We start from the raw sequence: 142,096 nt of genomic DNA on the forward strand, positions 1-142,096 counted from the left end.
ATAAGTGAAATGAAGAAAAATACACAGGGAACCAATCGTGATGGAAAGAAAGCTGGGTCTCAATTCAGTGGAGTGGACCAGAAGGAAGAAAGAAACATACAACCAGAAAAAGAATGAAGAAATAAGAATTCAAAAAAATGAGGAGAGGAACCTCCAGGAACACCTCATTAGGAACCTCCAGGACATGTTTAAATGTTCCAACTTCTGAATTATAGGGATACCAGAAGGAGAAGAGGAAGAGCAACAAGTAGAAATCTTATTTGAACAAATAATAAAGGAGAGCTTCCCCATTCTGTCAAAGGAAATAGACTTCCAGGAAGTCCAGGAAGCTCAGAGAGTCCCAAAGAAGTTCAACCCAAGAAGGAACACACCAAGGCACATCATAATTACATTACCCAAATAAAAGTTAAGCAGAGAATCCTAGAATCAGCAAGAGAAAAGGAGGCAGTTACCTACAAAGCAGTTCCCATCAGACTGTCAGCTGATTTTTCAAAAGAGATCTTGCAGGCAAGAAGGGGCTGGAAAGAAGCATTCCAAGTCATGAAAGCCAAGGGCCTACATCTAAGATTGCTCTATCCAGCAAAGCTTGCATTTAGAATGGAAGGGCAGATCAAGTGCTTCTTAGATAAGGTCAAGTAAAAGGAATTCATCATGCCCAAGCCCTTATTATATGAAATGTTAAAGGGACTTATCTAAGAAATAGAAGATAAAAAACTATGAATAGTACAATGACAGCAAACTCACAATTATTACCAACCATACCTAAAGCATAAGCAAACAACTAGAATGGGAGCAGGACCACAGGAATGGAGATCACATGGAGGGTTAGCAACAGGGGAGTGGAAAGAGGAGAGAGGGGGGGAAAAGGTACAGAGAATAAGCATAGATGGTAGCTAGAAAATAGACAGGAGGAAGGCAAGAGTAGTATGGGGAATGTAGAAGCTAAAGAACTTATGACACATGGATATGAACTAAAGGGGGGAGAATGTGGTGGGAGAGCATGTGCATGGTGGAGGGGAGTGAAGGGGGAAATGGGACAACTGTAATAACATAATCAATAAAATATGTTTTTAAAAAAGACCTAGGAATAAACCTAACCAAGGAGGTAAAAGACCTATAATCAGAAAACTACACAACACTAAAGAAAGAAATTAAGGAACACACAAATAAATGGAAGCATATACCATGTTCATCAACTAGAAGAATTAACATCATCAAAATGTCCATGCTACCCAAAGAAATTGATAGATACAATGCAATACTTATTGAAATACCAATGACATATTTCACAGATATAGAACAAGCATTTCAAAATTTATATTGAATGATAAATGACTCTAAATAGCTGCAGCAATTTTGAGAAAGAAGAATAAAGTAGGATGGATCACAATGCCTGACATCAAACTATATTACAAGGCCACAGTACTTGCCATGTTACTGGCATAAGAACAGACACATAGACCAATGGAGCAGAATAGAGAGCCTAGCAATAAACCCAAGTCTCTATGTTCAATTGATATTCAACTAAGAAGGCAGAAACATAAAATGGAGTAAAAATATCCTCTTCAACAAATGATGTTGGGAGATCTAGACAGATACATACATGCAAAAAGATGAAAGTTGACCACCAACTTATACCATATACAGAAATAAACTAAAGATAGATTAAAGACTTAAATATAAGTTGTGACATCATAAAAGTCATAGAGGAGAACATAGGCAGGGAAATCTCAGATATTCTTCACAACAATATTTTCACTGATATGTCCCCTAAAATAAGGGAAATGAAGAGACACAACCTCATCAAAATAAAAAGCTCCTGCATGGCTAAAGAAACATCAGTAAAATGAATAGGGAGCCAGCTGTATGGGAAAATATATTTTCAAATGATACTTTGAACAAGGGTTTGATTTCCAAAATATATAAAATACTCACAGGAATCCACACCAGCAAGACAAAGAACCCAATTAAAAAATGGGCAAAGGACCTGAACAGATACTTCTTCAAGGAAGACTTACAGAAGGTCCAGAGAAATATGAGAGGATGCTCAGCATCACTAGCCATCAGAGAGATGCAAATTAAAACTGAAATGATTTGCCACTTCACACTGGTCAGAATGGCATCATAACCAAATCAAGAAAGAAGTGCTGTTGAGGTTTTGGACAAAGAGGAACCATAGTATGCTGTTGGTGGGAATGCAGACTGGTGCAGCCACTGTGGAAAACAGTATGGAATTTCCTCAAAAAACTACAAATGGAACTGCCTTTTGACCCAGCAATTACAGCACTGGCATTATATCCCAAGAACCCTGAAACACCAATCCAAAAGAACATATGCACCCCAATGTTTATAGCAGCACAGTTTACAACAGCCAAGTGCTGGGTGCAACCTAAGTGCCCACCAGTAAATGAATGAATTAAAAAAACATCATATACCTACAGGATGGAATGCTACATAGTAGAAAAAAGGAGCTCCTATCCTTTGCAACAGCATGGATGGATCTGGGGAGCATTATGCTAAGTGAAATAGGCCAGGTGGTAAAAGACAAATACCATATGATCTCACCTTCAAGTGGGACCTAATCAATAAACAAGCAAGCAAAACATAACCAGAGATACTAAAATAAACAACAAACTGACTAATCATAGGGGTGGTGGAAGGGGATAACTGGGGAGAAAGAGGGAAGTGCCCTCAAGGAACATGTATAAAGGACACATGCACAAATTTAAAGGGGGGTAGGATCAAGGGTGGGAGATGGGCATGGCTGGGGTGAGTGGGAATGGTGTGGTGAAAATGGAGACAACTGTACTTGAAGAACAGTAAAAAAAGAAAGATAAATAATTTTCCTGATATATTTTGGTGCTCCTGTGTTGGGTACATATATGGTATAATGTTTATGTCTTCTTGATGAATTCTTCCCTTCAATATTATGAATTGACCTTGTCTGTCTCTTTTTATGTCCTATGTTTTGAAATCTATTTTGTCTGATGTAAGTATTGCTACACTGGCTTCTCTCTCCTGTCCATTTGCTTAGAATACTTTTTTCCAACCTGTCACTGTCGGTCTAAATGTTTTGTTCTGAGGTGGGCCTCTTAGGCAGCGTATATACAGGTCATGTTTTCTTATCTATTCAGCTACCCTATGTGTTTGGATCGGAGCACTGAATCCATTTATATTAAAAGTTATTATTGATGGGCACTTTATTCATTGCCATTTTTACACTATGTAACTCTGTTCCTCTCTCTCTCACACTCTTTTTATTCACCTTCTTATAGTAGTTGCTTTAGCATGTCTTGCAGTTCTGGTTTGGTAGTGCTGTATACATTTAGCCTTCTTTTGTCTAGGAAACTCCTTATTTTGCCTTCCATTTTCATTGAGAGCCTTGCTGGATAGAGTAGTTTCAGTTGCAGGCGTTTGCTTTTCATTATTTTTAATATTTCTTGCCAATTTCTTCTGGCTTGTAGTGTTTCTGTTGAGAAGTCAGCTGCTAGTCTTATCAGGGCTCCCTGGTATGTTACTTCCCATTTTTCCCTTGCTGCCTTTAAGATTCTCTCTTTGTCTTTGAATTTTGCCATTTTAATCGTGATGTGTCTTGTGTGGTCCTCTTTGGGTTTATTGATTGGGCCCTTTGTGATTCATGGACCTATGTGACATTTTCTCTCATCAAGTTAGGGAATTTTTCTATCATACTTTTTCAAAAAGATATCTTTTCCTTCAGCTATCCCTGTTACACAGATATTATTATGGTTCATGTTGTCCTGAAGCTCCCTTTACCCCTCTTCATTGTTTTTGAGTCTTTTTTCATTGTTCTGGTCTGTCTGGGAATTTTTTCCTTCCTTGTCCTCCAGTCTCACTGATTTGATCCTCTGCTTCATCTACCCTGCTTTTAATTCTTTCAGGCTTGGACCTCCCTATTCTCACCATGCTGTTTCTGAAGCCTGTACCTCCTAGAACTGCTCTTGCCACCCTGGTAGCTCACAGTTCCTGAGCCAATCTCCAGCTGACCTGACTCTATGCAGCCAGCAGTGCTTGATTGGACAAAAGTCGTGGGCCACCTAGAAAACCCAGGTCATTTGTTTTCAGTCCACCTATAAAGCCCAGGCCATCAGCCTCTGGGCATCCCACAGGCTGGCTGGTTCCTGCATACCTCTGCACACTCCCCATGCTCTCCTCCACATATGCTGTCACTCACAGATGCTTTCACTTGCTCTCCACTCTGAGTTCTGACTTCAAATCCAGAGTGTGTCTGACAGCAGATAGATTGAGCTGCCTGCTACTTAGCTGCCATCTTGGATTCCCCTCTTGTTTTATTTTATTCTTTTTGGGGAATTGTTTTTGTTGGCATTGTTTTTCTTTTATTTTTATCTTGTTTTCCCTTGTTTTGTTTTGTCATCACCTGTACAACAGTTTGTACAATGTGCTCCAGGCTGAGCCTCATAGTTAGCCAGCCTGCAGGTTCCCACCCACAAAAGAGCCAACAGGAATCAAGGCCCAATTACAACAGAAAGGCTCATGTAATTCACACAAGGGACATTATTAGAGCATCCAGCTTAGGAAAACAAAAACACTGTATGACTAGGTTTCACAAGACACTTATTACATTAGGCAATAGCATTAAGACTGGGAGACATGGCAGTTCAATTTAATACATACATACAAACACAAATAAATAGCCAAAATGGGGAGATAAAGAAACAAACCCCAAATGAAAGAACAAGTGGAATCTTCAGAAAAAGAGCTAAGTGAAATAGAGGTAAGCAATTTATCACATATGGAGTTCAAATCAATGATTATCAAGGATGCTCAGAAAAACTAGTATTACAATGGGAACTACAACAGCATGGTAAAAGACTTAGAAACCACAAATAAGTACCAAGCTGAAAAGAATAATACCACATATGATATCAAGAATACACTGGAAGGAATTGGAAGTGGATGAAGCAGAGGATTGAATTAATGAGTTGGAAAACAAGGTTGGAAAAAACACCTGATAAGTATGACAAAAAAGAGAAAAGTATTTAAAAGGATGAGAATAATTTAAGGAAACTGTGGGACAACATGAGATGTAAAACATCCACATCATTGTGGTATCAGAAGTAGAAGAAAATGAGCAAGAGATACAGAACCTGCTTGAAGAAATAATGACAGAAAACTTCACAAATCTGGTAAAGGAAAAAATTCACACAAGTTCAGGGAGTGCAGAGAGTCCCAATAAAGATGAACCCAAAAAGACCCACACCTAGACACATCATAATTAAAATGGCAAAAAATAAAGACAAAGAAAGAATATTAAAGGCAGTAAGAGAAAAACAGTTACCTACAAGAGACTTCTCATAATGCTTTCAGGTGACTTCTCAACAGAAACACTTCAAGCCATAAGGGATTGGCATGAAATATTCAAAGTAATGTGAAGGAAGGATTCATAACAAAAATTACTCTTTCCAGTTAGGCTATCATTTAAAATTGAAGGTAAAATAAAGAGCTTACCAGACAAAAAAGACTAAAGGAATTCACCATCTACAAACCAGCATTGCAAGAAAATGTTAAAAGGACTGCATAAGGAGAAGAAGAAATAATGAGAGAGTAACAGGAGCAAAAGGAATTTTAAAAAGCACCTATCAATGATAACATTAAATGTAAATGAATTAAATGCTCCAATCAAAAGACATAGGGTAGCTGAACAGATAAGAAAACATGACTCATATATGTTTTCTACAAGAGATCTTAGAACAAAAGATACACACAGGTCAAAAGTGAAGAGATGTAGGAAAATATTCCATGCAAATGGAAGGAAAAAGGGCTGTGGTAACATTACTTATATATGACAAAATAGATTTCAAAACAAAGGTCACAAGAAGAAACAAGGATCCCTTGCTGGTGTGGCTCAGTGAATTGAGTGCTGGCCTGCAAACCAAAGGGTCACTAGTTCAATTCCCAGTCTAGGGCACATACCTGGGTTGCAGGCCAGGTCCCCAGTGAGGGGTGCTTGAGAGATAATCACTCATTGATGTTTATCTCCCTCTCTTTCTCTTTCTCTTCCCCTCTCTAAAAATAAATAAATACATAAAATCTTTTAAAAAAGAAGACACAAAGAAGGTCAATACATAATACTAAACAAATCAATCCAACAAGAGGACATAACCCTGATAAAATTATATGTATCCAATATAGAAGCACCTGAATATATAAAAATTAGTTTGTGGACTTTAAGAAAGAAGATCAACAGCAATATAATCATAAAGGGGAATTTAACACTCCACTGACATCAATGGACATACATAAAATCAACAAGGAAACAGAGATATTTATTTCTTTTACAGAAAGGGGGAGGGTGTGAGAAAGAAAGGGAGAAAAACATTAGTGATCAGTGTGTGGTTGCCTCTCACGCGCCCACTGCTGGGGACCTGGCCCACAGCCCAAGCATGTGTCCTGACTGGGAATTGAACCTGTGACCCTTTAGTTCACAGGCCAGTGCTCAATCCACTGAGTCAAACCAGCCAGGGCCAGAGATCTTAAATGAGTCATTAGATCAGATGAATTTAATTAATATTTATAGAAAATTTTACCCCATAGTAGCAGAATATACATTATTCTCACCTGCACATGAAACATTTTCAAAGACAGACCACATGCAGGGCACAAAATAAGTCTTAACAAATTTAAGAAGACTGAAATCATATGAAGCATCTTCTTGAATCACAATGGCATGAAACTAAAAACCAACTACAACGAGTTTTTGAGTTTAAAAACTCAAAATACTGAAACACTTGAAAGGCTAAAGCATGTTATTAAACAATGAATAGTTTACCAATGAGTCAAGAAAGAAATAAAAAACTACCTGGTTACAAATGAATATGAACACACAATAACCCAAAATCTATGGGACACAGTTAACAGTCCTAAGAAGGAAGTTCATAGTATTACAAGCTTACCTCAAGGAGCAATACAAATCTCAAATAAGCAATCTCACTCTACACCTAGGAGAATGAGAAAAGGAACAACAAGAAAAGCCCAGAGTGGGGAGATAAAAGGAAATAATAAATATAAGAGCCAAAACAAATGACAGAGAGACTAAAAAAATACAAAAGGTGAAAGAAACAAAAAGCTGGTTACTTGAAAAGATAAATAAGATTGATGAACCTTTAAGCAGACTCATCAAGAAACAAAGAGAAAGAACCCAAATAAATGAAATCAGAGATGAAAGAGATGAAGTAACAACTGAAATCACAGAAATACAAAGGATTATGAGAAAATACTATGAACAACTATATGACAACAATTTGGACAACCTGAGTGAAATGGACAAATTCCTAAAAAACACAACCCTCCAAAACTCATTCAGGTAGGATCAGAATACCTGAATAGAATGGTAACAATTAATAATATTGAAGCAGTAAACAAAACTTCCCAGCAAACTAAAGTCATGGACTGGATGGCTTCACAGGTAAATTTTACCTAACATTTAATAAGAACTAACATATGATTCCAAAAATTTCAAGAGGAAATTTACCTCTTCCAAGGTCATTTACAAGGCCAACCATCTCCTAATTTCGAAACTAGATGAAGTCACTACAAAGAAAGAAATAATATGCCAATATCTCTGATGGACATATATGCCAAAATCCTCAACCAGATATTAGCACATTGGATCCAGCAATACATTAAAAAAAATCATACACCATGAACAAATGGGGTCTATTCTGGAAATGCAAGGATAATACAATATTGACATATCAATAAATGGGATATATTATATAAACAAGGTGAAAATAAAAATCATGTTATCATACCAATAGATACAGAAAAAGCATTCAGTGATATCCATCACTCATTTATGATAAAAACTCTAAGCAAAGTGGGAATAGAGAAATCATTCCTCAACATATTAAACATCATATATGAAAAACATATAGTCAAAATCATACTCAAAGGGCAGAAACTGAAAGTGTTCCTTTAAGATCGGGAACAAGACAGGGATGTCTGCCTTCAACACTCTTATTCAACATAGTACTGGAAGAACTAACCATATCAATTAGGCAAGAAGAAGAAATAAACGACATTTGAATTGGAAAGGAGGAAGTCAGGCTGTCATTATTTGCAGATGACAGGATATTGTACAACGAATACCCTAACGACTCCATGGAAAAAAAAAACACTACTAGATTTAATAAATGAATTTGGCAAAGTAGGAGGACACCAAATTAATATACAGAAATTAGTGGCACTTTAACATATCAAAATGAACTCTCAGAAAGAAAAACAGGAAAACAATCTCATTTACCATTGCAACAACAACAAAAAATAAGGTACCTAGAAATAAATTTATTCAAGGAGGTAAGAAACCTGTACTCAGAAAACTATAGGACACTTAAGAAAAAAAGAGGAAGATACAAATAAGTGAGAGCATATACCATATTCATAGATTGGAAGAATTAACATCATTAAAATGTCCATTCTTCCCAAGGCAGTCTATAGATTCAACACAATGCCTATTAAAATACCAATGGCATAGTTCAGAGGTCTAGAGCAAAGATTTAAAAATTTTATATGAAATCAAAAAAGACCCTGAATGGCCTCAGCAATCTTAAGAAAGAAGAACAAACTTAAAGGGAATACAATACCAGATATACTATACTACAAAGCCATTGTAATAAAAACAGCCTGGTAATGGTGCAAGAACTGGCATTTAGATCAATAAAACAGAACAAAGAGCCCAGAAATTAGTCTACACTTTATTGTTAATTAATATTTGACAAAGAAAGCAAGGGAATATGATGGAATAATAACAGTCTCTTCAATAAATGATGTTGGGAAAATTAGACTGGCAAAAAAAAAGTGAAATTAGATGACCTACTTATATCTACACAAGAATAAACACAAAATGAATAAAAGACTTAAGTGTTAAGTTATGAAATCATAAAAATCCTAGAAGAAAACACAGGCAGTAAAATGTCAGATAACTTGCATAGCAATATTTTTGCAATATATCTCCTAGAGCAAGGGAAACAAAGAAAAAAATAAACAAATGTGAGTACATCAAACTAAAAAGCTTCTACACAGCATAATGAAAAGAGAACCCACTGTATAAGAGGACACATTTGTTCATTATATATCTGATATTGGATAACTTACAAACTATATAAAGTACTTACACAACCCAACACCAAAATAACAAACATTTCAATTTTTAAAATGGGCAAAGAACCTTAATAGGTGCTTCTTAAAGGAGGACATACAGATGGCCAATAGGCATATTTAAAAAAATGTTCAATGTCACTAATCATCAGAGAGATGCAAATCAAAACTGCAGTGAGGTACCACTTCAGGCCAGCCTGTCAGGCTGTCATCAATAGATCAAGAAAAAACAACAAAGAAAAATAATAAAATTAAAAATTAAGCAAAGGACCTAAATATATATTTTGCTAAAAAAAGATATGGAAATGGCCAGTAAACACATAAAAGTATGCTTAACATTAGTAATTAGGGAAATGCAAATAAAAATACAAGTAATCATTCAAAACCTACAAGGATGAGTACCACAGAAACTGAAAATAAGTGTTGGTGAGCATGTGTAGAACTTGGAACACTGGTACAGTGATCATGAGAATAGGAAATGGTGCAGCTGCTATGGAAAAAGTTTGTCAATTCCCCAAAATGTTTAGCATAGAACTATCATATGAGCCAACAACAACCTTCCTAGATATCTAGCCAAAGGAACTAAAAGTGGGGACTTGAGCAGATACTTATATTCCAGTATGTGCTTCAGCATTATTCAAAATATCCAAAAAGGGTGAATAATCCAAGTGTCTGTTAATAAACGAATGGACAAAACAAAATGGGTTATATACATACAATTGAGTATCATTCAGCTATAAAAAGGAATCAAGTTCTGATACATGCTACAACATGGATGAACATTGAAAATATTATGCACAAAGAAATGAAAGTAGACCACCTTCTTATATCATATATAAGAATAAACTCAAAATGGATTAAAGACTTAAATGTTAGATTGAAACCATAAAATTTTAAAAGAAAAATATAGGCAATAAATCTAAAAAATCTTATGTAGCAATGTTTTTTTCCTGTGGCAAGGGAAACAAAGAAAAAATAAACAAGTATGACTATATCAAACTAAAGAGTTTTTTCACAGCAAAGTAAGGCATCAACAAAATGAAAGGACAACCCACTGAATGTAAGAACTCATTTGATGATGCAACTGATATGGGCTTAATGTCCAAAATTTATAAAGAACTTATAAAACACATCACCAAAAAAAACAATCAAACTAAAAAATGGGCCTGAATAGGCATTGCTCCAAAGAGGACATACAGATGGCCCACAGACATATAAAAAGATGCTCAACATCACTAATCATCAAAGAAATGCAAATGAAAACCACAATGAGATATCTCCACACACCTGTCACAGTGACTACCATCAATTTTTAAAAAAGTGTCAGTGAGGATGTAGAGAAAAGGGAACCCTGTGTACGATTAGTGGGAATGCGAATTGGTGAAGCTGCTATGTAAAGCAGTATGCTGTTACCTCAAAAAATTGAAAAATGGAACTGCCTTATGACCCAGTAATTCCCCTTATAAGAATATAACCAAAGAAACCTGAAACGTTAAATCAAAGGAATATATGCACCCTTATGTTCACTGCAGCATTATTTACAATAGCCAAAATGTGGAATCAGCCCAAATGCCCATTAGTAGATAAGTGGATAAAAAAGCTGTGGTACATTTGCACAATGGAATACTACTCATCCTCTTAAAAAGAAGGAAATCTTATCCCATGTGACTGCATGAAAGAACTTGGAGAGAATTATTCTAAGTGAAACAAGTCAGAGAAAAACAAGTACCATATTATTTTGTTTATATGTGAACTCTAATGAACAAAATAAGACAACAAACAAAATAGAAACAGACTCATAGGTACACAGAACCCATTGATGACTATCAGAGGGGAGAAGGTTGGAGCACTGGGTGAAAATGGTGAAGGGATTAAGGAAAAAACCTTATAGATACAGTTAACAATATGGTGATTGGCAGAGGGAAAGGAGGTAAGGGGAGATAAAAGAGGGTAAAGGTGTTGATAAATGGTGATGCAAGGAGAGTTGGCTTGGGGTGGCCAACACACATAAGAATAGACAGACAATGTATTATAGAATTGTGCACCTGAAACCTGTGTAATTTTATGGACCAATGCCACCCCAATAAAGTCAATAAATTAAAAAACAAATAAAAATTATGCCAAGTGAAGTAAGTCATACAAAAAAGGACAAATATTTTATTTTGCTTGTATGAAATATTTGGATTAGACAACTTAATAAAGAAAGAAAATAAATTGGAGGTCACCAGGGCCTGTGGGAAAGGAAGCAGTGGGAGATATTCCCTAGTGGTTAAAAAGTCTTTGTTTGGGATGATACATTTTTTGGAAATAGTGGCAAAGATTGCACAACATTGTGGATGTACTTGATGACAATTAACAATATTAAATGGCAAATTTTATCTTCTATATACTTTATAATAACATACCAAAATCATTAAAACTTTACTTTTAATCGGTTAATGATATGGCATGTGAATTATATCTCAAGAAAACTGTTTTAAAAAACAGACAGCTGGAGTGGTTGTATTAATATCTACAAAGTAGATTTCAGAGGAAAAATATTATAAGGATAAAGAATATATTTTCATAATAATAAGGTAGGCAGCTCATCAAGAGGAAATAATCATTGTAAATGTTTATGAACCTAATAATTGCATCAAAATACATGATACAAAAACTGACAAAACTGGTAGGAGAAAGAGACAAATGAACAAGTGTAAGTCACAGATTCCAATACCACTATCAATAATTGCTAGAACAATCGGAAAATCAGATAAAACAGAGAACACTTAAAAATACTATTATTTAACCTAACTGATATTTATAGAGCACTGCAACCAAGAACAGCAAGTGCACATGGAACATTTACAAAGATAGAACATACACATTCTGGGCCACAAAACAAGCATTTTTCCATGATGAAGTTAAATTTAAAATCAATCACTGGAAGACATCTGAATAGTTCCCCAATTTTTGCAAACATTTACATTTCTTTTTTTTTAATTTTTAAATTTTTTATAAAGTTTTTTAAATATATCTTTTTTAGATTTTATTTATTTTATTTATTGTTAGAGAGGGAAGGGAGGGAGAAAGAGAGAGAGAGAAACATCAATGTGGGATTTCTGGGGGTCATGGCCTGCAACCCAGGCATGTACCCTGACTGGGAATCGAACCTGCAGCACTTTGGTTCACAGCCCACACTCAATCCACTGAGCTGCGCCAGCCAGGGTGAACATTTACATTTCTAAGTAACCAATTACTTAAAGAAAAGTTGAAAGGAAATTAGTATTTTGGACTGAAAGAAAATGAAAATATACTACATAAAAATCATAGTATGCCACTGAATCAGAATTCAGGGGTAAATTTTAAGAACTAAATACTATAAAAAAACAAATTCTTGTAAATAAAAGAATGAGTCAACATTATAATTTCTGAAGCCACTACTGACACATTACATCAAACTTTTGAAGATACCTGTAAGAAAGAATAAGATGATGGTGTAAAAAATACTTAAAATAAAAGGTTAATTACAAAAAAAGAGAACTAAATACTACAAAACAACCATAGATCCAAGATGGAAGAGTGAGAGAAAGCTACACTAACCTCCTCCCAGAACCAATCTGGAATTACAACTAAATTGTAGAGAAATCATCTTGAATAACCAACTCAACACTAGCTGGAGAGAAGACTTACAGCCATAGACAGAAGAAAACACTTCAGCACAATGTGACTGATAGGGAGTGCGATGTAAGAGGGCTGGCTGGGCTCCCATGGGCAGCTGCTGAAGTGCCAGAGAGATATTTCAGCAACTGGCGGCAGGGGGGAGGGGGCGGCGGCGGGGTTCCTTCTGAGAAGTGTGGGGTCTAAACCCCAAGTTGGGTTCCTCAGCCTCCAGCACCAGAGCTGGAAAGGAACCCAAATAACACCCAAGCTGTTAAAATTCAGCAGGTGTTCTGTCTGCCAGGGAGAGATGGCTAGAGATGTAGAGAGCCTTTTAAAGGGCCAAAGGACAAAATGAGCCTTTTAAAGTGGCTCATTTGCAGCCACTTACTTGGGGTGCCAGCAAAGGGAGGGCAGAGTGGATTAGAGATGCTTGGACTAGAGTCTGGGGTTGGTGGCTCTGGGGAGAGAACTGAAGGAACATCTGTCAAGATCCCTGTGCTGAGTCATTCCCCATAATGCAGGAGTCATCTCTCTCAGGCAGAGTACTCATCTCTAAATGGCATCAGCCTGAGGTGAAGCAATAGTCCCACCCCCAGAAATTACTCTGCCTCACCCTGTGGTGCTTAAGTCTGAACTGCCAATTACAAACTGATTAGATTAAAAACTGCTCAGCTTAATGGCTGATTATCTTAACATCTAAAAGGGAAAGTACCAAACGGAAAGCAACCAAACTGGCAAGACAAAGAAATATACCCCAAATGAAAGAACAAGAGAAGTTTCCAAAGAACCAGATGAAATGCAAGTGAGCAATTTATCAGATAGAAAGTTTGAGTAATGATTATAAGGATACTCAACAGCATGAACGAAAACATAGGAACCATAAGAAGGATCACTCAGAAATAAAGAATGTAATATCTGAGATAAATAATACACTGAAAGGAATAAATAGTAGGTTAGATTAAATAGAGGATCAATTCAGTGTTTTGGAAGACAAGGTAGAAAAAAACAAAGCAGAGCAGCAAAAAGACAAAAGAATTTATTATTTTATTTTATTTTATTTTACTTATATTATTTTAATTCTTTTTTTTTAGATTTTATTTATTTACTTTTTTAGAGAGGAGAAGGGAGGGAGAAACAGAGATAAACATCAAGGTGTGTGGTTGCCTCTCATGTGGTCCCCACTGGGGACCTGGCCCGCAACCCAGGCATGTGCCCTGACTGGGAATCGAACCTGCAACCCTTTGGTTCGAAGCCCACACTCAATCTATTGAGCTACGCCAGCCAGGACAAGACAAAAGAATTTTTAAAAATGAGGAGAGCTTGGACAATATGAAGTGTAAAAACATCTGTATCATGGGAATACCAGAAGGAGAAGAGAGTGAGCAAGGGATTGAGAATCTACGTGAAGACATAACAACTGAAAACTTCCCTAATCTGGTGAAGGAAAAAGTTGCACAAGCCCAGGAAGCTCAGAAAATCCCAAACAAATTGGATCCAAAGAGGCCTATACTGAGATACATCATAATTAAATGACCAGGAGAGAATTCTAACAACCACAAGAGAAAAGCAGGTAGTTACCTACAAGGAAGCACCAAATACTGTCATCTGATTAATCATCAGAAACATTTCAGGCCAGAAGGCAGTGGCCTGAAATATTCAAGGTGATAATAAGCAAGGAACTACAGACAAGGCTACTTTACCCAGCAAGGCTATCATTTAAAATTGAAGGAGAAATAAGGAAATTCCCAGACAAGAAAAAGCTAAAGGAGTTTTTGTTAACACCAAACTAATATGGCAACAAATGTTCAAGGGCTTGCTTAAGAAGAAGAAGAAACAGAGAAAGGGTGGAAAAAAACAGAGGAAAACAGTCTAACAATTAAATGGCACTACATACGTATCTATTGATAATCACCATAAATATAAATGGCTTAAATGTTCCAACAAAACACAGAGGGTAGCTGAATGAATAAGCAAACAAGAGCCACATATATGTTTCCTTCAAGATTCCTATCTCAGATCAAAAGATACACAAAGATTAAAAGTAAAGGGTTGGAAAAAGATATTTCATACAAATAGAAAGGAAAAAAGCTGGGGTAGCAGTACTTATATCTGACAAAATAGATTTTAAAACCAAAGATATAGTAAGAGACAAAGAAGGACACTACAGGATGACAAAGAGAATGATCCAACAAGAGGATGCAGCCCTAGTAAACATTTATACACCCAACATAGGGGCACCTAAACATGTGAAGAAAATCTTGATGGACATAAAAGAAGAGATCAACAAAAATACAGTCATAGTTGGGGATTTTAACAACCCACTGACCTCAATGGATAGATCTTCCAGGCAAAAAATCAACAAGGAGACAGTGGCCTTAAATGACACACTAGATTAAATGGATTTAATTGATCTCTTCAGAGCACTTAACCCCAAAGCAGCAGAATATACATAAATTTTCAAGTGCACATGGAACGTTTTCTAGGGTAGACCACATGCTAGGACACAAAACAAGTCTCAATAAATTTAAGAAGATTGAAATCATATCAAGCATCTCTGATCACAATGCTATGAAACCAGAAGTCAATCACAAGAAGAACAGTGAAAAATATGCAATGACATGGAAGCTAAATAACATGTTATTAAACAATGAATGGGTCAACCATGAGATCAAAGAAGAAATCAAAAGATACCTTGAAACAAAAGTTAATGAGGACACAATTTAATATCTGTGGGATACTGGGAAAGCAATCGTAAGAGGGAAATTCATACCATTACAGGCTTATCTCGAAAAAACAAACAAACAAACAAACAAACAAACAAGGAAAAGCTCAAATAAATAGTCTAACTTCACACTTAAAGGGACTTGAAAAGGAACAACAAACAAAGCCGACTGTGAGTAGAAGGAAGGAAATAATTAAGAGCAGAAATAAATGAAATAGTCTAAAAAAAATGACACAAAAGCCCTGGCTGGCGTAGCTTAGTGGATTAAGCACAGGCCTGCAAACCAGAGTGTTGCTGGTCAAGGCACATGCCTGGGTTTTGGGCCAGGTCCCCAGTAGGGGGCATGAGAGGCAACTACACATTGATGTTTTTCTCTCTCTCTCACCTTTTCATTCCCTTCTCTCTAAAAATAAATAAATAAAGTCTTTAAAACAATGACTCAAAAGATCAATTAATCCAAGAGCTGGTTCTTTGAAAAGATAAACAAGATCGACAAACCTTTAACCAGACTCATCAAGAAAAAAAGAGAGAGGACCCAAATAAATAAAATCAGAAATGAAAGAGGAGAAATAACAACTGACACCAAAGAAATACAAAGGATTGTAAGAAGACATTGTGAACAAGTATATACCAGCAAACTGGACAACCCAGACAACATGGATAAATTCCTGGAAATGATAGGGGACTCAAAACTTGGAAAATGTTAGCTTAAGGAAAAAAGCTGTAAGTCTAGCAAGTAATGTGTATGTTAAGCTTTTGTTTCAGAAACTATACATAAGGCCCATCCTGGCTCATGGAAGAAGCAGCCGACCTCCTGGGGCACTGATAGAGGATTACCTCCTGGGGACATCTGAACCTTTGTTCCAGGAAGAAGCAGGTGACTACTCCTCCCCCTTGGAAACAGCTAACTGCTCAGGACAGGAATGTTGCAATTTCTGAATCTCAAAGCCCTCACTGCACCTTGTTTGTCGTCCCCCAACTCCCTTATAAAAGATCTGGCCAGGAAAGAGAAGGGAAGATGGTTTTGTTGGGGTATGAACCTGCCATCTCCTTGGGTTGCCGGCCATCTGAATAAAGCGCCCATAAAAGATTCAATCACTGTCATTGCTTATTGGATTTGGTAGTGACAGGCAGCCCGAATGCCGGTGTCTTTTTCAGTTACAGAAACATACACTCTTCCAAAACTAAATTAGAAAGAATTAGACAATCTGAATAGACAGATTACACCTAGTGAAATTGAAGCAGTAATCAAAAAACTCCCCACAAACAAAAGCCCACAACCAGATGGTTTCACAGGTTAATTTTACCAAACATCCAAGAAGAACTAACACCTCTCCTTCTCAAACTATTTCACAAAATTCAAGAGGAGGGAAGGCTCCCAAACTCATTTTATGAGGTCAGCATTATCCTAATTCCAAAACCAGATAAAGACTCTACAAAAAAAGAGAATTATAGGCCAATATCACTGATGAATATAGATGCTAAAATCCTCAACAAAACATTAACAAACCAAATACAGCAATGGTATCAAAAAGATCATACACCATGCTCAAGTGGGGTTTATTCCAAGAATGCAAGGGTGGTACAACATTCACAAATCAATAAATGTGATTCACCACATAAACAAAATGAAGGATAAAACCACATGATTATATCAATAGATATAATCTTTTATATCTAAAAGCAGAAAAAGCTTTTGATAAAATCCACCACCCACTTCTGATAAAAACTCTCAGCAAAGTGGAAAGAAAGTGAACATACCTAAACACAATAAAGGCCATATATGACAAACCCACTGCCAGCATCATACTCAATGAGCAAAAACTTGAAGCGTTCCCCCTTAGATCAGGAACAAGACAGGGATGTCTGGTTTTACCAGTCTTATTCAACATAATACTGGAAGTCCTAGCCACAGCAATCAGACAAGAAGAGGAAATAAAAGGCATGCAAATTGGAAAGGAAGTAGTAAAACTTTCTTTATTTGTAGATGACATGACACTGTACATAGAGAACCCCAAAGATTCCACCAAGAAACTACTAGAACTGATACATTAATTCAGCAAAGTAGCAGGATAAAAAATTAATATACAGAAATCTTGCATTTTTAGAAGCCAACACTGAAATAAATAACAGGAAGGGAAATTAAGGAAACAATCCCATTCACAATTGCTTCAAAAATAATAAAATACCTAGGAATAAACCTAACCAATCATGTGAAAGACCTGTACTCAGAAAATTATAAGACACTGAAGAAAGAAATTGAAGAAGATACAAATAAGTGGAAGCACATACCATGTTCATGGATAGGAAGAACTAATATCATTAAAATGTCCATACTATCCAAAGCAATTTATAGATTTAACACAATCCTTAACGAGATTCCAATGATGCATTTTACAGAACTTGATCAAGTATTTCAAAAATTTATATGGAACCACAAAAGGCCTGCATAGCAACAGTGATCCTGAAAAAGAACAAAGTTGGAGGAATCATGCTGCCTAATATCAAACTATAGTACTAGGCCATAGTAATCAAAATAGTCTGGTACTGGCATAAAAACAGACACATAGATCAATGCAACAGAATAGAGAACCCAGAAATAAACTTACACCTTTATAGTCAATTAATATTTGACTGAAGAGCAAGCACATACAATGGGCTAAAGATAGTTTATTCAATACACTCAATACACAGAGTTGGGAAAACTGGACAGATACATGCAGAAAAATGAAAGTAGATGACCACTTTACACCACACACAAGAATAAATTCAAAATGGATCAAATACTTAAATGTTAGACCTGGAACCTTAAAAATCCTAGAAGAAAACAAAGGCAGCAAAATCTCAGACATTACTCATAGAAATTGTTTAGCAGATATATCTCCACAGGCTAGGGAAGCAAAAGAAAAAAATAAACAAACGGGACTTCATCAAACTAAAAAGCTTTTCACAGCAAAGGAAATGATCAACAAAATAAAGACAACACACAGAATGGGAGAACATATTTGTCGATACATATGATAAGGTGTTAATATCCAAAATTTATAAAGTACTTACAAAACTCAACACCAAAATAAACAAACAACCCAGTTAAAAATTGGGTGAAGGACATGAATAGATACTTCTCCAAAGAGGACATACAGCTGGCCAATAAATACATGAAAAGAGGACATACAGATGGCCAATGAATATATGAAAGAGGCTCAACATCAATAATCATCAGAGAAATGCAAATTAAACCACAATGAAATACTATCTCACACCTTTCAGAATGGCTGTTATCTATAAATCAAAAAACAACAAATGCTGGCAAGGATGTGGAGAAAGGGGAAGCCTTTTACACTGTTGGTGGGAAGGCAGACTGGTGCAGCCACTATGGAAAGCAGTATGGAGATACCTCAAAAAATTAAAAATGATCTGCCTTTTGACCCACCAACCCCACTTCTGGGAATATATTCAAAGGAACCCAAAACACTAATTCGAAAGAACATGAGCGCCCCTGTTCATTGCAACATCATTTACAGTCGCCAGGATATGGAAGCAGTCCTATCCATCACTAGATGAGTTGGAGAACACAATTATGGGACATTTATACAATGAAATTTTACTTGGCCAAGGTGAAAAAGAAAATTTTACCCTTTACAACAGTATGGATGGGCCTGGAGAACATTATGCTAAGTGAAATAAGCCAGTCAGAGAAAGAAAAGTACCATGTAATTTCACTCATGTGTGGAATCTAACAAACAAATTGAACTAATAAACTAAACAGAGACAGACTCATAGATGGAGAGCAGATGACAGCTAGTAGAGTGATGGGAGGTTTGGGGTTGAAGGGATTGAAAAAAAAGGAGAAAGGACTCATGGACATGGATAACAGTGTGGTGATTGCTGGGGGGCATAAGGGGGATTAAATGGTAATTGAAAAAAATATAATAAAGATGATATGTTTTAAAAAACTAAATACTAATATTAGCAAAGAAGAAAGGTTTCAAATTAATGACTTCACATTCCACCTTAAGGAATTAAAAAAGGAAGAGCTAATTAAAGATAATGTAAAGAAAACAAAAAATTATAAAGATTGGAGCATAAATCAAATGAAAGAGAAAACAGAATAATTTCAAAAACTGGTATCAAATGTAGTTCTTTCAGATTAGTAAAAATGATGAAACTATAGCCAGACTGACTGATCAGGAAAGAAAGGGAAATAACAAACTATCCATATCAGGAATTAGGTGACATCACTGCAGATTCTACAATGATTAAAATAACAAAGTATATCATAGTAACTTAATATAATACATTAAACCACTTAGATGAAATAAAAAATACTTCTTGACACAAACTATCAAACCTTACTAAAGAACTAGTTAATCTGAATAGCCTTCTATCTATAAACATAAATTGAATTTGCAATTTAAAACCATCCTATAAAAAATCCCACCAGATTCAGATGGCTTCACTGGGAAATTCTTTAAATATTTCTATTTAATTTTAACTTCTATTAAACATTTAAATTTCTCTTAAGCATTTGAGGAAGAAATGTAACAATTTTATACAAATTCTTCCAGAATACTAAAAAGAGAATATTCACTACTCAGTCTCTGAGTTATTTAGATAAAATATTATTTTCCCACCAAACTGCAGACCAATATCCCTCATTAACCTACTTACAAAAAAATCTTAATAAAATTTTAGAAAATTAAATCTAACAATAATGAAAATCATAATGCACAATGGCCAAGTGGTATTAATCCTAAGAATGTAAGATTTGAAGCCCAGTGTAATTCACCGTATTAAAAAGCTAAAAGAGAAAGGTAATATTATCATCTCAATAGATACAAAAAAATTTGACAAAATTTAACATCTATTCTTGATAAATACACTAATCAGAAGAAGAAAAATATCTTCCTCAAACCAATGAGGGACATCTACCAAAAGCCTTCAGCTACCATTTTAATTAATAGAACAAAATGGAATACTCTCCCTCTAATATCTTGTACCTGGCAAAAATATCTACTCTCTCCTCTTCTCTTCAATCTTGTATTGAAGATGTAGCCAGTGATATAAAAAAAGAAAAGGAAATAAACAGCATACAGATTTGATACAGAATCAATCTGTGATACAGAATCTAATTCCATTTTTTGATATTTGCTCATAGTTTTTTAATGTTTAAACAAGAAGTTTATTGAAACAACAAGATGCTTAGCTTGAAGGGAAAAACTACCTAGGATTCATTTAGTTTACTGTAATTTGTCCCTACTGAAAGATAGATTGCCCTCATGTAGCAGCTACATATAAAAATTATAAAGTTGTCCCTGGTTTAATAATAATGAATGAAAAACTTTAAAATTATTTAATTAAATAAGGTATGCAAGAGTTGTTCTTTTTTGTTAAACAGTGAGAGCAAAGTAACTGGGATATGAAGGTAAGAACTGAATGAGCATGTTATTTATGGAGAAAGTGAGTATTTTCACAGAACCATTATTTTTCCGTATCTTATCTCCATTTGATGTTGATCAGAACATGCCATTGGCCATTTAGGTTTTTTTTTTAGATGAAATATGCTGTGCACATATACCAGTTACTTTATGTACTGTACAGGATGGTAAAGTAGAAAATGAAAGAATAGAAAAAACTATGCAGTAATAATTAGGATGTGGTGGAACCAAATGGCAGTTTTCTAATTGAGAATGTTTTCTTGATCTGGATGAAGAGTTCTGGAGTAAATAGTGAGTTCCCTTTTTTAGCTGCTGGAACATACCAATTGTATCTTCATCCTCCATTTCCAACAGTGCAGGTGTGTCTGTTTCACTGATTGGCTGCTCATCAAATTGAAATCTGATCTGTCTCCTTGACAAACCCTGCAGTTCACAATACACTTTCCTTAGTTTACTAAGTGGTGTATACCTCTTAATTTTAAACTGGACCGTAGAAGCATCCTGCCCAACTACCTTCAAATTAATGATTGCTGTTTTCAATCTTGACTCCTTTGGGTTTTTCATCTGCCATGGCTAGCTCCAGGGACTCCTCAGCTGCCACTTTGCAAAGGAGGTACCAGGTCTGCATCCCCAAGGAGCATACGAACAGTATCAGATGCAGCAGCTGCTTCTGGCTTTTAAGCTTCGCTCCTCCTTCTTCCTTATGTGCCCCACGTCTGGACAAACTCAAGTGTTCCCTCCTTTGGCACTTGGAGGAAATTTAAATAACAGTAAGCTTCTGCCGTAAAAACTCCATGCCAATTTCTTGTCTTTCCCCTTGCAAACCATTTGCAGACTTTCTTGGGAAGCCTGCCCCAGTTTTCCCTACAAAGATTCTTTGTGTGAATAATTAAACTTTTCATACTTTTCTTGTTGTGCATGTGTGTATGTGATGGGGGTCATAAATTTCAACATTCCAACCAAATTTTGGGTTGGGGGTCCATCTTGTACCTGCAGATTGGCAACCATAGGTAGGATAGGTACCACTGTCTTTTTTTCACAAATGATATGATCATCTATGTAGAATATTCAATGAAACTTCAAAAGCTCTAGTAGAAATAGCAATAGTGATTTAGCAAGTTAACAGGCTGAAGGATCAAAATACAAAAAACAATTTTATTTTTATATACTCATAATGAACAATTGAAAATTGAAATAAAAAAATACCGTTTACAATAGCATTGAACTCTGAAATACACAGGGCTAAATCTGGCAAAAGATTTTATTACCTATACATTAAAAACTATAAAATACTGCTGAGAGAAATAAAAAATTTAAATAAATGGAGATATATAGTGTTCATGGGTCATGATTCACCATTTAAAAATGTTAGTTCTCCCCAAATTGATCTATATACTCAATCAAAACACCAGATAAATGTTTGTTTTTGGGGGGGTGTTAAAAATTGATAAATTCCTTCTAAAATTTTTCTAGGTGTTTATCCAAAAGGAATTAAAATTTGGTTCATGCAAAAAACTGTACATGAATGTATATGGTAACTTTAATTATAAGCCAAAAATTGGAAACTTGCCCATGTGTGCTTTAATGAGTGAATGGCTAAACAAACTGTGACACATTCACGTGAAATAAAAAGGACTTAATTAGCCTGGCTGGTGTAGCTCAGTGGATTGAGTGTGGGCTGCTAAACCAAAGGGTCTCCAGTTTGATTTCAAATCAGGGCATATGCCTGGGATGCAGGCCAGGTCCCCAGTGGAGGCCACGTGAGAGGCAACCACACACTGATGTTTCTCTCTCTCTCTCCTTCTCCCCTCCCCCCTCCCTAAAAGTAAATAAATAAAATCTTTAGAAAAAGGAATTAATTATACATGTACAACATGTATGAATCTTCAGGGAATTATGCTGAGTGAAAAAACTAATACTAAAATTAAATACTCTTTGATTTGATTTACATAATATTCTTGAAAGGTAAAATTATAGAGATGGAGAACAGATTAGAATTGCCAGGCCTTACAGAGAGTGTTGTGGGGGAGTGAGGAGAGAAGTGTGTATGCCTCTAAAAGAACAACATAAAGAATCTTTGTGATAATGGAAATATTTTAAGTCTTGACTGTATTAATATTAATACCCAGCTTGTGATACTGTATATAGTTTTGTAAGTTATCATTGGGGGGAAAATGGTAAAGTGTACATGGGATCTCTGAATTATTTCTTACAACTGCATGAAAATCTAGTATTACCTCAAAATAAAAAGTTAAGTTAAAAAAAAAGCTAGGCCAAAAGGAAAACAAATTCTAAAATGGTAGACCAAAAACCCAACTATGTTAAATGTAAATGCACAAAATATGTCAAATTTTAAAAAGTTGTCATTATTTTAAAAAATTATGCATTTAATAAGAGACACTTTACAAAATAAAACAGTGCCTGGCTGTTGTGGCTTAGTGGGTTGAGTGCCTGCCTGTGAACTGAAATGCCATTGGTTTAATTCCCAGTCAGGGCCCATGCCTGAGATGCCAGGCAGGTCCCCGGTTGGGGTGAGAGAAAGGCAGCTGATTGATGTTTCTCTCACACATTGATGCTGCTCTCTCTCTGTTTCTCCCTTCCTTCTCCACTCTCTAGAAATAAATAAATAAAATATTTAAAAAATAAAAATAATAAATAATAAAATAGAAAGATTAAAATTAAAAGGTAGAAAGAAATAAAACATGCACTAGCCAAAAGAGAGGAATGTGAAGCTATACTACCAGAATAGACTAAGAATAAAAGCGGTATTATAAATAAAATGTAGATTCCATAATTTCCTGTTGGATCAATCCAACGGGAAGCTATTACAACTCTAAAAATTTAGATTTTTAGAGAGCTTCAAAACATATAAAGCAAAGCTTAACAGGAATAAACAGAGAAAGAGACCATTTTACAAGTATAAAAAATGAAATCAGGAAGCTGGAGGGATATAGAACCAACTCTGCCCTTTTCCCATCTGTTAACCAAACAATTACAAAAAAAACAATTTTAATAGTAAACAGAAAAAAATTGATAGGGGACTCACGAGTTGGAAAATTTTAGTTTAAGGGAAATAGCTAATAAGCCTAGTATGTAATGCATATTGTTTCAGGATCTGCAGGCATGGCTCACCACTCCCAGGAGAGACAGCCAACCTCCTGGGGCACAGCTAAATGCCACTGACTGGGGCACAGCTGGAGATGTCCCAGAGATTGGGTTCCAGAAAGAGAGAGACACCACCTGCCTGCCGGGGGACAGCTAACTGTCCAGGGCAAGAATGCTGCAATTTTTAAATCTAATTTTCCCTGAATTTCCAAACCCCCCACTGCACTTTGTATATTCTCTATTTTAAGGGACACATGGACAAAACCAAAGGGGGTAGGTTTGAGGGTGGGAGAAGGGGATGGGTGGGGGTGGGGGGCATGGTGGAGTGAAAATGGAGACAACTGTATTGAACAACAATTAAAAAAAAGACCAACAACTAAAAAAAAAAGGCTTGCTTGAAGGAAAATGTAAGATGGTTAATTAGGGTATGAACCCACTGTCTTCTCAGATTGCCAGTCATCTGAATAAAGTGCCCATAAAGACTCAATCCCTGTCTCTGCTTATTGGGTTTGGTATGTGACAGGTAGCACAAACACCAGCTTTTCTGATTTCAAAACTACTGTTGGTAAAGACATGGGACAAATAAGCAAAACTTATTTGGAGGACTGTTCTCCATACACAGTGTTTGACTGGGAATCCCTTGTCCCTTCCCAGACATAGTTTCACACTGAAACAGTGCCATTCATCATCCACTGAAAGGAAGGCTATCTGCTACTGCATCATAGGGATAACATAGTCCTTTGGGCTTTGTGTAGCTGGGAGGTAAGTTTATGGGCCAGAAGCCCCTGATGCCTTCAAGGACTACAAGTTCCTGATATTAAGTATGCTGTAGTTTCCAATATTTTGTTCACTTTGTCAACATATCATGATACAAAAAGGTGGGCTAATGTTTTCATAGATATTCTCTCCGTTTTAGTGTCTACTTCAACATTATTCCAGTGAGTCTTCAACTTTCATTGTCAATTATTTGTTAATTCTTCTGAAGTCAGAGTGGGACCCATCCAAAACGCTGAGAAAAGAATCAGGTTGTTTGGGCAGGAGTGACATAAGTAACATAGTATAAAAAAGCATGGATGTTTCATGAACACAGACTCACAAGTCTCTATAATTTCTCCCATTTAATATTTTGGTGATTCTGGTTTATCGACTTACCCTTATTGGTAATATTGTAACAGAGGCCAGTCAGAAGCACAAAGATTTTGTTCATCTGCTAGCACTCCACAGTGTTCAGCCTTTCTGGACTGCCACAGTAAGTCCCTGGCAGGTGCAACCAACTCCAAGCTCTCAGGGCGGGTGCTGTAACCAGCTGGAGCAGCCCCCCAGTTATACATCATGCGTCAAAGTTATGCATACCCTCCTAGCTGCCATAGCTCAGTGGATTGAGCGGGGGCTGCGAACCAAAGCGTCGCAGGTTCGATTCCCAGTCAGGGCACATGCCTGGGTCGCAGGCCATATTCCCCAGCAGCCGCACATTCATGGTTCTCACTCTCCTCTCTCTCTCTCTCTCTCTCTCTCTCTCTCTCCCCCTTCCCTCTCTAAAATAAATAAATAAATAAAATCTTTTTAAAAAAAGTTATGCATACCTTCTGGCTCCATTCTGGCTGAAAGAGTAGTCTGTTGTTACTAATACACAAAATACCTGTTTTTGCATATCAGGTATAAAGCTGGCCTGCAAAATAAATCTCAATGGTCCTGCTCCATGTGTCCCTTCCCCCAGCTAGGCCTATTATCCTGTATTCCTAGACACTCCAGGTTCTGGACCCTGTTATAAATTGACAACACATTGTCTCTCAACAAAACTTCAGGATCAGAATTAAATGCTCACAATATAAGATGCGACCATAATCACACAAATGGGTGTAGATTCGAATGACCCCAAAAGTCAGTGGACCTCAGAATCTCTCGACTCCATAGACTCTCTACCACAGAATTCACTGCTAGAGTTATCAACACACAATCATACAAAGCAACTCCTCCCTTTTCTGACTGCCGCCAGAAATTTGAGGCTCAGGCTGGCCGGTCTGGACCCGCCAGCAGGCCTGACTTTCCCCACAACCTTTATCCCGCTGAAGTCCGGTCCTAGGTGCAGCCCACATCAGACGGAACTAAACCGACTGAGTGGTGCTCCCTTGTTGAACCAGGTACCGTAACCCCAGGAACCTGAAGATTGTGTTAAAGTGCTTTTTTGCAGATACGGATTTGTGCCGCTAAGGCTTCTGGGGAATGTAGTCCGGTGCAGGAAAGCTGTGGACCTTTTCAGATTCTTTTCAGCACAAAGTGGCACTCCCACGGACTCCGAGTGCCGGGATCAAAGGAAGCTGCTTCCTTGAAACTTAAACCGAGCTTCCTCTGCAGATCTGGGGCCCCTTAAACACCGCTGTTGGTTTTTGACAGTATATGCAAACGGAAAAGACAGTCCAGCCTGGGTGAGCCGCGGAGGGGTGTGGGAAGTGTCGTCCAGCTTCTAACCACCCGAGGCTCGTGCTGCCCCCAGCCGCAGCCCTCACTGACCATTGTGGAGTATCCCTGCAGCACCACGCACCAGCTGTGCCACTTGGACGGCGTTGAGATGTGGAACTGGGGCCTTTGTCTGCGGGCCCGGTGGTGAGTCCTCGGGCAGCTGCGAGCTCGGAGGCCGGGACTTGGTGCTGGATGGGAGTAGGGGCCTGCGTACCGTTGCCAGTGTTGTTGGAGGAGGATGCCCTGCAGGGCTTTGCCCGTGCGGGTGGTTCCCTGAGGCCGCGTGAGTGGCGTGTTGAAGACAGCGCGTGGCACGATGTTACTGTATTTGCCAGATATTTGTGACAAAGTGTGGCCGTGGGGTCGTGTGTATAAGCGATTTTGGTGGATGTGATTTTCCTTTTATGCTTCAATATGAAGGCGCGTGAGCGCGTGCTTGACTGTGCTGGGGTCGGTGAGTGAACGAGAAACTACGTGGATGGAAGGTAGAGTACAGTTGTGTATGTAGATTTGGGAGATTGTGTCAGTGTTTTATTTCTTTGGTAATGGTATAAGAAATATGTTTTCATATGAGACGTCAATAGCCCTAATACTTTAAGATTTAAATTGTATTTTTGTGTATTAGTCACGTTGTTTTATGGCATACTAACTTCACGCTCCTTTTCCCTGACTCTCTGCCCTAAATTGCAATATACAGAGAGTTGCCAATAAACACCAGTGCTTATAGTGCACTTTACTGATTTTGGGGTCGTGAGGTGGTACAGGTTCCTAGAGGCGGAACTGATAGGTCAAAATGTATGCTCTTATTAACGGCTCCCTAAATCTATCCAGTTATAATCGTCTAAGTTTCCAATAACCTGCAGTATTATTGCCATTGTATAAGATTGCATGTATTCATACACTCTTGATAACAATGGATATCATTAATATTAGTAATCTTTGTAAAAATTGAATAAATGCTGGAGGCATGATACAGTAAATTTTGGATAAAGAGTTCCTTAGAGTCTGGTTTGGATGCCATCAAAATTGGATGCCACAGACAGACAGTTTTTGTGTGCTGGTCACTCAGATACTTAATGCATTTTCACCAAATACATTCCATGTGAACTGCGTTTTGGAGGACCCTGGGGATATAGTAGAGAACAAGGCAGAAAGTGGTCCTGCTCTCACGGCTCAGAGTGTAGTGTGGTGCAGAGGGCCTGCAGTGGTGAGAGGGCCACGAAATACTTGCAGTGTCCCTACGTTTTAAGGATCAAAGTTCAGCTCTAAAGAATGACAAAACCATGTTGAATTGATCCAGACAGTGTCCTCAGAAGCACGTTAAGAACTGCCATGTCATTAGATGTTATTGACACATTAGACCCACTTGCCTGTTTTCCACTTAATAGTCTTAGTAATAAATGAAAAAATCACTGAAATTTCAGGTACCCATTTGAGTATGGGGAAGCTTCCTGGAATGAAGAATCAGGAGGGAGACTCTGAGAGAACAGTCTTCGCACAAACACTTCTTGCTCAAAATTGTTTTGCACTGAACATTTTACAAGAAGAGTTTTCTTATTATATTCTCCTTAGCTTTCTGGAGTAAAATCAGCTGGCTGAGAATCATTAGAAAAGTACTAAGCCTTTTCAAACCTAAAGTAAAAAGTTTTATTGAAACTTTAAAAAAATTCTACCCATATATCTGTAACTATCTTTCTACCTAAGAAGTTAATGCATAGTTCAGATGCTTTATAACTAACTTTACAGTCTCTAAAAATATGGATAAGTCAAACCAAATGTCATATTCTAATACCTGTTACAAATAAACACACACAAAAAGATTAGTTTGTTAACCTCGTAGATGTAAAATAATTTCTTTAATTTGCAGTTATTTGATTACTACTGAAGGCAAGCATTAAATGTATTTTTTATGAATTTTGTTTTCTAAAGTGATGTTCTATTTTCAAATTTATTTTTCAAAGTTCTTAATGTATTAAGGACTCATTCATTCATTCACTTACTCCACCATTTATTGAATGATGTATGTGGGTCAGGAACAATTCTAGATGCTTGGGATGTAGCATTGAACAAAGGAGACAAACTGCCTGCTGTTATGGTACTTACATGGTTAAGGGCCAGATAGTAAGTGAGGTAAATTAAATATAACATACATTAAATTCTGAAAAATACTAAGATAAAATATAAAGCAGAAAGATAAATAGAATTAGGAATGGGAGTTGGAGTTTTAGGATGGGGTAGGAATCTTAAAATGTATAAATAAAAATATGAAGGACGTAAAGGAACGAGGTATGTGTGTAGTTGAGGGTAGGTTATTCCAGGCAGAGTTAACAACAGTTATAAAGCCCAGAGGTGGTAACATGCAGTTAAAATGAAGAAGCTGGTGTGACTGAAACAGAACAAATGAGAGGGTGAGTGGTGAGAGATGAGAGAAAAATGATAAGTAGAAGGAAGTAGGGCAGATCAGGTTGGGCCTTATGGGCTATATTAATGATTTTGGCTTTTAATCTTAATGAGATGGGAAGCTGTTGGAGAGTTTTGAACATGGGAGTGATATTACCTGCAAATAATTTAAGATGATTGCTTTGGCTGCTCTGATGAGAGGACTATGGGAAGAAGAATGGAGAAAGGGCAGAAGTGGAGAGACCAATTCAGAAACTATTGCAAGAACTAGGGGAAAGATGTTGGTGACCTGGACCAGAGAAGTAAAAATGATGAGAAGTAATCATGTACTATATAAAACTTGAAGACAAAGCTGATACAATTGCTGATAAAACCGATGTGGAATGTAAGTGTGACAAGATGTCACAGTATTTTTTTTAGCTGAACAACTTGAAGAATAGAGTTATCATTAGCTGAGAAAGGAAAGAAAAAAGGAAAAACTGGCTTGCAGCTTAGGGAGATAGTGAGATTTTAGTTTATTATGTGAGGTGGGAGGTACCTATTAGACATTCAGTTGGAGGTACTAAGTTTGCAGTGAGATACACAAGTCTGAATTTCAAAAGAAAGATCTAAGATCTAGGTTGGAGACATACATTTGGGAATTATTAGCATATAGATGATATTTATTTATTTAAAAATTTTTTATTGTTTTTCAGTTACAATTGTCCTAGTTTTCCTCCCAGTTGCTCTCCCCTGCCCTGCGTCTCCTCAGTCAGTCCCTAGGCTGTTCTACATTACTATGGGTCCTTTGTACACATTACTTGACTAGACCCTTCCCTTTCTTTCCCCTGTTACCCTTTTATTCCCTCCCCTCTTTTCACTGTCAGTTCTTTATTTCCAAGTCTCTGGTTCTGTTTTGCTCTTTTGTTTGTTTTGTTCATTAGGTTCCACTTATAGGTAAGATCATATGGTATTTGTCTTTCACCACCTGGTTTATTTCATTTACTAGAATACTCTCCAGTTTCATCCATGCTGTTGTAAAGGGTAGGAGCTCCTTCATTCTTTTTGCTGCATAGTATTCCATTGTGTAAACGGTCCACAGTTTTTTGATCCACTCATTTACTGATAAACACTTAGATTGCTTCTAGCACTTGGCTATTAAAATTGCGCTGCTATGAAATTTGGGGTGCATAGGTTCTTTTGAATTAGCGTTTCAGGGCTCTTAGGGTATAATCCCAGCAGAAGGATCACTGGATCGAAAGGCACTTCCATTTGTAGTTTTCTGAGGAAATTCCATACTGTTTTCCACAGTGGCTGCACCAGTCTGCATTCCTACCAACAGTGCACTACAGCCTCACCAGCACTTGTTCTTTGTTGATTTATTAATGATGGCCATTCTGAAGGGGTGAAAGGGTATCTCATTGTGGTTTTAATTTGCATCTTTGTGAAGGCTAGTGATGTTGCACATTCTTTCATATGTCTTTGTGCCCACTGTATGTCCTCCTTCAGGTCCTTTGCACATTTTTAAAAAAGATTTTATTTAATTTTAGAGAGAGGGGAAGGGAAGCAGGAAGAGAGGGAGAGAAATATCAATGTGTGGTTGCCTCTCATGTGGCCCCCACTGCAGACCTGGCCTGTAACCTGGGCATGTACCCTGACTAGGAATCCAACTGAGGACCTTTGGTCCTCAGCCCATGCTCAATCCACTGAGCTACACCAGCCAGGACCCTTTGCACATTTTTTAATTGAATTGTTTGTCTTTCTGCTGTTGAGTGATATGAGTTCTTTATATATTTTGGAGATCAAATCCTTGTCTGAGGTATCATTGGCAAATATGTTTTCTCATACAATTTGTTCCCTTTTAATTTTGCTGATGTTTTCTTTAATTGTGCAGAAGCTTTTTAATTTGATGTAGTCCCATTTGTTTATTCTTTCCTTTATGTCCCTTGCTCTAGGAGATACATCAGTGAAGCTATTTCTGTGTAGGATATCTGATATTTTACTGATTATGTTTTCTTTTAGGACTTTTATGGTGTCACAACTTATATTTAAGTCTTTTATCCATCTTGAATTTATTTTTGTGTATGTTGTAAGTTTGCAGTCTAGTTTCATCTTTTTTCATGTACCCACCAGCTCTCCCAGAACAGTTTGTTGAAGAGGCTATTTTTACTCTATTTTATGCTCCTGCCCCCTTTGTCAAATATTAATTGACCATAGAGACTTGGGTTTATTTCTGGGGTCTCTATTCCATTAGAGCAGACACATCTGTTCCATTGATGTATGTGTCTGTTCTTATGCCAGTACCAGATGTTTTGATTACAGTGGCCTTGTGATATTGTTTGATATTGGGTATTGTGATCACTCCTACTTTGCACTTCTTTCTCAAAATTGCCAAGCTTTCGGGGTCATTTATGGTTCCATGTGAATTTTTGAAATATTTGCTCTGTATCTGTGAAATATGTCAGTCATATTTTAGTAGAGATTGTTTTGAATCTAGAAATTGCTTTGGATAGTATGGATGTTATGATGATGTTAATTCTTCCAGTCCATGACCATGGTATATGCCTCCATTTATTTGTGCCTTCCTTAATTTCTTTCTTCAGTGTCGTGTAGTTTTCCGAGTATAGGTCTTTTACCTTCTTGGTTAGGTTTATTCCTAGGTGGTTTATTTTTCCTGTTGCTATAGCAAATGGGATATTTTTCCTAATATCTGTTTTTGGTATTTGATTGTTGGTGTACAAAAATGCTTTCAATTTCTGAATATTAACTTTGTATCCCACTGTTTTGCCAAATTCACTTATTGAGTAGAGTCTACAGTGTTTTCTAGGTGCACTATCATGTCATCTACAAATAATGACAGTTTTACTTCCTCCTTTCCTGTCTCAATGACTTTTATTTCTTTTTCTGTCTGATTGCTCTGAATAGAAGTGGTGAAAGTGGACACCCTTGTCTTGTTCCTAATCTTAGTGGGAAAGCTTTTAGTTTTTGCCTGTTAAGTATGATGTTGGCTGTAGGTTTCTCTATGTGGTCTTTATTATGTTGAGGAATGCTCCCTCTATTCCTACTTTGCTGAGTTTTTTTTATTATAAAGGGTGCTATACCATATCAAATGATTTTTTTTACATCTATTGATACATTCATGTGATTTTTGTCTTTAGTTTATGTGATGTATTACATTTATTGATTTGTGAATATTGAACCATCCTTTCCTCCCTGGGATAAATCCCACTGGGTCATGGTGTATGATCTTTTTAATATATTGCTGCATGAGATTTCCCAATATTTTGTTGAGGAATTCAGCATCTATGTTCATCAGCAATATCAACCTGTAGTTTTCTTTCTTTGTTGTGTGTTTATCTAATTTGGGGATTAGGATGATGCTGGCCTCATAACAAGTGTTAGGGAGTTTTTTCTCTTCTTGGATTTTGTGGAATAGTTTGTGAAGGATAGAGGTTAGCTCTTCTTTAAATGTTTTATAAAATTCTACTGTGCAACCATCCAGTCCAGCACTTTTGTGTGACGGGAGTTTTTTGATTACTGCTTCAAATTTGTCAGCTGTGACCAGTCTGTTAATGCTTTCTGCTTCTGCTTCATTCAGTTTTGGAAGATTGTGTTTTTAGAAATTTGTCCATTTCACCCAGGTTCTCAAATTTCTTGGCATGTAGTTGTTGGTAGTGATTTCTTACATTCCTTTGTATTTCTGTGGTATCAGTTATAATCTCTTCTCTTTCATTTCTGATTTTATTTATTTGGGTCTTCTCTCCTTTTTTTCTTAATGAGTCTGCTTAAAGGCTTGTTGATTTTTTTGATCTTTTCAAAGAACCACCTCCTGGATTTATGGATCCTTTGAATTATTCTTTTAGTCTCTATGTCATTTAATTCTGCTCTGATCTTGATTATTTCCCTCCTTCTACTTGCTCTGGACTTTGTTTCTTGTTGTCCCTCCAATTCTTGTAGATGTAGGGTTAGGTTGTTTATTTGAAATGTGTCTATCTTTTTTAGGTAGGCCTCTATCACTATAATCTTCCCTCTCTGGACTGCCTTTGTTGTGTTCTATAGGTTTTTGACTGTTGGGAGTTCATTTTCATTTATTTCTAAAATTTTGTTTGATTTCTTCCTTGAGCTCGTTAACCCATTCATTGTTTAATAGCATGCTATTCATTCTCCATGAATTTGAATGTTTTTGAATTTTTTTCCTTGAAGTTGGTTTCTAGTTTCAGTCCCTTGTCAGAGAAAATGCTTGATATGATTTCAATATTTTTTAATTTGTTGAGGCTTGTTTTGTGTCCTATCATGTAGTCTGTCTTTGAAAATGGTACATGTGCATTTGAAAAGAATGTATAGTTTGCTTCTTTGGAATGAAAGGTTCTGTATATATCAGTTAAGTCTATTTGATGTAATGTGTCTGTTCAGCATCACAATATCTTTGTTGATACTTTGTTTGGAAGGTATATCCATTTTTGACAGTGAGGTGTTAAAATGCCCTACTATAAGTGTGTTCTTCTCTGTCTTTTTCTTGAAGTCCTCCAAGGTTTTCCTTATATATTTGGGTGCTCCTATGTTGGGTACCTATATGTTTACAATGTTTATGTCTTCTTGATGGATTCTTCCCTTGAGTATTACGGAGTCCTTCTGTGTCTCTTTCTATGGTCTTTGTTTTGAAGTCTGTTTTGTCTGAAATAAGTGTTGCTACCCCATGTCTTTTTTCCTGTCCATTTGCTTGGAATATTTTTTTCCAACTCTTCACTTTCAGTCTTCACTGTAGGTCTTTTTTTCTGAGATGTGTGTCTTGTAGGCAGCATATGTATGGGTCATGTTTTCTTATCTAGTCAGTTACCCTATGTCTTTTGATTGGGGCATTTAATCCATTTATATTTAAGGTAATTATTAATAGGTACTTACTCAGTGCCATTTTAACCTTTTATAGCTGTGTTACTCTCTCTCTCTCTCTCTTTTCCTCTTTTTAAAGCAGTCCCTTTGTTGTATCTTGAAATCCTGGTTTGGTGGAAGTGTATTCTTTTAGACTTCTTTTGTCTGGGAAAATCCTTATTTGGCTTTCCATTTTAATTGAGAGCCTCACTTGGTAGAGTAGTCTTGGTGGCAGACTTTTTTTCCATTACTTGGAATATTTCTTGCCATTACTTTCTGGATTGTAGAATTCCTGTTGAGGAGTCAGCTGCTAGCCTTATTGGCACTTATTTGTATGTTACTATCTGTTTCTCCCTTGCTGCTTTTAAGATTGTTTCTTTGTTTTTAAAATTTGGCATTTTAATTATGATGTGTCTTGGAAAAGGCCTCTTTGGGTTCATCTTGATTGGGATCCTGTATGCTTCCTCAGGTTCTATGGCTGTTCCCCTCTAGGTTCAGGAATTTTTCTGTCATTATTTTTTCCAAACAGGTTTTCTTTCTTTTTTCCCATTTTTAAAAATTTTATTGTTGTTCTTCAAGTATAGTTGTCTGCCTTTTTCCCTCACCTCTCCCTGCTACCCCAGCCATCCCCACTTGCCTCCCTTGATTCCACCCACTATTGGCTTGTCCACGTGTTCTTTTATAGTTGTTCCTGAAAACCCTTCACCCTTTTCCTCCCATTATCCCATCCCATCTCCCCTCTGGTTACTTTCTGTTTGTTCTTAATTTCAATGTCTCTGGTTACATTTTGCTTGCTTGCTTGTTTTGTTTACTAGGTTCCACTTACAGGGGAGATAGCAGTACAATTTATAATAGCCAAGTGCTAGAAACAACCTAAGTGCCCATCAGTAAGTGCATGGATCAAAAAACTATGGTACATTTACAGAATGGAATACTATACTGCAGAAAGAAAGAAGAAGATCCTACCCTTTGCGACATCATGGATGGAACTGGAGAGCATTATGCCAAGTGAAATAAGCCAGGCAGTCAAACAGGTTTTCTATCCTTTGCTCCTTTTCTTCTCCTTCTGGTATCCTATGATTTGAATTTGTTGTGTTTCATGTTGTCCTGAGGTTCCCTTAAGCTCTCCTCAGACTTTTTGAGTCTTTTTTTGTGCTGCTGCTCTATGTGGGTATTTCTTTCTACCTTGTCTTCCAGCTCACTATTTGGTTCTTTGCTTCATCCAGCCTACTTGTAATTTTTTCTTATGTATTTTTATTTCAGATATTGTATTTTTTATATCTTCCTTGTTTTTTTTATTGTTTCTATTTCCTTTTTCATGCTGTTATAGTTTCTGCTTAATTCCATGTAGTTGTTATTGAGTTCCTGGAGCATCATTATAACCACTTTTTTGGATTCTGTGTCTGATAGTTTGCTTGCTTCTATTTCACTTAGCTCTTTTATAGGGGGTCTTCCATGCCTTTTGATTGTGGTTTCATTCTTTGTCTTCCCATTTTATGTGACTCCTTTTTTTTTGTTTTGTTTTGTTTCTGCATCTCAGGATACTCTGCTTTGCCAATCATTGTGGGATGAGCTTCTATGGTAGGAGTTCTGTAAGACTCAGTGGTGCAGTCTCTTTGATCTCATTGTCTGGATGCTCTTGGGTTGCCCTTACTTCCATTTGTGTGGACTCTCTTATTATACTTGGTGTTTACTTGTTTCTGGCTATTTTATTGGTGTTTTCTCCCTTCCAGTGGGCTTAATGGTAGTCACAACTCTCACCTCGTCTTTTATGCTGTTGTACAAATACTGCTTAACAAATCAGTGTTACCCAATAACCAAACCTATGTCAGCAAAAAGAACCCCCCTACCACATCAGCAATCTGAATTTCTATTGAGCAAAGATTAATAAAATTGAAGAGAGATTATGGATATTATAAGATATGACAAAGGGAATATGAGATGACTAAAAGAGGGGCAAATGTTATTGTGTGGTAATATGGAGGAGAATTGATAAGAGTAGGGATAAAACCAAGATGAAGAGAGAGAACAAAATTTAAAACGTACATAAAACACGAAAGACAATGGGAACAATGGGGTAAGGTAAGGCATGGGAAGAGTATACTATGTGGTTTGAAGCAAAATGGAAAGGTTTTGGCTCAATGAGAACAAAACTGCAGCAAACCCACAGCAGGGTTGAGCAATGATAGCATAATGAAATTTAATAAAGGTGGAACGGGAATAAGAATATTGTAGCAAAGTGAAAAGTGAATATAAGATGTCTACTATAAAGAAAAATGATTTTGAGAGGATGGGGGAGCAAATTAATAAGAACAAGGAGTAAGGCCCACGTTGAGAGAGGGGAAAAAAGAAAATAAATGAAATAAAATTCCTCACCCAACTGATCAGGGGCAGGGGGAAGGCAAAATGGAGTAAGACAGGGGGCGAATATTCTGTGGGATTTAAAGTACAAATAGTGAACAAAGAGGAGATCTGTTGGAGAAGTACAGTAATGACCAGGGTATTTTGCCCAACTAGCCACTGTTTATAAAAGGTGGAAGAGAGATAAGACTCTTACAAGAGGGGGAAAAGAATGTGAGCTGACTTAAGAAAGAGCACTTATGCGAGGTTAGATGGAGGAGAAGTGGTGAGAATAAGAGATAGGAACACAGTGTAGTGTGAAAAAAAAAGTTTACTACAACAGTAATAAAGTTTAGGAAGATTGTGAAATGCTTTAAGACCCAGGAAGGGTGCTGTGTGGGATTTGGGATGGAAATAATATGATAAAAATATGTAATCTGAATAAAAATAATAAAAAGTAAAAGGCCAAGAGTAGTGAGTTATTTGGACTATGAGTGAAATGAAAGAAGAGTTAAAATGCAATCTGATAAGGAGAAAAATACAAACAAAAATTCTAAATAAATGAAAAGAAGGAAGAGAAATAATAGGAACCATGCAAGTTCTGATGAAGATGAAGGTGAAATTTGTCTCAGCCTTTGGAGTTCACCTTCTGACTTCTTTGTGGATCTCTGGTTTTGTCTCAGCTCCATGTCCTCCAGCCTTACTCTTGGGGGGATAAAAAGACCCCTGCTGGTTGTTGTTAAGCCAGCAGGGACAGTCTTGCAGATCTTCCTGGCTTTTACAGGCAGTGAGGGGTTGGGCTTGGTTTTTCCGCTTTGGTGGTTGGGCAAGGAACGGGGCTCAGCATGGGCTACGGTAATCGCAGGTGCCCAGTTTCCAGTCCATGCCCTCAGACACTGTGTGGCATGCATTCTCCACTTTGCACAGTTGTGCTGGCCTGGTGCCAATAAACCACCTCGCTTTGCACCCCTTTGATCAATCTGTGAAGGGCATTGAGTGGGAGCAAATTGCGCCCACAATCCTCCCTCCCCTATGGTTGGCAGCTACACATCTGTGGTCCTCTCCCAGTGTACCCTAGTTCCCCTTTTGAAAAAAGTCTCTTTGGGTGCTGCCGCTGCTCCAAGCCACTGCCCAGCTTTCCTTACACTTCAACTCTCAGGCACGGACAATTGCGGCCCACCCTTCTGCCAGCTCCAGTTGCTGCCAGGATTCTTCCCAATCTCTGGCACTGTCCTGGCAACCGCTGCCCCAGCTCAGGTGTGCCACCAGCTGTTTGTGTGCCTGCCTGCCTTGCCCCCCTCATCCCCCTCATGAGAGAGTGTTCATGTCTCTCCTAGAGCAGGTCTGCAATTTGCCCATCCTGGAAGGGGAGGGAGCTGCTAGGCAGCTCTCACTGACCTGGCTCTCCTCCTATGTTTTTCCCTGGCAGCCGTGATTTCTGGTGCCATGTCCCAGACTTTCCACATCTGGCTATGAAACCTCTTTACTGCCTGTTTTGAAGCTTCCTCTGCATACTTTGGCTTCCAAACTTCTTACCAGCTAAGATTCTGTTGGATGTTCACTTTGTCCTTTGGAAGATCAGCTAAGTGTCCCAGTTGCCGTGCATGAGCAAGTCTTCTCTCTGAAAAGTTTCATATCATATTTAAACTGCTGAAAAATAAAGATAAGGATAAAAATTTTGAAGGCAACAAGAGAAATAGAAACATTACCTACTGAAGAATAAGGATAAGAATCACATACAGCTGACAAATTTTCAGAGTGCTCTGAGAGATAAAAGCTATCAATCCACAATTCTAAAACAAGCAAAACTATTCTTCAAAAATGAAGAATAAAGATTTTTTCAGTTAAACAAAAACCTGTACTAGCAGACTTTTCTACAGGAAATGCTAAAGGAGGAAGTTCTTTAGGTAGAAGTTGTTCAAACTTGAATATGTACAAAGAATTGAAGAACATTAGAATTGAAGTAAATAAGGGTAAAATAAAATTCATTTTATTTTTATTTGCTCTAAAAGCTAAAAGATTGTCTGAAGTAAATATTATATGTTTATAGCATAGGTAAAACTAAAATATATCATAACTATAGCAGAAAGGATGGGAGGGAGGAATTTGGAATATATTGTTGTAAGTTTCTATACAACAAGATATACTATTTGAAGGTAGACTTAGATTAATAAGAAACAGATATTGTAAAAACCTAGAGAGGGACTTCTGGCCAAGATGGAGGCATAGGTAGCCACACTGTGCCTCCTTGCACAACCAAGATAGGGACAACAACAATTTAGAAATAGAATAACAACCAGAACTGATAGAAGATTGAATTGTATGGAAGTTGGACAACCAAGGAGTTAAAATAGACACGTACATCCAGACTTATAGGAGGGGCAGAGTCGGGCAGCGGGGCAGAGAGGGGCCTTGGCACAAAGAGTGGTGGGACTGGGCACGTAAGGCATCCCAAGCATGCAAGACCATAGCAGGCAGACCCTGGGTGTGCAGGTGGCAGCTGGGAGACCCAGCGAGGTGGCAATTGTGAAGCAAGGCACTGCGCAACCCAGGATCCAAGCACTGGGAAATAGAGCCTCGGGACACTGATTGAAAACACCTGTGGGGATTGAGGCACAGGGAGAGACTCCCAGCCTCACAGGAGAGTTCATTGGAGAGACTCACAGGGTCCTAGAATGTGCACAAGCCCACTCACACAGGAATTAGCATCGGAAAGGCCCAGTTTGCTTGGGGGAAGTGGCGGAAGGGACTGAAATCCCACAGAGAGCGAGGAGCAAGCACCATTGTTCCCTCTCGGACCCTGCCCCCATATACAGCATCACAACCCAGCCACTGAGCTGCCCTGCCCTGGTGAACACCTAGGCCTCCGCCCCAATACATAACAGATGAGACAAGTGCCCCTCCCCCCAAAAAATGGCCCAAATGAAAGAAGTGCCACAGCAAGTACAGATCAAAGTGCCACAGCAAGTACAACTAAGCAACCAAGAGATAGCCAACCTATCAGATGCACAGTTCAAAGCACTGGTGATCAGGATGCTCACAGAATTGGTTGAATTTGGTCACAAATTAGATAAAAAAATGAAGGCTATGCTAAGTGAAATGAAGGAAAATGCACAGGGAACCAATAGTGATGGGAAGAAAACTGGGACTCAAATAATGGAGTGCACCAGAAGGAAGAAAGAAACAACCAACCAGAAAAGAATGAAGAGACAAGAATTCAAAAAAATGAGGAGAGACTTAGGAAGTTCCAGGACATCTTTTGGGGTACCAGAAGGGGAAGAGGAAGAGCAACAAATGTAAAAGTTATATGAACAAATAATAAAAGAGAACATGACCAATCTGGCAAAGGAAATAGACTTCCAGAAAGCTCAGAGAATCCCAAAGAAGTTGGACCCAAGGAGGAACATACCAAGGCACATCATAATTACATTAGCCAAGGTAAAAATGAAGGAGAGAATCCTAGAAGCAGCAAGAGATAAGGAGACAGTAACTTACAAAGGAGTTCCCATCAGATTATCAGCTGATTTCTTAAAAAAGACCTTGCAGGCAAGAAGGGATTGGAAAGAAGTATTCCAAGTCATGAAAGGCAAGGACCTACATCCCAGATTGCTCTATCCAGCAAAGCTTTCATTTAGAATGGAAGGGCAGACAAAGTGGTTCTCAGACAAGGTCAAGTTAAAGGAGTTCATCATTACCAAGCCCTTATTTTATGAAATGTTAAAGGGACTTATCTAAGAAAAAGAAGATAAAAAACATGTATAGTAAAGTGACAGCAAAATCACAGTTATTAACAATGACACCTAAAACAAAAGGAAACTAAGCAATTAGAATAGGAACAGAACCATAGAAATAGAGATCACATGAAGGGTTAGCAACAGGGGAATGGGAAGAGGAGAGAGGGGGAAAAGGTATGGAGAATAAATAGCATAGATGGTAGGTAGAAAATAGATGGGGAGGGCAAGAGTAGTATGGGGAATGTAGAAGCTAAAGAACTTATGACACATGGACATGAACTGAAGGGGGGTAATGTGGGTGGGAGAGAGTGTGCAGGGTGGAGGGGAATGAAGGGGTGTAATGGGACAACTATAATAGCATAATCAATAAAATATATTTTAAAATAATTTTCTTAATGAAAAGAAAAGAAAAAACCTAGAGAAACCACTAAGTTTTTTTCAGAGATAAAAGGAATAACAAAAATTGTTCAATTACCCAAGCCAAGGAAGAAAGGTGGGGATGGCTGAAAAGCAGAACAAGTGCAGCAAATAGAAAACAGCTAAAAGATGGTAGAAATTTATCTAACTATATCAATAATTATTTTAAATGTCATTGGTTTAAATGTACCCATTAAAAGATAAAAATGGAGTTTATCACACTGGGTAAAAGATTCCCTAAATGCTGTTTACAAGAAGCCCATTTTAAATATAAAGAATAATACATTAGCTCTCGCTGGTGTGGCTCAGTTGTTTGGAGTTGTGTCCAGTCACCAAGTTTGCAGATTCAGTTCCTGGTCAGAGCACATACCTAGTTTGCAGGTTTGATCCTTGGTCCAGGTGTGTACAGGAGACAACCAATCAATACTTCTCTCTTGCATCGAGGTTACTCTCTCTTCCTTTCTCTCTCTCTTCCTTTCTCTCTCTCTCCTTCTCTCTCTAATAGACAATGAAAAAAAATGTCCTCAGGTGAGGATTAAAAATAGATTATAAGAAATAAAATAAAATTACATTTCTTGGGCTCCATCAAATTCAACATCCCAAGTTAGGAAAAAGACATTTACATATATGTTTATCCCCCAGGGTGGCAGTGTGGACTTCTATTTTTTTAAAAAGAACGATACATTAAAAATAAATGATAGGAAAAATATGGTATAAAATATTAATCAAAACAAATATGAAGTTGCAACTTTAATATTAAACATGTAGACTTTAGAACAAGGAATGTTATTAGGGATGAAGAGAAACATTACATAATGATAAAGGGGCTTGTTTTCTAAGAAGACACAAGTATTCCTAAATGTGTGCAGCTAAACATGAACTTCAAAATATATAAGGCAAAAACTGATAAAATTATAATGAGAAGTAGACATTACACAACTATAGCTGGGGGCTTGAAAGCTCCTCTCAGTAATAAAAAAAAATAGGGCAGAATATCAGAAAGGTTATAGAAGACCTGAAAAACAACTAGCATTTAAGACTTAAATGGGGGAGTTCTGGCCAAGATGGAGGTGTAGGTTGAAACCCTTTCCTTCCTCGCATAACCAAAAGGAGAATAACAACCAATCTAAAATCAATAAACAACCAGAAGTGCCAGAGAAATCAAACTGCATGGAATTCCGACAACCAAGGAATTAAAGAAACAGGCAGGTGGATGGAGAGCACCTGGGGCAAGGTGGTAGGCTGTGTGGGCGGGGCTGGCTGAAAGGACCTGGGGCAAGGTGGTGGACTGTATGGGTGGGGCTGGCTGAATGGGAAACAGATTCAGAGCTGACTGTGGACTATGGCAGGGGTTGCCATGGTGGGAGACACTCCCAGTCTCACATGAGAGTTCATTGGAAAGTGGAGCTAGAGCCCATCAAGCAAGCTGCACTGTTCTCTCTCTGACCCCTCCCACTTAGATAGCACCACAATGCAACAAAGAGGGTTGCCCTGGTGAATACCTAAGGCCCCGCCCCCTTACAACTTAACAGGTGTGTGGAGACAAAGAAATATGACCCAAATGGAAGAACAGAGCAAAATTCCAGAAAAAGAGCTAAGCAATGAGCGGATAGCCAACCTAACTGATATGGAATTCAAAACACTAGTAATCTAGATGCTCACAGAACTGATTGAGCTTGGTTGCAAAATGAAAGAACAAATGTAGGATACCAAAAGTGAAATAAAGCAAAATGTTCAGGGAACCAACAGTGACAGGAAGGAAACCAAGATTCAAATCAATGATTTGGAACAAAGGAAGAAATAAACATCCAACTAGAACAGAATGAAGAAACAAGAATTCAAGAAATGAAGAGAGGCTTAGGAACCTTTGGGACAACCTGCAACGTTCCAATATCCGAATTATAGGGGTGCTAGAAGGGGAAGAACAACAGCAAGAAATTGAAAACTTATTTGAACAAATAATGAAGGAAAACTTCCCCAATCTGGCAAAGAAAGTAGACTTCTAGGAAGTCCTGGAAGCCCAGAGAGTCCTAAGGAGTTGGACCCAAGGAGGAACACACCAAGGCACATCATTGTTAAGTTACCCAAGATTAAAGATAAAGAGAGAATCTTAAAAAAAGCAAGAGGAAAGGAGACAGTTACCTACAAAGGAGTGCCGATAAGGTAATCAGCTGATTTCTCAAAAGAAATCTTAAAGGCAAGAAGGGGCTGGAAAGAAGTATTTGAAGTCATGAAAGGCAAGGACCTACATCCAAGATTATTCTATCCAGCAAAGCTTTCATTTAAAATGGAAGGGCAAGCCCTGGCTGGCGTAGCTCAGTGGATTGAGCGTGGGCTGCGAACCAAAGTGTTGCAGGTTCGATTCCCAGTCAGGGTACATACCTGGGTTGCAGGCCATGACCCCCAGCAACCGCACATTGATGTTTCTCTCTCTCTCTCTCCCTCCCTTCCCTCTCTAAAAATAAATAAAATCTTTTTAAAAAAAAAAAGAATGGAAGGGCAGATAAAGTGCTTCTCAGATAAGGTCAAGTTAAAGGAGTTCATCATCACCAAGCCCTTATTATATGAAATGTTAAAAGGACTTATCTGAGAAATTGAAGAAGATCAAAAACTACGAACAGTAAAATGACAAGAAACTCACAACTATTAACAACTGAACCTAAAAACAACAACAAAAACTAAGCAAACAATTAGAACAGGAACAGAATCAGAGAAATGGACATGGAGGGTTTTCAGTGGGAGGGGCAGGGGAGGAATGAAGGAAAGTTACAGGGAATAAGAAGCATAATCAGTAGGCATAAAATGGATGGGGAGAAGTTAAGAGTGGTATAGGAAACAGAAGTCAAAGAACTTATATGTACAACCCATGGACATGAACTCAGGGGTGGGGGAATGCTGGAGGGTTGGGGGGTGCAGGGTGGAGGGGGCATCAAGGAGGAAAGTTGGGAAAGCTGTAATAGCATAATCAATAAAATATGCTTAAAAAAAGATGTAAATCGGGTGTCCACCCTGCAGGCCATGGGCTGCCTGTGACCCCAGATGACTATGAATGTGGCCCAATACAAAATCATAAATTTATTTAAAACATGGTGAGATTTTTTGTGATTATGTGTTGTAATGTCAGGTAAAATAAATGTACATATGCTCTTGCTATTTGTATGTATGTGTGGCTTCAGTTTTACAGTCGTGTGCGGCTTCCAGTGTGTTATCTTCCAAGTGCAGACAGTATGATTGACACCAGCAGACATTACATGTGCTTGTGGTGATTTAGTGAGGCAGTGATTATAAATAATATTCCAACCTACCATTTCAACGTTAGGTGATTGATGTTATTTAGAAGTCAGGTAAGCATTCTTATTTGATTATTAAAGGTACTTCCACACTTCAGTGGTGCCTCACTGCCACACTTCACAATCAGCCCTCTGCCTCACCCCGGCAACCAAGGGAGCTGTGGAAAGGCCGAAATCTTTCTTTGTCTTTTCCTGTCAATTAATTTTCATAAAATCCATTATCTATTATTATTTTTTAAATCCCAGCATGGCTTCTACAACATCTCAAAAGGAAACAGAATCCCCAAAAAGAAAAGTTATGAGTGAAGGAAGATTGTTCAACAAAAAGTGCACATATGACTACTTTTTTGTTGAGCCAAACAGTAAAGCATTCTGCTTAATTTGTAGGGAATTTTGTACAAGTTTTCAAAGAGTATGATTTGAAAAGGCATTATATGCAAAAAAGAAAACAAACCATGCTGCCCAATTCAATGGGTAGGAAGGATTCGGTGTGTCATAAGGACAAAGTAGCAGAACTGGAAAAAATATCTCTTCTCAACAAAATTTTTTTCAGAACATTACAGCTCGGGAGGATTCCATTGTGAAAACCAGTTATGTGGTATCATATTTAATAACAAAAAATCAAAACCATTTACTGATGGTGAGTATATTAAGCAATGTACAGAAAGCATGGCAGATATAATTTGTCCTGAAAAAAAGGGGGATATTTGTCAAATCAGTTTGTCTCAGCTGACTATAGCCAGGCAAACTGAAGAAATTTTAATGTCTATTGAAAGAAGTTTGGGGAGTAAAGCTGCTAATTTTAAATTTTATGCTTTGGTGATGGATGATAACACTGATGCTACAGATATGGCTCAACTGGCCAATTTTTTTAGAGGCATTAATGACTAATATAATGTCACTGAAGCAATAACTTCTTTAGTGCTATTAAAAGACCCAACTAAATCAAGAGATTTATATGAAGTAAAAGCTATGTTAAAGTGATTTTCTTTGTCTGTTGTCAACATGTCTGATATATTTACTGATGCTGCCTTAACGATGGGGCTTGTACAGTTAATAGAAGACAGTACAATTGCTGCTCAAAAGTCACATTTGACGAAGTATTATTGCATAATACGTCTTGAAAATTTATGCATAAAAGCTTTAAAACTGGATAATATTATGCAAACCATCATCAAGACTGTGAATTTCATAAAAGCCAAGGGACTGAATCATCACCAACTCCAGGAATTCCTTAAAAGTATTGATGCTGACTTAGGTGACATCATTTATTTTTTGGAAGTAAGATGGCTAAGTAGAGGCCAAATGTTGAAAAGATTTTATCATTTACAAAATGTTATCAAGTCATTTATGGTATCAAAAAACAAATTTGTGGACTTCCAGCCAAGATGGAGGTGTAGGTAGACATACTGTGCCTCCTCACATGACCAAAAGAAGGACAACAATTTAAAAACAAAAAACAACCAGAATGGACAGAAACTCGAACTATATTAAAATCTGACAACCAAGGAGTTAAAAAAGACACACTCATCCAGTCCTGTAGGAGGGGCAGAGAAGGACACATGGAGAGGACTCGTGGCAAAGTGGCGGTGGAGGACCAGGGTGGGCAAGGCAGTAGCTGGCACACTCAGCACCAGAGTGTGGAGTGGGATGCGCAAGGCTGCAGCTGGCCGGCAAGACTGTGGCAGCAGCTGTGGAACAGGTGATCCCACATTTTCGTGCAGATAAACTGAGAGGAACATTTGGGGAATGAGACACACCATGCAACCCAGGGTCCCAGTGTGGGGAAATAAATCCTCAAACCACTGATTGAAAACACCTGTGGAGGTTGAGGCAGTGGGATAAACTCCCAGCCTCACAGGAGAGTTCGCTGGAGAGACCCAAGGGTCCTAGAACATACACAAACCCACCCACATGGAAATCAGCACCAGAAGGGCCCAATTTGCTTGTGGGAATTGGGGGAAGTAACTGAAAGCTGGCAGAGAGTGGAGCAAGTGCCATTGTTCCTTCTCGGACTCCTACCCCACAAACAGCATCACAAACCAGCGATGTGGGTTGCCTGGCCCTGGTGAATACCTGAGGCTTCGCCCCTCACTATGTATGGCATGTCAAGACAAAAAAAAATGGCCCAAATGAAAGAACAGATGAAAGCTCCAGAAAAAATACAACTAGGCGATGAAGAGATAGCTAACCTATCAGATGCACAGTTCAAAATACTGGTAATCAGGATGCTCACAGAACTGGTTGAATTTGGTCACAAATTAGATTAAAAAATGAAGGCTATGCTAAGTGAAATAAAGGAAAACGTACAGGAAACCAATAGTGATGGGAAGGAAACTGGGACTCATATCAACAGTGTGGACCAGAAGGAAGAAAGAAACATCCAACCAGAAAAGAATGAAGAAACAAGAATTCAAAAACATGAGGAGAGGCTTAGGAACCTCCAGGACATCTTTAAACATTCCAACGTCGAAATTATAGGGGTACCAGAAGGGGTAGAAGAAAAGCAACAGATTGAACATGTATTTGAACAAATAATAAAGGAGAACTTCCCCAAGCTAGCAAAGGAAATAGACTTCCAGGAAATCCAGGAAGCTCAGAGAGTCCCAAAGAAGTTGGACCCAAGAAGAAACACACCAAGGCACATCATAATTACATTAGCCAAGGTAAAAATGAAGGAGAGAATCCTAGAAGCAGCAAGAGATAAGGGGACAGTAACCTACAAAGGAGTTCCCATCAGAATGTCAGCTGATTTCTCAAGGAAGACCTTGCAGGCAAGAAGGGGCTGGAAAGAAGTATTCCAAGTCATGAAAGGCAAGGACCTACATCCCAGATTGCTCTATCCAGCAAAGCTTTCATTTAGAATGGAAGGGCAGATAAAGTGCTTCTCAGATAAGGTCAAGTTAAAGGAGTTCATCATCACCAAGCCCTTATTTTATGAAATGTTAAAAGGACTTATCTAAGAAAAGAAGATTAAAAAAACATGTATAGTAAAAGGACAGCAAACTCACAATTATTAGCTACCACACCTAAAGCAAAACCAAAAGAAACTAAGCAAACAACTAGAACAGGAACAGAACCACGGAAATGGAGATCACATGGAGGGTTAGCAACAGGGGAATGGAAGGAGGAGAGAGGGGGAAAAGGTACAGAGAATAAGTAGCATAGTTTGTAGGTTGAAAATAGACAGGGGGAGGGTAAGAATAGTATGGGAAATGTAGAAGCTAAAGAACTTATAAGTATGACACATGGACATGACTAAAGGGGGGGATGTGGGTGGGAGAGGGTGTACAGGGTGGAGGGGAGTGAAAGGGGAAACGGGACAACTGTAATAGCATAATCAATAAAATATATTAAAAATAAAAAAGATGTTTGAGAATTGAGGTTTGACTATACTCTGTCCTTTTTCCCCATTCCTAATTCCTATTCCCAGAGAGAACCACTTTTTAATCATTAATTTATTGGTTTTACTCTATTTTTCTAAATCATATGTTTATTCTGCTATTATTTGACACTTTAAAAATTAGTGATTTTTTTTTACTGTGGAAAATAAGAATTTAACTCAGCACTGCCAATGTCTCTGATACACTTAACTCTCACACACAAACTTTCTACTCCTTCCTTAAAATATAAATTATGTTACCATTTTGGTTAAATGCCCATTTAGTTGCCATTTTGGTTAAATTCTTATGTAGTTGGTACTTAAATGTTTCTCTTTAAATGTTTCAGCACACTAAAATACCTTAGGTTTTTGCCAGTTTTATAATTTTCTTGGTTATATGCTTTTATGAAGCTGGCTAGCTCCATGTGAACTGTTTATTGTCTGTTACAGAGCTGTGGATAAATTCATGGGACGTCTCCTATTCCTTCCCATTCCTTCACATCTCCTCTTCCACATTTGCTCTCCTATTCATTTTCACTTAAGCTCCACATGATCACACCAGTCATCCTTGTAGTTATTAGCACCTCTGTGTTATGAATATTGTTGGTCTTTCTGATGGACCCAAATCATTTTGTTAGTGTTAATCTGTTGGGAGTGTGTGTTTCTGAAACCACAAACAAGCCTGGCCTAATGGCTTTTATTTTCTTCTCCAGCTCTGCCTTCTCAGGCTCTGCCCATTCCCAGAAAGAAGAGGAAATGACTGAGTCCCAGGTAAAATTTAAATACTATATTTTTTCCTTGCCTTATTCTACAGTGTAGTTTAACAGGACTGCAGTAATCCATGCAGTAAATTGGAAAATATTACATAGATACATATTTTCAGAGGAAATGGAGTTAGAAGATTAAAACCAGGAAAGAGTTAATATGTGGTTATGTAGAAAACCAGTCATTCAGAGACATTAAAGTTGGGCTTCAATTTTGAGTTTCATTATTATAGGTAAAGCAAACTAGACCAGAAATTCATGACATAATTTTCATTGTACATAAGGATGAAAATGAACATTTCTTAGCAGAAGTAAACTTTTCATTGGCACCTAGGTCAATGAAGACATTATTGTATGACTTCTTGTAGTTGATAAATACAGCTTTTTTGATGGTTTGTTTTGATCAATGATAAAATGAAGAATATATGTTAAAATAGCTTAGCATTGGAAAGAACACAGATGAAGATTATCAGAAAAAGGGATAAATTATAGTATTGTATGTAATAGAAGACTACATAACAATAAAACAAATAGCAGATTACTGCTTCTCACAAAAACATGATAAATCTCACAAAAATATGGAGTAGGAGAAGCCAGGAATAAAAGTGTGTGTGTGTGTGTTAGTTATAAAAATAATGTATAGCTGAACTCAGTTTATTTTTTTGTTCTTTGAAAAAAATTACAGGTAATAACAACCTTTGAAAAATGTAACTGGAAGAAGGAATCCTCAATTTCACACAAATATTGCTACTGCTTCGTGTACCTGGTGATGTTAAATTACATAATATCAAATTAGGATGCATGTTTATTTTTCCCCCCATTTCAATATGGACTAAATGATTCCTATGATAATTAAGGACTGCTTTTGGAAGAGTGCCAGAAATTTTTCCAGAAATCTAATTTTTGCCAATAATGTCCTCTAAGTTTCTGAATTTAAACTCTCCACTGACTTAGTTGATTAAATAATTCATCCTCTGGACATAACTGGAAACCTTTCCATCTCCCCCACTCAATGCCTGCTCTCCATCCTCTCTCCTTCAATTCCCACACTTAATGCAGCCAGATTGGATTTTTGGTATCTGTCTGGAGGAAGTAGCAAAGATATGTGGCTTGAAGTGGACTGAGCCTAAGGTACAGTCCTAAAATATTCCTGATACCCTTCAAACATAGATTCTTCTATCTTTAAGAAGCCAATGATATTTAGAAAATCCCTGAGTGAATGAAGGTCACAAAGAGAGATAACTGAAAGCTGTAATTAAACTTGATCTTTTAAAAAACATTTCAGATATACTTACTGTTTAGGGAGTAAGACTTACAGATTGTGCCAGTATTCTACTTTTTTTTTTATTAGTGTGTATAAAACCCCTTATGTAGCTAACTCTATCTACCATCTTTTGTCCTGTGGCTCATGGCCTCAATTAAATTTGGACATCCCATTTTCACCTCAGATACAACGTAGGTACAGCTTAAACAGCCATTTTTTTTCTCTCTCAAATTCATGATCCTGAACCTACTGAACTAAAATCTTCAACTTTAACGCACAGGCATCTCCCTTTTCAAGGGGATTGTAAACTTTGTGGGACGAGACCATAATTTAGACATTTAAAAATCCTGATACTTTACAAGAAAATATTCAGTAAATATTTGTCAATGGAAAAATCAAAAATAGTTAAATATGTAATTTAACAACATAGAAAATTGACCAAATTTGCACAGTTTGATTATCTGGGTGTTTTAAAACACTCTGATTTCTGTAATACGGATGACGTTTTGTAAATCCTAACCACAGCTAACGAAATTTTCTTCTGTTTCCCCTGCCCAAGGAGATATATCAGGAAAAATATTGCTACCAGAAATTTCCAAGATTTTACTGCTTGTTTTCTCCTAGGATTTTTATGGTTTTGAGTCTAACATTTGTTTTTAATCCATTTTGAGTTTTCTTTTGTGGTGTATGGTATAGGAAGGTGGTCTCATTTCTTTTTTTCTTTTTAATGTATCTGTCCAATTTATCCAACACTATTTATTGAATAGAATACGTTTGCCCTGTTGTGTGTTTGCCTTTTCTTTTTGCCAAATATTAACCGACCATAAAGGAGTGGGTTTATTTCTGGGTTCTCAATACTGTTCCATCTGTATGTCCTTTTTCATGCCAGTACCATGCTGTTTTGATTACTTTAGTTTTATTTCAGGGAGTATGATTGAAAAGTTTAAAATTAATCTTTTAGTTTGATTTTAGTGTGATTCCTTCAACTTTCTTCTTCTTTCTCAAGATTGCCCTCATTATTTGGGGTCCTTTGTGGTACCATATAGAATTTTGGAATATTTGTTCTAATTTTGTGAAACATGCTATTGGTATCTTCATAGTAATTGTGATGAATCCATACATTGCTTTGGATAGTATGGACATTTTAAGAATACTAATACTTTCTGTTCATGAACATGGTATATGCCTCTACTTACTTGTATATTCTTTTATTTCTTTTATTCAGTATCTTATAATTTTCCAATTACATGTCTTTATGTCCATTGTCAAATTTACCTTATTCCTAGGTATGTTATTCATTATGAAGCAATTGTGAATGGGATTGTTTTCTTAATTTCCCTTTCTGAGAGTTTATTATTGGTATATAAAAGTGAAACTGATTTCCTCCATGGAACTGTGCTTTGCAAGAGTATCCAGAGCCTGGCAAGGGTGATTCAGAAAGTCTGGTAGGGTGGTGGTAGTGCTTGCACTCTGTAGGAAGGAGGAATGGGCACTTCCTCTCCTTCCTGTGGCAACACAGGCTGAACTCGCTATGAAAGCCCACTGTGCCTCCCTGCAATGCAGCTGCAGAGCCCAGTGAATGGCCATATGACTCCAGGAATGAAGGCTGCCTGTGAAATAGTCTCAGAAACCCAGCTCTGTGTGGCTCGCTGGCACCTTTTGGCAACTCAACCAAGCAGAATGGGATCCAAAATAAATCAATCTCGCTTGGAACTACAGTCTGTCCACACACCACCAGTGACTGCAGGGTGGGGTTGAGGCTCCCAGCTCTACTCTGCCTCCAAATGGGCCAAATGTCCCATTTTCTCATGCCATCCAACCAAGCAGAAAGGGCCCAAATTTCCAGCCCAGCACATCACTCCCTCTCTTTGGAAGACTAAGCTCAGGACATGGTGGACCAAGTGATTCAGTGGGTGGGGGAGGGGCAGCACCTGTGTGCTCAGTGTGGGCGAGACAGCCCTCTTCCTCGAGCCTCACAGGTTACACTCTGATCTGCTATCTGCCCAAAGTTCTTCCAGACAACAGAGGGCCACATAAAGTCACTGCTGCTTGTACCCAGTGGACCCTTTCTTTAGCCCTAAAGTGCCATGTGACCCCTCCAGTAGTCACAGATCTGAGCAAACTTCCCAACCTAGTTTTGTAACAATGAGCTCACTTCTTTGCTGGAATGGTGCACTTCAAGTCTCCCAAATGGATTGAATCCCTACTGATTCCCACCACCTGGTGCTACACAGGTTTCCCTTCCCCTCTCTTGTTGCTCTTGACTAGGGCCCCTGTATGGGGCTAGGACCACACACTCCCATGGGGAAGAAGTTCTGCTGCTGCAGTATTCCTCTGCTTTCACATTTGCCACACATGCACAAGGTAGCTTACCCTACCTATCCTTCTGCCTTCCCATCTTCCTCTGTGCTCCTGTTTATAAAATTTTAGATCAGCTATACTTCAACTGGTTTTTCAGCTTGATTGCTCTGCAGTTAAGCTGCAAATTTGAACCATACCTGCGAGAAAACTTATGAAAGTTCCAGCTACTTGCAGCCTTCTTGGGATCTAGGTCCTTGCTTTTTATCAGTTTGAATTTACATGCTGTTTCTGGCCTGAAATGTTTCTGTTGAGAAATCAGCTGACAGTCTTATGGGAGCTTTCTTACAGGTAGCTGTTTTTGTCTTGTGGCTTTGAAAATTCTCTTTGCTATTTTAATTATGATTTGTCTTGGTGTGGGTCTTTTGGGATTCATCCTGTTTGGGACCTTCTGCACTTCCTGGACTTGTGTGTCTTTTTCTTTTCTAGGTTAGGGAAGTTTGCAGTCATTATTTCTTCAAATAGGTTCTTGATTCCTTGCTGTCTCTCTCTTCTTTTTCTGGTACCCCTATCATGTGGATTTTGTTATACTTCATAATGTCCCAAAGACCTCTTAAACTATACTCATTCTTTGTAATTGTTTTTTTTTCTTTTTTGCTGCTCTGATTAAATGTTTGTTTTTTTACCTTGTGTTCCAAGTCAATGATTGATCTTCTGCTTCATCTGACCTACTGTTTGTTTCTTCCATTGTACTCTTGATATCAGATATTGTATACTTCATTTCTGATGGGCCCTTTTTAGTGGTTTCTATGTTCTTTTACATAATGTTTTCTTTAAATTCCTTGAGCGTCTTTTATTTTATTTTAATTTTTAACATTTTTTAAATTGTTGTTCAAGTACAGTTTTCTGCCTTTCATCCACACCCCAGCTCTCCCCACCTCCCTCCCCTGTTTCCACTCCCCTTGTTAGTGTCCATATGTCCTTTATAATTGTTCCTGTAAACCCTTCACCCTTTTCCCCCATTATCCTCTCTCTTTTACCCTCTCCCCTCTGGTCATTGTTGGCCTGTTTTCAATTTCAATGTCTTTGGTTATATTGTTGTTCATTTTGTTGATTAGGTTCCTGTTAAAGGTGAGATCATATGGTATTTGTATTTCACCACCTCGCTTATTTCACTTAGCATAGAGCTCTCCAGCTCCATCCAAGCTGTTGCAAAGGGTAGGAGCTCCTTCTTTCTTTCTGCTGCATAGAGTTCCATTGTGTAAGTTTTTTGATCCATTCGTTTACTGATGGGCACTTAGGTTGCTTCCAGCATTTGGCGATTGTAAATGGTGCTGCTATGACCATTGGGGTGCATAGGTTCTTATGGATTGTGGTTGCAGGATTCCTTGGAATATACTCCTAGCAGTGGAATTGCCAGGTGAAAAGGTAGTTCCATTTTTAGTTTTCTGAGGAAATTCCATACTGTTTTCCATAGTGGTTGCATCAGTCTGCAGTCCCACCAACAGTGCACTAGGGTTCCCTTTTCTGCACATCCTCTCCAACACTTGTTGTTTGTTGCTTTGTTTATGATGGCCATTCTCAATGGTGTGAAGTGGTATCTCATTATGGTTTTAAATGCATCTCTCTGATGGCTAGCAATGCTAAGCATCTTTTCATATGTCTCCAGACCCTGTGTATGTCCTCCTTGGAAAAGTGTCTCTTCAAGTCCTTTGCCCATTTTTTAATTGTTTTTTTTTTGTTTTTTTTGTTTGTTTTCCTAGAGTAGAGTCATGTGAGTTCTTTATATATTTTGGATATCAAACCCTTGTCTGAGGTATCACTGGCAAATATGTTTTCCCATATGGTTGGTTCTCTTTTCATTTTAATACTGCTTTCTTTATCCGTGCAGAAGACTTTTGTTTTGATAAGATCCCATTTGTTTATTCTTTCCTTTATGTCCCTTGCTCTAGTGGACATATCAGTGAAAATATTGCTGCATGGAATATCTGAGAATTTCCTGCCTATTTTGTCCTCTGGGACTTTAATGGTGTCATGACTTACATTTAAGTCTTTTATCCACCTTGAATTTGTTTTTGTGTATAGTGTAAGTTGGTGCTCGAGTTTCAGTTTTGTGCATGTAGCTGTCTAGCTCTCCCAACACCATTTGTTGAAGAGGCTATTTTAACTCCATTTTATGCTGCTGCCCCCTTTGTCAAATATGAATTGACCATAGAGACTTGGGTTTATTTCTGGGCTCTCTATTGTGTTCCATTGGTCCATGTGTCTGTTCTTATGCCAATACCAGGTTGTTTTGATTACAGTGGCCTTGTAATACAGTTTGGTATCAGGTATTGTGATCCTTCCTACTTTGCTTTTCTTTCTCAAAATTGCTGCAGCTATTTGGGGTCATTTATGGTTCCATATAAATTTTTGAAGTGTTCGTTTTGTATCTGTGAAGTATGCCATTGGTACTTTAATAGGGATTGTATTGAATACAAATTTCTTTGGGTAGTATGAACATTTTGATCATGTTAATTCTTCCGATCTGTGAACACCGTATATGTTTCCATTTGTTTGTGTCTTCCTTTATTTCTTTCTTCAGTGTTGTGTAGTTTTCTGATCATAGGTCTTTTACCTCCTTGGTTAGGTTTATTCCTAGGTACTTTCCTAATTTCTGTTTCTGGTATTACATTGTTGGTGTACAAAAATGTCTTTGATTTCTGAATATTAACTTTGTATCCCGCTGTTTTGCCAAATTCACTTATTAGGTCTAGTAGTTTTTTGGTGGAATCTATAGGATTTTCTATGTACACTATCATATCATCTGCAAACAATGCTAGTTTTGTTTCCTCTTTTCCAATTTGGATGCCTTTTATTTCTTTTTCTTGTCTGATTGCTGTGGCTAGGACTTCTAATACTATGTTGAATAGAGGTGGTGAAAATGGACAATCTTTTCTTGTTCCTAATCTTAGTGGGAATGTTTTTAGTTTTTGCCCATTGAATATGATTTTGGCTGTAGGTCTCTTGCATACAGCTTTTATTATGTTGAGGAATGTCCCCTCTATTCCCACTTTGCTGAGTGTTTTAATCATAAATGGGTGCTGTACCTTACTAAATGCTTTTTACGCATCTATTGATATGATCATGTGATTTTTGTCTTTGCTTTTGTTTACGTGATGTATTTCATTTATTGATTTGTGAATATTGTACCATCCTTGCATCCCTGGGATGAATGCCACTTGGTCATGTTGTACGATCTTTTTAATGTATTGCTAGATGTAGTTTGCCAGTATTTTGTTGAGATTTTTACCATCTGCATTCATCAGCGATACGATATTGGCCTGCAGTTTTCTTTCTTTCTTGTTTCTTTATCTGGTTTTGGGATTGGAATGATGCTGGCTTCATAAAAAGAATTTGGTAGTCTTCCTTCTTCTTGGATTTTATGGAATAGTCTGTGGAGGATAGTAGTTAGCTTTTAAATGATATTTTAAATTCTCCTATGAAATTGTCTGATCCAGGGATTTTGTGTGCTGGTAATTGTTTGAGTACTGCTTCAATTTTGCCAGCTATTATCAGTCTGTTCAGGCTTTCTGCTTCTTCATTCAGTTCTGGAACATTATATGTTTCTAGAAATTTGTCCATTTGTGTTGCAACTGATGAAGGCTGGGCAGATCCACTCTTTCCTCCAGGAGATGGAAGAAAATGCGCAGAGCCATGGGCGAGCCACGCACACTGCAAGCTGCATGTGTAACTAGTGGGAAGCCCCTACTTGTTTAAGTGCTCTAGGGGAAGCCAGAAAACTGCCAGAACTTAACATAACATAACATAATTCTGTGCATGCGAGCCCACTTCATCGTATGGGAACAGTTTATCGGACCCAGTCTCATGAGGCTCCTCCAAAGCTATAGGAACACTGCTCCCTTTAATTACCCATACACCTGGGCAAGGAAGCCAGACTGCCTCCACTTACCCTAGAAACCTCTCCTCTGGGTTCCTTCCCTTACAATCTATACAAGGATATCTTCTGTGAAGTTCCCTCCTTGAGGAGGGCAGAACCCTGCATCCATAACCCACAATAGCAATGGAGGCTATATTAACAAGCAAGCAAAACAAGCACTGCTACTCAGGACTGTAAGAACTCACTGCCATTCAGTAGTTAGGGATGCTAACCATTCCTATAAAGAATCACCTGTCAGGTGTTCAATGGCATAGGTCTCAGAGGCTAATGCTCGTAAGGCTTGACTAACATTGTGGTGGACATCAGGGACATATACACAGCATTCTGCACCTACTAGGGCACATACCCCACCTTGGGATGCAGTAAGCATATCTAAAGCTATACGATTCTACAAGGCTATTTTTCTTAATTGATACACCTGCTGCTCTAGAAGCAGCTTGAGGAGAAAAAACAGCTAACAGATAATACCACCAGGGGGTATGCTTTACCTGGTGCTGTGATTTAAATTCTTCCCAGTTTGTTGACAGGCTTATAAGAGTTTTCTGAACTCGAGCAGGCCAATAAGGCCATCCTCAAGTCCAATGTCCAGGCAAGTAAGGCCACCCTTGTGAGCCACACACCCAGAGGGCTCCAGGAGGAACTGCAGCCCATGCATCATCCTGTGTCCCTAGAAATGCGCTAAAGTCTTAGTCTGACACAGGCCAATCAGAGTCCAGCCCACTTGGGTTTCTCCTTTAGGGTTCCCAATGCAAAGGGGAGGTGGTCCTGCTAGCTCCATGCCCTCAGCTGTTAAGTACACCAAGTCATCCTATACAGAGTAGCAGCTTAATGACCTGGGCCAGTCACACTGCTGCTTCACCCCAGTATAGATGTCAGTCCAGGTAGCATTCCATAAGGGATGTTCACTGTTCCACTGGTTCTGAAGCCAAGTCCAACTGTAGACAGAAGCAGGAGAGATGCACCATGGAAGGCCAACCAACATGCTCAGGGGGAGTTCAATGCAGACCCAGCATGCTTATTCATTAGCCACTGAGGCACAGGTATGAACCCAGTCCACAAAGGTGTTACTTTGCACCCTAAGGGTGAAAAGACAGAGCAATTATAGGCACCAGTAAAGGCAAGTCACAACCCTCTGGCAATATATAAATCAGCTTCTGGTCAGCCAGTAAAACAGTGGCTGTCAGAGGGAGTCTTCCTGGGCATGAATACCAGACCTTTTGTGCCTCAACTGAGGGTTCAGCATTGTTTTGCAATAACAGTGGAGAACTCATAATGGGCCATAGAGAAATCACAGAGGTGCCATGAAGAAGCATTTCATGGTCTTCTGGCCTTGGATATGTCACCTTTAAGACTGGGAGCCATGTCCCAATCACCCAGGGCACTATTTGTAAGTTTCTCTCCACCCCTTGGCCCCAAGGGACACAAGAGCCATCCAATGCATATGGTTGGGGGGCAGCTTATACTTCCCAAGGCCATGTGCAGGTGGCTGTTTGCCCTCTCTCCAGGTACTCTGGAGTGGGCAAGAGAATATTCCTCTGTTTTCCCATGCCTGGTTTCAGCAAAGCATCCTTAGTCTGTACCTGCAGCTGAACTGGAGCTGCAGTCTGGTGGAGCAGTGCCCAAGCAAGCAATGCTTCCACTGGAGCTGGGCCCGCCATCTGACTCCTCTCATTAGGGCCCTCCATCTGACTCCTCTCCTTAGAGTCCAGAGGACAGTCCACAAGCTTTTAGTCCAACCCCTCAACATAGGGGTGGCAGTTACAGCTCACAGGCCCTGCTTTAAGAGACCATTGTACCATTCAATCATTCCAGCAGCTTGGGGATGATAGGCCACATGAAATTTCTAGTCAATGTGTAAGTCCTGAGCCCATTGTTATACCACGGCCCCAGTAAAATGTGTCCCCTGATCACTTTTAGTGATTAGGGGTCGCCCATAAGCAGCAATCACTGCTTTCTGATCTGGGTGCCATGTGGGATAAGCAGCTAAAAGTCCTGTGGCCATGTCCACATCTGTAATTGCATACTTATATCCCTTTGAACTAGGTGGGGGCCCAATTACATCCACTTGCCACCAGGTCAGCAGTACCCGTCCCCACACTCCCTGTCCAGAAGTTCCCACAGGCCTTCGGGGATGCTCTTGCGAGCAGGCAACACAGGTCTTACATGCTTCTTGTGCCTCTGCCATTGTAACAGGTAGCCTCCAACTTTTGATAAGGGACCTTGGCCTTGATTTTATCCAAAGGTCCAAAGGATATTTCCTGCCTTGTCTCAGGAGGCTGACACAGCTAGATGATCCTGCAGCTGGACCGAACAGGCTTCTCTGGGCTCTTGGGAAGCATTCCTAGCTTCCCCCTGTTAGCTTCTTCTTCTGGGGCCACAGGAAGTGTCAGTGAGCTCATAGCTGCTTCCAGAGCTCTAACAGGTATGCATGGCTTCCTGTCAATCTTAGAGTGATCAACTCCAGCCCCTAAAAGATCTGACCACATCTGTGTTCTAGTTACCTGAATGGGGCCACTGTTCAGCCGGGAAACAGAGGGACTCTGAGAAACTATGCAAACAGCTTTCCATTGGCAGCGAGACTTCACCTCTCTCAGACTAGTCACCATAGTCATGACGTCATTTATGTGATGGCCAACTACCACACGAAAATCATCATCAGTGAACTAGAAAAGGGAGTGGGCACATGCTGCCGCACAAGACCTCATATTCTACATCATTCATCACCAGGTTCCTTTGTTCTGTGATTGAACATGGGTTGGTGCATGGCCAGCTCCCGCAAGATTTGCACTAAGTCTGTGAAAGAATGCCACTTGCTCACTGTATATGGCACATCACCTGCATTTGCCCAGACAGTACCAATAGCTGCCATCACCCACTCCATCAGAGAATGTGAGCCCTGCCTCCATCACAGCCACGGGCGCAGGGAGGGATGTGTCATGGTAGACAGTAACTTTTCCATCTCAGCATCAAATACATGATACTATCCACCCCTAGGTCCCACAAGCACAAGAGCCACATAGCCAAGGGCTCCTCTGTTTACTGGTGAAACTGATTTGTGAGCTCAACCAGCTCGGCTTGTGTATATGGCCTATAAGTGGTATGTTCCACATTCGTGCAGGGCCTACCAGTATCTCCAACACCATGGACTGTTGGGATTTCATCTTCTGTATCACTGTGGGGCGGGCCTTTTAGGAACACGGTTCCAGGTTGACATCATCTTCCTCTGACTCTGTGTCGTCCACTGCAGCAGGAGACAGGGATCTGCATTGCTGTTCTACCTCTCGCAGTTCTTCTAGGACACCAATCCTGGCTTCCAGGGCTTCTTCTCATCCTTAGAGCTCACTTAGCTTCTCTGTGTCTCAGGGCGCAGCCTCTATCTCAGCTCAAAAAACTGAAACACCCAGCCCATGGCTCCATGGCTGCAAGGACACTGAGCCACTCCAGGGTTTCCTCGACCTCACGTAGGGCTTTCTCCACCGTGTCAGGGGTGCCTCTGACATCAGGCCACTCCCTTGAAGGGGCCTGTGAGGTCAGGAGGCTTGCCACTGGTTGCCATGGATGCCCTGGGACAGTCCACCTGTCGAGACTTCCCTTGGAAGATCCTGTGGGCTCCCCCATTTCTGTACCATGGTTATCCTGCCACTACGCCAATTGTGTTGAAACCGATCAAGGCCAAGCAGATCTACTCTTGCCTCCAAAAGAGGGAAGAAAATGCACAGAGCTGTGGGGATGCTTGACATGCCCTTATTCATGGATGGGTGAGACACATACACTGCAAGCTGCATGTTTAACTAGTGGGAAGCCCCTACTCATTTAGGTACTAGAGGGGAACAAAGCCAGCAAACTGCTAAAACATAACATAAAACATAACATAACATAACAACATAACATAACATAACATAAAATACAACATAACAATTTTGTGCATGCAAGCCCACTTTATGTTATGGGAACAGTTTATTGGACCCACTCTCAAGGCTATGAGAACCCTGGTTTTCAGGCCCCTCCAAGGCTATGGGAACATTGATCCTCTTAATTACCCAGACACCTAGGCGAGGAAGCCAGACTGCCTCCTCTTACCCTACACCATATCACCCAGGTTTTCAAATTTCATGGCATATAGTTGTTTACCAGAATTTCTTACAATCCTTTGTATTTCTGTGCTGTCAGTTGTAATCTCTCCTTTTTCATTTCTAATTTTGTTTATTTCCATCCTCTCTTTCTTTCTTGGAGTCTGCTTAAAGTGTTGCCTTTATCTTTTCAGAAAACTAGCTCTAGGACTTATTGATACTTTGCATTGTTCTTTTGGTCTGTATGTCATTTAATTCTGCTCTGATCTTGGTTATTTCATTCCTTCTACTCACTCTGGGCTTTGTATTTTTATTGTTTCTCCAGTTCTTGTAGATGTAGGGTTAGGTTTATTTGAAATGTTTCGGACCTCTGGCCAAGATGGAGGCATAGTTGGTCTCACTGTGCCTCCTCGCACATCCAAAACTAAGGACAACAAGAATTTAGAAACAAAAAACAACCAGAACTAAGAGAAATGAATGAACGGAAGTCTGACTACCATTCATCCAGACCGGTAAGGAGGGGCAGAGTCGGAGGCCTATGGAGAGAGGTCAGGGGGTCCCGGCAGGAAAAAGTGATGGCTGGCAGACATGGGTGCACAGGGCACAGATGGCAGTTGGCTGACCCCAGAAGCACAGGGGCAGCTGACAGACCGGTGGCAGACCCTGGGCGTGGGAGGCAATGAGCAGACCCAGTGAGGCGCGTGCAAGGCAGCTGGCTGTCCGCAGCCACACATTCGTGTGCAGACAAACTAAGAAAACCGGCAGCAACACAGACCTCACAACCCAGGGACCCAGCACCGAAGGAAACAAAGCCTAAAGGCACCGACTGAAAACACCTGTGGGAATTGAGGCCAGGAGATTCTCTCAGCCTCATAGGAGGCTCCTTGGGGAGACCCACAGAGTCTGAGAAAGTGCACAAGCCCACCCCTCTGGGAGCCAGCACCAGAAGGGCCCAATTTGCTTGTGGGAAGTGGCAAAGGGGACTGAAGTCCTAGAGAGAGCGGAGCAGGCACCATTGATCCCTCTCCAACCCAGCCCCCACATGCAACGTCACAACCCAGCAACTGAGGTGCCCCACACTGGTGAACACCTAAGGCTCCACCCCTCATACATAACAGGTGCGACCAGACCAAAGGAAAAAATAAAATAAAATTTAAAAGATGGCTCAAACAGAATTAAAAGCCCCAGATCCAGTTTTTTAAGCAATTGAGAGATAGCCAACCTATCAGATGCACAGTTCAAAGCAATGGTCATCAGGATGCTCACAGAATTGGTTGACTTTGGTCATAAATTAGATGAACAATTGCAGGCTACGATAAGAGAAATGAAGGAAAATGCACAGGGGACCAATAGTGATGGAAAAAAAACTGGGTTTCAAATCAATGGAAGGGACAAGAAGGAAGAAAGGAACAACCAAACAGAAAAGAATGAAGCAACAAGAATTCAAAAAAATGAGGAGAGGCTTAGGAACCTCCAGGACATCTTTAAACATTCCAACATCTGAATTATAGGGGTACCAGAATGGGAATAGGAAAAACAATAAGTGGAAAAATTATTTGAACAAATAATAAAGGAGAACTTCCCCAATCTGGCAAAGGAAATAAACTTCCAGGAAGTCCAGGAAGCTCAGAGAGTCCCAAAGAAGTTGGATCCAAGGAGGAACACACAAAAGCAGATCATGATTACCCAAGATTAAAATGAAGGAGGGAATCCTAAAAGCAGCAAGAGAAAAGGAGGCAGTTACCTACAAAGGAGTTCCCATAAGACTGTCAGCTGATTTCTCAAAAGAGACCTTGCAGGCAAGAAGGGACTAGAAAGAAGTATTCCAAGTCATGAAAGGCAAGGACCTACATCCCAGATTGCTCTATCCAGCAAAGCTTTCATTTAGAATGGAAGGGCAGATAAAGTGTTTCTCAGATAAGGTCAAGTTAAAGGAGTTCATCATCACCAAGCCCTTATTATATGAAATGTTTAAGGGACTTATCTAAGAAAAAGAAGATAAAAAATATGAACAGTAAATAAAGACATCAAACTCAAAGTTAGTAACAACCATACCTAAAACAAAAGCAAACTAAGCAAACAAATAGAACAGGAACAGAACCACGGAAATGGAGATCACATGAAGGGTTAGCAACAGGGAAGTGGGAGGAAGAGAGAGGGGGAAAAGATAGAGAATAAGTAGCATAGACAATAGGTAGAAAATAGAGAGAGGGCAAAAATAGCATGGGAAATGTAGAAGCTAAAGAACTTATGACACATGGACATGAACTAAAGGGGGGAATGTGGGTGGGAGAGGGTGGGTAGGGTGGAGGGGAGTGAAGGGGAAAATGGGACAACTGTAATAGCATAATCAATAAAATATATTAAAAAAAGAGAAATGTTTCTATCTTTTTTTAGGTAGGCCTGTATTGTTATGAATTTCTCTCAAGACTGCCTTCACTGTGTCCCATAGATTATGGGCTGTTGTATGTTCATTTTCATTTGTTTCCAGAAACTTCTTGATCTCATTATTAACCCATGCATTTTTTAGAGCATGCTATTCAATCTCCAAGAGTTTGAATATTTTTTTTGATTTTTTCCTTGAGGTTAATTTCTAGTTTCAAGCCCTTGTGGTCTGAGAACATGCTTGATATGATTTCAGTTTTCTTGAATTTGTTCAGGTTTCTTTTGTGTCTTATCATGTGGCCTAATTTGAAAACATTCTATGTGCATTTGAAAAGAATGTGTATTTTGCTTCCTTGGGATGCAACATTCTATATGTATCAGTTAAGTCCATTTGATCTAATGAGTCATTCATAGCCACAATATCTTTGTTGATATTTTCTTTGGAAGATGTATCCATTCTTGAAAGAGGGATGTTAAAATGCCCTGCTGTAAGTGTGTTGCTAGCTCTTTGTTGGAGTCCTCCAAGATTTTCCGTATGTATTTTGGTGCTCCTGTGTTTGATGCATATATGTTTACAATATTTATGCCTTCTTGATGGATTCTTCCCTTGAGTATTATTGTAGGAGACCGTTTTGCGTGGCATGGGCCCTTGTCCCACTCGGAGATGCACAGGACCCACACCCACAGATAGGTTCTCCCATGGGGAGTCAGGCACAATGTGCCTAGGCCACTTTGAGTCTTGCTCTTGCTAAAAAACTCCCTCACCCTGAATTGAGGACATTTACTGCACAGTAACTTCCTAAAATCCATGCTAAACCTTCCAAGGATGAGTGTAACCGGTTCAACCACTTTTGCCTTTTCTTTTGCAAATATCTCTCTTCTGTGATGTGATTAGTGGCATTGACTCCTTTGTTTTCTGTAAAAGGTAACCACCTAAAGTGAACCTGTGCATAGTAAATGAGGACCATCATGTAATGTGCAGAGAAGAGAAATAAAGGCTTGTCATGGCAGAGGCCATGGCTTTTGCTCCTCTTGAGAGAAAAGCCATGCTGTCCCTTTTCCTCCACTGGACTCGGTAATCCATGTGAATGTCTCATTTCATCCATAATGACACGGACACTGCGAGCCAGTGTCTGCATCAATTATGAAGTGTTTTTCTGGGTCTCTTTTTATGGCCTTTGTTTTGAAGTCCATTTTGTCTGATGTAAGTATTGCTACCCCAGCTTTCCTTTCTTATCTGTGTGCTTGGAATATTTTTTTTCCAAGTCTTCACTTTCAGTCTGTGTGTGTCTTTTTTCCCAAGGTGGGTCTCTCTTAGGCAACATATGTGCAGGTCATGTGTTCTAATCCTTTCAGCTACCCTATGTCTTGCGATTGGAGCATGTAATCCACTTACACAGGTTATTATTGATAGTTACTTGTTCATCGCCATTTTTTCCTTTTGTGCCCATGTTCCTCTCTCACTCTTTTTCCTCCTCTTCTTAAAGCAGTCCCTTTAGCATAAGTTGAAGTGCTGGTTTGATGGAGTTGTATTGTTTCAACCTTCTTTTGTCTGGGAAACTGTATTTCACCTTCATTTTAACTGAGAGCTTTGTTGGATAGAGTTCTCTTGATTTCAGGCCTTTGCTTTTCAATACTTGGTATATTTTTGTCATTCCCTTCTGGCTTGTAGTGTTTCCATTGAGAACTCAGCTACTAGCCTTATGGGAGCTCCCTTGTATGTTACTTCCTGTTTCTCCCTTGCTGCCTTTATGATTCTCTCTTTGTCTTTAAATTTTGCCATTTTAATTATGATGTGTCTTGGAGTGGGTCTTTTTGTGTTCTTATTACTGGGACCCTTTCTGCTTCCTGGATTTGTGTGACTTTTTCCTTCATCAAATTAGGTAAGTTTTCCATCATTATTTTTTCAAACAGGTTTTCTATCCCTTGCTCCTCTTCTGCTTCTGGTATCCCTGATACAGATAATACTATGTTCATGTTGTCTTGTAGTTCCCTTAACACCACTTCATTCTTTTTTAGTCTTTTTTCCTTTTCTTGTTTTTTCTGGGAGTTTTTTTTCTACCTTGTCCTCCAGCCCACTGATTCATTTCTCTGCTTCATCTAGCCTACTTTTCATTCCTTCTCCTGTGTTCTTCAATTCAGAAATTGTGGTTTTAATTTCCTCTTGGCTCTTATTGATAGTTTCTATGTCCTTTTTCAGTGGTGATATAGTTTTCAGTAAGTTCCTAGTGGTTTCTCTGTAGTTTTTGTTAATTTGTAGTGAGCTCATTGAGCTTCCTTTAACCATTGCTTTGAACTCAATATCTGATAGTTTACTTACCTCTATTTCTTTTAGCACTCTTTCTCAGAAAACCTCCTTTCCCTTTGATTGGGGGTTGTTTCTTGTCTTCCCATTATTAGTGAGACTCTTCTTGTTTGCGTCTGATTCTAAATTGACCAGTTGTGACTTCCTGGCTTTGTGGTGTGAACTTCTATGGTAGGAAACCTGTGAGATTCAGTGGTGCAGTCTCCTTGATCTCCTGAAGTTGATGCTCTTAGGATGCCTTGTATGTGGTTTATGTTGGTTTTCTGGATGTAAGGGGGTTTTGATTATTGTTGGGTCTTTCTTTGGTTGGTTGTTCCCTCCAGCTGGTTGACTGAGGGTCACTCTGCCTGCCACATCTTGTGTGCTGTTGTGCAGGTGCTGTCAGAATAAAACCACAAGCCCAGGAAACAAACCTACACCCACAAATATAACTTTCCCCCTGAATCCCACTATCAACAGCCCATGAACCAGTATTAATAAGGTCATAGAGAGATTAAGACCGCTCTAGCTGGTTTGGCTTAGTGGATTGAGCACTGGAGAGCAACTGGACACCTGCCCCAAAGGTTCACTCATTTGATTCCCAGTCAGGGCAAATGCCTGGGTTGTGGGGCAGGTCTCCATTGGGGGGCTTATGAGAGGTAACCACACATTGGTGTTTCTCTCCCTATCTTTCTGCCTCCCATTTCCTCTGTCTAAATATAATTAAAATATTTAAAAGAGAGAGAGAGATTGATAGCATTACAAGAAAGGAGAGCAGATATGAGATGACCTACAGAAAGAAAAATGATTGTTAGAGGGTAGAGGGAGGAGCACTAATAACAGTTCAGAGTTGGAGCAATGAGAAGAGAGAAAGTGAAATTTACATAGTGAATAAAAAAAGGGAATGAAGAATATGGAATGGAGTATGAGAAGGGAAGGGTATAGTATTAGGTTTAAACAGAAAATAAAATATAGTGAGAGAAAGAAGAAAAAGGAAGGAAAATAATAAATAAATAATAAAAGTATAAGAGCCAAATTGGAGAGACAGATCCACCACAGCATTATCAACAACAAACAAGCTAAAATTAATATAGGTGGTATGGGAATAAAAGTGAAAAAGGAATCAAAATCTTAGAAGATGTTTAGAGGTATGGGAAGTGATTTTGAAATGATACTGGGAGAGGGAATACTAAGAGTGAGGAATATAAACCAGGTTAAGACAGGGAAAAACTAAAATTTGAAACTAAAGGAAAAAGATAAAAATAAAAGAAGAATAAAGAAAAATAAAAGGACAAGATGGAAAAGAAATAGAAGAAAGACAAAAAAGAAAAAAATAGACCAAGATGGCAAAATAAAAAATTTTAGACCAAGAAAAAGAGTAGGAGAGAGGACCAGTGCAATTTGATATTTGAAATACAAAATGATCCCTGGCTGGTGTGACTCAGTGGATTGACTGCTGGCCTGGGAACCAAGGGGTTGCTGGTTTGATTCTTAGTCAGGGAGCTTCCCTGGGTTGTGGTCCAGGTCCCCGATAGGCGGGGTGTGAGAGTCAACCACACACTGAAATACAAAATTAGTGAAGACCTAAATTTAAAATTGAAAAAATGCTACATGAACTACCCTACCCACAACCAACTAGCAAACATAGCCAAAGGTGGAGTGAGAACGTGGGTATTTTAAGAGTGGGGGGAAAAGGGTGTGAGAATACCATTGACAAGAAAATTGTTTTTGTCTGGATGGGAGAGAAACAGTAAGAGTGCAGAATGGAAACAAATTATAGTAAGAGAGAAAACAAAATTTGAAATGAGAGAAATGAAGAAGGTAAAATAGGGTAAGAGAAGAGGAGCAAAATATGTGAATTGAAATTCACTGTATTATAAAATCTAGTGACTTAATATGTTAAAACTTGCTGGACAAGAAATGAATGTCAAAAGTGCAAAGGCAAGTGCAAAGGCCTCTTCCTTTTCTGGAGCCCAGGGTAAGTGGCTGCAAATGAAAATTTGTGTGTTAGCCCTTTAAATGGCTCTTTGCATCTCCAGCCATCTGTCTTTGGCAGAGAGCAACCCTGCTGCTCTTTTTTCTGCATGCAGGAAAGAAAATATCATAAATCATGGAGAAGACTACCATGGATTTCATCTTGGTAGCCTCTTGTATTAATCACTTTCTGGATCTGCCTCTGGTGATATCAGATGTTGACCCTTTCTGACCTTAGAGAGCCTGCTGTGAGATTGCCAGGGATCTGTCTACTGTCTATTGTTGTCTCCTTCAGTTGTTAATCTAGTCACTCTGCACTTAGCAGTCAGGCTTAAGCCCCATAGGATCGGGTAGAATCCCTCCTGGTGTATTGTTTTCCCTCAAGCTGCTACTTCTGGGAGGGGAGTGGTCTGCCTGAGCAGGATGGCTGCTGCAGTATGGGTGATGACTCAACATCAGCATCCTGGTGGCTACTCTTTCTGTTCTCTCCCCAAAGCCTCCATTCCCAGTCTCTCCTCAAGTGTCTCTAGTCCACTCTGTCTCCCATGCCTTTGCCAGGGATCTACTGTCTGTGGCTGACTCCTCCAGTTACTAATGCAGTCACTCTGCACTCAGCAGTCAGGCTTAAGTACCATAAAGCAGGTTAGAATCCCTCCTGGTGTCAGTGCTATTGTTTCCCCTCTGGCTGCTGCTGCTTGGAGTGGACTAGTCTGCCTGAACAGGATTACTGCTGCCCTATGGGTGTTGACTCACTACTGAGATCCTGGCTCAGCTCTCTCCCCAAAGCTTCCATCCCTAGTCTCCCCTAAGGTGTTTCTAGCCCACCCTGCCCCTGCTTTTTCTGGAGCCCAGGGTAAGTGGCTGCAAATGAAAATATGTATGTTAGCCCTTTAAATGGGTCTTTGCATCTCCAGCCATCTGCCTTTGGTAGAGAGCAACCCTGCTGCTTTTTGCCACTTTTTGAGTTTTGTTGCTCTAGGCTGAAGATCCCAACTTAGGGTTTAGACTCCACAATTCTCAGGGGGATCCAACTGGTCTCTTAATTATTCCTCCAGCGCTGCTGCCTGTGGGCACCTAGCCAGTCTTCTCTAGTTTCCACTGCACTCCTTGTAATACAGGTTGGTGCTGAAGCTGATTCTTCTGTCTGTCTGAGGTTGTAAGTCTTCTCTCTTGCTATTGCTCAGTTGGTTGTTCTAGGTGATATCTCCAGAATTTAGTTTTAATTCCAGATTGGTCTTGGAAGGAAGTTAATGTGGCTTCCATTAACTCCTCTGCTGTCTTGCCTCCTCTCACCAGAAGTCATTCCTATGTTGACATTGGTTAATATGATTCAAATATACATTTCTATGATACAAGATCTGTATATTGCACTGTGTGCCCACCACCCAAAATCAAACCATTTTCCATCACTATATATTGGGCTCCTCTACCATCACCCCCACCTCCACCCCAAGATCCTCCCTTCTGGTAACCACCACATTGCTGTGTATCTCTATGAGTTTGAGTTTTATATCTCACATATGAGTGAAATCGTGGTTCTCAGCTTTTTCTGACTGCCTTACTTCCATTAGCATAATACTCTCCAGGGTCATTCATATTGTTGCAAATTACAGCATTTTGTCTTCCCTTATGGCTGAGTGGTATTCCACTGTATACATACACCACATCTTTATTCAGTCCTCTATTGAAGGACACTTAGGTTGTCTTCAAGTCTTGGCCACTGTGAATAATGCTGCAACGAACATAGGGGTGCATGTATCTTTGTAACTACATGTTTTTGAGTTTTTCAGGTAGATACCTAAGAGAGTGACTGCTGGGTCATATGGTAACTTTATTAATGTTTTGAGACGCTGCCAGACTGTTTTCCATAGTCTACATTCCATAGTGTACACTGGTTGTAGCAGTGCATTCCCACCAGCAGTGAAGGAGAGATCCTTTCTCCCCAACACTTGTTATTATTTGCCTTGTTGATAATAGCCATTCTAATGGGTGTGCAGTGGTATCTCATTGTAATTTTTATTTCAATTTCCATAATATCTAGTGAAAACCTTTTCAAGAAGCTGAACATCTTTTCATCAATCTATTGGCCATTTGTGTATTTTCTTGGGAGAAGTGTCTAGGTACTCTGCCCATTTTTTAATTGGATTGCTTCTATGGTGTTGAATTGTATGAGTTCTTTATATATTTTGGATATTAACCCTTTGTCAGAGCTGATTTTTGCTAAAATATTCTCCCATTTGGTCAGTTGCCTTTTTGTTTTGTTGTCAGTTTCTTATGCTGTGCAGAAGCTTTTAGTTTGATACAGTCCCATTCATTTATTTTTGCCTTTACTTCCCTTGCCTAGGGGGTGAAATTTATAAAATGTTCTCTAAGACCAAGGTTCATAAGTTTAGTTCCTATGTTTTGTTTTTGTATGTAATTGTTTCAAATCTTATATTTAGGTCTTTGATTCATTTTGAATTCCTTTTTCACCTGGGGACAAACTCTAATCTAGTTACATTCCTTTGCAAGTGGCTTTTTAATTTTCCCAACATCGCTTATTGAAGAGACTTTCTTTTCTGTACTGGGTGTTTTTGGATCCTTTGTCAAAAATTATTTGCCAATACACATGTGTTTTTATTTCTTGGATCTTAATTTCATTCCAGTGTTCTGTGTTTCTGTCAATACCATGCTGTTTTATCATAGTTCTGTACTATAATTTGCAGTTGAGTGGTGTGATATCTCTGGCTTTATTCATTTTCTCAGGATTGTTTTGGGTATTTGGTGTCCTTTATAGTTCCATCCAAATCTGATGATTTTGTGTTCTATTTGTTCAATTTTGTTCTTTTTAAAAATATATATATTTTATGATTACACTATTTCAGTTGTCCCATTTTCCCCCCTTCACTGTCCTTCTCCCTGCATACCCCCTCCCACCCACATTCTCCTCCTTTAGCTCATGTCAATAGGTCGTACATATAAGTTGTTTGGCTTCTACATTTCCTATACTATTCTTACCCTCCCCCTTTCTATTTTCTATCTACCATCTATGCTACTTATTCTCTGTACCTTTTCCTCCCCTCTCCCCCTCCCACTCCCCTGTTGATTACCCTCCATGTGATCTCCATTTCTGTGGTTCTGTTCCTGTTCTAGTTGTTTGCTTAGTTTGCTTTTGTTTTTGTTTTAGGTGTGGTTAATGATTGTGAGTTTGCTGTCATTTTACTGTTCATATTTTTTGAAATCTTCTTTTTCTTTTTCTTAGATAAATCCTTTAAACATTTCATATAATAAGGGCTTGGTGATGATGAACTCCTTTAACTTGGCCTTATCTGAGAAGCACTTTATCTGCCCTTCCATTCTAAATGAAAGCTTTGCTGGTTAGAGCAATCTTGGATGTAGGTCCTTGCCTTTCATGACTTGGAATACTTCTTTCCAGCCCCTTCTTGCCTGCAAGGTCTCTCTTGAGAAATCAGCTAACAATCTTATGGGAACTCCTTTGTAGGTTACTGTCTCCTTTTCTCTTGCTGCTTCTAGAATTCTCTCCTTCATTTTAATCTTGGGTAATCATGATGTGCCTTTGTGTGTTCCTCCTTGGATCCAACTTCTTTGGGTGAGCTTCCTGGACTTCCTGGAAGTTTATTTCCTTTGCCAGATTGGGGAAGTTCTCCTTTATTATTTGTTCAAATAACTTTTCCACTTGTTGCTCTTCCTCTTCTCCTCTTCGTACCCCTATAATTCAGATGTTGGAATGTTTATTAAAGATGTCCTGGAGGTTCCTAAGCCTCTCTCATTTTTTTTTTTGAATTCTTGTTTCTTCCTTCTTTTCTGGTTGGATGTTTCTTTCTTCCTTCTGGTCCACACCATTGGTTTGAGTCCCAGTTTCCTTCTCATCACTATTGGTTCCCTGTACATTTTCTTTTATTTCACTTAGCATAGCCTTCATTTTTTCATCTAATTTGCTACCAAATTAAACCAATTCTGTGAGCATCCTGATCACCAGTGTTTTAAACTGTGCATCTGATAGGTTGGCTATGTCTTCATCACTTAGTTGTATTTTTTCTGAAGCTTTCATCTGTTCTTTCATTTGGGCCATTGTTTTTGTCTTTACATGCCTGTTACCTAGTGAGGGGCAGAGCCTTAGGTATTCACCAGAGTGGGGTAACCCATGTTACTGCATTGTGACACTGTATATGGGGCAGGGGTCCGAGAGGGAACAATGGTGCTTGGTCTGCTCTCTGCAGGATTTCAGTCACTTCCTCTGCTTCCCACAAGCAAATTGGGCCCTTCTGGTGCTGATTCCCATGTGGGTGGGTTTGTGTATGTTCTAGGACCCTGTGGGTTTCTCCAATGAATTCTGTGAGGCTGGGAGTTTCTCCCACTGCCTCAACACCCACAGGTGTTTTCAATCAGTGGTTTGAGGCTTTATTTCCCCATGCTGAGGCCTTGGGGTGTGCAGCCCATCCCGCTCCCAAGGTGTGTTTCTGCATGTGTATGTGGAACCGCTCAATCCGAAATCCACCACCTCACTGGGTCCGCCCACTGCTGCCTTGCCGGCCAGCTGCAGCCTTGTGTGTCCTGCTCCAGAATCTGCTACCTCAGTGGGTCCACCAGCCATGGCCTTGCTTCGAGTCCTCTCTGCCCCAGCTTCCCAACTCCGCCCCTTCCACTGGTCTAGATGAATATGTCTTCTTTAACTCCTTGGTTGTCAGACTTTCCTACAGTTCGATTTTCTGTCAGTTCTGGTTGTTTTTCGTTTGTTTGTTTGTTTTTAAATTGTTGTTGTCCTTCTTTTGGTTGTACGAGGAGGCACAGTGTGTCTCCCTATGCCTTCCTCTTGGCCGGAAATCTCAATTTTGTTTTATTAAAAAAAAAGACGTTCAGATTTTACTGGAGATTGTATTAAGTCTGTATATTTCTTTGAGTAATATGGCCATTTTAACCATGTTGATTATTCTAATCCATGAACACAGAATATCTTTCCAATTGTGTCTTTTTCAATATGTTTTAGTAATACTTAGTAGTTCAGTGTATAGGTCTTTCAATCTTTTGATAAGTTTAATCCTAGGTATTTTATTTTTTTGGTTGCAATTGCAAAAGGAATTGTTTTTTCGTTTCCTTTAATGTAGCTTCATTGTTAGCATACAAGCAGTAGATTTTTGTATATTGATTTTGTGTCCTCCAACTTTACTGTATTTGCTTATTGTTTCTAGTAGTTTTTTTAGTAGAGTCTTTAGGGTTTTCTATACACAGAATCTTCTGCAAAAAAGTAATACTTTAAATCTTCACTTCCACTTGGGATGCCCTTTATTTCTTTTTCTTGCCTGATGGTTCTGGCTAGAACTTTCCATAACTATGTTCAATAAGAGTGGTGAGAGTGAACATCCTTGTCTTGTTCCTGATTTTAGAGATAAAGCTTTCCAGTTTTACACCATTGAGTATAATATTGCCTGAGGGTTTGTCATATCTGACATTTATTACCTGAGGTGCTTTCTACATGTATTTTATTGAGTGTTTTAATGATAAATGGATGTTGTATCTTATCAAATGTTTTTTTGCATCTATTGATAAGAGTATATGATTGTTTTCTTTTGTTAATGTGGTGTATTATATTAATCAATTTGCATATGTTGAACCATCCTTGTGAAACTGGAATGACTCCCACCTTTTTGTGATGTATTATTTTTAAATATGTTGTTTTCTTTGATTTTTTAGTATTTTGTTCAGGATTTTTGCATCTGTATTATTCAGCGATATTGGTCTGTAGTTTTTTTTCTTGGTGTTATCCTTGACAGGTCTTGGTATCAGGGTAATATTGGCCTCATTAAATGTGTTAGGAAATAATGCCTCTTCCCTAATTTTTTGGAAAAGTTTGAGAAGTATAGGTTTCAAATCTTTGAATATTTGGTAAAATTTACTAGTGAGGACATCTGGTCCTGGACTTTTATTTTGGGGAGGTATTTAAAAAATTGTTGCAATTTGTCATCACTGATTGTTGTATTTGAATTTTCCAATTCTTCATGGTTCAGTCAAGGAAGATTATATATTTCCAGGAATTTATCCATTTCTTCTAGATCATTTAACTTTGTGGCATATAGTCTTTCATAGTATTCTAGTATGATCCTTTGTATACCTGTGATACCTGTGGTAACTTCTCTTGATTTCTGATTTTGTTTATATGAGTCTTTACTCTTTTTTAAGTACAACTAGCCAAGAGTTTGTTAATTTTATTAATCTTTTCAAAGAATCAGGCCTTTGTTGTATTAATTATTTGTGTAGTCTTTTCACTATTTCATTCATTTCTGCCCTAAGTTTGTTATTTTCTTCCTTCTGATTACTTTGAGATGCGTTTTTGTGTAGTTCTTTAAGGTGTAATGTTAAGTTATATACTTGGAATTTCTCTTTTTTTTTTTTGAGATAGGCCTATTATAATATAAACTTTCCTCATATTACTGCTTTTGTTGCATTCCAGAAACTTTGATATGTTATATTGTCATTCTCATTCATCTCTATATATTTCTTGATCTTATGTTTTATTTTTTCTTTGACTCCATCAATTTTTAGTAGTTGTTGTTTAATCTCCACATATTTGTGAATTTCTTTACTTCTTTATTCCAGCTGATTTTTAATTTCAAGGCATTGTAGTCAGAGAATATGCTTGGTATGATTTCAATATTGAATTTGTTGATAATAGTTTTGTGACTGGTATGTTCTATCCTTGAGAATGTGCCATGTGCACTGAAGAAAAGTGTATAATCTGATGCTCTGAGATGAAAGGCTCTGTAAATGTCAGTTATGTTCATTTGGCCTCATGTGTCATTAAGGCTAACATTTCTTTATTGATTTTCTGTTTGGATGATCTATCTAGAGCAGTAGATTAGAGCATTAATGGAGTTCTAATGCCTTCCACTATGATTGTGTTTTTGTAACTTTCTTCCTTTTGTTCTGTTTGTAGTTGCTTTATATATTTTGGTGCTTTCTGATTTTAAATGCATGTATTTTCAGAAGGGTTATGTCTTCTTGATATACTGTTTTCTTTATCATTATAAAATATCCATCTTCATCTATTTTCTATAACTTTTGTTATCTTGAAATCTATTTTGTCTGATATAAGTATGGATACACCTGCTTTTCTGTGGATATTATTTTCTTGGAGAATGGTTTCACCCCCTTTTACTTTGAATCTACCTTTGTTTTGGAGCTGGGATGTGTCTCCTGAAGGCAGCATGTGGGTTTGTTTTTGTGTTTTAATGCAGATTGCTACTCTCTTCCACTTTCTTGCTGAATTTAGTCCATTCACACTTAGGATAGTTATTGATGTGTGAGAATTTCCTATAGCCATTTTATCCTTTGTTTTCTGGTAGCTTTGTGCCCTAATTGGTTCTTTTCCTTTGTGTTTCTGTATGTTGTTTTGTTTGGTGGTATTCCACATTTCTTTCCTTTCTTTTTTCTTTTTTTTTAAATACATATGTCTTAGTTTTAGGTTTTTTGTGTGTGGTTACCATTAGGTTTATGAAAAAGTAAATTTCATAAATATAGTAGTTATTTTTCTTTTGATTTCATCTGGTCTTCATTCTCCTTTGAAAATTCAGTCCTTTACCCCCTTCCTTTTTATTTTTTTTTGTCACAAATTATCCCTGTTTATGCAGTAAGTTTTTTGGTGATCTTACTCATGGTTTTATGACCTTTTGTTATTTTTTTCAGTTAGAATAATCCCTTGAGTATTTCCTGCCCTGGAGATCTTATGATGATAAATTTCCTCAGCTTCCGTATGTCTGGAAAAGCAATTCTCCTTCCTATTTCGAGGATAACTTTAGTGGATATATTATTCTTGGCTGGTAATTCTGTCTTTCAGTAGTTTGAGTGTTTGGGTCCACACTCCTCTGGTTTTCAGAGTTTTTGTTGAGAAGTCAGATGATAACCTAATGGTCATTCCTTTAGGTCATTTCCTTTTTTCCTTGGCTGCTTTGGCAATTCTTTGTCATTACTTTTTGACAGTTTTACTACAATGTGCCTTGGAGAAGTCCTCTTTGGATTGAGGTAACTAAGTGTTCTTTTTGCTTCTTGGATTAAAAGGTCTAGTTCTTTCCATAGGTTCAGGAAGTACTCATTCACTATTTGTTTGAATAACCTCACCATTCCCTTCTCTTTCTCTTTTCTTCTGGTATGCCCATCATTCTTATATTGTTCTTTTCTGATGGATTCAGATAGTTCTTGTAGAGCTTTTTTATTGTTTTTTATTTTTTTTTAATGATCAGGTCTCTCTCTTCTTCCCTCTGCATCATATCCAAGTTTCTATTTTCGATATCACTATTTTTTCCTTCATTTGGTCAGCTCTATTTCTGTGCTCACTATTTCATTTCTAATTTCTGTCATTGAATTCTTAAGCTCCAGGATATCTGTTTAATTCTTTTTTTTAAGTCCCAATCTCTTTGTTAAAGTACTAGTTTTTTCATTAATTTGTTTCTGAGAGCATTATATTGACTGTATTTTTCAGTCATTTTTTATTATTATTCTATTGCAGTTGTCCCAATTTTTCCCTCTTTATGCTCCTCTGCCCATCCTACCCTCCACTGCCACAGTCAATTCCCACACTGTTGTCCATGTTCATGGGTCATTAATACATGTTCTTTGACTAGTCCCTTCCCCTTCTTTCCATCATTAACCTTCTTCTCCCTTGCATCTAGTTATTGTCAGTCTGTTCCACATTTCCATGCTTGTGGTTCTATTTCATTCATTAGTTTATTTTTTTTCACTAGATTCCTCTTTTTGGATGAGATCATATGGTATTTGTCTTTCACGGAATGGCTCATTTCACTTAGCATAAAATTCTCCAATTCCATCCATGCTGTTGCAAAAGGCGGGAGTCCCTTCTTTCTTTCTGCTGTGTAGTATTCCATTGTGTAAATGTACCACAGTGTTTGATCCATTCATTTGCTGTTGGACTCTTAGGCTGTTTCCAGTACTTGGCTATTGTAAGTAGCACTGCTATGAACATAAGAGCACGTAAGTTCTTTTGAATTGGTTTTCAAGGATTTGTAGGGTATATTTCCAGCAGCAGAATTGGTTGGTCAAAAAGCAGTTCCATTTTTAGTTTTCTGAGGAAATTCCATAGTGTTTTCCATAGTGGCTGCACCAGTCTGCATACCTACCAATAGTTCACTAGGGTTCCCTTTTCTCCACAACCTTGCCAGTACTTGTTTGTTGATTTATTAATGATGACAGTTCTGAACAGTGTGAGGTGATCTCTCATTGTGATTTTAATTTGCATCTCTCTGATGGCTAGTGATGCTGAGCATCTTTTCATATGTCTCTGGGCCCTCTGTATGTCTTCCTTGGAGAAATGTCTATTCAGACCCTTTTCCCACTTTTTAATTGGATTGTTTATCTTCTTGGTGTTAAGTTGTATGAGTTCTTCTTTATATTTTGGAGATCAAACCCTTGTCCAATGTATCATTGGCAAATACATTTTCCCATACAGTTGGTTCCCTTCTAATTTTGATGATATTTTCTTCAGGTGTGCAGAAGCTTTTTAATTGACGTAGTCCAATTTGTTTATTTCCCTTTATATCCCTTGCCCTAGGATATATATCAGCAAAAATATTTCTGCATGGCATTCATGAGATTTTTCCTGCCTATGTTTTCCTCTAGGACTTTTGTGGTGTCACGACTTATATTTAAGTCTTGTATCTAGTTTGAGTTTATTTTTGTGTGTGTTATAAATTGGTGGTCTAGTTTCATTTTTTTATATGTACCACTCCTGTTGTCCCAACACCATTTATTGAAGAAGTTATTTTTACTTCATTTTATGCTCATGTCCCCCTTTGTCAAGTAGTAATTGACCATAGAAACTTGGGTTTATTTCTGTGTTCTCTTTTCTGTTCCATTGATCTGTATGTCTGTTCTTATGCCAAGACCAGACTGTTTTGATTACAGTAGCCTTGTAGTATAGTTTGATATCAGGTATTGTGATCCTTCATACTTTGCACTTTGTTCTCCAGATTGCTGAGTCTCTTTGGTGTCTTTCTTGGTTTCATATACATTTTTGAAATAATTGCTCCAGATCTGTGAAATATGTCATTGGTATTTCAATAGGAATTGTGTTGAATCTATTAATTGCTTGGGTAGTATGGACATTTTAATGGTGTTAATTCTTTCAGTACATGAACCTGGTATATGCTTCCATTTATTTGTATCTTCTTCCATTTCTTTTTTCAGTATTCTATAGTTTTCCAAGTACAGGTCTTTTACCTCCTTGGTTAAATTTATTCCTAGGTAGTTTATTTTTGTTGTTGCTATAGTAAATAGGATTTTTTAAATAAAATCCAGCACCCATTTATGATAAACACTCTCAGCACAGTAGGAATAGAGGAAGCATACCTCAACATAATAAAAGCCCTAGATGAGAAACCTACAGCCAACATTATACTCAACAGGCAAAAACTAAAAGCTTTTTCCTCAAGATCATGAATAGGACTATGGTGTCCACTTTCACCACTCTTATTCAACATAGTTCTGAAAGTTCTAGCCACAGTGATCGACAAGAATAAGAAATCCAAATTGGAAAGGAGGAATTCAAACTGTTGTTATTCATAGAGGACATGATAGTATACATGTTAGTATAGAAAACCCTATAGTCTTCACTAAAAAACGACTCAGTCCAATAAGTGAATTTGGCAAGATAGTGAACTACAAAGTTAACATTCAGAAGTTGATAGCATTTTTGTGCACCAACAATGAAATATCAGAAAGAGAAATGAGGAAAGAATCCCATTTACTATAGACTATGTGTATTTTATTGCATCTCCTTGAGTATTTTCAGAACTGCAATCTTGAATTCTCTGTCATTTATACCATATATTTCCATGTGTTTAAATTTGATTCCTGAGAGTTTTTATATTCATTCTGAGTTGCATTGATACCTTGGTGACTTATTTGATGTGTATGGTATTTGATGTGTTTATTTCTGTCTAGGCATCCATGTATTAGTGGCCTAAAGAGGTCTTTCTATTATTTTCTAAGTAGATGGCAGTGAATCACTAGTTTTTTAGCTCTGTGAAATTCCAATACTAACCTCTATGGTTGCCATTAGTATAGTCATGATCCTTGAGGGTGGGGTTGTCTAGGGAAATCCCAGATGCCTTTTTTGTTTTGTTTTGTTTTGTTTTTGGTATTGGTGATCTCAGTCCTCTGTGAGGTATCTTCCACAGGTGCCCCATCTGGGGAGCAGTCACTCCTTTACTCAGGGGAAATAGTAGTTCTGTAGTAATAGTTCTCCAGTTTACAAATAATCTGTTCTGCAACCCAACACCAAGGGTGACTGGATGCAAGTTTTGGGAGTTTATGTGGTGGTAGTACTCTGTGGTTTTCTTTCTTTGTCTGGAATGCCAACTGCCTGAAAACTGCTGCAGAGCCCCTATGCTGTGTCCTTGCCTAGGTCTCTTGTCTCAGCCATAGTTTGCACTGCTCACTCCTACAGGAATGCCCACCAAGTATCTCTGCTTCTCCCAGATGAAGGAAACAACAGTCATAGCCAGCTTACTCTCCTTTCTTGGCTGAGCTCCCAGGTGCATGGCTGAGTCTGTGGCCAGTCTGAGCCCTCCTCCCATTTTGTCTTTTCTGTTTGTTGGTGCTTGCCCATCTTTAGATGCTTCAATGTATGGATATCTCAGGCATGCCTGTATGTTGAGCAGGGAATCTTTTGTTGAGTTCTAGTTATTCAACTTTTTGAAATCTCGGGGGGAGAGACCAATAGGGATCTCTCATGACATCATTTATCTGACATCGCAATTATTCATTCATAACCAGAATTTTGTGACCAACTCAGTAACCCGAATCTCCCCATTTCTTCCAAACACAGCCCCAGCAATGATCAGTCTAGTCTGTTTCTATGAGTGTGACTTTTTTGATTATACATATAAGTAAGGCACAATATTTGTCTTTCTCTGATTTATTTCACTTAGCTTAATGCCCTCAAGGTCAACCCATGTTGTCGCAAAGAGCAGCATTTCCTTTTTTCTCATGGCTGAGTAATATTCAATTGTATGTCATATCTGTAGACAGACACCAAGTTGTTTCTAGATCTTGGTTATTCTGAATAATATTGCAATAAACATGGAAGTATAGATGTTTCTTTGAGATCCTGATATCATTTCCTTTGGCTATATATCCAGAAGTTGGATTGGTGTGTCATATGGTACTTCTACTTTATTTTTTTAAAGAACCTTCATACTGTTTTGTGTAGTGGCTGTGCCAGTTTACATTCCCATCATTGATGCAGACAATATCCTTTTCTACACATACTCATCAACACTGATCCATTGTCTTTTCAATGATAGTCATTTTAACAGATGTGCGATCTCATTGTGGTTTTGAGATGATCGTCATTTTTCTCTGATGATAGTGATGTCAAAGGTCTTTTCATGTACCTGTTGGTTATTTGTATGTCTTTGGAAAAATATGTTTTCAGGTCTTCTGCCCATTTTTTAATTAGATTTATTTTTTTTTGCTACTGAGTTGTATGAGTTCTTTATATATTTAGGACATTAATCCCTTATCACATACATATTTTACAAATAATTTCTTTCATTCCATTGATTGCCTTTTCATTTGTTGATTATTTCTTTCACTATGTGTAAGTTTTTTAGTGTGCTGTGGCACTATTTCTTATTTTTGCTTTTGTTGCTTATGCTTTTTGGTATCATATCCAAAATGTCATCAACAAGACCAATATTGAGGAGCTTTTGTCTCATGTTTTCTAGGAGTTTTATGATTTCAGGTATAATGTTCAAATCTTTAACCCATTTTGAGTTAATTTTAATGAGTGTTGTATGATAGGGGTCTAATTTCATTCTTCAACATAATTTTTCAAGTTTTCCCAGCACTAGTTATTGAAGTGACTATCCTTTTCCTATTGAGTTTTCTCTATTTTCTGTCAAATGTATGAGTTTATTTCTAGTTTCTCAATTCTGTTTTATTGCCAGTACCATATTGTTTTTATTACTGTAGTTTTGTACTAAAGTTTGAAATTAAGAAAGGTGATGCTTCTATCTTTTGTTATTCTTTCTCAAGATTGATTTGAGTAGTCAGGGTCTTTTGTGGTTTCATACAAATTTTAGGATTTGGGGGGTAATTTCTGTGGAAAAAAATCTATTGCAATTTTAATAGGGATTGCATTGAATCTATAGATGGCTTTGGAAGGTGTGGGCATTTTAACTATATTAATTGTTATGATCTGTGTCAATGAGATGTCTTTCCATTTGTTTGTGTCTTTTTTTTTAGCAAAGTCTTGCAGTTTTTGTTGTACCTATCTTTACTTTCTTGTTTAAAATTATTTTTAAGTACTTTACTGTTCTTTATGCTATTGGGAATGGGATTTTTTTTAATTTCTTTTATAGATATTTTATTGTTAATGTATATATTCAGTTGATTGCTATATGTTGATTTTTTATTTTGCAGTTCTGTTGAATTCATTGATTCATTCTCAGTTTGATGGAGCCTTTAGGATTGTATATATATATAGGATTATGTCAACTGTAAACACAGATAATTTTACTTGTTCTTTTCTGATTTGGATGTCTTTTATTTCTTCTTTTTGCCTGATTGCTCTGTTTAAGTTGCCCAGTACTGTGTTGTCATGTTCCTGTTCTTAGAAGAAAAGCTTTCAGTCTTTCCACATCGAGTACAATTTTAGTTGTGGCTTGTCATGTATGTTATTTACTATGTAAAGTTATGTTACTTATATACTCAACTTGTTGAGAGTTTTTATCATAAAAGGATGCTTTTTGCATTCTTTTTCTGCATATATTCAGATAGCCATGTGATTTTATCCTTCATTCTGATAATGTGATGTTTCATGTTTATTGATATGTATATGTTGAACCATCCTTGCATCCCAGGAATCAATCCCACTTGATCATGTTCTACAATTCTTTTAATGTGCTGTTGATTTGATTTACTAATCTTTTGTTGAGAATTTGCATCTGTATCTTTTCTGGATATTGGTCTGTAGTTTTCTCTTCTATAGTGTCCTTATTTGGTTTTTGTATCAGGGTAAAACTGGACTTAAAAGGAGCCCAAGAGTGTTCCTTCCACTTTAATTTTTGGAAGAGTTTGAATAGGATAGGCATCCATTTTTTTTCTTTATATATTCAGTGAAATTCACCAGCAAAACCATCTGGATCTGAGTTTTTCTCTGTTGGAAGATTTTTGATTAGTGATTCTGTCTCCTTACTTGTTATTAGTCTGTTCAAATTTTCTCTTCATGACTTGGTCTTGGCAGGTTGTATGTTTATAGAAACTTATTCATTTTCTTTAAGTTATTTAATTTGTTGTCACGTATTTGTTTACAATAGTCTCTTTGTTTGCATTTCTGTGGTATCAATTTTAATGTCTCTTTCATTTCTGATTTTATTCATTTGACTCTTCTCTTTTTCGTAGTCTAGTTAGAGTTTTGTCAATATTGTTTATCTTTCAAAAAACCAGCCCTTAATTTTGTTGGTTATTTCTAATGTTTTTTATTTATATTTTATTGATTTTTGTTCTGATCTTTGTTGTTCCCTTTCATGTGCTAATTTTGAACTTAGTTCTTTTTTTCCAGTTCCTTGAAGTGTAATGTGTTATTTGAGATCTTTTTTTCTTCATGTAGGCATTTGTTGCTATTAACTTCCTTTTCTTAGTACTTTTTTGCTGCCTCTCCTAAGTTTTTGTATTCTGTGTTTCCATTTTCATTTGTTTCAAGATATATTTTTATTTCCCCTTTGATGTGTTCTTTGACCCATTAGTTGTTGGAGTGTGTTGTTTAATTTTTACATATTTGTGAAGTTTCTACCTGTTCTCCTGTAACTGGTTTCTAGTTTCATCCCACTGTGGTCAGAAAAGATACTTGTTATGATTTTAGTCTTCCTCAACTTGCTAAGACTTGTTTGTGACACATCAAATGTTTCATTGTGTATGATATTCTGTATATACTTGGAAGAATATGTATTCTGATGATTTTTGATAGAATATTATTTAAATATCTGTTAGGTGCATGTGAGCTAAAGTATAGTTCAAAATCAGTGTGTTAATTTATGATTTTCTGTCTCCATGATCTATTCATGGTTAAAAGTAGGGTTAAAGTCTCCTATTATTGTACTGTTGCCTATTTCTCCCTTCTGATTTATTGGTATTTGCCTATTATTTAGATGCTGCAATATTGGATGCATATATATGTATTATTGTTATATTTTCTTAATGAATTGACCACTTTATTATTTTCTTTTTTAAAAGATTTTATTTATTTATTTTTAGAGAGAGGGGGAGGAAGGGTGAAAGAGAGGGAGAGAAACTTTGATGCAAGAGAGAAACATGTATCAGTTGCCTCTCATACACACCCTAACCAGGGACTGAATCTGCAACATAGGCACATGCCCTGAGCAGGAATCAAACAGGCATCCTTTTAGTTTGCAGGATGATGACCCAACCAACTGAGCCACACTGTTCAGGGCCACTTTATCATTTTCTAATGACCTTTTTTTTGTTGCTTGTTAATGTTTTTTGTCTTAGTCTATATTGTCTGATATAGGTATAACTACCAGTGCTCTTATTTATTTTCTACTTGCATAGGATATCTTTTACCATCCCTTTGGTTTGTGCCTGTGCATATACTTTAAGCTAAAGTGAGTATCTTGTAGACAGCATATAGCTGGATCTTCTTTTTTATCCATTAATCCACTTTATATCTTTTGATTAGAAAATCTAATCAGTTTACATTTTGAGTAATTATTAAATTAAAATAACACTCCTGCCATTTTATTCACTGTTTTCTGGCTGTTTTATAGGTCCCTTAAAGTGTTGCATTGATGTAACAGTCTCATTCTCCAGTTTTTACTAACTACTTTCAGGAAAGAAGTAACTTTCATCAGCTCTGCTAAGGATTCTGAGGTTTTCTCAGAGCATTTATGGCTATACCCATTCCACTCTTCTAGCTCTCTCTCGTGGCAGAATTATTAAGATTGTACGCCTTCTCTTGACCCTGCAACACACTATATAGAATGCTTGCTAAGAACCTTTCTTTTGTTTTCCCAAAGGCAGTCCTAAAGCTCATGTCTGTGATCTCTCCCTGGTCTATAGATTCAGGCTGGCTCTCTGCACATGCTCACTAGTTATCTGCCAAAGTTCACTCCACTACCACCAGAAGCATGAATAGGGAGTCAGTTACAGGGTCCAGGTGTGTGTGGGTGAGGCCTGCAAATCTTTGAGGTGCCTGTGAGCATTTGGGAGAATCTATAGACAAAGCATTCCCAGAAGCCCATGGACAGGCTTCTTGATGGAGTCTCCATTATAGTTAGTAGGATATGTGTCCCTTTAATCCTCAATGAAAGTCTCCAAGACTTTTTCTTCCCCCATTATTAAGCTGAGAATTCAGCCCTTTGGATGGGACAAGGGAGAAATTGGCCTATTTCTCACTGTCCTGCACAGTTAGGGAGCCAGATGGTCAGTTGCTATGAGATCATGGGTCTAGAGGATCTCTCATGTCCCTAATCTATGCCACACTGATAGAGAGGTGATGTGAGTCAAGTCAAACTGTTTCTCTTACTATTTCTGATGAGTCAAAACACAGTTTTTACTCTAGTGGTGAACTAGAACTTTTCTTCTGTAGACCTGTCATTCATGGGTGATTGTCTGAGACAGTTTTTTTCCAGTAGCTTCTGGACCATGGCCAAGAGGGACTAGAGTTGGTTAATGACCTCCTGTAGGATCCAGAGCTGGGACTAAGGTCTGTATACCTATTATCCAATACATGATTGGGCAAAACTTTTTCTGAGCCCCTTGGTATATGGTACTGGATCCCACAGCTCCCACAAAGGCACTTTTGTCCATGGATGGATGCCAAATTGTTGGTGTGGGAGAGGGGAAGACTAATAAAGGATATCTTATTCAGCCATAGTTGCCTTTGGTTTCTTAAACCTGTTTCTTTCAAAGACCGTAATCTTCAGCAGAAAAGGGTTCCAAAGGATGATTTACTGTTAGTCCACAGCCTACTCCAAACCATTCACTAGTGTTAGTGAATGTTTATGTTCATAGTATCCTTTTAGGACCTAGAAATAAACTCTTAGAAACAATGATTGTGAATTAGCTCCTGATTTCTTTATTTATTTCTTTAATCCTCACCTAAGCGTATGTTTATTGATTTTTTAGAGAGATGAGAAGGGAGAGAGACAGAAGGAGAACTATTGATGTGAGAGACAAACATTGATTGGTTACCTCTTGTACAAGCCCCAACTGGTAATCAAACCCTCAACTCAGACATGTGCCTCCACTACAAACTGAACTTGCAAACCTTTGGTTCATTGGATGATGTTCCAAACAACTGAGCCACCTGGCCAAGGCTCTTGGTGCTTTCTTTTTATCTTACCCATCACTCATAGAAATTCCTAAAAGGGCAGGAAATATGGACAGCCTCCTTTGTTCTAGTGCTGTTAAAGATTTTTTGGTTATATTTATATTTCTTTGACTATTTCAGTTTTTAACTAGGAAAAATACACATTTCTCATATTTAATTCATATCACTTTCAAGAAATTTTCACCAGCATCTCATTTCTGAAACTTATTCAAAGCTCTTTCTTAATAATCTTCTCTTAGTTCTACTTATAATTTTAGTTCAGAGCATGAGAAAAACTTTATGAATTTTTTTCTTTGGTGGTATTTGTGTGATTCTGTCTGTATCTTTCTTTTTTCAATGTATGTGAACTCTGAGCAATCATAGCCTATTTTCATGGCTTCAGGCACCTAGTATAAGCTAATGAACATTCCTCATTTCATTCTAGGTTTCTCCTGATCTAAAGAACAATATGTTCAACAATATGTCAATGTGTACCTCTAGTTGTGATACTGAACAGGACCAGAACCACTTAGTTTCTTGTCTCCTTAAATAAAATAATTTATTTCAGGGATGCCAATAATGAAAGTAAGATTTATTTCAGCTCTGCAGGAGGCAGAAACTCTGCATGTCAGAACCAGAGAGTAATGCCAAGGTGAGAGAAAAAGAGGTTTTATAGGCTTGCTGGATTCTGCTGGGTTTTGAGTTTCTATTAGCCTATAGGGTCTAACAAAAAGTTCTTTGTCTTTAATGACACCCAGTGATATTGATAGCTTAATTTCAGCCAATTTTTGCTCAGCAGGTGTTCTGTTCTGTTTTCTTTCTCCATGGAAATGTTGAACACAGGATGCTTGCAATTTCATATCCTCCTCTCTTTGCCCTGGGTTCTATGACTAGAATTTAGCAGAGAGATTATTATTCTTACATTTTCCCTTCCTGGCCCTAGGTTTAGGTTTTATGCATACCTTATTAATGTTCCACTGTGCCTGACAAGGTGTTTGTCATGGCCTCTAAGGTAGTTGTCAAGGCCTTCTATTCTATTTCAGTTGGATGTTCTACCATAACACAAATTTTGCATATCCTTCTCTCCCTGCTTCTGTTTCATCCAGATCCTGACTTCATATTTTTCCTGCCTCATTGAATCACAGACATCTGGAGAATCCTCAAACCAATTAAGTTGAATAAAGTTTTATATTTGCCCATCTTCCACACTCAATATAAATTGGTGCCTGAGACCTCTTTAACCCATGGTGGTTATTAAAGATACATGCTTGCTAATTCAGTGAATGAACATAACCTGACAAGATATTGCTAATGAAATGTTTTTTTTTTTAGAAATATTTTTAAAACAGGTAAATTTTTATACCTCTTACCTGTGCATACCATGAGAACCCAGTTCAGTATGTTTTTTCCACATCATCTAAGATGGATGAATTCAAATTGAGTAGAAGTGTGTTGTTACAGGGAACAGTGACATTCAAAGATGTGGCTATTGACTTCACCCAGGAAGAGTGGCAGCAATTGGATTCTTCTCAAAGGAACCTATACTGGAATGTGATGCTAGAAAACTATAACAACTTAATCACAGTGGGTAAGGGTAGTTTATTGTATAACCCAAATTCTTGGAGTAAAGTTGCTTTTTCCTCCTAGTTTTCTGAGGTGTAGGAACCTTCAAGTGTTAAACTGAATTTAGCCTTTAGATGCCTTTATTCATGTGAATGTGCATGCTGCAGCTTTCAGAACAAAAGGTCCTTTCTGGTTATGACTCTGGGAGGGGGCAGCATCTCCAGAAACCACACTTTTCTTGTCCTTCAGAAAACCTCGTTTCCCTGGGAGAGCCTAAATTCTTGAATAATTCTTTGTTCTAGTATTTATGCCTAAATCATATGTCATTTCCCTTTGACAGGCTGTCCATTCACCAAACCTTATGTGATTTTTAAGTTGGAGCAAGAAGAAGAACCGTGGGTTGTGGAGGAGGAAGAAGTGTTAAGGAGACATTGTCCAGGTTAGTGGGAGGGAACCAGATAGGTGAGAAGGAGCCAGGACCTTTTAATAATTAATATGTAAATAGTTGATTCCTCTAAAATGTTCTTCAAAGATATTTTCCTAAAGACTAGACTTTTATAGTGACAATTGGTTTGAATTTTTTAAAAACCTAAGGTATCACTTCTAGGTAAGATTCTTAACTTCTTTCCTCAGAAGTTATTTTCAAGAAACTTAAAAGGCCAGTTAGACTTTTTACTTGGGTGTTAGATATCAATATTTCATAACTCATTTCCAGCTTTAATAATCATTCTGTTTTTGACATCTCCAGTGTCTCTGCCCACCTTTTTATATAAGATCCTTTCTTTTTGTGTTCATATATTCATGGAATTACAGTTGTTCAAATAAACCTGTTAACATTTATAGTCCTTTATTTTCTCATTTCTTGTTCCTTCCATAGTAAATGCCTTAACATCATATTTTGTACCCATAATCATACCCACTGTATTGTTAGCTTTTGCTCTCATACTTCAATAATGGCTACATTTTACTTCAAGAAAAGTCTTAAAGATAGTGATACTTTTCAGTTTGCTCACATTATCCACTACATTTGTCTTGTATACGTATGCTCATATTTCTGTGTGTATATGTGTGATGTGTGCATACACATAGAAAATCTGTCTGGAAAAAGTCCAACCATTGTTAATATAATGAGAATGGTTTACACAACATCACTGTAACCTGGCAGCCAAAGAGAGAGTACTGGAATACACATGCATGAACAGTGACAACTCCACTGTACTAGTCAGTGGGGGTGGTAGACGCTGTTCAGTGAGCATGTTTACTGTGTGGCTGTCACATTCAAAACAATTGAGCGAGTAGAACAATGAATCTGCATCAGATTTTGCATTAAGCTTGAACATTCCTCTGCAGAAACTATTCCAGTGATTTAGAAGGCTGCAGCTATGGAAACTGGTGATTGGCAGCTTTGTCATGGCAGCATGCCTGCTTGTGCATCACATCTCATGGAGAGATTTATTGTGAAACATCAAAACACCCAGGTGACTCAGATGCCCTACAGCCCAGATTTGGTGCCCTGTGACTTCTGGCTTTTCCCAAAACTAAAATCACCTTTGAAAGGGAAGAAATAGGATTTGATGAGTTCTCAGTGGAAACACTATAGTCCAGAAGGGAATGGCAAGAAATATTCCAAGTAACAAATACCGAATACCTACAACCAAGACTACTCTATCCACCAAGGCTCTCAATTAAAATGTTAGGTGAAACAAAGTTTCCCAGGCAAAAGAAGGCTGAAGGAATACACCTACATCAAACCAGGACTGCAAGATATGCTACAGGCTCTGCATGAAGAAAAGGAAGAAAAAGAGAAAGAAAGACAGGTACGAAGGAAGCAAAATAGCAATGAATAAGTACCTAGCAATAATAACATTACATGTAAATGGATTAAATGCTCCAGTCAAAAGCCATATAGTAGCTTCATGGATAAGGAATCATGACCTGCAGATATGCTGCCTACAAGAGACCCACCTGAGAACAAAAGACCTATACAGACTGAAAGTGAAGGTTTGTAAAAAAATATTCCAAGGAAATGGACAGGAAAAAAAAAAAACGCTAGGGTAGCAATATTCATATCAGACAAAAGAGACTTCAAAACAAGGGCCATCAAAAAAGACCCGGAGGATAATTCATGATACTCAAGGGAAGAATCAATCAAGAACACAAAATAAACATATATGCATCCAACATAGGACCACACCAATATATAAGGAAAATCTTGGAGGACAGTGCCTTAGATTAAATGGACTTAAATGATACATATAGAACCTTTCATCCCAGAGAAACAAAATACACATTCTTTTCAAATGCATGTGGAACATTTCAAAAGGTAGACTACATGATAGGACACAAAACAAGCCTCAAAAAATTTAAGAAATGTGCCCTGGCTGGTGTAGCTCAGTGGATTGAGTGCAGGCTGTGAACCAGGCATCGCAGGTTCGATTCCCAGTCAGGGCACATGCCTAGGTTGCAGGCCATGGCCCCAAGCAACCACACATTGATGTCTCTCTCTCTCTCTCTCCCCCCCTTCCGTCTCTAAAAAATAAATAAATAAAATCTTTAAAAAAAAATTAAGAAATGTGAAATTATATCAAGCTTTTTATTCAGACCACAAGGGCCTGACTAGAAACCCACCACAAAGAAAAAACTAAAAAATACTCAAATTCATGGAGATAGAATTGCATGCTATTAAACAATGAATGGGTCAAGAATGAGATCAGGAAGAAATCAAAAAGTTTCTGGAAACAAATGAAAATGAACTCATAATAGTTCAAAACTTATGGCATACAGTGAAGGCAGTCCTGAGAGGGATGTTCATAGTGATACAGGCCTACCTAAAAAAAATAGAAATGTTTCAAATAAACAACCTAACCCTACATCTACAAGAACTGGAAGAACAACAACAAAGACAGCTCAGAACAAGTAGAAGAGGGAAATAACCAATCTCAGAGCAGAATTAAATGACGTGGAAACTAAGAGAACAATTCTAAGGATCCATAAATCCAGGAGCTGGTTCTTTGAAAAGATAAAAAAAATCAACAAGCCTGTAATCAGACTCAAGAAAAAAAGAGAGAGTTCCAAAATAAACACAATCAGAAATGGAAGAGGAGAGATTACAACTGTTACCAATAGAAATACAAAGGATTGTAAGAAATTGCTACAAAGAACTATATGCCAAGAAATTTGAACACCTAGGTGACATGGACAAATTTCTAGGAAAATATGATCTTCCAAAACTGAATAAAGCAGAAGCAGAAAGCCTGAACAGACCAATAATAGCTAGTAGCTACTGAAATTGAAACAGTAATCAAAAAATCTCCCAGCACACAAAAGCCCTAGAACAGATGGTTTCATAGAACTTTTAAAACACTCTAGGGGACTTCTGGACAAGATGGAGGTGTAGGTAGACACACTGTGCCTCCTTGCACAACCAAAAGAAGGACAACAACAATTTAAAAACAAAAAACAGCCGGAACTGACAGAAAATCAAACTGTATGGAAGTCTGACAACCAAGGAGTTGAAGAAGACACATTCATGCAGAATGGTAGGAGGGGTGGGGACCAGCAGCCAGGCAGAGAGGACTCGCAGCAAGGCCATGACTGGTGGACCCAGTGAGGTGGCGGATTGTGGAGCAAGGTGCACAAGGCTGCAGCTGGCCAGCAAGGCAGCAGTGGGGGGACCCACAAGGCAGCGGATTGTGGACTGGGCGGTCCCACATTTGTGTGCAGAAACTGGGAGAAACAACTGGGGAGCAGGACAGATTGCCGAACCCAGAGCCCCAGCTTGGGGGAATAAAGCCTCAAACCACTGATTAAAAACACCTGTGGGGGTTGAGGTGGCAGTGGGAGAAGTTCCCAGCCTCACAGGAGAGTTTGTTGGAGAGACCTGCAGGGTCCTAGAATGTACACAAGCCCACCCACATGGGAATGAGCACAAGAAGGACCCAAATTGCTTGTGGGAAGTGGAGGAAGTGACTGAAATCCTGCAGAGAGCAGAGCAAGTGCCATTGTTCCCTCTCGGACACCTGCCCCACATACAACGTCACAACCCAGCTACATGGGTTGCCCCCCTGGGTGAACACCTAAGGCTCTGCCACTTACTATGTAACAGGCACATCAAGACCAAAAAAAAAAAAATGGCCCAAACAAAAGAACAGATCAAAGCTCCAGAAAAAATACAACTAAGCAACGAAGAGATAGTCAACCTATCAGATGCAAAGTTCAAAACACTGGTAATCAGGATGCTCACAGAATTGGTTGAATTTGGTCTCAAATTAGATGAAAAAAAATGATGGCTATGCTAAGTGAAATAATATGCTAAGGGAACCAATAGTGATGAGAAGGAAACTGAGACTCAAATCAATGGTGTGGACCAGAAGAAAGAAAGAAGCATCCAACCAGAAAAGAAGGAAGAAACAAGAATTCAAAAAAAAAAAATGAGAGAGGCTTAGGAACCTCCAGAACATCTTTAGTAAACATTCCAACATCTGAATTATAGGGGTACGAGGAGGAGAAGAGGAAGAGCAACAAGTGGAAAACTTATTTGAACAAATAATAATGGAGAACTTCCCCAATCTGGCAAAGGAAATAGACTTCCAGGAAGCTCAGAGAGCCCCAAAGAAGTTGGATCCAAGGAGGAACACACAAAGGCACATCATGATTACATTACTCAAGATTAAAATGAAGGAGAGAATCCTAGAAGCAGCAAGAGATAAGGGGACAGTTACCTACAAAGGAGTTCCCATCAGACTGTCAGCTGATTTCTCAAAAGAGACCTACAGGCAAGAAGGGGCTGGAAAGAAGCATTTCAAGTCATGAAAGGCAAGGACCTATATCCCAGATTGCTCTATGCAGCAAAGTTTTCATTTAGAATGGAAGGGCAGATAAAGTGTTTCTTAAATAAGGTCAAGTTAAAGGAGTTCATCATCACCAAGCCCTTATTATATGAAATGTTTAAGGGATTTATCTAAGAAAAAGAAGATAAAAAATATGTACTATAAAGTGACAGCAAGCTCACAATCATTAACCACACCTAAAACAAAAACAAGCAAACTAAGCAAACAACTAGAACAGGAACAGAACCACAGAAATGGAGATCACATAGAGGGTTATCAACAGGGGAGTAGGAGGGGGAGAGGGGGAAAAGGTACAGAGAGTAAGTAGCATAGATGGTAGGTAGAAAATAGACAGGGGGAGGGTAAGAATAGTATAGGGAATGTAGAAGCCAAAAAACTTATATGTACGACCCATGGACATGAACTAAAGTGGGGGGCAGGATGTGGGTGGGAGTTGTGTGCAGGGCAGAGGGGAGTGAAGGGGGGAAATGGGACAAGTGTATTAGCATAATCAATAAATTATATTTTAAAACTACTTGAAATAAAAATAAATAAATAAATAAATAAATAAATAACACTAAAGGAATAGCTAACTCCTATCCTCAGATTACCCAAAAAATCCAAGAATGAGGAAATTCCCAAACTTTTTTTTATGAAGCCAGCTTTATCCTAATCCCCAAACCAGATAAAGACACAACAAAGAAAGAAAACTGCAGACCAATATCTCTGATGAACATAAATGCTAAAATCGTCAAGAAAATATCGGCAAACCGCATCCAGCAATACATTAAAGATATCATACACGATGATGAAGTTGGGCTCATCTTAGGGATGCCAGGATGGTACAATATTCACAAATCAAGAAACATAATACATCACATAAACTAAAGGAAAGACAAAAGCCATATGATCATGTCAACAAATGTGGAAAAAGCATTTGATGAGGTATAGGACCCATTTATGATAGAAACACTCAGCAAAGTGGGACTACAGGGAGCATTCCTCAACAAAATGAAGATCTCATATACATGAGACCTATAGCCAATATCGTACTCAATTGGCAAAAACTAAAAGCTTTCCAACTAAGATCAGGAACAAGACGAGGATGTCCACTTTGACCACTTCTGTTCAACATAGTATTAGAAGTCCTAGCCACAGCAATGAGACAAGAAAAAGCAATAACAGGCATCCAAATTATAAAGTAGGAAGCAAAACTGTCATTGTTTGCAGATGACATGATGTTATACATAGAAAATCCTATAGACTCCACCAAACAACTACTCTACCTAATAAGTGAATTTGGCAAAACAGAGGGATACCAAATTAATATTCAGAAATCAAAGGCATTTTTGTATACCAGCAATAAAATATCAGAAACAGAAATCAGGAAAAAAATCCCATTTGATATAGCAACAAGAAAATAAAGTACCTATGCATAAACCTAACCAAGGAAGTAAAAGACATGTACTCAGAAAACTATACAACATTGAAGATAGAAATAAAGAACACAAAAACAAATGAAAGCATGTACCATGTTCATGGATTGGAGGAATTAATATCACCAAAATGTCCATACTACCCAAAGCAATTCATAGATTCAATGCAATGCCTATTAAAATATCAGTGGTATATTCCACAGATATAGAATAAATACTTCAAAAATTTGTATGGAACCATAAATGAACCCAAATACCCACAGCCATTTTCAGAAAGAACAAAGTAGGAGGGATCGCACTTCCTGAAATCAGTGTATTACAAAGATACTGTAATCGAAGCAGCATGGTGCTGGCATAAGAACAGACACATGGACCAGTGGAACAGAATAGAGAGCTCAGAAATAAACCCAAGACTTCCGGCCAAGATGGAGGCATAGGTGGTTGCACTGAACCTCCTTGAGCAACCAAAACTAAGGACAACAATAATTTAGAAACAAAAAACAACCAGAACAGAGAAAAATGAACTGAACAGAAGTCTGACTACCATACATCCAGACTGGTAATGTGGGGCAAAATCAGAGGCCTACGGAGAGGGGTCGAGGGGTCCTGGCAGGAAAGAGCAGTGGCTGGCAGACGTGGGCACAGAAGGTGCAGATGGCAGTTAGCAGACCCCAGAAGCACAGGGGCAGCTGATGAACCAGTGGCAGACCTTGGGTGCGGCAGGCAATGAGCAGACCCAGTGAGGCGCTCGCAAGGCAGCTGACTGTCCATGGCCACACAGTCACGTGAAAACTAAGCGAAAACGGGCAGTGACACAGACTGTGCAACACAGGGACCCAGCACCAAGAAACAAAGCCTAAAGGCACCGACTGAAAACACCGGTGGGAGTTGAGGCCGGGAGATTCTCTCAGCATCATAGGAGAGCTCCTTGGGGAGACCCGAACGGCCTGAGAAAGTACACAAACCCACCCACCTGGGAGCCAGCACCAGAAGAGCTCAATTTGCTTGTGGGAAGCTGCATAGGGGACTGAAGTCCTACAGAGAGTGGAGCAGGCACCATTGTTCCCTCTTGGACCCCACCCCCACATACAACATCACAACCCAGCAACTGAGGTGCCCCACACTGGTGAACACCTAAGGCTCCACCCCTCACTATATAACAGGTGCGACCAAAGGAAAAAATTAAACTAAATTAAAAAGATAACTCAAACAAAGTTAAAAGCCCCAGAGCCAGTTTTTTTTAAACAACTGAGAAATAGCCAACCTATCAGATGAACAGTTCAAAGCAATGGTCATCAGGATGCTCACAGAATTGGTTGACTTTGGTCATAAATTAGATGAACAAATGCAGGCTACGATAAGAGAAAATGCACAGGGACCAATAGTGATGGAAAAAAAAAAAAACTGGGTCTCAAATCAATGAAGGGGCCAGAAGGAGGAAACGAACAACCAAACAGAAAAGAATGAAGCAACAAGAATTCAAAAAAAATGAGGAGAGGCTTAGGAACTTCCAGGACATCTTTAAACGCTCCAACATCTGAATTATAGGGGAACCAGAATGGGAAGAGGAAAAGCAACAAGTGGAAAAGTTATTTGAACAAATAATAAAGGAGAACTTCCCCAATCTGGCAAGGGAAATAGACTTCCAGGAAGTCCAGGAAACTCAGAGAGTCCCAAAGAAGTTGGACCCAAGGAGGAACATGCCAAGGCATATCATAATTACATTACCCAAGATTAAATGAAGGAGAGAATTCTAGAAGCAGCAAGAGATAAGGGGACAGTTACCTACAAAGGAGTTCCCATCAGAATGTCAGCTGATTTCTCAAAAAAGATCTTGCAGGCAAGAAGGGGCTGGAAAGAAGTATTCCAAGTCATGAAAGGCAAGGACCTACATCCAAGATTGCTCTATCCAGCAAAGCTTTCATTTAGAATGCAAGGGGAGATAAAGTGCTTCTCAGATAAGGCCAAGTTAAAGGAGTTCATCATCACCAAGCCTTTATTATATGAAATGTTAAAGGGACTTACTAAGAAAAAGAAGATAAAAAACATGTACAATAAAATAATAACAAACTCACAACTATTAACAACTACACCTAAAACAAAAACAAAAGCAAACTAAGCAAACAACTACAACAGGAACAGAACCACAGAAATGGAGATCACATGGAGGGTTAGCAACAGGGAAGTGGGAGGAAGAGATAGTGGGAACAGATACAGAGAATAAGTAGCATGGACAATAGGTAGAAAACAGACAAGGGGAGGACAGGAATAGTGTGGGAAATGTAGAAGCTAAAGAACTTATCGAGTCGGGAAGATGGCGGCTTTACTCTAGGCAGCATTTTTCTCGGCTTCTGTGAAGAGGGGGGAAACTCGCGAATCGGTGGAGAGGCAGAGCAAGTGGGCTGGGTTGCCGAATCACTTTTGAAAGCAGGACATCAGAAATTATTGCACTCACTGGAAAACCAGACGGTAAGGAGTCTGATACAGGACAAAAGGAGCCCAGGGATCAGCGCGGTGTCTGGGGGTGCGCAGACCCCAGGCCCGCCCAGTGCTCCGGGCTCTGCCCTAGGGCTCCCAGGAGAGGGAAGCCGCTGCTCCCTCCCTCCCCCGAATACGGGGGTGAGCTACTCCAGGGGAGAACGGGTTGCTAGAAGGAACAGATTGGCCAGTTGGACTGAGAAAAAATCGCCCAGGGAATATGAACACCTGCCTAGAGACGGGGAGAAGTGAGAGCCTCTAGCCGACAGGACCAGGGGCATCTCTAGCCCCATGGAAGTGCAGATCAGTGGAGAGTACAAGCCAGCTGTGCTCGGCTCGTGCCCCATAGGGAGGCCGGAATCGCGTGCTGCGATTCCCGGGAGGGACGTGGGGCTGGGTGCGTTCCTGCAGTGGTGGCTCAGAGATTTCCAGCCAGCCCGACCCGGGGAGCCGAGAAAGGCGCCAACACCCAGTCGGAGGGCGGTTTGGTGGGGAACACTGAGCTGGAAACGGCTGGGCTCACACACCGTCGTTGGGAAGACTGACTCTCCCGCGCTAGTGTGTTCTGTAGCACCCAGGGTACCTGACACACTTGCTGAGATCTGGCTGGGAGAGAGAGAAGCATTTCAAAGGCCCCTCAGCCAGCTGAAGCCAGCAAGATCAGAAAAACTGGTCTGGCCAGTTAGAAACCAACAAGAGGTTTTTTGTTTGTTTGGTTGGTTGTTTTTGTTTTTTTTTGTTTTGCTTTGTTTTTGTTTGTTTTTTTTTTTGTTTTGTTTGGTTTTGTTTGGTTTCTCTGGCTGTTGTTGGTTGATTAATTTTATATTGTGTTTTATGTGACTTTTTTTTCAATTCTTATTATTTTTATCTCGCAATCCCTTATGTTTCTCTTCCATTCAACCTAATATTATTCTTTCCACTCCAAGTTTATCTCTCCTGCACTACATCTTCTGCTTTTCTTTCCTTTTTTTTATCTTGCTAGTTACTGTAAACTTGTATTATCTTTTTCACACTTTTCCAACATTTTTTATTTTAATAATATTTTGGTATTCCTTTTCTTTCTGTATAATCTTCTTTGCTTGACTGGTTATACTGTCATTTGATAGGTTCCCCCTGGTATCTCAGTTACAAGGTGTTGATAAGTTACTGTCCTTCATCTGTGTTCCATTAATACACCTCTCAAGGTTCTATACTCTTTATTCTTGTTATCTAGACCTCATCGATTCTGCCACAAGACTGTCACTTTACTATTACTGCTAGTAAGACCTAGTTGATACAATTGTAAATGCTTCTCAATGCCCCTACCTGATCTCAGCCCACTTTGCAATTTTCTGAACTATACTATTGTGGGGGTTGGCTCTATTCTTTTACTCACTACTATATACTAATCTTTAGTCCAACCCTACCTTAGAAGCTGACCTCCCACAGCCTCACAGCTTTCAAGATCTAACTAACAATCCTCTCGTCCCCAATAAGAGTCTTACCTTCTTTCCATCCTTTCTAAAATGTGGATAGTGGGGTGGAGGATCATGGTTAACACTATAAAGAGCCAAAGGATAACCCATCTCTTCTCTACTGGCTACTAAAGTAAATATCATAGCATACTGTCTTGCTGTTTTAAACCATTTTGCCTTACTCCTCCAACTGATACCAAAAAAGGGTAGGGGTAAGCTGTGAACACCTGGATACACGAAGGAGATTGCACCACTGAAACACACAAATATTCTACCACAGAAGTTCACACCATAATTACAGGGAATCAGAACAGTTCAAATTAACAAACAAGAAGAAAAAAGAAGAAACCCACGAACAATGAGAAAACAAAGAAACAACCCCCAACTGAAGGGAAACGAGGAAGCCTCAGGAAAAAATGCTAAATGAAATAGAGGCAACTCAACTATCAGATAGTGAGTTCAAAACAATGATTACCAGGAAGTTCAATGAACTCACAACGAGCTTTCAGAAATTAGAGGGAAACTACATCAATCTCACTGCAAACTATATAAACATGAAAAAGGAAATAGAAACTCTCAACAAAGGTCAAGAGGAAATGAAGAATACAATTTCTGAACTGAAGAACACAGTAGAAGGAATGAAAAGCAGGATCAATGAAGCAGAAGATCGGATTAGTGAGCTGGAGGACAAAGTAGAAAACAGCATCCAGAAAGAGCAAGAAAAGGAAAAGAGGCTCAGAAAGAATGAAGAGGGATTAAGAGAAATGCAAGACAATATGAAACGTAATAATATCCGTATAATAGGGATACCAGAAGGAGAAGAAGAAGAGCAAGGGTTTGAAAACCTAGTTGAACAAGTAATGAAGGAGAACTTCCCTAATTTGATGAGAGAAAAAGTCACACACAAATCCAGGAAACACAGAGAGTCCCAATCAAGAGGAACCCAAAGAGAACCACCCCAAGGCACATCATAATTAAAATGACAAAATTTCAAGACAAAGAGAGAATCTTAAAGGCAGCAAGGGAGAAAAAGGAAGTAACATACAAGGGAGCCCCAATAAGGCTAACAGCTGACTTCTCAATGGAACCTCAAGCCAGAAGAGAATGGCAAGAAATACTCCAGGTAATGAGAACCAGAGGTCTGCAACCAAGGCTACTATATCCAGCAAGGCTCTCGATCAAGATAGAAGGCCAAATAAGAAGCTTCCCAGACAAAAGAAGTCTAAAAGAATACACCTCGACCAAACCAGCTCTGCAAGAGATTCTAAAAGGATTGCTTTAAGGAGGAGAGAAGAAAGAGAGAGAGAGAGAGAGAGAGAGGAACACATGTACATAAAAGACAATGAATAAGTACCTATCAATAATAACCTTAAATGTAAATGGATTAAATGCTCCAATCAAAAGACATAGAATAGCTGAATGGATAAGAAAAAATGACCCACATATCTGCTGTCTACAACAGACCCACCTCAGGATAAAAGACCTACACAGGCTGAAAGTGAAGGGCTGGAAACAAATCTTCCAAGCAAATGGACAGGAAAAAAAAGCCGGGGTAGCAATACTCATATCAGACAAAATAGGCTTCCAAAAAAGGTCCATAAAGAGAGACCCAGAAGGTCACTTCATAATACTCAAGGGAAGAATCCATCAAGAAGACATAAATATTGTAAATATATATGCACCCAACATAGGAGCACCGAAATACATAAAGAAAATCTTAGAGGACTGCAAGAAAGATACGGACAGCAACACAATTATACTGGGAGATTTTAACACCCCACTATCAAAAATGGACAGATCTTCTAAACAAAATATCAACAAAGATATTGTGGCATTGAACAATACCCTTGATGAAATGGACTTTACTGATATATACATAGCTCTCCATCCAAAAGAAGCTAAATATACATTCTTTTCAAATGTCCACGGAACATTCTCAAAGATAGACCACATGATAGGACACAGAACAAGCCTCAAGAATTTCAAGAAAATTGAAATCATACCAAGCATTTTCTCAGACCACAAGGGACTGAAGCTAGAAACCAACCCCAAGGAAAAAAAACAAAAACACTCAAAATCATGGAGATTAAATAGCATGCTATTAAACAATGAATGGGTCAAGAATGGTATTAGGGAAGAAATCAAAAGGTTTCTGGAAACAAATGATAATGAACTCACAACAACCCAAAACTTATGGGACACAGCCAAGGCAGTCCTGAGAGGGAAGTTCATAGCGATACAGGCCCACCTAAAAAGGTTAGAAACATTCCAAACAAACAACCTAACTCTATGTCTACAAGAACTCGAGGAACAACAACAAAGGCAGCCCAGAGCAAGCAGAAGGAAGGAAATAACCAAGATCAGAGCAGAGTTAAATGACATAGAGACTAAAAGCACAATTCTAAGGATCAATGAATCCAAGAGCTGGTTCTTTGAAAAGATAAACAAAATCGACAAGCCTTTAAGCAGACTCATCAAGAAAAAAGAGAGAAGACCCAAATAAACACAATCAGAAATGAAAGAGGAGAGATTACAACAGATACCACCGAAATACAAAGGATTGTAAGAAATTACTACAAAGAGCTGTATGCGAAGAAATTTGAAAACCTAGATGAAATGGACAACTTTCTAGAAAAATATAATCTTTGAAAACTCAATGAAAAAGAAGCAGAAAGTCTGAACAGACCAATAACAACAAAAGAAATTGAAGCAGTAATCAAAAAACTCCCAACACACAAAAGCCCAGGACCAGATGGTTTCACAGGAGAATTCTACAAAGCATTTAAGGAAGAGCTAACCCCTATCCTTCACAGACTATTCCAAAAAGTCCAAAAAGATGGGAGTCTCCCAAACTCTTTTTATGAGGCCATCATCATCCTAATTGCAAAACCAAATAAAGACACAACAAAGAAAGAAAACTTCAGGCCAATGTCACTGATGAACATTGACGCTAAAATCCTCAACAAAATACTGGCAAACCACATCCAACAATACGTTAAAAAGATTATACACCATGACCAACTGGGATTCATTCCAGGGATGCAAGGATGGTTTAATATTCACAAGTCAGTAAATGTAATACATCACAGAAACAAAAGCAAAGATAAAAACCACATGATCATATCAATTGATGCAGAAAAAGCAATTGATAAGGTACAGCACCCATTCATGATAAAAACACTCGGCAAAGTGGGAATAGAGGGAGCATTCCTCAACATAATAAAGGCCATATATGAGAGACCTTCAGCCAACATCATTCTCAATGGGCAAAAAATTAAAACCTTTTCCATTAAGATCAGGAACAGGACAAGGCTGTCCACTTTCACCACTTCTATTCAATATAGTACTGGAAGTTTTAGCCACAGCAATCAGACAAGAAAAAGAAATAAAAGGCATCCAAATCAGAAAGGAGGAAGCAAAACTGTCACTGTTTGCAGATGACATGATAGTATACATAGAAAATCCTATAGACTCTACCAAAAAACTGCTTGACCTAATAAATGAATTTGGCAAAACAGCGGGATACAAAGTCAATATCCAGAAATCAAAGGCATTTCTGTTCACCAACAATGAAACAGCAGAAGCAGAGACCAAGGGAAAAATCCCATTTGAAATAGCAAATCTAGGAATAAACCTAACCAAAGAGGTAAAAGACCTGTATTCAGAAAACTACACACACTGAAGAAAGAAATTAAGGAAGACACAAACAAATGGAAACATATACCGTGTTCATGGAGTGGAAGAATTAATATAATCAAAATGTCCATACTACCCAAAGTAATTTACACATTCAATGCAATTCCTATTAAAGTACCAATGGCATATTTCACAGACAGAACAAACACTTCAAAAATTTATATGGAATTATAAACGACCCCGAATAGCTGCAATTTTGAGAAAGAAGAGTAAAGTAGGAGGGATCACAATACCCGACACTAAACTATACTACAAGGCTACTGCAATCAAAACAGCCTGGTACTGGCATAAAAACAGGCACATAGACCAATGGAACAGAACAGAGAGCCCAGAAATAAGCCCAAGTCTCTATGGTCAATTAATATTTGACAAAGGAGGGAGCAACATAAAATGGAATAAAAATAGCCTCTTCAACAAATGGTGTTGGGAGAACTGGACAGCTACATGCAAAAAAAATGAAACTCAAGCACCAACTTACACCATACACAAAAATAAATTCAAGGTGGATAAAAGACTTAAATATAAAACATGACACCATTAAAGTCCTAGAGGAGAACGTAGGTAGGAAAATCTCAGATATTTTACGAAGAAATTTTTTTACTGACGTGTCCCCTAGAGCAAGGGACATAAAGGAAAGAATAAACAAATGGGACCTCATCAAAATTAAAAGCTTCTGCATAGCTAAAGAAAACAGTATCAAAATTAAAAGAGAACCAACTGTATGGGATAACATATTTGCCAATGATACCTCAGACAAGGGTTTAATCTCCAAAATATATAAAGAACTTACAAGACTGCACTCTAAGAAGACAAGGAATCCAATTAAAAAGTGGGCAAAGGACTTGAACAGACACTTCTCCAAGGAGGACATACAGATAATCCAAAGACACATGAAACAATGTTCAATATCACTAGCTATCAGAAAGATGCAAATTAAAACCACAATGAGATACCACTTCACACCAGACAGAATGACCATCATAAACAAAGCAACAAACAACAAGTGTTGGAGAGGTTGTGGAGAAAAGGGGACCCTAGTGCACTGCTGGTGGGACTGCAGACTGGTACAACCACTATGGAAAGCAGTATGGGACTTCCTCAGAAAACTAAAAATGGATCTGCCTTTTGACCCTGCAATTCCACTGCTGGGACTCTATCCTAAGAATACTAAAACACCAATTCAAAAGAACCTATGCATCCCAATGTTCATAGCAGCACAATTTACAATAGCTAGATGCTGGAAGCAACCAAGATGCCCATCAGTAAATGAATGGATCAAAAAACTATGGTACATTTACACAATGGAATTCTATGCAGCAGAAATAAAGAAGGAGCTCCTACCCTTTGCAACAACGTGGATGGAGCTGGAAAACATTATGCTAAGCAAAACAAGCCAGGCAGTGAAAGACAAATATCATATGATCTCACCTTTAACAGGAACCTAAATAACAAAACAAAGAAAAAAGCAAAATATAACCAAAGACACTGAAATAGAGGACAGGCTGATGGTGACCGGAGGAGAGAGAAGAGGAAATTTAAGGGGACAGTGGGAAGGGTTCACAGGAACAAACTTAAAGGACACATGGTCATAGACTAAGGGGAGGGTGGTAATGGGAGGGAAGTGGGGAGGGTGGGAAGGGGAGACTGGATTGGGAGTAAAAAGGAGAAAACTGTATTTGAACAATGATTAAAAAAATAATAATAAAAAGAACTTATGACACATGAACATGAACTAAAGGGGGGAATGTGGGTGGGAGGGGGTGTGCAGGGTGGAGGGGAGTGAAGGGGGAAAATGGGACAACTGTAATAGCATAATCAATAAAATATATTTAAAAAATAAATAAATCCAAGTATCTACAGTTAATATTGAACAAGGGAAAACAGCATAAAATGGAGCAAAAATAGCGTCTTCAACAAATAGTCTGGAGAGCTAGGCAGCTACATGCAAAAAAAAAAAAAAGAAACTCGATAACCAACTTTCATCATTCACAAAAATGAATTCAAGGTGGATAAAACACTTAAATATAAGTCATGATACCATAAAAGTCCTAGAGGTGAAAATAGAGAAGGAAACTCTCAGATATTCCATGCAGCAATATTTTCACTGATATGTCCCCGAAGGCTGGGGACATAAAGGGAAGAATAAACATGGGATCTCATCAAAATAAAAAGCATCTGCATGGCTAAAGAAAACAGCATTAAAATGAAAAGAGAACCAACTGTATGGGAAAACATATTTGCCAATGTTACCTCAGACAAGGGTTTGATCTCCAAAATATATAAAGAAGTCACAGACCTCCACTCCAGGAAGACAAGGAACCCAATTACAAAATGGGCAAAGGAGTTGAACAGACACTTCTCCAAAAAGGACATGCAAAGGGTTCAGAGACATATTAAAATATGCTCAGCATCACTACCCATCAGAGATGCAAATGAAAACCACAATGAGATACCTCTTTACATCAGTTAGAATGGCCATTATAAACAAAGCAACAAACAACAAATGTTGGAGATTATGTGGAGAAAAGGGTACCCTAGTGCACTCTTGGTGGGATTGCAGACTGGTGGCGCCACTGTGGGCAACAGTTTGGAATTTCCTCAGAAAACTATAAATGAAACTGCCTTTTCACCCAGAAATTTCACTGCTTAGATTATACCCTAAGAATCCTGAAACATCAGTTGAAAAGTACCTATGCACCCCAATAAAAAGATTTTATTTATTTATTTTTGGAAAGGAGAAGGGAAAAAGACAGAGGGACATCACTGTGTGGTTGCCTCTTGAGGGTCACCTACTTGGGCTGCAACCCAGGTATATGCCCTGATTGAGAATTGAATGGATGACCCTTTGGAAATTGTGTTCATAGCAGCACAATTTACAATAGCAAGGTGCTGGAAGCAAACTATGGTACATTTACATGATGGAATACTACTCAATAGGAAGACAGAAAGAGCTCCTCCCATTTGTGACAGTAAAACTGGCGAGCATTATTCTCAGTGAAAGAAGCCATGTAGTGAAAGAGAAATACCATATGATCTCACCTAATAAGTGAAACCTAATCAACAAAACAAACAAGCAAAATATAAGCATGGACATTGAAATTAAGAACAAACAGAGTAACCAGAGGACAGTTTGGTGGGGATAATGAGGGGAAAACGGTGAAGAGTTTTCAGGGACATGTATAATGGACTCATAGACAAAACCAAAGGGGGATAGGATCAAGGGTGGGAAGTGAGGATGGCTGTGGTCAAGGGGGATTGATGGAGGGGGGGTGGAATGGATACAACTTTATTTGAACAATAAAAAAATTAATTTAAAAAAATCCTCATAATATTAATTTAATTTTTTAAAAGGATGGTCTTGTAAATCACCTCTTCTTCAGTTTCTTAGTACTTGTGATTAAGGTTTTTTAGTAGTTTTTATAGTTAATATATTGCAATCAGAAAAACATGGCCTTTATAATGGTTTGTTTACACACACACACACACGCACACACACACACACACACACACACAGGTGTGTCCAGAAAAAGTCTAACCATTGTAAATGTAACAAGATTGGGCCCTGGCTGGTATGGCTCAGTGGATTGAGCACCAGAATGCAAACCAAAGGGTCATCCATTCAATTCTCAATCAGGGCATATACCAGGGTTGCAGCCCAAGTAGGTGACCCTTGAGAGGCAACCACACAGTGATGTCCCTCTGTCTTTTTCTCTTTCCCTTCTCCTTTCCAAAAATAAATAAATAAAATCTTTTTTAAAAAATGAGAATGGTTTGTGTGACACTTGTAACCTGGCAGCCAAGGAAAGTGGCCTGGAATGCACATGTGTGAACAATGACAACTTTACTGTACTAGTCAGTGGGGCAGTAGATGCCCTTGAGGTAGCATGTGTACTGTGTGGCTGTCACATTCAAAATGAGCAAGTAGAGCAATGAATCTGTATCAAATTTTGCATTAAGTTTGAATGTTCCTCTGTGGAAACTATTCCAATGATTTAGAAGGCCACAGCTATGGGCAACTGGTGATTGGCAGCTTCATCATGAGAACATGCCCACTTGTGCATTACGTCTTGTGCAGTTTTTTTTTGCGAAACATAAACACCCAGGTGACCCAGGTAAACACCCAGACTCCCTACAGCTCAGATTTGGTGCCCTGTGACTTCTGGCTTTTTCTGAAAGTAAAATCACCTTTGAAAGGGAAGAGTTGTCAGACCATCGATGGGATTCAGGAAAATACAGTGGGACAGCTGATGGCAATTGGGAGAACTGAGTGTAGTAACAAAGTGCCTACCTTGAAGGGGACTGAGGCGTCATTATCGTCTGTACAATGTTTCTTGTATCTTGCATCTTCAATAAATGTCTCTATTTTTTATAGTGCATAGATGGATACTTTCTGGACAGACCACCCACCTATACTCCCCCGATATACACACAAGTACATATACCAAGGTTTTGTAGATATTTGAAAGAACATGTAGGTTTTGTGAGATACAAAATTGTATTACTGGAGATTTAACCAAACACAATTTTATCTGTTTTGCTTGTCAAAATCATGGGTTGTGTTCTAGTTTTACACAAAAATGTAGGAGAACCATGGCTGGTGTGGTTCAGTTCATTGAGTTCTGGCCTGTGAACCAAAGGGTTGCCAGTTCGATTCCCAGTCAGAGCACATGCCTGGGTTGTAGGCCAGGTCCCTAGTAGGGGGCATGTGAGAGGCAACCACACATTAATGTTTCTCTCCTCTCTTTCTCCCTTCCTTCCCCTTTCTAAAACTAAATAAAATCTTCTTTAAAAATGTAGGAGCATTCTGATGCGCCCTTTGTTGCTGCTCCCCTAGCTGCTGTGTTTTTTTCTGGTATTCCTTATTGCAGCTCCTGGATCTGGATTTCACATTTATTAATTCTAAAATAATTTCAACATTCACTCAATTTTCTGAAGTTTTACTACCTGAAGTATATAATTTCATAAAAATGACTTGTCATTTGAAAGCAACCATTCCTGATGTGAATATTCCTTTTTGAGAGATGCATTACTGTAAATTTTGTTTAGAATCAAAATTAGAAATTAAAGTTTTCTCTTTTGCTCTGAAAAAAAAACCCTCTACACACTCTTTTGTATTTTGTATCTTTTAAATATATTGTTTTCAGTGACACACTTATTGTATTTGCTTCTTCATGTTTGATGGTTTCTGAATGCAAATTAAAATTTTAAAATCTTAACTTCCAATAATGTTATTGTTTGAAATTGGGTTGCTTAATTTTTTTAAAATCTTCACCCAAGTACATTTTTCTCATTCCTTGTTTAGAGAGAGGGGGGCAAGGGAAGGGAGGAAGGGAGAGAGAGAAACATCCAAGCAAGATAGAAGCATCAATTAGTTGGCTACAGTATGCCCAGGACCAGGGATGATAGGCACCCAGATCAGAGATTGAACCCACAACCTAGGTATGTGCTCTAATCAGAATCAAATCCATAACATTTCTATCATGGGAAATCCAACCAACTGAGCCACACCTGCAGCCAGGGCAAGGTTGCTTTCTTATGAAGATTATTAGCATATGCTTCTCATGAGTGCCAATAGACATTACCAAGTGAGAGCCAGTTGAATATTTTTGGAAGGTCCTGACTTATTGTAGGAACCTCAGTTGAGTTTCTCTTTCTTATTGCTGGCCCAAGGCTTATACTTCAGTTAACAGGACTTTTGTTTGCATAGGTATTCAAGTCAGACCCATTTTCTAGTTTGTTTTCTAATTTCCTCTCTTAGATCTGACTTTGGCTAATACTTGTTTATTTTTGTTTTGTTCATTTTTTGTGTATGGTGCTCAGGTGTGGTTGGTGAAGAGTACTGAAGTGTCCTTAGAAGATTTATGCCACTTCCTATATTCCCAGTGATGCATCCTAATTTCTGTTTTATCTGTTATCTTTCTGTTTTACAATGTGAGGTTACCCCACCACATTTTCAATATTAAAATTCCTAACTAGTGTCTCTCTCTTTTTTTTTCCCCTCACCACTAGCTGGTGTTCTTTGTGTCAGGTAGTTTTATTTTCTCTTCCTTTTCCCCCTTGTTTCTGCTAGCTAATTTTTCATCCCTATTTGCCTTCTCATTGTTTCTTCTTGAAGTATTTACATTTATACTTTGACATTCTGTTTTATAGGTGCTGATTTAATTGTTTTTTAATTCATGGCAATACAATTAATCAGGATTTTAATATCCTTGTATTTTTGCTTGCTTTCTTTATATCATGTTTGTGTTATTTTTTCCCTTGTAATATTTTTTTGTGAATATAATGTTTTATAAATTTTTTCTTTATTTTCATTATTTACATTATTACAGACATTCCAATTTTCCCTCCTTTTGCCCCCCTCTTCCCTGCCCCCACTCCCATTTCCTCTGGCTATCCCCACATAGTTGTCTGTGTCTGTGTTGTGCATGTATGTCTGGCTAACAACAAGACCCTAGTAATACTTTTTATAAATTAATTCCAGCACCTTTTGATTTTCGAGTGAGGATAGTTCTTTTTGACCTGCTTTAAAGAAGGATGATATTTGGTGAAGGAAAATGAATGCTCTAATCTAGAGTAGGGGTTAGCAAACTGGAATGTAAGCCTTTGTTTTTGCAAATAAACTTTTATGGGAACATGGTCACACCCAATCATTTATATCTTATCTGTGGCTTTTTCACATTACAACAGCAAAGTTTACTAGTTGCATCAAAAATTACATGGTCTACAGCCCTGACCAGGGTTTAGCTGGTTGGGCATCATTCCACAAAGCAAAAGGTCACTGGTTCAATTCCCAGTCAGGGTACATGCCTGGGTTTCAGTTTCAGTACCTAGTTTGGGTGTGTACAGGAGACAACAGATCGATGTATCTTTCTCACATTGATGTTTCTCTTCCTCTTTTTCTCTCCTCCCCTTCCTCTCTCTCTAAAAAGAAATAAATAAAATCTTAAAAAAAATTATATGGCATACAAAGCCTAAAATACTATCTAACCCTTTAAGAAAAAGTTTGCCAACTCAATATATATGACTATGCTTCATATTGAAGCCCCTTATTCTACATGTTTGTGTGTGTAGAAACATGTTTAGACTTTACTTATTCTCATTCAAAAAGGAAACTGCAGTTGCAAGTCTTCTCATAATTGAATCTTATACTCTAACCTCAGTAGACTTTCCTAAAAAGATAGTATGTCAGAATGTTTCCTCATTCATTCCTGGCTTCTCTGACATTTTGGGATATCAAAGTTTCCTATAACTAATCTATACTCTTGAATTTCAATGTTGTAATCATGAGATAATTAATTCTGCCCTTCAAGATGTGATCTACATTTTGACACAGCTGCTTGCTCTACCCAATATCAGCATGAATAGGTGTCTTTTTTTAGAATCCTTCCTCTGTCTCAGCCTGTACTGTATTTGTTAACACTAATTTATTTAATATAATTTTGAGGATATTCACCCCATAGGAACATTGAAGAATCAATGACTTTTCTTTTGCCTTGTTTGTAGAGAGGAAAGATGAGATATTTTATCATTCTACTATCATGGAATCTTCTCTTTCACATTTGATATTTTGATCTTGCCCTTGGAATATTTTTTCACTTCTCCTTGGATAGTACCTTTTTAAAAAAATTTATTTTAATCATTGTTCAAGTACAGTTTTCTCCCTTTTACTCCCATTCCAGCCCTCCCACCCACCCAACCCTCCCCACTTCCCTCCCATTATCACCCTCCCCCTAGTTTTTGTCCATGTGTCCTTTAAATTTGTTCCTGTAAACCCTACCCATTCTCCCCTGAAATTCCCTCTTCTCTCCCCTGTGGCTTGGATAGTACCTTGATGACCTAATCTTACCTTCTCCCTTAACACATTTTGCTTAATTGAGCTTCTTTTTCCCCAAAATGAAGTGAGCCAAAAGCTTAGTATTCTTCCTTCTTTACATTTATTGTCTGCAACCAAGTCTCTATCTTTACCTGGTTTACCTCTTCACAGGAAATTTTCCTTTAAGTTAGTTTCAGTCTAGGAGAGGGAGAAAACTCCATTTTCCCATCTTAGAGCTAAGCAGCAATACAAGACTGTGTCTTACCTTCAGTATATAGACCTCACGTATTCTCTCTATGCTTGAACCCATTCTTTCTGTATTCTTCTGCCTGGTGTCCCTGAATCTAGCGCCTTTCAGCTATATTGTTTTGAAAGCAATCTTTCAACCTCTCTTGGGTAAAGCAGTGATTTTGTCTTTGTTAGATTATACCTTTTTCCTTATGTCATATTAGTGTGATTTTAGATGGGATCAGAGATAAATTAATGTCTTTATTATACCATATTTAAGCTCAGTTTCTCACTCTTTGTTTCCCCTTCTGCTCACTATACTTTTTCCTTATCCAGTCATGCTAGGTAGGCTTTCAGTTTCATGTTCTAACTCTTTCATCTAATAATTACCTTCCTGTTGTTCCCCTTTTTATTAATTACTGCATTACTCAAAATAATTGTATGTACTTTTTAAATTATACAATACATGCTTATAGGTCAAGTTTTTTTAAAGTACTGAAAATTAATTAAATTTTCCTTAATCATTTTCCCTCAGGCTGACCTGTAGTGTGTGGGTTTTTGACATCTTATAGGAAAGATTTCACAACACAAGTCCAGGGGATATTGACACTACATATTAAAGCTGAGGACAATGAAATAAAGGAAGGACTTAGGATAGAAAAAGTAACGGGAGTGAGGAGAGATCCTAGGTGGTGCTCTGCTTTGGCTCCATAGAAATGTTATAGGAAAGGAGTGAGCCAAGGCGGGGCTGCTGTTAGCTCACTAAGAAGTGAAGGTCACAGATACAGAAGTAAGCCAAGGCAGAGTTTCTTTTAGCTCACTGGGAAGTCAGAAAAAAGGAGGCCTTGGAGATAGGATCACAGGGTAAGCCTAGGTTGAGCTGCTGCTGCCTGCTGCTACCATGGCTGCAAGTCTCATGGGGACCCTTAGAGTTTAGGAGAAAGCAAAAAGTTCATGCCTGGGAAGGGGCATGGGATACTCTAGAGAGAGCCTGCACTGTCTTTGTCCTAAGGGCTTTTTATCTTTATTTTTTCTGTGGTGGAGAATCTTAGGAGAGAATTTCAGCAGAATATTTATCAGCTTCCCAGGTGCATTTTTAATGTGCTGTTGTTTCAAAATGAACACATGGGGCATTTTGAATTATTCTTTGGTCTGCTATTTTGTTTTACTTTTATCTTGAGTCTGGCTTTTAATGTTTTGTTGTTGTTGTTGTTTAGCTGGCACAAATGACATTAATTGGGTCTGTTCTTTATTTTCCCAGACCAGGGCGATTTAAGTATTCATTGGTTAGGGAGGGGTGGTATAAACCATTCACTCTCAAGTGTCCTTGGTTAGGGGAGATAAGGTCCTACGATTCACCAGTTGGTTGTAAGTTGCTCAAACTGTTTGGCCTTAATTTCCTTGTCTCAGTTTCCCTATTCCAGTTGCCAGGAATTTTCTTAGCTTTTTACTATCCTGTCACAGTGGAAACCCTAGCATCAGGAAACCATAGTTCCTTTGAGCTATTACTTAATTGTATTTTCAAACATTCTTATTGAAACCACTTTAATTTCTTAGGTTATCCTGTGATAATTGTCATCTTTGCTGTTGAATGTTCTTTTCCAAGAATATGATATGCTATTTACCTTAGTTTTATAGGGCTGCCATAAAAAAGTACCATAAACTGGGTGGATTAGAATAACAGAAATTTATTCTGCTATTTGTGAAGACTAGAAATACTAAATTAAGGTGTCAGAGGATTATGCTCCCTCTGAAACCTGTAGAAGGATACTTCCTTGCCCCTTTCTGCTTCTGGTAGCCCCAGAAATTGTTTTGGCTTGTTATGTAATAGCTCCAGTCTGTCTTTACCTTCACGTGGTATTCTTCCTGTGTTTCTGTTTCTTCATGTATTATTCTTTTTATAAGAACACCAGTCATTTTAATTTAGGGGTTACCCTAGTCAACTACAATGTCATCTTAACTTATTATATCTGCAATAACTCTATTTCTAAATAACTTCACATTCTGAGTTTCTGGGGTGCTAGGACTTCAACACATATTTTTTGGTGGGGGGGAAGGGGCACATAGTTCAACCCATGGCACGTCTTTATTTAAATTTGTGTATGGATTTTAAAGTTTCCTTATAATTTGGGGACCTTTCTAGTTAAATTTATTCTATATTTTTATGTTTTTATTGCATTTATAAGTGTAGTCTTCTGTTTTATTTTTGTAAATAGTTGTTTATATATATGAAGGTTATTGAAACTGAATATTTGCTATATATTGTGAATTTAGTGAGTTTATTTTATAATTATTTTTCAATTGACTCTCTTTGAAAATAATAAAAATAAAAGTTACAAGCTTATGTGAATCCTTAAATAAAAGTTAACATAATCATGTTAATTTGTTCTAGTCGTGAACATGGTATGTGCTTCCCGTTTTTCTATCTTCTTCAATTTCTTTCTTCAGTGTCTTCTAATTTTCTGAGTACAGGTCTTTTACATCTTTGGTTAGGTTTATTCCTAGGTATTTTTTTTTAAGCAATCGTGAATGGGATTGTTTTCTTAATCTCCCTTTCTATTAGTTATTGGCATATAAAAATGCAACTAATTTCTGAATATTGATTTTGTACCCTGCTACTTTGCTGAATTCATTTATCAGTTCTAGTAGTTTCTTGATGGAATCTTTGGTGTTCTCTATGTGCAATATCATGTCATCTGCAAATAAAGGCAGTTTTACTTCTTTCTTTCCAATTTGGATGACTCTTATTTCTCCTTCTCATTTGATTGCTGTGGGTGAAACCATAAAAATCCTAAAAGAAAACATAGGCAGCAAAATCTCGGATATTGCTCATAGAAATTGTTTAGTGAATATCTCTCCACAAGCAAGGGAAACAAAAGAAAAAATAAACAAATAGGACTTCATCAAACTAAAAAATTTTTGCACAACAAAGGAAATCATCAACAGATAAAAAGACAGCTCAGAGAATGGGAGAACATATTTGCTGGTACATCTGATAAGGGGTTAATATCCAAAACTTATAAAGTACTTACAAAACTCAATACCAAAAAAACAAACAACCCAATTAAAAAATGGGCAAAGGACTTGAATAGAGAGGTCTCCAAAGACAACATAGAGATGACCAGTAAACATATCAAAAGATGCTCAACATTACTAATCATCAGAGAAATACAAATAAAAACCACAGTGAGATACCATCTCACACCTGTCAGAATGGCTATCATCAATAAATCAAAAAACAGTAAGTGCTGGCAAAGATATGGAGGAAGGGGAACTCTTTTCCACTGTTGGTGGGAATGCAGACTAGTGCAGTCACTGTGGAAAGCAGTATGGAAATACCTCAAAAAATTAAAAATGGATCTGCCTTTTGACCCAGAGATCTCACTTCTGGGAATATATCTGAATGAACTAAAGTCACTAATTCAAAAGAAAATAAGCACCCCTATGTTCATTGCAGCATTATTTACCATCATCAAGATATGGAAGCAGTCCAAGTGTCCATCAGTTTATCAGTGGGTAAACAACTATGGCACATTTACACAATGGAATTCTACTTGAGAAAAACAGAAGAAAAATGTACCCTTTGCAACAGTATGGATGGACCTGGAGAACATTATGTTAAGTGAAATAAGCCAGTGAGAGAAAGACAAATACTGTATGATTTTACTCATGTGGAATCTAATGAACAAATGGAACTAACAAGCAAAACAGAGACAGACTGATAGATGGAAAACACATCTTCAGCTAGTGGGGCAGAAAGGTAGTGGGGTGGAGGGATCAAACAAAAAAATAAAAGGACTCATGGATGTGGACAACAGGGTGGTGATTTCTAGGGCAAGAGGTGTTTAAGGACACAAATGGTAATGGAAAAAATATAATAAATAGTATTTTAAAAAGGAAAAAAGTACATCTAGAATTTAAAAAGTTAAAATTTTAAAACTTTTAGTTTTATTTTCATTATAATGGGAATGATTTAATCATTAAAGTTTTTAATTGAGTTTATTTGGGTGACATTGGTTGACAAACATACAGGCTTTAAGTGTACATCTCAATGAAACATCTGCATACTGCATCATGTGACAGTCGCCCAAAGTAAAGTCTTTTTTTGTCCACATTTATCCCCCTTTTCATCTCCCTCAATCCCTTTTCCCTCTGGCTATCACCATACTGTTGTGTGTGTCTGTGTGTTTTATACATATTTTGCTTAGTATCTTCACCTTTTCTTCACCTAACCCTCCAACCTGGCTCCCCTCTCACAGCTGTCAGTCCGTTCTATGTATCTCTGCTTCTGTTTCTATTTTGTTTGCTAAATTATGTTGTTCATTAGATTCCACAGATAAGTGAGATCATATGGTATTTGTCTTTCTCTGACTGCCTTTACTTAGCATAATATTCTCCAGGTCCATCCATGTTGCTGCAAAAGGTAAGATTTGCTTCTTTTTTTCCTAAGGTAGAGTAGTATTACATTGTGTAAATATATCAAAGCTTTTTTTAATCCACTTAACCACTGATGGGTGCTTGGGCTGTTTTCATATCTTGGCTATTATAAATAATGCTCTAATGAACATAGGGGTACATATATTCTCAAAAATCAACTGACTCTTGATTTTGCAGGTAAATTGTTTTATTGTTGACAAATAATGTTAATTTTACCTTTGCTTTCCAACTTTGTACACTTTTTGTTTACTTAATTTACTATTCAGTACTGTAATGATAGTGGCATAGTACTCATCTTCCTCCTGACTTTAATGTGTATGCTTTGGGAATTTTCCCATTAACCATGGTGCTTTTGTTTAAGTTGTACTATACTTTATTTCTCAAGTTAAATAAAGCATCTCGCCCTGTTTTAAAGTTATTTTTAAATGAAATATAGATGCTGAGTTTTGTCATCTCTTTAATATTTTTGGAAATCATTACTTGATTTTTCCCTTTTGACCAATTTACTTATAGTAAATAATTTTTCTAATATGAAAACATGCTTATATTCCTGAAAAAAAAATCTACTCATGTGTGATATATCTTATATTTATTGTGCTTTCTGGGTTCTTTATTTTTCTTCTAGGTCATTGTGATATTTTATGTAGAATTTTTACCTTGAAATTCCTGAGTGAAATTGGTGTATAATTTGTTTTTTTATTGTCATCTTTGTCAGGTTTTGGTATTAATTTTGCTTGTTTCACACATACAAAAAAGTGGAAATTCTACTTTTTTCTTTTGTAACATTTTGCACAACATTAGTGTTGTCTCAAATATTTATTAAAATTCCATGTGAATCTATTTGTTTTGTTTTTAGGGAATTTCTTTTTATGTTTTTAGGGGATTTCTTTTTATGGAAATTAGCCTACTAGATTTTCTATATGGTTTAGAGTAATTTTTGTCATTTACATTTTCTAGGAAATTATTTATATCAAACAATGTGCAATAATGTATTTCAATAGAGTCCTGTCAATTTTATGATTTTACTTCCTGTCTCTTTTTTCTTTATTATTATTTCTTTATTTGTAAATTCTGCATATTTTATTTATTCAACAGTTAATCTGTTTTTTTCTCAGATGCCATTTAAAAGCAATTAAGTCTATTTGTATTCATAAATGTCTGCTTTTATTCATATTTACCTTCCTGAAATTTTCTAAAACTTAGAAAATAGGAGGTATATGTATTTGGAATTTGCTTAATAGTGGGAAACTAGGCCTTAAGCCATGAATCAATCCTATAATAGCATGTTTTTGAAATCTTCTTGCTATTATAATATTGGAAGAATTTATAAGTAATATTTATTTACATTCTGTTTTAGGAGAAATACGGAGAATTGATGACCATCAGAATATACAGGACAAACTTTTGACAGAACTTGAAGATAAGTTTATAAAAACACTGACTGAAGAAAAATTCAGTGAATGTGATAACAAATTTTCTGATTCGTTTTCTCCAAATTCAGACTTTTTTTCTTCTAGTCACAACTTTCATGACTATAACTTATTTGGAAAACGTCTAGAATGTAATTTTCACTGTCATAATAATGAGAGAATTCTTATAAGAAAGGAATACTGTGAATATAATGAACCTATAAAGTCATCTGGCAATAGCTTATCAAATCTTGTAGTAACCCCCTTTAAGTGTAATAATTGTGGAAAAGGATTTAGTCAAACCTTGGATCTCATCAGACACCTGAGAATTCATACTGGAGAGAAACCCTATGAATGTAAAAAATGTAGAAAAGCCTTTAGCCATAAGGAAAACTTCCTAAAACATCAGAAAATTCACAGTAGAGAACAATCTTATGAATGTAATAAATGTGAGAAAGCTTTCATTAAAGTGTCAAATCTCATTAGACATCAAAGAATTCATACTGGAGAAAAACCCTATGCATGTAAGGAATGTGGAAAATTCTTCAGTCAGAAATCAAATCTCATTGATCATGAAAAAACTCACACTGGAGAGAAACCTTATGAATGTGATGCATGCAGAAAAACATTCAGCCAGAAGCAAAGCCTCATTGCACACCAGAAAGTTCATACTAGGGAGAAACCTTATGCATGTAATGAATGTGGTAAAGCTTTCCCCCGAATTGCATCTCTTGCTCTTCATATGAGAAGTCATACAGGAGAAAAACCTTATAAATGTGATAAATGTGGAAAAGCCTTCTCTCAGTTTTCCATGCTTATTATACATATGAGAATTCATACAGGTGAGAAACCCTATGAATGTAAAGAATGTGGAAAATCCTTTTCTCAAAGCTCAGCCCTTACTGTACATATGAGGAGTCATACTGGTGAGAAACCCTATGAATGTAAGGAATGTGGAAAAGCCTTCAGCCACAAGAAAAACTTCATTACACACCAAAAGATTCATACTAGAGAGAAACCTTATGAATGTAATGAATGTGGGAAAGCATTTATTCAGATGTCAAATCTTGTTAGACACCACAGAATTCACACTGGAGAAAAACCCTATATATGTAAAGAATGTGGGAAAGCCTTTAGCCAGAAATCAAATCTCATTGCTCATGAAAAAATTCATTCTGGAGAGAAACCCTATAAATGTAATGAATGTGGTAAAGCCTTCAGCCAAAAGCAAAACTTTATTACACATCAGAAAGTTCACACTGGAGAGAAACCTTATGATTGTAATAAATGTGGCAAAGCCTTCTCTCAAATTGCATCCCTTACTCTTCATCTGAGAAGTCATACAGGGGAAAAACCCTATGAATGTGATAAATGTGGGAAATCCTTCTCTCAGTGCTCATTGCTTAATTTACATATGAGAAGTCATACAGGTGAGAAGCCTTATGTATGTAATGAATGTGGAAAAGCTTTCTCTCAAAGAACTTCCCTTATTGTACATATGAGAGGTCATACTGGTGAGAAACCCTATGAATGTAATAAATGTGGAAAAGCCTTCTCTCAAAGCTCATCCCTTACTATACATGTACGAGGTCATACAGGTGAGAAACCCTTTGACTGTAGTAAATGTGGAAAAGCCTTCTCTCAAATCTCGTCTCTTACACTTCATATGAGAAAACATACAGGTGAGAAGCCTTATCATTGTAATGAGTGTGGTAAGGCTTTCAGTCAAAAGTCACATCTTATTAGACACCAGAAAATTCATACTTACTAGAAATAGAAACCTTATGAATATTATAAATATGGAAATACCTTCAGAAGGAATTAGCACCTTCTAACATATTACATAATTGATTCTAGAGCTGAAAACTGTGATATGGGAAAGCTTTTGAAGAAGTCACACATTTGTGAAACATGAGAATTATTACCAAGGTTACAAATTGTGTAATGAAAAAGCTGATCATCCATAACTTTTAGCAGATATCATACCTATTGCTATTTATTAATCATTCACAGTAAAGCTTGAAACAAGTTATTTTCTGTCAGTTTATCAACATGTTACTTGAGCTCCTAACCAATATATTATCAAGAAAAAGATTCAAGGGAAGAAGAAACTATAAAAATAAACTTTTATATGAGAAATAATTAGAAAATGTGTTGATATAAAATTAGAAATATGTTCATATATACTTCAAATACTATGTCTAAGAATAGGCACAATGAATATATGTATCACATTTTGAAGAGCATAAGATAATGCTTAAATTTTAGAAAAATAACATGGAAAAGTCTTGGCATTATAAACAATATTTTTTTTACAAATCTCTAACATACTTGTAAAGTACTTCTACTCAGAGTTTTCATTAGTTATAATTTAAAAATTTTACAAACTGATTCAAAATTTTATATTGGAATGTAAAGTACTGTAAATAACTGAAGAAAATGTTACAAACAAACAGAAGACAGTCTACTAGATATCATATACTTTATTTAAAACTGCATCATTTAAACAGTGTGTTCTTGATGAGTAAGTCAGTAGGAAAAAAATGAGGATTGAAGGAAAAAGACATTTGGATTTTGTGTGTGACAGTGCTATGGAAATTATTGGAGAAAGAATGGCCTATTTGATAGTGGAAGATTCATATCAACAAAAAACATTAGCTCTCTATACCATATATAAAAGTAAAATTCAAGTAGATTAAAGGACAATATAAAAAGCAACATTCTAAAACTATGATGAAAATAGAATATATTTATTACTATAGAGTAACAGGAGTTTTAAAAACACACATAAATATGAAACAATTCTATTATGGTGTATTGTCATAGTAGCACCAATATATATGCACAAAGAGATATATGTGTTCACTCTATTATGCTTTGTATTACTATAAATTAGGCATAGCATAAATTTTTATGGTATAGAGATAGATCATTATGATGTGTTTATTTATTTGATATAATACAGTATTTACAGAATACAAATTTGACATAGTTGCCTGGATAGTTTACAACATAATAGGAGTAAAAAGCAAAATGTACAATGAAATATGATACATTTGTACAATATAATAAAATAATGCAAAGAATAGTACTGTGTATTGACCATGGATCCATATATTGCTGTGGTTTCTACTTGTAGGGAGTGGGAAAGGTATGGAGGGAGTAGTTACATTTACCTGTAATAGTTCTTAAAGAATGAAAGCAAATATAACAGTGGTAACAAATCTGGTTGTCAAAATTGTGTTGCTTTTTTTGGTATTATTTCTTGCTTTTGTTTATTACCTATTCTAAAAAATAAGTAGAGTTGATACAGGAAACCTGGGCCCATATAAATAATTTTTAAGTGGATTCTTATTTTTTATCAGATACTAACATTTAGAGAGTATTCCTTTTGCTAATACACAAACCAAACCTGAATTAAAATAATGCTTTGCTTACTGTGTCCTCATAATGTGAATTAAGATAATAAAAATTTGTTGTTCTCATCTAATTTTTAACTTAATTTTTATTTCAAATATTATTTTTTCTGAGTTGAAAGTAAAATAGCAAAAGAAATACTCAGTATTTGGGATAACTGACATTCTATTTCAGAAAAAAGTTGCATGCATTTGGGTTGGTTTCAGATTGAGGGGAAACATCATCCATGCATACTATAATATGTGATTAATGTTCTAACATGTCAAGCCCAAGGATAGTAACTCACATCAGAACAGAAGCAATTTCAATGTATCCAAAAAGTTGGATGGGTTAGGGGAGAGCAAAAGCAGAAAAATGAAAATAAATGTAGCTGAACAACAATAAAAAAAACAAAAACAAAATAAGGTTTCTTTGGTTTCTGGATCCTTAAATTAGGGTGCATATGCTAGTGATTTTATATATATCAGATAAGGGCCCAGTGGATGTGAAAGGTCATTACTACAGCTCTTTTATAATATATTGAGGACTTTTAAATATTTTTGGTCCTCAAATTTCCTTTTCTGTGAGTAGCCCATTCATATATTATGATTATATTTTTTCTACTGGGACTTTAAAAATGTTTAGATTTAGAACTAATCAATAAAACAAACAACCAAATACAACCAGAGACACTGAAATGAAGAACAAACTGGCAGTAACCAGAGAGGAAGGGGGAGAGGGGTAATCGGGGAAAATAGAGAAGGGGCCATCAAGGAACATGCATAAAGGACACATGGACAAAGTCAAAGAGGGTAGGTTTGAGGGTTGGAGGTGAAGGTGGGTGGGGCGGTGTAAGGAACTGCTTCACATGGCATGGACTTGTAGCTCAGCCTCCATGTGGAAAACCAGTGGGGGGAGAGTGGCATGCAGGATCACGCCCACAGAGAGATTTTCTTGTGGGGAATCAGGCCTGCATTGTACCTAGACTGCTATGAGACTTGCTTTTGCTAAAATTCCTTCACCCTGAATTGAGGCAGCAAGGTCTTACCACAACTTCCTAAAATCTGAGCTAATCCTCCCAAGTATGGTGTGTGACTGGTTCAACCACTTTTCCTCTTGGTCTGCAACATCCTTCTCTTTGAAGTAATTAGCAACATTCTTTCCTTTGTTATCTGTAAAAGGTAATCCCCTGCAGTGAACCTGTGCATAGTAAATGAGGACTACCCTCCATGTAATGTACCCAGAAAAGCAATAAAAGCCTGTCCAGGCAGGGACTGAGGTTTCTGGCCCTCTCGCCCTCTCTCCTAGAGAGTGGCCATGCCGTCCCTTTTTCTCCACAGGACTTCTGTAGTCCGTGTATATTTGTTCACAAGCAGCCACAACGTACACGGATCCTGCTGGCCAGGATCTGCCACAGGGTGAGGGCACAGTGGGGGGAAAATGGAGACAACTGTACCTGAACAAGAATGAAAAAAGTATAAAAATACAGAGGAATTTGACACAAAAAAAGGAGTATGGATTTATGGAAGTTATAGAAATAATATCCTTTGGTACTATTTAGTTGGTATGACTTACATCCCATTTTCTCTCTTGGTAATACCTTGTATAACTACAGTACAGTGTCAGCTTTGGCACTGGAATGATCCACAGACCTTATCATATTTCACTAGTTTTATATGCACTTGTGTATGTGTCCATGTAATTCTATATGATGTTATCTTATGAAATTTGTGTAACTACAATCACAATCAAGATATAGAACTTCTGACACCACAAAGACCCCTTGTTCTATCCCTTTGTAGTAACATCCAACCTTTCCTCTTTCTGCTTCCCACTCAACCCTGGCAACCACTAATTTATTCTTGATCATTTTGTCATGTCAAGAATGTTTTATAAATGGAAGTATACACTATATAACTATATAACCTTTTGAGATAGGCTTTTTACATTCAATATAATTCCCTTTAAATACATCCCACTTTTTCAGGTACAATAATTTGTTGCTCTGAAGAAGGTGGTTGTTTTTTTTTAATAATTTTCTATGGTATGGATAATTTTACTGTGGTTTCTTTAATTACTCAGCCACTGAATGAAATTTGGGTTTTTCCAGTTTGGGGACGTTACAAATAAAACAACTGTAAACATTTGTCCAACAATTTCACTTCTGAAAAGATATCCACAGGAAACAAACAAACAAAAATCTGTGGAAGAAATAACTGTACCTCCATGTTCATACTAGCATTTACACAATAACCAAGAAATGGAAAAAACCTAAGTATCCAATGAATGCAAGGATAAAAAAGAATGGATATAGAAAAATATTCAGCCATAAAAAAAAGGAAATTTTGCCATTTTCTGATATGAATGGACTTTGAGGGCATTATGTAAAGTGAGAAAAAGGCAAATATTTTGATATCACTTATATGTGGACTCTAAAATACGTGAAAAAACAAAGCTAATAGGAAAAAAAATATATTATATTCATGGTTACCAGAGGTGGGAATAAAGCAGGGGGAACTGGATGAAAGTGGTCAAAATATACAAACTTCCACTTAAAAGATAAATAAGTACTAGGGATGTGATGTATATCATAACTGCATTTTACTCTGCTATATTTAAAAGCTTTTAGAAGAGTAGATCCTCATAGTCCTCACTACAAACATTTTTTTTTAATTTCTCTTGTACCTACATGAGCTGATGAATGTTAACAAAACATATTGTGATAACCATTTCACAGTATGTATAATGCAAGTCATTATGTTGTATACCTTAAAAATACATAGTGCTGTATGATAATTATATCTCAATAAAACTACAGAGGTAAAATTCCAGTTTTCCAGTTAATAATCCAGGTAAGTATAGACATTTACAGTAGATATTTTAAGGTTCTTTATTTTAATTAAATTTATTGGGGTGACATTGGTTAATAGAATTATATGTTTCAAGTGTACTATTTTATGATATATGCTCTGTACATTGAAATGTGTACCTACCACTCAAACTCAAATCTTTTATTTATATGTATTTGACCCCTTTACTATACCTCCATCCTCCTACCCTCTGGTAACCACCATACTATAGTCTATTTTTTTCTTTTTCTTCTTTTTTATTGTTCAAGTATAATTGTCTCTATTTTTCCACCACCACTTTCCCCCACCCCGCCCCAACCTTCAATCCTTCCCGGCTTTGGCTTTGTCCATATGCCCTTTATACATGTTCCTCAACAACCCTTCCCTTTCTTTTGCCTGTTATCCCCCTCCTCCCTCCCTTCCTGTTATTGTCAGTTTGTTCTTTATTTCAATGTCTCTGGTCATATTTTGCTTGCTTGTTTGTTTTGTTGATTAGGTTACAACTATAGGTGAGATCATGTGGTATTTGTCTTTCACCACCTGGCTTGTTTCAGTTAGCATAATGCTCTCCAGTTCCATCCATGCTGCCATGAAGGCTAGGAGCTCCTTCTTTCTGCTGTGTAGTATTCCATTGTATAAATATACCACAGTTTTTTGATCCATTCATTTACTGATGGGCACTTAGGTTGCTTCCAGCACTTGGCTATTGTAAATTGTGCTGCTATGAACATTGGTGTGCATAGGTTCATTCGAATTGGTGTTTCAGGTTCCTTAGGGTATAATCCTAGCAGTGGAATTGCTGGGTCTGAAGGCAATTCCATTTTTAATTTTTTGAGGAAATTCCATACTGTATTTCACAGTGGCTGCACAAGTCTGCATTCCCACCAACACTGTACTAGGGTTTCTTTTTCTCCACAATCTTGCCTGCACTTATTGTTTGTTGGTTTGTTTATGATAACCATTCTGACCTGTGTGAAGTGGTATCTCATTGTGGTTTTAATTTGCAGCATCTTTTCATTTGTCTCTGGGCCCTCTGGAAATTCTACTTGGAGAAGAGTCTATTCAAGTCTTTTGCCCATTTTTTTTAAGTTGGATTGCTTGTCTTCCTGGATTGCAGTCATGAGAGTTCTTTATGTCTTTTGGAAATCAACCCTTGTCCAAGGTCTGATCAGCAAATATATTTTCCATAAATGACCCCATATAGCTTAAGCAATTTTGAGAAAGAAGAACAAAGTTGGAGGAATCACAATACCTGATATCAAACTCTATTCAAGACTACTGTAATCAAAGTACTCTTGTATTGGCATAAGGACAGACAAATAGATCAATGGAACAGAATAGAGAGCCTAGAAATAAACCCAAGTCCTATGGTCAATTAATATTTGTCAAAAGTGTTGAATTTATAAATGCTTTTCTGTATCAGATGAGATAATCATGTGGATTTTTCCCTCTGCTCTATTAATATAATGTATTACATTATTTTTTTTTCTTATTTTGAACAAGCCTTGTATTCCTGGGAGAAACCCTGCATTGGCATGCTGTAATGATCCTCATAATGTACTGTTTGATTTGGTTTGCTAGTATTTTGTTGTAAAGCTTTATTTCTATATCCATGAGGGATATTCATCTGCAGTTTTTATTTCTAGTATTTTCTGGTTTTGGTATCAGAATAATGATAGTTTCAAATAATGTTAGGAAGTATTCCTTCCTATTTCTTGGGAGAGTTTGACTAGGATTGGTATTAATTTTTCTTTAAATTCACTGGTGAACTTTTTGAGGAGTGTGGAACTGCTGATTTAATCTCTTGTTAGAGGTCTATTGAGATTTTTTATTCCTTAAGTTGTTAATATGAGTAAAGATTTGTATATTTGATCTAGATATTTAATTTGTTAGTGTACAGTGTTTGTAGTATTGCCTTATAATCCTTTTAATTTCTTTAAAATTGGTTTTGTCCCCATTTTCATTTCTGATTTTAGTTACTTACATCTCTCATTTTTCTTAAACACTTTGACTAAAAGTTGTCAATTTTGTTGATTTTTTCAAAGAACACTTTTTAAATTGCTTTTAAAGAAAGAAAGGAAGAGAGGAAACCGTAGATGTGAAAAAGAAACATTAATTGGTTACCTCCTGTATGCATCCAGACTGGGGATTATATGTGCCCAGGCCAAGGATTGAGCCAGGAAACTTTCTGTCATGGGACTACGCTCCAACCAACTGAGCTATACCAGCTAGGGCTGGAAGAAAAAGCTTTTAAACTTACCAATTCCTTATTTTTTAAAATTCTTTATATTGTTTATCTCTGCTTTCATCCACATTTCCTTCCTATGCCTTTGGGTATACTTTGCTCTTCTTTTTCTAGTTCCTTAAGATGTAAACTTAGATTGGGATTTTCTTTTTTAATGTATGCTTTTACTTTGATGAATTTACCTCTGAGCATTGCTTTCATTGCTTCTCATAAGTTTTGTAATGTGTTTGTATTTTCTTTTGTGTCAAAGTATTTTCTAATTTTCTTAGAGATTTCTTTTTTTGTACAAGTGGTTGTTTCAGAGTAGGTTTTTTATAAGAATTCAGGTTTGACTAGAGGCAAGCAAGGATCCTGCCCAGGTTCCAGTTGTCTATAGGTTCTCCTTCTGTTGTTGCTAGTGCAATTCCTGGGACTCAGGAATCCAAAATGACAGAGGAGTGAGTGGAAGTTAGTGTAACCTCCTCCCAGGACCATCCTGGAACTGCAATGAAATTGTGAAGAAATCATCCAGAATAAACAACTGAACAATAGTGGGAGAGAAGCCTTTAACCATAGACAGACAGAATAAACAGCTCCAACACAACATGACTTGTAGGGAGTGTGGAAGGGACGTGAAAGTGCTGGCTAGGCCCCCCTGAGTGGCAGCTGAAGTGCCAAAGGAATATCTCCACAGTTGGGGGATACCCTGAGAAGGATGGAGTCTAAGCTCTAAGCTGGGCTCCCCTGCCTACAGTACTGGAGCCTGAAACTACACAGACAACATCCAGCTGTGAAAAGCAGCAGGGTTTCTGCCAGAGATGGATAACTGGAGATGCAAAGAACCATTTATGGAGCCAATGCATAAATTTTCATATGCAGCCACTTACCCTTAGTTCCAGCAAAGGTGTGAGCAGAGTGGAGAAGAAACTTGGGACAGTGGCTTTGGAGAGAGAACTGAGAGAGCAGCAGCCAGGATCCCGGTGCCAAGTCATCTCCCATACTGCATTACCATCTTGATCAGGCAAATTACTCCCATCCATGTGGCATCAGCCTGAGGGGAAACAATAGTACTGCCCTAAGTGATTATATGCCCCAACCTGTGGTGCTTAAGCCTGACTGCTGATTATAGGGTGACTAGATTAACAACTGAATGAGTCAGCCACACATGGTAGATCCATGGTAGTCTTAAACACACTGGCTGAGGCCAGATGGGGTCACCATCTGACATCACCAGAAGTGGATCCAGAAGGAAAAATCAGTACATCTGCACAACAGCATACAAGATATGGTGGGTGGAGAGACCCTCAATCAGCCAGCTAGAGGGAAGGACCACTGAAGAACGACCCAACAACAATTAAAACCCAATTACATCCAGAGAGCCAACACAAAAACCCAATTACATCCAGAGAGCCAACATAAAGGGCATCCCAAGTGCATCAGGTTCAGGAAACCAAGGAGACTGCACCACTGAATCCCACAGGACTCCCACCCTAGAAGTTCACACCACAAATACAGGAAGTCAAAGCAGATCACTTTGAGAAAAAGAAACAAACAAGAGTCTCCCCTATAATGCAAAGAAACAACAACCAATTGAAAGGGAAGAAGGAATCCCCAGAAAGACTGCTAAATGAAATAGAGGCAAGTGAACTGTCTGACTCTGAGTTCAAAACAGTGGTTATAAGGAAGCTCAGTGAGCTCAGAGAGAGTTACAAGAATTACAAGGAAGCTACAAGGAACTTACTAGGAACTACATCAACATGAAAAAGGACGTAGAAACTATCAAAAAGAGCCAGGAAAAATACAATTTCTGAATTGAAGAACACAGTACAAGAAATTAAAAGCAGGCTAGATTAAGCAGAGGATCAAATCAGCAAGCTGCGAGGAAAAGGTAGATAAAAATTCCTAGAAAGAGCAAGAAAAAGAAAAAAAAATTATAAAGAGGGGTTATGAGAGATACAGGACAACATGAAACACAATATCCATATAGTAGGGATACCAGAAGGAAAAGAAGAGGAACAACACAGGGAAAACCTGTTTGAAAAAGTAATGATGGGAAACTTCCCTAATTTGATGACAGAAAAGTCACACAAGTCTAGGAAGGGGAAGTTGCGATCAAGATGAGCCCAAAGAGGCCACCTCCAAGACATACCATAATTAAAATGGCAAAATTACAAGACAAAGGGAGAAACAAGAAGGAACATACAAGGGAACTCCAAGAAGGTTGCCACCTGATTTCTCAACAGAAACACTACAACCCAGAAGGGAATGTTAAGAAATATTCCAAGTAATGTAAAGCAAGGGCCTGCAACCAAGACCACTCAAGCCATCAAGCCTCTCATTTAAAATGGAAGGTGAAATAAGGAGTTTCCCAGATAAGAGAAGCCTAAAAGGATACACCTTCATCATATCAACACTGGAAGACATGCTAAAGGGACTGCTTTAAGAAGATGAAGAAAAAGAGTGAGAGAGAGGAACACAGGTATAAAGGGGAAAATGGCAATGAATAAGTACCTATCAATAATAACCTTAAATGTAAATGGATTAAACTCTTCAACGAAGAGACATAAGGTAGCCAAATGGATGAAAAAATATGACTCACACATATGCTGGCTACAAGAGACCCACTTCAGAACAAAAGACCTACATAGGCTTAAAATGAAGGGTTGAAAGGAAATATTCCAAGCAAATGGACAGGGAAAAAAAGCTGAGGTTTCAATATTTATATCAGACAAAATATATTCAAACCAAAGGCCTTAAAAAAATACCCAAAAGGCCACATCATAATACTGAAAGGAAGAATTCATCAAGAAGACATAAACATTGTAAACATATATGTACCCAACATAGGAACACCCAAATATATAGGAAAATCTTGGAGGACTTCAAGAAAGATATAGACAGCAACACACTTATAAAAGGGGATCTGAACACCCCACTGTCAATAATGGATACAACTTCCAAAAAAATCAACAAGGATGCCCTGGTTGGTGTGGCTCGGTGTATTGAGTGTCAGCCTGCAAACCAAAGGGTAGCCAGCTCATTCCCAGTCAGGGAACATGCCTGGGTTGATCCACCTCTGTTTTTTCATCAGTTCAAGGTCTCGAGGTGAGTCATCCAACTTCTGACACCTCTACCTGTATCACTTTCACCTTCTAGAGAAAGCTTCTGTTGTGACAGGAGGGTGGGACCCCTGGGACTCCCTTGGGAGGCACTGTTCATTCTTCTGGGAAAATTGTAGGTGTTTTCCCCCTGCTCCTGCACCACCCCTCTTGGTCTGACCCAGCTTATTCCCAATAATGTATAGTTTCTCATTTATTAGCAGTCTGTTTCATGGGTTTGGGGCAGCTGTGTGTGTGAGCCAAGGCTGGGCGGGGACCTGGTTCCCCCTTGCTGCAGTGCTTTCTGATCTCCTGATTTTGCTGGCCTCTGTGAAATAGGGCCCTAGGAATCAGAGTATTTTGTCTCTCTGAGAAAAGTTCAAAATGGGCCTTTTAGGCATCCCTCTTGCTATTTTTATCTTGTGGAAATACACCCTGCAGGGTTTTTGAGCCTGCCCTGCCTGTTTTGCAGATATTCCCCCACTCCTGCAGGAGGTGGGGAGCTGGGTGCAACCTTTCCTTCCTGGAGGTCCAAGCTCCACCAGCCAAGGGGGCTCTGTCTGGCTTTAAATAATCTCATATGCACAGCTCCTGCTCTTCCAGTTCTCTGCCCACGATCCTCACAGCAGAGAAAGACCTGCATTCTCCATTCTGTGCAGCTTCTGCCCTGCAAGCTGTGCCAGGCTAGGGCTGAGAAATCCCCTTCTTTTGCACCTTTCTGATCAATCTGCCCAGCTTCACTGAGTTAGAGCAAACTATACCCTTAATACTTTCCCATTGCTGGTAGGGCATCTACACATGGGGTCCCTGTCCAGCATGCCTCAGTTCCCCTTTAAAAAGTCTCTCTGGGCACTTTCATTGCAGAACTGAGTCACTGTCAAGATTTCTATTCATGTTGCCCCTCCACAAAGCCAAGAGTCTCTCACAGTCATGACTGGTCCCACCCAGCTTCCTCCACCCAACCCATGTGCAGGTAGTATCCTTCTCTCTCTCTCTCTCTGGCACTCTCCTGGTAGGTGTTTGCTACTGCAGCTATGGGTGTACTGTTTGCTGTGTGTGTGTAGCCTGGATCTCTCCGACTTTGTGTATTCAAGTTGCTCCTGGCTCAGGTGTAGGGATTCACTGCCCTGGGATGGGGGGGGGCACAAAACTGTGATCTTTGACCAGACTCTCTGGGACTAGAGCGCCACACCCAGGGTACTTCCCCATCCTCAAATAAACTCTTACTGCCCATTGTGAAGCATCTTTTGTGCTCCTTGGCTTCCAAACTTCATATAAGCTAAGATTCCATTAAATGCTCAGCTTAGTTTTGGAAGATCAGCCAAGTGTCCAAGTTGGGTGCAAGAGCAAATGGACTCAGCTTCCACCTATTTGACTGCCATCTTCCTCCCCCAAAATCCTTGCTTTAAAAAGAGGAGAAAATAAGAAAAAAAAAAAGAAGAAAATAGTTAAAAAAAATAAAATGACCCTTGAAACATGTCTACCACTTTAAATGGGCATGGCTTAAATGATCCAATCAAAAGACAGGGTAGCTGAATGGATTAAAGAAAAAAAAACCATATACATGCTGTCTCTGAGAGACCAACCTCCAATTGAAAGATCCATAATTACTAAAAGTAAAAAGATGGAAAAAGATATTTCATGCAAATGGAAAGGGGAAAAAAAGCTGAAGTAACAATACTTTTATGTGATTAAATAAACTTTATTTTTAATTTTAACATTTTTTATTATTGTTCAAGTATGGTTTTCTGCCTTCCCCCCACCACAACCCTAGCTCTCCCTTCCTCCCTCCCCTGTTTCCATGGCCCCCCCATTATTGTCCATGTGTCTTTTATGATTGTTCCTGCAAACCCTTCTCCCTTTTCCCCTGTAATCCCCTCCACTGTCCCTTCTGGTCACTGTCAGCCTGTTCTCAATTTCAATGTCTTTGGTTATATTTTGCTTGCTTGTTTTGTTGACATAGTGGCAGAATGACCCTCACTCAACCAGCTGGAGGCAAGGGCCCACCAAAGAATGACACAACAACAATCAAAACAAAATTACATCCTTAGAGCCAACATAAGTGGCATTAAGGGCATCCCAAGAGCATCAAGTTAGGGAGATCAAGGAGACTGCACCACTTAATATCACAGGTCTCCTACCATAGAAGTTCTCACCACACAAACAGGGAGTCAAAACATCAATTAAAAAAGCAGAAGAAAACAAGAAGAATCTCACCAAAAATGGGAAGACAAACAATCCCCAACCAAAGGAAAGGAAGAACCATCAGAAAAAGTGCTAAATTAAATAGAGGCAAGTCAACTATCAGATATTGGGTTCAAAGCAGTTGCTATTAGGAAGCTGAATGAGCTCACTGAGAATTACCAAAAAATACAGGAAAACTATGAGGAACTCACTGCAAACTATACCAACATGAAAAGGGAAATAGAAACTATCAACAAGAGCCAAGAGGAAAAGAAGAATGCAATTTCTGAATTGAAGAACACAGGAGAAGGAATCAAAAACAGGCTAGATGAAGCAGAGGACCAATTCAGCGGCCTGGGGGACAAGGTAGGAAAAAAAACACACAGACAAAGCAAGAAAAGGAAAAATGACTCAGAAAGAATGAAGAGGTGGTAGGGGAGCTGCAGGACAAGATGAAATGTAATAATATCCATATAACAGAGATACCAGAAGGAGAAGAAGAGCAAGGGATAGAAAACCTGTTTGAAAAAGTAATGTTGGAAAACTTACCTAATTTGATGAAAGAAAAAGTCACACAAATCCAGAAAGCACAGAGGGTCTTAATCAAGAGAAACCCAAAAGGCCCACTCCAAGACACATCAAAATTAAAATGGCAAAATTCCAAGACAAAGGGAGAATCTAAGGGCAGCAAGGGAGAATCAGGATGTAACATACAAGGGAGCCCCGATAAGGCTAGCAGTTGAGTTCTCAATGGAACCACTACAAGCCAGAAGGGAATGGCAAGAAATATTCCAAGTAATGAAAAAAACAAAGCCTGCAAAAAAGACTACTCTATCCAGGGCTTCCAGCCTCGATGGAGGCATAGGTAGACACATTGTGACTCCTCACATAAACAAAATTAATGACAACCAAAATTTAGAAACAAAAAAACAACCAGAACAGACAGAAAATTGAACTCTATGGAAGTCCCAACAACCATTCATCCAGACCGGTAAGAGGGGCGGAGCTGGCCAGTGGAGGGGTCATGACAGGAAAAAGCAGTGTCTGGCAGACCTGGGCGCTCAGGGCGCAGGCAGCGGCTAACGCACCCCAGTGACAGACCCTGGACATGAGCGCAAGGAAGCAACAAGCAGACCCAGTGAGGCTCACAACGCAGCTGGCTGTCCACAGTCACACATTCATGCAGATAAACTGGGTGAAAATGGACAGCGAGACAGACCATGAAACCCAGGGCCCCAGCGTGGGGAAATAAAGCCTAAAAGCACTGACTGAAAACACTTGTGGAGGCTGAGGTGTGGGCAGAGACTCCAGCCTCACAGGAGAGTTCATTGGAGAGACTCACAGGGTCCTAGGAACGTACACAAGCCCACCCACCTGGGAATCAGCACCAGAAGGGTCCAATTTGCTTGTGGGAAGCAGCAGAGGGGACTGAAATCCAACGAAGAGCAGAGCAAGTGCCATTGTTCCTTCTCTGACCCTGCCCCCACATACAGTGTCACAACCAAACAACTGGGTTGCCCCACCTGGGTGAACACCTACGGCTCCACCCTTCACTATGTAACAGGCGCAACCAGATTAAAAAAAAAATGGCTCAAATGGAACAACAAATCAAAGCCCTAAAGCCAATACTTTTAAGCAACAAAGAGATAGCCAACCTATCACATGCACAATTCAAAGCACTGGTGATCAGAGGCTCAGAGAATTGGTTGATTTTGGTCACAAATTAGATGAACAAATGAAGGTTATACCAAGTGAAATGAAGAAAAATGCACAGGGAACCAATAGTGATGGCAAGAAAACTAGGTCTCAAATCAATGGAGAGAACCAGAAGGAAGCAAAAAACATACAATCAGAAAAGAATGAAGAAACAAGAATTCAAAAACATGAGGAGAAGCTTAGGAACCTCCAGGACATATTTAAACATTCCAACATCCAAATTATAGGGGTACCAGAAGGAGAAGAGGAAGAGTAATAAATGGAAAACTTATTTAAACAAATAATGAAGAACTTCCCTAATTTGGCAAAGGAAATAGACTTCCAGGAAGTCCAGGAAGCTCAGAGAGTCCCAAAGAAGTTGGACCCAAGGAGGAACACACCAAGGCACATCATAATTGCATTACCCAAGGTAAAAATGAAGGAGAGAATCCTAGAAGCAGCAAGAGATAAGGAAACAGTAACATACAAAGGAGTTCCCATCAGACTGTCAGCTGATTTCTTAAGGAAGACCTTGCAGGCAAGAAGGGGCTGGAAAGAAGTATTCCAAGTCATGAAAGACAAGGACCTATATCCCAGGTTACTTTATCCAGCAAAGCTTTCATTTAGAATGGAAGGGCAGATCAAGTGCTTCTCAGATAAGGTCAAGTTAAAGGAGTTCATCATCACCAAGCCCTTATTTTATGAAATGTTAAAGGGACTTACCTAAGAAAAGAAGATAAAGAAAACACATGTATAGTGAAAGGACAGCAAACTCACAATTATTAACAACCACACCTAAAGCAAAACCAAAAGAAACTAAGCAAACAACTAGAACAGGAAAAGAACCACAGAAATGGAGATAACATGGAGGGTTAGCAACAGGGGAGTGGAAGGAGGAGAGGGGAAAAGGTACAGAGAATAAGTAGCATAGATGGTAGGGAGAAAATAGACATGGGGAGGGCAAGAATAGTATGGGAAATGTAGAAGCTAAAGAACTTATTATCCATGGACATGAACTAAAGGGGGGAATGTGGGTGGGAGGGGGTGTGCATGGTGGAGGGGAATGAAGGGGTGGAATGGAACAACTGTAATAGCATAATCAATAATATATATATATATTAAAAGACTACTCTATCCAGCAAGGTTCTGAATTAAAATGGAAGTACAAATAAGGAGTGTCCCAGACAAAAGAAGGCTGAAGAAATACAGCTACATCAAAACAGCACTGCAAAATATGCTAAAGGGACTGCATTAAGAAAAGGAAGAAAAAGGGAAAGATGGGGGCAGGGGGGACACAGGTACAAAAGAAGTAAAATGCCAATGAATAAGCACCTATCAATAATAACCTTAAATGTAAACAGATTAAATGTTCCAATAAAAAGACATGGAGTAGCTGCATGAATAAGAAATCATGACCCGCACACATGCTGCCAACAAGAGACCCACCACGGAACAAAAGACCTACACAGACTGGAAGTGAAGTGTTGGAAAAAATTATTCCAAGGAAATGGACAGGAAAAAAAAGCCAGGGTAGTAATTCTCGTATCAGACAAAATAGACATCAAAACAAGAGCCATCAAAAAAGACTCAGAAGTACACTTCATTATACTCAAGGGAAGAATCCATCAAGAACACACAAACATCATAAACATATATGGACCCAACATAGGAGCATAAAAATATATAAGGATAACCTTGGAGGACTTAAAGAAAGATATTGACAGCAACACAATTGTAGTAGGGGATTTTAATACCCCAGTGGCAAAAATGGATAGATTTCCCAAAGTATCAACAAAGATATTGCAGTATTGAACAATGCCCTAGATCAAATGGACTTAACTAACACATAGAGAGCTTTTCATCCCAAAGAAACAAAATACATTATTTTCAAATGCACACGGATAATTTTCAAAGATAGACCACATGATAGGACACAAAACAAACCTCAGAAAATTCAAGAAAATTGAATCACATCAAGCATTTATTTTCTCAGACCACAAGGGAATGAAACTAGAAACCAACCTCAAGGAAAAAGCTCAAAATCATTGAAATTCATGGAGACTGAATAGCATGCTATTAAACTATGAATGGGTTAAGAATGGGATCAAAGAAGAAATCAAAAAGTTTCTGGGAACAAATGAAAATGGACTCATAACAGTTCAAAACTTACGAAACACAGCAAAGGCAGTCCTGAGAGGGAAGTTCATAGTGATACAGGCCTACCTAAAAAAGATAGAAGCACTTCAATAAACAACCTAACCCTACACCTGTAAGAACTCGAAGAACAACAACAAACCCAGCTCACAGAAAGTAGAAGGAAGGAAATAACCAAGATCAGAGCAGAATTAAATGACATAGAGACTAAAAGCACAATTGTAAGGATCCATAAATCCAGGAGCTGGTTCTTTGAAAAGATCAAAAAACTCAACAAGCCTTTAAGCAGACTCATCAAGAAAAAAGGAGAGAGGACCCAAATAAACACAATCAGAAATGAAAGAAGAGAGATTACAACTGATACCATAAAAATACAAAAGATTGTAAGAAATTGCTACAAAGAACTATATGCCAAGAAATTTGAAAACCTATGTGAAATAGACAAATTTCTATAAAAATATAATAGTCTGTAACTGAATAAAGCAGAAGCAGAACCCCTGAACAGACCAATAACAGCTAGTGAAATTGAAGCAGTAATCAAAAAACTCTTGGCACACAAAAGTCCTGGACCAGACAGTTTCACAGGAGAATTTTACAAAAACATTAAAAAGGAAGAGCTAACCCCTATCCTTCTCAGATTATTCCAAAAATCAAAGAAGATGGGAACTCCCAAACTCTTCTTATGAAGCCAGCATCATCCTAATCCCAAAACCAGATAAAGACACAACAAACAAAGAAAACTACAGGCCAATATCACTGATGAACATAGATGCTAAAATCCTCAACAAAATATTGGAAACAGCATCCAGCAATACATTAAAAAGACCATACACCATGACCAAGTGAGATTCATCCCAGGGATGCCAAGATGGTACAATATTCACAAATCAACAAATGTAATACATCACATAAACTAAAGGAAAGACATATATCACATGACCATATCAATAAACATGGCATTTGATAAGGTAAAGCACCCTTTTATGATGAAATACTTAGCAAAGTGGGAATAGAGGGAGCATTCCTCAACATAATGAGGGCCATATACAAGAGATCTATAGCCAACATCATACTCAATTGGCAAAAACTAAAAGCTTTCCCACTAAGATCAGGAACAAGAATAATGTCCATTTTCACACTTCTATTCAACATAGTATTAAAGGTCCTAGCCACAGCAATAAGACAAGAAAAAGCAATAAAAGGCATCCAAATTGGAAAGGAGGAAGCAAAACTGTCATTGTTTGCAGATGACATGATGTTGTACATAGAAAATCCTACAAACTCCACCAAACAACTACTCTATGTAATAAGTGAATTTGACAAAATCAGGAGATATAAAGTCAATATTCAGAAATCAAAGACATTTTTGCATGCCAACAATGAAATGTCAGAAACAGAAATCAGGAAAAAATTCTATTTGATATAGCAACAAGAAAAATAGAGTACCTAGGGAAAAAAACCTAATGAAGGAGGTAAAAGACCTACACTTAGAAAATTATACAACGCTGAAGATAGAAATTAAGGAAGACACAAATAAATGAAAGCATGTACCATGCTCATGGACTGGAAGAATGAACACCATCAAAATATCCATACTATGCAAAGCAATTCATAGATTCAACACAATCCCTATTAAAGTACAAGTGGCATATTTCACAGATACACAACAAACATTTCAGAAATTTGTACGGAACCATAAATAAACCCAAATAGCCACAGCAATTTTGAGAAACAATAAAGTAGGAGGGATCACAATACCTGATATCAAACTGTGTTACAAGGCCAGTGTAATCAACACAGCCTGGTATTGGCATAAGAACAGACACATAGACGAATGGAACAGAACAGAGAGCCCAGAAATAAAACCAAGTCTCTATGGTCAGTTGATATTCAAAAAAGGGGGCAGAAGCATAAAATGGAGCAAAAATAGCCTCTTCAACAAATGGTGTTGGGGGATATGGACAGCTACATGCAAAAAAAATGAAACTCAATCACCAACTTACACTATTCACAAATACAAATTCAAGGTGGTTAAAAGCCTTAAATATAAGCCATGACACCATAAAAGTCCTTCCAGAGAACATAGGGAAGAAAATCTCAGATATTCCATGCAGCAATATTTTCACTGATATGTCCCCTAGAGCAAGGGACATAAAGGAAAGAATAAACAAATGGAATCTCATAAAAATAAAATGCTCCTGTACAGCTAAAAATAACATCAGCAAAATGAAAAGGGAACCAACCATATGGGAAAACATATTTGCCAACATCTCAGCCAAAGGTTTGATCTCCAAGATATATAAAGAAATGACATGACTCCACTCCATTAAGACAAAGATCCTTATTAAAAAATGGGCAAAGGACCTGACCAGACTCTTCTCCAAGGAGGACATACAGAGGGCTCATAGGCATATGAAAAAAAGGCTCAACTTCACTAGCCATAAGAGAGACTCAAATTAAAATCACAATGAGATCCCACTTCACACTGGTGAGAATGGTCATCATAAACAAATCAACAAACAACAAATGGTGCCACAGTTGTGGAGAAAAGGGAACCCTAGTGCACTGTTGGTGGGAATGCAGACTGGTGCAGCCACTGTGGAAAACAGTATGGAATTTCCTCAGAACACTAAAGATGGAACTGCCTTTTGACCCAGAAATTCCACTGCTGGTATTATACCATAAGAATCCTGAAACACCCATCCAAAAGAAACTGTGCACCCCAATGTTCATAGCAGTACAATTTACAATAGCTAATTGCTATAAATAGCCTAAGTGTCCATCAGTAAATGAGTGGATCAAAAAAGTGTGGTCCATTTACACAGTGGAATACTACAGAAGAAAGAGGGAAGGGAAGGGAAAGGAAGGGAAAAAAGAAAGAAAGAAAGAAAGAAAGAAAGAAAGAAAGAAAGAAAGAAAGAAAGAAAGAAAGAAAGAAAGAAAGAAAGAAAGAAAGAAAGAAAGAAAGAAAGAAAGAAAGAAAGAAAGAAAGAAAGAAAGAAAGAAAGAAAGAAAAAGAAAGAAAGAAAGAAAGAAAGAAAGAAAGAAAGAAAGGAAAGAAAGAAAGAAGAAAGGAAGGAAGGAAGGAAGGAAGGAAGGAAGGAAGGAAGGAAGGAAGGAAGGAAAGGAAAGGAAAGGAAAGAAAGAAAAGAAAAGGAGGGAGGGAGAAAGGAAAGAAAGGAAGGAAGGAAAGAAAGGAAAGAAAGAACAACCCTTTGTGACAGCATGGATGTAACTGGAGAGCATTATGCTAAGTGAAATAAGGCAAGTGGTGAAACACAAATACTGTATGTACTCATGTAGAAGTGGAATGTAATCAATAAGTCAAACAAGCAAGCAAAAGTAGAACCAGATACATGGAAATAAGGAACAAACTGATAGTGACCAGAGGGGAAGAGGAAGGCGTGTAATGGAGGAAAGAAGGGGAAGAAGGGTCAAGTCAAGGAATATGTATAAAGGACACATGGACATGGACAACATGGGGAGGATGGAAAGTGGTAGGTGGTGGGGGTGTAGGGTAGGGGGAGCAATAGGGGGGAAATGAGGACAACTGTAATTGAACAATTAAAAAAAAATTTTTCATGGTAAAGGGACCTTATCTTCCCTAGATCTCTTTTTATATATATATTTTATTGATTATGCTATTACAGTTGTCCCATTTTCCCTCCTTCACTCCCCTCCACCGTGTACACCCTCTCCCACCCATATCCCCCCCTTTAGTCATATCCATGTGTCATACTTACAAGTTTTTTAGCTTCTACATTTCCCATACTATTCTTACCCTCCCCCTATCTATTTTCAACCTACAATCTATGCTACTTATTCTCTGTACCTTTTCCCCTCTCCTCCTTCCACTCCCCTGTTGCTAACCCTCCATGTTATCTCCATTTCTGTGGTTCTTTTCCTGTTCTAGTTGTTTGCTTAGTTTCTTTTGGTTTTGCTTTAGGTGTGGTTGTTAATAATTGTGAGTTTGCTGTCCTTTCACTATACATGTGTTTTCTTTATCTTCTTTTCTTAGGTAAGTCCCTTTAACATTTCATAAAATAAGGGCTTGGTGATGATGAACTCCTTTAACTTGACCTTATCTGAGAAGCACTTGATCTGCCCTTCCATTCTAAATGAAAGCTTTGCTGGATAAAGTAACCTGGGATATAGGTCCTTGTCTTTCATGACTTGGAATACTTCTTTCCAGCCCCTTCTTGCCTGTAAGGTCTCTTTTGAGAAATCAGCTGACTGTCTGATGGGAACTCCTTTGTAGGTGACTGTCCCTTTATCTCTTGCTGCTTCTAGGATTCTCTCCTTCATTTTTACCTTGGGTAATGTAATTATGATGTGCCTTGGTGTGTTTCTTCTTGGGTCCAACTTCTTTGGGGCTCTCTGAGCTTCCTGGACTTCCTGAAAGTCTATTTCCTTTGCCAGAATGGGGAAGTTCTCCTTTATTATTTGTTCAAATACGTGTTCAATCTGTTGTTTTTCCTCTTCCCCTTCTGGTACCCCTATAATTCGGATGTTGGAATGTTTAAAGATGTCCTGGAGTTTCCTAAGCTTCTCCTCATTTTTTGAATTCTTATTTCTCCATTCCTTCTTGTGTGGTTGTTTTTTTCTTCCTTCTGATCCACTCTATTGTTTTGAGTCCCAGTTTCCTTCCCATCACTATTGGTTCTTCGTGCATCTTCCTTCATCTCTTTTATGGTAACCTGCATTTTTTCATCTAATTTGCACCCCAAATCAACCAATTCTGTGAGCTTCCTGATCACCAGTGTTTTGAACTGTGCATCTGATAGATTCGCTATCTCTTGGTTGCTCAAAAGGATGAGTCCTGGGGCATTGATCTGTTCTTCTGTTTGAGACATCTCTCTCTCTCTCTCTCTCTCTCTCTCTCTCTCTCTCTCGGTCTGGTCACTCCTGTTGGTGAGAGGCAGAGCCTTAGGTGTTCCCTGGGGCTGGGCACCCCAGTCACTAGATTGTGACATTGTATATGGGGGCGGGGATGGGAGGGAACAATGGTGGTAGCTCCGTTCTCCTGGGACCTCAGTCCCTTCTCTGGGATCCTGGGTTGCACGCTCTGACCTGGTCCACAATCGCCACCTCACTGGGTCCGCCAGCTACAGCTTGTATACTCAGGGTCCACCTGCTGCTATCTTGTGGGCCCCAGATGCCTTACACACTCCCGGTTGCCTTATGCGCCCAGTTCTCCCTGTTCTCCACGCACTGAGACCCGTGCCCAGCTGCTCCTCTCAGCCCCTCCTACTGGTCTGGATGAACGGGTCTACTTCAACTTCTTGGCTGTCTGACTTCCATTCAGATAAATTCTTTGTTAGTTCTGGGTGTTATTCTGCCTCTAAATTGTTGTTGTTCTAATCTTGGTTGTGCATGGATTTATGGTGCATCCACCTATGCCTCCATCTTGCTGGAAGTCCCCCTAGATATCCACAATTTAAAAATTTTAAAAAATTAGTTGATCTTGCCTTTAAGTTTTATAATGGAAGGGAACATCGAAGGCAGTGGCAAGGGTTTTTTTCCCCCACTGGAAAAATAGGAGTATTATATGGGAACCTGTGGAAGACAGTGACTGTCTTCCTTATTCAGGTCTGAGGGAGACTGTGGGAAAGGGGAAAACCCAGATGGCAAAGGCAAAATTCCTTAGATCCTAACCAATGTGCATATTGCAAAGAGGAGGGCAACAGGAAGAATGAATGCCCTATGAAAAATAAAGGAAGGCCCAAACCACTGATGTGGCGTCCCCCAGCCAAATTAATGGCAGGAAGGAATCCTGGGCCTGATGAAGACTGATGTGGCTGAGATGATCCACTGGATTCTGGTCAGTCTCTGAAAATATCCCCTGAGGAGCCCCAAGTAAAACTAATAGCACCCAGGCACAGGGTGTCAACAAATTGAATTCCTAGTAGACATGTGTACAACATACTCAGTATTTTATCAAATATTGACAAAACAGACTGCACAAACTGTTACTGTAACTGGTGTCTGGGGCCACAATGAGACAGAGCATTTTTTAAACCTTTGGAATGTACTATTGGAAATCAACACATGACTCATAAATTTCTTAATATGCCTGACTGCCCCATGTCGCTTTTGAGCAGAGACCTTTTAATTAAATGGCATACTCAGATTACTTTCACTCCAGAGGACCAGTAGTTGCATTTCCAGGTCCCTGTGGAGCAGGCTTTGAAACTTCAAATGCTTCTAGCTGTACCAGATTCACCTCTACAGTCTACCTTTCTGCCACAGGTCAGTGAACAGGCAAATTCTCTGTCATGTTCTCATGGAAAACAAAGGAGAGCCAAAAAAGCGGAACCTGTAAGAGTAGAGCTAAAACCAGGGGTACATCCACCACAGAAAAAGCAGGACCCTGTATAAAAAAGGAAGCCTTGGAACATATTGGTCCAACAGTTCAGAAAATTTTAAAGGCTGGATTGATATGCCCTTGTAGGTTCCCATATAATATTCCTATTTTTCCAGTGGGGGAAAAAACCCTGGAACTAATAAATACTGGTTTGTACAGGATCTGTGGACCATAAACGATATAGTGCCGGATATAGAGCCAATTGTTCCCAACTCTTTTATTGACAGCTTTGGTGATGGGAATATCCAGTAACAGCAACTGGTTTTCAGTTCAGGACTTGAAAGATGCCTTTCTCCATGTCCCATTGGACCCTGAGTCTCAGTTCTTGTTTGCCTTTGAATGGCAAGACTCTGAAATTCAAATAAAAGCTCAATATTGCTGATTGTAGTGCCTCAGGATTTAAAAACTCTCCCACCATCTTTGGGGACATATTAACTAATGACTTGCAAACACTTTCATTGAGGTCAGGAGTTCTGCAATATGAAGATGACCTGTTAACTATAGGAGAAACATATGAATAGTGTTTGCAGAACACAAGCCCTGAATCTTTGGCTGTCTGCAGCTATAAAGTCTCCCCAAAGAAGACACAGATTTGTAAACAACAGTTTATATTTTGGGGATTTTTGCTGAAGTCTGCTAAATGAAGCTTTATGGGAGATAGGAAGACCTTACTAGCTAGAATCTAAGTTCCATGGACCTGAAGGCAGCTAAGAGGATTTTTAGGAATGATTGGGTTTTATTGTATCTGGGTACCAAATTTTGGATTGATCCTAAATCCCTATGTGTATCTCTAAAGGGTTCAAATAAAGAGCCCTTAAATTGGACCTCAGAATGCCAACATGCTTTTGAAAAACTGAAAAACAGAGTGACAGAAGTTCCTGCCCTAGGACTGTCAGACTTTCAGAAGCCTTTTCACTTATATGTGCATGAAAGAAAGGGGATTTGACTGGGGGTCTTGATCCAAATCCTGGGAAATGACCCGCAGCCTATAGCCTGTAAGAAATTAGACAATGCTGCCCAAGGTTGGCCTGCATGCTTGAGGGCTATATCAGCAGCCTACGAGCTGCTACAGGAGGCTGATACTTTAGGACAGCTCATTACTATTTATGCCCCCTACCAGGTTTTGACTCTATTGGAATGAAAAAGAGGCTTGTGGCTTACTGCAGGAATGAGGGGGAAATATCAGGCCATCCTATTGGATAACCCAAATATAGTTATTTAGGCCTATACTTTGCTGAATCCAGCTACTCTCTTCCCTGACCCTGGAAATGGTCCTCTGATTCGTGACTGCATTGAAATTGTCGAGCAGGTGTATGCCAGCCAACCTGATTTAAAGGACCAACCTTTACGTGACCCAGATTGGACTCTTATGTGGGATGGGAGCAGCTACAGAGATAGAGGTAAGAGGAGAGCTGGAAATGCAGTAGTGACAATGGAAGTGACTACAGAAGCCAGGGCCTTACCACCTGGGACTTCAGCACAAAAGGCCAAATTGACAGCATTGATCCAAGCTTTGGAATTGTCTAAAGGAAAAATTGTAAACATATACACTGATTCTAAGTGAATTTCTAGTCGGCCATGCCCATGGGGCTATCAGGAGAGAGAGAAAACATTTAACTACTGCACATAAGGAGATCACAGATTCACAAGAAATACTACAACTTCTGATTGCCATACAAGCCCATCTCAAGTGGCAGTTATACACTGCCAGGGGCATCAGAAGGTCCTGGATAAGCAAGCATCAGGTAATTGATTAGCAGACTAAATGGCAAAACAGGCAACTAGGGGTTTATCCATGATGACCCTCATCTTTCAGTTAAATCTTGAAGACTTTTCACCTAAATATACCCAGGAAAATTTGAGGTGGGCTAATCATATTGAATTATGGAAAATGGACAAAGAGGAAAAATTTTGCTCCCAACTGAGCTGGTCTGGATAATTATCAAGCACAGGCATTCCTCTTTGCACTAAAGCAGGCTTTGACTGCTTTTGTTCAACCATGGCTAGGTGGACCACGAATGTCAGTAGCTATAAGAAAAGCTATAACAAATTGTCCAGTCTGCCAAAAGAACAACCCAAAAAAGAGATCCCCACACTCCAAACCAGCAGTTACAATATAGAGGGTCAGCCCCTTTTTAAGACTGGCAAGTAGATTTTATTCAAATGCCTAAATCAAGGGCTGGTAAATATTTGCTAGTATTCATATACATATTTTCTGGGTGGATAAAGGCTTGATCAATGCACAGAGGGCCTCAGAAGTTGTCAGATGGTCTCGAGTTAAACCCTCATTTTTGATTGCCCGGCAATCAAAAGTGATAGAGGACACTTCTTTGTGTTAGAAATAACTCAGAAAGTTAGTGAACATCTGAAAGCAACCGGCATCAACATTTGGCCTGGAGACTACAGTCATCTGGAAAGGTGGAAAAGGCCAATGACACTTTAAAGAAAACGTTGGCTAGAATCTGTCAAGAAACTCATCTTACTTGGGCCAAGCCCTTCCAATTGCCCTGTTACATATTTGGGTGTCCCCCAGAAGTAAACTCAAATTAAGTCCTTTTGAAGTTATTATATTTGTGGAAAGCCATTCCAGGCTAGGATAGCATCTGCAAGGCCAGAATAAGAGCATGAAATATATGTTAAAATTATGTAAAGCATTTAGGTCAAACATTGTTAACTATGCATGAATTTGCTTTTTCTAGGGATCAACACTCTCCAAACCTCCACCTTCATCTTTTACACCCAGGAGATAAGGTCTTGCTCAAGACTTGGAGATATGAAGGACCTGAGGACCAATTAAAGGTCCAGTGGACTGATCTTTGGGAAGTTTAACTAACTACCCATACAGCTGCTAAACTTGCAGGCATCAAACCCTGGATTCACCATACTCAAATTAAAAGAGCACCTGAACAAAATGAACCACAGGACTTGGCTCCATCTGAAGAAAAATGAAGAAGCACACTGTTAGGAGACCTCTCAGCGACCTTGATCTTAAGTCATTGTCACCTGACACTTGAACAACTTATTTGCAACCTGGGCACACAAGTTAGCTGCAGTACAAAGTAAGAATAACTGCTGAGTTTGTGGAGAATTACCTACACTGAGAGCTAAAAATCTCCCATGGAAGATCTGGCCAGCAAATAGTTTGGTTTGGTGTGCCATCAAAGCTTAGAGACCTGTTTCAAACAATCTAACATTTACTGTTTCTTGTAATAATAATAGGTTCTCCATAAGACTCATGGAACCTAACCTACTGAAATTTACCCACTAATCAGAAAATAGATTAATAAGTCCAAGTCCTTATTACACTACAGTATGTGGAATGGACTTGATTGACATACCCCAGACACTTATTTTGGCTCAAAAAGCTCCGTTTTGTATTACCACTTACAACAGAAGCCGGTGTGTAGGTACTCTGTCTCCTGAAGTTTATAAGCTAAATATTACTTTTAATAATACAGTGTGGCTACAGTATTAACACCAAAACACTTTCCTGCACCTAGGTGTTGGCTTTGGACTGATGGGATATATGGGGGCCTTATTTACCATACAACTGGACTGGCACTTGCACCATCGGGCAGCTGTTTATCCTAGGTCAAATATATGACACTCTACCAGTTAGGCCCAGTAACTGCCAATACAGAATGCTCTGTGGTCCCAAGGGCAACAGACCACATGATGGATGTATCCACTTACCTTCTTCTCACTAGTCTCTGCTAGTTTAAGCTTAGATTGGCAGAAAACAGTACCTGCAAATTATACCACAATGTCTCTAAACTATTCCCAAAAAAGCTCTTAAACTATTAGACCAAGAAACTACTCAGATTAGAAAAACTGTACTTCAAAATACAATGGCTTTAGATATACTGACTGCATTTCAATGAGGAACTTAGCTATTATTCACACTCACTATTGTGTACATATTCCAGACAATCACCATAACATATCTTTAGCCATAGACCAGATGACTTCACAGATACAAGACATGGAGAAAATTGGACAAGATCCACTGACAGTTTGGTTTCTATCACTTCCTCTACCTTGGAAGAATATTCTTATGGTTCTTCTTTATGCTTTTGTCTCATCTGTTTATTGCTTGTCTGTTGTTGTCTTCATCTTAGTCTGACTTTAGGAAGAAGGAAATCAATGATCCAGTTACCTCTTTCTAAGGCAGCTTGTCTCAGGCAGCTTGTCTCAGGAACAAGCTGCAGAATTTCATAGAAAAAAAGTTTAAACATTTTAATCACATATATATGGCACTTATTACTAACAGTGGGGATTGATAGGGGAAATAGAGATAAAATTCTTTTTAAGGTCAGCTGTGTTTTCTCTTATATAGCCTTAGGTAATTACTAAAAGAACATGTGACCAATTAATCAAATGTATAATTAACCTTGCACACTTCTGTTCTGGCTGAGATCTCATTACAGTAACAGTTGACCAAAGAAGAACAAAGGGACATTCAACCCAGCCCTGACCCTGGAACATTTGGCTGCCAGAATGCAGAGGCTGACCATCATGTTCCAGAAACCAGTAATAAAGATTTTTATTAAGACCACTGCAAGGATTCAAGATTACAAGACTACATGTCACCAGAACTTTTTTTGGACTCCTTCCTTTGTACTCCCTTCCCACACTTTCCCTATATTAACTTGCTTGTGAAAGTCCAAGAGAAGGTGAATGTTAGGATTTTTACCTGCAACCTTCTCAGATTGCCAGCATATGATACTAATAAAAGTGCAATTATTATCTAGTCCCTATCTCTGCTTTTTAGCTGTGATAACAGGCAGTATGAGTCCTGGATGTGGTTGACATCATGAAAAACTAATGGTGTTTGAGCTGGCTGCTGTGGCTCAGTGGGTGAGTGCTGGCCTATGAACTGAAAGGTCACCAGTTTGTATGTCTGTCAGAGCACATGCCTGGGTTGCAGGCCAGGTCCTCAGCTGGGGGCCTGTGATAGGCAACCAATGAATGTTTCTCTTGTATGTCAATGTTTCCCTCTCTTTCTCCCTCCCTTACCCTCTCTCTAAAAATATAGAAAATATTTTTTTAAAAAGAAAAACAAGATGGTATTTGAAGAAACAGAAAAGTCCAGCTCATCCTGGCCATGACTTTAAGGCTTGCATGGTACAAACTTCTTCCTTCAGGTTCTTTTGTTGGGGAAGAGTCCTGCAGCTCTGGAGAAGGAAAAAGGAGATACAAGGCTCTAGGCCTATTTTGCAGCTTCCAAACACACATGATTCGAATCTCATGCTTTCTTCCTCCTCTGGCCTCTGATACACATGAAGATTCTTCAGAAGGCTGCTTTTTGCCACAGAACTTGCCTTAAGCTCTAGGGGATAAGAGTTCACAACTTTCTCTCCTTAAAGGGGGGTTGAAAGGGTACACATCAGAGAGGCTCAAGAATTTTGTGTTTAAATCACCTTAATAATTCTAACAGCAATAATACTAGCAACTAGATAAGAACTTTGTGTATATAATATGCATTCTTGAAGAAGGAAAAAAAAATAAAACTAAACACAAGTGCAATGTTAAGCATTTTCCTCCATTTTACAGATG

At 38.3% G+C, this 142,096-nt stretch overlaps 1 protein-coding gene and 1 pseudogene across 3 annotated transcripts; one reads left to right on the top strand and one right to left on the bottom strand.

Annotated features, from left to right (window-relative positions):
- Positions 1-21,036: 21,036 nt before the first annotated feature.
- LOC123823694 lies at positions 21,037-21,508 on the bottom strand (annotated as a pseudogene).
- Positions 21,509-26,328: 4,820 nt separating this feature from the next.
- Positions 26,329-116,004, top strand: ZNF569 (zinc finger protein 569). 3 transcript variants are annotated; one of them, XM_045846588.1, is made up of 6 exons: positions 26,329-26,646; positions 47,627-47,684; positions 48,363-48,443; positions 84,695-84,821; positions 85,137-85,235; positions 112,525-116,004. In XM_045846588.1, the coding sequence occupies exons 1-6, from the start codon at positions 26,612-26,614 to the stop codon at positions 114,345-114,347; spliced, it is 2,223 nt and encodes a 740-aa protein (XP_045702544.1). In that variant the 5' UTR covers positions 26,329-26,611; the 3' UTR covers positions 114,348-116,004. The 3 variants fall into 3 exon arrangements, with proteins under 3 accessions (XP_045702544.1, XP_045702547.1, XP_045702546.1); XM_045846590.1 differs by lacking the exon at positions 26,329-26,646 and adding an exon at positions 26,669-26,785; XM_045846591.1 differs by lacking the exon at positions 48,363-48,443.
- Positions 116,005-142,096: the final 26,092 nt, after the last annotated feature.

Source organism: Phyllostomus hastatus, unplaced genomic scaffold (genome assembly GCF_019186645.2).
Source record: "Phyllostomus hastatus isolate PE091 unplaced genomic scaffold, TTU_PhHast_1.1 phas_contig_5, whole genome shotgun sequence".
In the NCBI taxonomy this organism is placed as follows: Eukaryota; Metazoa; Chordata; class Mammalia; order Chiroptera; family Phyllostomidae; genus Phyllostomus; species Phyllostomus hastatus.

Bases quoted from the DNA above. Each gene is read 5' to 3' on its own strand.
- ZNF569 (XM_045846588.1), top strand. From the start codon at position 26,612: ATGTGGAACTGGGGCCTTTGTCTGCGGGCCCGGTG. The intron at 47,685-48,362 runs GTAAAATTTAAA...AAAAAATTACAG, and splicing joins AGGAAATGACTGAGTCCCAG to GTAATAACAACCTTTGAAAA. The intron at 48,444-84,694 runs GTGATGTTAAAT...GTGTTGTTACAG, and splicing joins GCTACTGCTTCGTGTACCTG to GGAACAGTGACATTCAAAGA.